At 32.4% G+C, this 144,179-nt stretch overlaps 6 protein-coding genes across 8 annotated transcripts; 2 read left to right on the top strand and 4 right to left on the bottom strand.

The window, feature by feature from the left end:
* Positions 1 to 9,434: 9,434 nt before the first annotated feature.
* LOC136980809 (putative epidermal cell surface receptor) lies at positions 9,435 to 34,459 on the bottom strand. Of its 2 annotated transcripts, XM_067276997.1 has the most exons (20): positions 33,978 to 34,459; positions 26,166 to 26,308; positions 25,981 to 26,086; positions 22,885 to 23,039; positions 22,682 to 22,808; positions 21,950 to 22,165; positions 21,478 to 21,861; positions 20,080 to 20,328; positions 19,639 to 19,986; positions 18,816 to 19,049; positions 18,311 to 18,565; positions 17,972 to 18,217; positions 17,322 to 17,561; positions 16,711 to 16,962; positions 14,505 to 14,819; positions 14,017 to 14,361; positions 13,659 to 13,869; positions 12,994 to 13,112; positions 11,546 to 11,754; positions 9,435 to 10,871 (listed from the first exon to the last, which is right to left on the bottom strand). In XM_067276997.1, exons 1-20 carry the CDS (start codon positions 34,318 to 34,320, stop codon positions 10,824 to 10,826), a joined length of 4,545 nt encoding a protein of 1,514 aa, XP_067133098.1. In that variant the 5' UTR covers positions 34,321 to 34,459; the 3' UTR covers positions 9,435 to 10,823. The 2 variants fall into 2 exon arrangements, with proteins under 2 accessions (XP_067133098.1, XP_067133099.1); XM_067276998.1 differs by lacking the exon at positions 16,711 to 16,962.
* Positions 34,460 to 38,941: 4,482 nt separating this feature from the next.
* LOC136980810 (sperm-specific sodium:proton exchanger-like) lies at positions 38,942 to 54,552 on the bottom strand. The gene is made up of 24 exons (XM_067276999.1): positions 54,448 to 54,552; positions 54,085 to 54,260; positions 52,524 to 52,778; positions 52,302 to 52,442; positions 51,836 to 52,223; positions 51,176 to 51,319; positions 50,931 to 51,102; positions 50,634 to 50,715; positions 50,382 to 50,560; positions 50,162 to 50,311; positions 49,996 to 50,090; positions 49,439 to 49,499; positions 49,085 to 49,360; positions 48,801 to 49,004; positions 48,551 to 48,736; positions 48,303 to 48,467; positions 42,734 to 42,859; positions 42,023 to 42,121; positions 41,762 to 41,941; positions 40,783 to 40,920; positions 40,496 to 40,693; positions 39,739 to 39,927; positions 39,495 to 39,668; positions 38,942 to 39,413 (listed from the first exon to the last, which is right to left on the bottom strand). Exons 2-24 carry the CDS (start codon positions 54,212 to 54,214, stop codon positions 39,255 to 39,257), a joined length of 3,891 nt encoding a protein of 1,296 aa, XP_067133100.1. The 5' UTR covers positions 54,215 to 54,260; positions 54,448 to 54,552; the 3' UTR covers positions 38,942 to 39,254.
* Positions 54,553 to 63,014: 8,462 nt separating this feature from the next.
* On the top strand, positions 63,015 to 89,283 carry LOC136980811 (small ribosomal subunit protein uS5m). 2 transcript variants are annotated; one of them, XM_067277001.1, is made up of 12 exons: positions 63,015 to 63,098; positions 63,178 to 63,240; positions 70,458 to 70,583; positions 70,665 to 70,892; positions 73,564 to 73,598; positions 78,220 to 78,310; positions 78,382 to 78,428; positions 78,568 to 78,625; positions 83,635 to 83,697; positions 88,558 to 88,694; positions 88,787 to 89,164; positions 89,239 to 89,283. In XM_067277001.1, exons 1-11 carry the CDS (start codon positions 63,041 to 63,043, stop codon positions 89,159 to 89,161), a joined length of 1,281 nt encoding a protein of 426 aa, XP_067133102.1. In that variant the 5' UTR covers positions 63,015 to 63,040; the 3' UTR covers positions 89,162 to 89,164; positions 89,239 to 89,283. The 2 variants fall into 2 exon arrangements, with proteins under 2 accessions (XP_067133102.1, XP_067133101.1); XM_067277000.1 differs by lacking the exon at positions 89,239 to 89,283 and having other exon boundaries at positions 88,787 to 89,212.
* A 3,273-nt stretch (positions 89,284 to 92,556) lies between these two features.
* On the bottom strand, positions 92,557 to 107,786 carry LOC136980812 (sperm-specific sodium:proton exchanger-like). The gene is made up of 21 exons (XM_067277002.1): positions 107,636 to 107,786; positions 105,062 to 105,316; positions 104,840 to 104,980; positions 104,374 to 104,761; positions 104,125 to 104,268; positions 103,877 to 104,048; positions 103,588 to 103,669; positions 103,337 to 103,515; positions 103,108 to 103,254; positions 102,942 to 103,036; positions 102,288 to 102,348; positions 101,938 to 102,213; positions 101,661 to 101,864; positions 101,415 to 101,600; positions 101,167 to 101,331; positions 96,954 to 97,079; positions 96,364 to 96,462; positions 96,103 to 96,282; positions 93,576 to 93,713; positions 93,294 to 93,491; positions 92,557 to 92,812 (listed from the first exon to the last, which is right to left on the bottom strand). Exons 1-21 carry the CDS (start codon positions 107,748 to 107,750, stop codon positions 92,672 to 92,674), a joined length of 3,492 nt encoding a protein of 1,163 aa, XP_067133103.1. The 5' UTR covers positions 107,751 to 107,786; the 3' UTR covers positions 92,557 to 92,671.
* A 4,586-nt stretch (positions 107,787 to 112,372) lies between these two features.
* Positions 112,373 to 114,308, bottom strand: LOC136980807 (tenascin-like). Its single transcript, XM_067276995.1, has 6 exons — positions 114,290 to 114,308; positions 113,751 to 113,957; positions 113,491 to 113,688; positions 113,211 to 113,402; positions 112,950 to 113,141; positions 112,373 to 112,651 (listed from the first exon to the last, which is right to left on the bottom strand). The coding sequence occupies exons 1-6, from the start codon at positions 114,306 to 114,308 to the stop codon at positions 112,431 to 112,433; spliced, it is 1,029 nt and encodes a 342-aa protein (XP_067133096.1). The 3' UTR covers positions 112,373 to 112,430.
* Positions 114,309 to 115,327: 1,019 nt separating this feature from the next.
* LOC136980840 (von Willebrand factor-like) lies at positions 115,328 to 129,978 on the top strand. The gene is made up of 11 exons (XM_067277043.1): positions 115,328 to 115,388; positions 115,457 to 115,639; positions 116,137 to 116,337; positions 116,432 to 116,632; positions 116,709 to 116,894; positions 116,961 to 117,104; positions 122,410 to 122,453; positions 122,523 to 122,620; positions 125,351 to 125,543; positions 129,401 to 129,419; positions 129,496 to 129,978. Exons 1-11 carry the CDS (start codon positions 115,328 to 115,330, stop codon positions 129,693 to 129,695), a joined length of 1,530 nt encoding a protein of 509 aa, XP_067133144.1. The 3' UTR covers positions 129,696 to 129,978.
* Positions 129,979 to 144,179: the final 14,201 nt, after the last annotated feature.

Genomic DNA, 144,179 nt, shown 5'->3' on the forward strand with positions numbered 1-144,179 from the left:
TTAAAATTTTGAAAGCAGCACCTTCAAAATTTATTAAAAATATAAAAACGTAATTAAAAAATCTAAAATTTAATATTCTGAACGAGATATTGCTGTAGCAGCATAAGTAAATAGTACTGATATTAAAGGGGCGCCCGTATTAGAACGTGCAAATCTACGTTCATGGTACACCCCTGTACCAATTTAGATATAGCCACCATCTCTATGGATGAAGAGTAAACACTCAGATATCGTATATACACGTGTATAAGTTTGAATTTTTCCTTTAATTTATTTATCTTCAAAGGTGAGGGAAACCAATTCCCTGGACTCTCCCTTGTTACACTACTGGAGCAAAATGTAACTGAACGTGCAATTATTAACGTTTTCTAGATATATTTCCAATTGCAAAATGTGTTGATTATGAACCATATATTAGATATAAATTAATTGTTTGCTAATGAATAGTTTTATAATAACAATAATTAAACAATACGATCAAAGATCAAATCGAATTCATCAGAATATGAAAAGTAGAGATTGCAGATTCACCAGATACAACTGAGTGTTACAATCAATATCGAAACATGCCTATTCTGCTTGAATGAGCCAGTCAATGCGCTTGACTTTAGTAAAATGGCGGATGATCAATTGTGCTACTATAATAACAATACGTCTTTATAATAATTAAACGGAATTACTCGCATAATTTACACGTTGAACCGTGGACGTACGCGGAAAATTTTCCAAGAGAGAGCAAACCTCGGAGAGAAATAATAACATCAATAAATTTTTATTTTATTAGTTAACTTTTGGGGGGGTTTCACACGTTGTTTATAGAATATAGTATTGCATCAAAAGTCTCCATGGTGGAGGGCATAAGATCACACATCACAGTCACCTACACGATTATAACGTGAAATCAGTAGCTTCATGGGCGCTATGAGGCGTATTGTAGCTTCATGAGGCCTAGGCGATTGGTTCGGGGCCCCTGTTGGTGGGGACCCCATGCAATTGTCCTTTTGCCCATAAGATAACACTCCACTATGTGGAATGTTTACTCGATTACAGAAACTGGCACGTGTCCCGTTTGCCCCCTCTGCGAACCTCACGTATTGAACTCGTCTCATAAAATTATTTCAGAGCATTTTTAAGCTTGTAGTAGCTTTCAAAAAGTACAATTTTCTAACAAAATTACATTAAAAACTTTGCTTTTATAATAAAAATTTACTGTATTTAAAGAAAATTATGCCGTCGCTTACAGTGTTGCTATAATAACAAATGCTATCACAGTTTTAATCCTATTAAAGCATGCGCTATACGTTAAGTCCATTAATAAGAGTATGGCATCCATAAGTGTTGTTGTAGAAACAATTTAATTTTAAAGTTTAAACTGGCAGAAAAGTTATTGTACATCTTCGCAGTTTACTGTAATTGTTGTTGCTGTAGAAGCCAATTAAAATGATAATTTTCTGAGTGAGATAATTAGCAGTTTATATAGGTATACTAATATGTTTATGTGATAATAATTGTTGCAGTGTGTGAAAAATGATTAGATTAACATCTATTATTTTGCTCTAATCAGGGAGAAATGCCCTGCAGTATAATATGGCCAAGATTTTAATTAATGATTTTAAGATATTTCCATTAGATTTTACATAATTTCGCATATTTGCGCCAAGCAAAAATAATTAAAAAAATAATTGATTTATACTTGGCGTATGTTAATTAATTTTGGTGTATATTATTTAATTAAGCGCGCCATGTAAAAATGTTTATACTTGGCTTATATTAATTAATTTTGATAGATAGATGCGAGAAGGAAATTGGGTTTTTATATTGAGATATTGTAAAAAATGTACAGCCAAACCTCGATATTACGCTCTCCTGTATGGCATCACTCCCATACAGCTCCCATCAATGCTTGTGAACGGATAATCCTCATAAATATTGATAATAAATTCCTTAATTATATCTGAATCACTAAATGTAGAATGTTATATTGCAAAGGATATCATTATCACATCATGCGACTCTCAAACTCTTAAACTTCAAACTTGTGGGCAGATTTCATCATTTTCAATTTTTTTATTGTTTGAGATTCTTCGGTTTAGCGACACACACTATTAAGCGCCAGAGTCGAACGAATGCTGACGTTATATCGAGGTTTGTCACATCATACGCCAAGAAGAAAAACAAACTTTTACTTAACTTGGCATATATTTTAATACGCATCAAAGCATTGACCATCTCTCCCAAGAGGGCATCTCACCTCCACAGTTATGCGTGATTAACTGCATTTAAACCCTTTCCGAAAGTATAAATTTAGATATTTTCCCGATATTACATTAAATTTAGTTTATATACATATTTTTTCCGTTATGGTAAATCGTCACTCATGGTAAATCGACCGATTATTTCACTAATTACATAAAATACAAGTAATGAAAAGGACTCCCCTCTCCGAAATTAATTTCTTTTAATTAAGTGAAATCTTACTTTTATCAAAAAATTTACCGGAAAACGTTGTTGATACCCTATTGAAAAGCATTAAAAAAAAGAGAGAGGGATGTTTAGTGAAAAGATTTTAACTCTTCGAATTAACTAGAAACAATCGATCTTGCGGCGTGGCCATTTTAATTTGGAAGAGAGTTCTCGAGAAAGTAAATTAAAATTCTTTAAAGGGTTAATTAATTGATGCGGTTCTGCTTTTCTGATATTATATTCTTTGATGATGCTCGATTTTCTTCTCTCTTTTCCTCTTTAAATTCGAGGAAACAAATAGAATATATATTTTTTCCTTTCCTACACTTATTACTCACGCCAGTTTCCATGTTTTTTTTCTTTTGTTTATCTCCTAATAAAATTAATTATTACAGCAGAAAAAACATGGTGAATCTTCTTATTTTTCTCTGGTATTTATTTATTTATTTTGTTTTTGTCTTGTCAATTTTCTCTTGCTTAATTTCGTCAATTTAATTCGTGTTTCATTCTTCGCCCGATCTCTTCTTTGTCTAATTTAACTGTTAAGTATTTTATTTTCCTATTAAGAGAAGAAAATTGCTTGGCTTCTCACTTGTGTTAAGATATAATTCATAAGACAAATACTAGGGTGTAATAATGTATTATATCTTAATACAGGTGAAGTGTCAAGACACTTGGCTTAGATTCGTATCTGCGAATCTTCATTTGTATATCTCAATGAAAGAGAGGAATCGAGTTTACTTGAGTAGACAATAGAATACGTTCAAACCTCGATATAGGGCGCTCCTAAATAGCGCCACACTCGTAAAGCGCCATGTCAACGGATCCTCTTTATTAGCGTTATAGTAGTATAGCATAATTTGACATATTTTAAAATATTCTAAGAAAAATTAATTATTAATTTAATGGCCATCTTAACCTGTAGAACATCTCGCCCTTTCACACGATATAAGACATTTAAAACTTGATTTTAAAGGTTTTTTTTAATGTTAACTTTCAAACCGTTTAGTGAAATTTATTTACTTTTAATTTTTAAAAACTATTCTTACTATTTTATGGCTATTTTTAATCCATTTTTGTTTAATTTTTAATGTCGCTTCATAACAAGGAAACATTCTTACTGTATGAAACTAATCCACTTCTCGTTGTTTATATACGATTTTGCTTTTCTGAAAACATAAATTTACTTAATAAAATTGGATTTAATATAAAAATATTCTAAGAAAGATGATTTATTTTAATTTTCTCAGTAAATATTTGATTAAAAAAAGTTAATCGCTACTGATCGCATTTATATTCATTTAGAGTGGGTTATGAAAGTAACGAAGTGTTAAAAAAAAAGCGCTAAAATAAATAAATCCTTATTAATTTAAGTGTCATAACTTAGATAACTCTTAAAACTGTTATTTTCTTCATATATTTTCATTTATTTATCAACATTTAAGAAAATCTCTGAAGTATGCAACATAGTTATCTGAAGGGCTCTTCATATGACATGAAGAGCTTTCCTTCTACAGGTGTATTGAATGATTCTCGTTCAATATAACATATTATTGTTTATAAAACTCTTAACGTTTTATGAATAGAAGCACTAAAAATAATCAAATTTCTTCATAAAAAAATTCATAAATTCAATCGTTGAAAGTCTTACTTTACACATTTTCTTGTTAGAATATTTGGTATTTTACGTGTAAATTTTCCAGAAAAGTTTAATAAATTCACTTTAAATCATATTTTTTAAATGAAATTTGAGTTAATAAAGTTACTTAAAGTGTTTTTTAAAAAGATCTGTGAATGATTTTTTGAAGAAATTTGGGTTTATTTGTGGAAAACATATAGAATTGTTCAATTAGGTCCATAAAGGAGTGCAGGAGAAGCTTGTAAGGCAAGAGATCTTGGTTACTTCTATAAAAAAAAAAAGAAGCAATTGATTGACCTAGTGAGAATCGTAAAAACTACTAAAAAGAGCTGCGTAGAGGGTAATTTTCGATTATTTTCCTCATGGAAACAATGGATTCACTCAATATAAAGGAAAAACGCATAGTAGACAATTATAGAAAGATTTCTAAAAAACCCAATAGAAAAAAAGTTAACATTTTAAAGGGAAAAAAAATTGAATTAAAAAATACTTCTTAAATCTTTCCATTTATGAAAGCATAATGCAAGCACTTTTTTTAAAGCAAGGAAGCGGTTCTATCATCAGAAACATCATTAAATGTGGTTGACCTCCGGATAACTGAGCGGCGCTTGTTACCATGACAACATACAAAATGTCGACCGACCCCAATCTAACAAACATTCCAGAGTTTGTATCGTATGAATCAGAGGATAACAAGATTTAAACACATAATCAATATAACCCCGCTTACTCTCGATTTAATATATATTTGAATTGTTATTGCCAGTATAAAATGAAGGAAATTTTATATTCAACAACAAAATTTATCATTAAATTATCATCAGTTAATGGTGCACGGCGTGAATGCTTTAATATCTCGACTGATAATAATAATAATCTGCTTCGATCCTAATGAGTGCCATAACCCAGATGTGCAACTCTCTATTAGAAATTTACTTATTCTTTAAGTGGTTAAGAGCTAAAATTTTAAGGAATTTACATAAATCGAAATTTATTTTTGTCTTTTCTACATACTTAAATGGGATACTTCGGGATTTTATTTGTTTACAGTTTTGTTTATGAGGTACTAAAATAGATGGATTTCCAGTTCTTTCGAGGTTAAATCCTTCTGTGACACAGTTTGACATCTTGCACATGAAGTGAGGTTAAATATATATATATATATATATAAGAGTTTTTACTTCTTATTTCTGATACCTCGATATTCATAGAAACTTTTACTATTTTGCAATGGATTTATTCACAATAGATCATTTACTAGAAAGCTTAATTATGAATTCTTTGATTGTTTCACTAAAATTATTACATTCAAACAACAAAACAAAAACATTTCTCTGAATATTGGGACAAATGTCAGATCAAATAAGCATACATTTTAGTTTTAAATTGTTAAAACTTCTATACGTTAGGCCTAGTTTTCTTCCTAATCCTTTGTCAAAACTTTTTCTTTTATCTGAATTGATGTGATTTATGTACTAATGTTTGTTTATTTGTTTATTTAGAGAGAAGCTTTTCCGCAATTTGGTAAAATTAAATGTATATATATATATATATATATATATATATTAAGATCACGAAATAAAAATATTGTCCCTTTTTTGTTTTTTTTTTTTCAATATACCAGAATAATATTTTATTTTACGAAGATATAATATTATATACAGGTAAAAATTTCACTAACTTTGTCTGAAAATTTATCTTTAATGATGAAGCATAGAATCTGATAGAAAAAATTTGATATTTAGTTTTTTTTTATTTTGTAAAACTAGCAACATTACCAGCATCAGCAAAAGCACCATAACTAACATTATCATCAGTACAAGCACCAAACTAGCACACAAGAGTTGAGCTACATAAGATTAAAGCGGTCTTTGATCCTCAATAGTAATATCACAAACGAGTAGACCTTATACACTACATTAATTTTTGATCATTACGGGCAGATTCGATCTTCAAAAGACGAATCGTACGGATGCTGAGATATTAGCTTATCACTTCAGATTATGGGTTCGAGTTTGGTTCATCTCAAAAATTTTCATTAACTTTGATACATCAGTTCTCGTCCTTCATTCTCCTGACTAACCTATTCTTGACCAAGTTCATTATACGGTTCTTTTAGATGTTCCAAGAGGAAAATAATAACTGAAGATACTTAAAAAGTCGTTCAGCACGAAACAAGAATAAAAATGGTGATCGACTTAGAGTGTCCATGATAAATTGTAAGATATTCGAAAAGATAGGAAAGAATATATTATACTACATTACCGTTTAGACCATTTTAATACATTATAAATCTACGGGCTGCTACAATATGGGTCCTCAGCGCAAGATCCTTCGTAATAACAAAGCAGAAATTATGCAATATGATATTTCCTATTAAATTTAGACGTTCGGTAGTCAAATTAAACAATACCGAAACTATAAATAGAGAAACTAATCAAAGTATCATGGCAAAATAAACACAGTTTAAAGTTTAAAGTAATTATCTCATCTAGAATGGAATTAAATAGGAATCAAGTATCATTCTCTTATTATTTTATTACAGGGAGGAATATTTAATATATTATAAATGCATTGTATAGATGAAATACAACATTTTTCATGGCATAAACAGAAGATTTTCTAATTATAAAATCAGTAACCAAGTCACGTTAATAAGTTGTAACAATTGTTGTAAAGTAAATGCACCGAATTGTAACTAAATTAATCTTATTTTGTTAAGATTTTTGAACAAAGACGGTGTTTTAAAATATGCAGGCTCACGTGACGTCCACTAGTGTCACGCGTGACGTTAGAGAATGCCTTATTGTTCCGATGTGTTTAATTAAACTGCGTGGGACGTTTATGTACTAAGGTTCGGTATGCGAAAATTGAAGTAATTTATTACAGAAAGTTTTATTTTAAGTAATAATCAAGTACATATAGAAAGGAATTTCGATAAAGAATGAAGATTATTTAAAGATTCGCCAAGAAAATCTTATGCGAAGATTCTTGGAAAAATTAAGAGTTTTCTATCTTTACACAAACTCTGTTTAAATTTTTTTTTAAAATAAAGATTTTAAATAAACTTTAAATTATATATATATTTTTTTTGTTTTTTACAGCAAACAAACGTGAAACGTTTGGTTAAAATGTATTTATATAAGGGATGTAGATAGGATCCTACCAAGTGCCAAGATAAATTTTCTTCTTCATTGAATGATTATGTGGCTTGTACACTAGAATATAAACCATATAACTGAGGTATACACTTAATTTTTTGTTGATTAACTTCTTTAAACCTAAATACGTGAGTAAATGATAAGAATTAAGCATTATAAAGTTTGCTTTAATGGTTATTCTAACGTTATTTTAATGCTTAAATCATACGATTTACCTTAAAGAATAACCATTAAAATAAATCCTATAATATTTATCTTGAATATTTCCTATAGAAAATAATGAAAAACTTTTTCTAAAACTAAAATATATAGTGGTAAATATTGTATTTAAGAGATTAACCTTTATGAATATGATAAACATTAAAATTATAAGATTTTCATGGAGTATAGACGTATAATTACTTAGTGTTTTTTTTTTATTTGTATTAAGTAACATAAAATTATAAATGAGAGAAAAACGTTTATATTTTTAAAAACATTATTACCGAAGATTTTCACCCTTGCAAGATAAAGTGGAACATGCCTTAGAACCACACCCAAATTGCGTGGCTCGCACTTTCACAAGTAGACTCGATTCAATAAGATTCAGATGATCTACCATTTTCATTATCGTTTCCTATAATGAAAGAAATAAGGAAAAGAAAAAAAAAAAACTTAGGAAGCTATGAAAGAAATCTCTTTTAGATAATGACAAGACATTGAGTTTAAATTAAAGCTTATTAGCATTTATATGCTTTAAGTAAATGAGGGGAGGAGGACGAGATGTTCATTAGTAAAAGACGTTTTATGGGGGTTTGTTGACCATCTCTCGCATTATCGACCCGTATTATGTAGTGAACGTCACCATCTGCTTTGGAATATTCATCCCACTTTTCGAGATAATATTAATCTAGACGTGTGCCACATTATGTGGCACACCCACATTTCTTTGTCAGAAAGTCGAAAAAATACTTAAAAAAACTGGAACGTATCGTTATATTTAATGACTTTTTTGTTATTTTCTTTATTATTTTACTCGATATCAGGCTTTTTTTTTAATGTAAGAGTTATTGCTTGTGAGCTTTCAGGAACAATGATGAAGGACGTGTTAAGTATTATGCAGCGTGTAGGAGTGACAAGTATATAAAAATTAAAATATAAAAGATGTTAAGAGAATTAGAGATTAAAATTTCATAGAAATGTATGTATGAAAATGTATTTATCTAGGATTTGTGTTAGAAATCGTTTCAAGAAAAGATATCTTATATTAGATACAGACAAATCTCTGAACGAAGGCCACTGACGAGAACATAAGAAAATGGGCCGTTGTTTGGAGGTTATTTTGTATGTATTTAAAACAGAGACGTTACCAAAAAAAAAAGTGGGAGTCGTAATATTATAATTCGGTTTTCAAATAAAATACTTTAAAGGAACGACGATGTTACTCAATATCATAATATAAATTGAAGTATTGAAATCACAATACAGTATAATAAATATAATTTAAAGCATACGACTTCTAAAAATTACATGCAAAAAATTAGAAAATGCGCATTTTTAATTTAAAAATTTATTATTTTCGCTTTATGTTGTCAAAGAGTAAAATAATTTTAACCATTTTTTATTTTAAAAATTAAAGATTTTCTGGAAATATTCCAATATTAACTAACTTGATTTTAATTACCTTTCAAAATATTTAAAACAACATTATTAAAGTTACATAGACCAGTAAAACGTTTATTAAACTTTAAACCTATATATAAAAAAAAAAAATTCCAAGTAGCGAGTTGCATAACTTTCCCGGCTAAACTTTAAAATTGTTTGTGGCGCCATCTGTTATGATATTTTATTTTAAAACTTTTTATATTATTAATTATTATAAACGGCAAAAAGTGACTTAATTTTTAGTGTATAGATGAATTTTATAAAAAAAATTGTACATGCTAATAACGAATAAAATCGTCATTAAGTCCGACCCCACTCGAGATATAATATATATCTCCGCTCTATCTCCCTACCCCCTTGACCTATAACCATCAAAATTTAGTAGCATCAATCTCCCCAATGCACGAAATTTCCTGCAAAATTTCAGAAATTTTTGACAAAAGGCATAGAAGTTATTAAGCTTCAAAGTAGAGGAATAACATCCATACACACAGAAAATCAAGTAAAAAAAAGACCAGGGTTTTCAAAAAAAATCTTTATTAATATTATATAATATATAAAAATTTATACGATCATCCACCTTCGACAATATTTAGAATATGTTGACTTTAAATTGTTAATATAGTATTTTATACAGTTCATTCTTAGATATTGCATCTCATAATTGCACATCTCCACCGTGCAGTCTATGAAACATTTGAGAGAAAATAATGTTGTAGCACATAAATGTGCATGATTGTCTTCGTGTGAATGAGGGCGTGTAACGCTTGATGATGTGATAATTTAATATTAAAATGCCAAATTAATAATAATTATTTTTTTAAATCGTGTTCTGAGGATATACATTTATTTATTTTTTCTATAAAAAATCTTATATGTGACTAAATAGAAAATGGCGTTTAAGTAGTATTTTATATACATTTTTATGAGATATATAACGTTTTTTTTTGTTTTGTTTATTTTTGACAATAATATTGAGCATTTATAGTAAAAACTGATTTGTTCTCTATATACAGTTAAACCTCGATATAGCGCCAACCCCGCATAACGCCTATCGAATCACATAAGATTCTGCATTGCAAAAAAAAAAAAAAAAAAAATCATTATTGTCACTAAATCAAGTGACTCAAACTGAAGCTCAAAGTGTGAAATTTTTCGATTTAGCACCACAATCGTTTTAATGGTTCTATATCGAGGTTTGGCTGTATTAGCGTGTAACCTTTACATTCTTTAAAGTTCAAGCGTGAGTAAATCAATCTAAAACATGGACACGCTTATCAACTAGAAGGATTTTTTTAAAATCCTGTTTTGTTATTAAAAAAGTACTCCTTAAATAGTGCAAGGAGGATTTCAAAAAGAGAATATACAACAGAAAATAGTCACTTAAAATGTTCGCCGAACGTACAGACTGCATAACATTTAACTCACTTCTCTTGAGTAAACTAATTAGATATTCAGGGCAGTGTGTGATAAAATTGATGTCAGAAAGCATCACAGCATTACGAGAATATTCGATATCACAAAACGACAATCCTTGACTATAAAACAGTCCTATTAAAATTGAAGGAAGGCACTTTGATCTTGAAAAAACGAAAATCTTGAATTTTTTTTTTTTTCCTTTCTTATAAATATTACAAAGATAATTTATAGAAGAGGACGTATATTAATAATAAATTTTTAATAAATAATATATATATTTATATTTATATATATTTCTCGTTATTAACTATACAATTCTATTCTTCTTTCTCTTGAAGAGAGATGAGGAAAAGTGTCCATTTTGAAATTTCGATATCACATCCGATAAAACTCGGAAATTGTTGACTGTTTTCGAACTAAATTTAACCTTTTATGGTTAAATTGAGGTCAGAATTGTTGACTCTTTCACTGGATGGTTTTACTTTACACCTTCCACTTCATGGATGAAGGGAATTTTTGTCGTCCGACCTGTCAACGTCTTGAGGCTATAAAAGTAGAGTTGTAGAAAAGTTTTAATTATTTTTATTTCAATTATATTATTTTTAAAGTCTGAGATATAAAAACCTTTCTGAAATTTTAATGTAAAACTGTATTTAGGCGTAGGAATGGAGAGAATTATGGGTGAATTAGTACCTTGTATGAACTATCTGTATGATAGTTCATACAACGTACTAGTCAAGAAGGCTCTCTCCTCCCCCTAATTCTTTCCTCTCGTGTCTCTTCTTTATACGTCTACCTTTCGTTTTAATTCTAAAAAGATATGTGTTTTGATGACGTGAATTTACCCTTTAGAGAAGAGAGACGACCTCCCAACACCTAGTAGCTTCGTCTCTAACTACAGTAGACTACTTCACGTCATAGCTTATTCTTTAGCCAGAATCTACAGGTAAAAAGGCTACTCCGTGACAAAAAGCTGCCATTTTTCCTAACAAATTCGCATTATTTAAGAAACGGTAACCCATTTATCCATCCCATCTATAGAACCTAAAGATTGATGATCGTGTCTTTTCAACTCGTACCTTTTTTTTTTTCCTAACTGATTTTTTTCTTAATGTTCTCCATACTCGAACACATTAAAATGATGAATTGACTTATCAAAAACAATTATTAATTATACAAATAATGAGTTTTTATATTGTTATTATTGTACAGTACGTACCTTAAATGTAGGATTATCATATGCCGTCTCTGAAGGCGCCCTGGTAATTGCTGCTTTGGCTGTCGCTTGCCTTTTTAACAATATGATCAGTAGTAGAATGAATCCAAAACCTGCAGCTGTAGCAATAACTGCAACAACAATCAATGCAACGTAATATGCTTTAGTCTCTTCTTCCATACGAGAAGACAATGGAGCTTCTGACAATTTAGCTGTTAAAAAGAATGATTATAAAACATTTTAGGAATTTCATTTTGTCAAATTTAATTTGCTTTTTTATTGTTAAGGTTATTAATTTTTTTAAATTATTATTTTTTAATGTTCTTTACTTGCATATTTTTAACAATTTGTTCTTAAAAGGCTGTTATATTGTTGAATTTTTTACTTCAGAGGTATGATTTAATATGACAATCAACGTTTAAGATATTTAAATATTAAAATAAGTTATTAAATTTAAACATTTATAACCTATTATACCCAAGTATACTTTCTGTAGTTTTACTATATTAAAAACTATAAAATAAAGCAGAAAATGTGATTTATTCCATTATAAGTTTTTGTAGGAGGACTAATTTATATAAAAAAGAATTTTTATAGGGCCTAAGTTAAAGCATTTTAATTATAAGTGTTATGCTTGTACATTCCTAAATTCTTCTATATACAGATTGTACAATATATGTATAGGATATGTGTATGATTGTAGAATGAAACACCTTCTTATACCCGTATTCTTATACCCCTTACTAAAAGTATGTACTGTACGATGGTGTAGGGGTTTAAGGGGTACAGTACATATAGGCTAATCCTTGTGTATCTTTAACATAGCCCTTAAGTTCATAGTGTTATTCCTTGTGTAGGAATAACAGGAATACTTACATATTCTTAACATAACTCTTAAGGTCGTGTGTTATTCCTTGTGACTTGAAATAACACCATAATATCTGATGAGCGTAGGTGTGTGATTCTTGTTTAGTTAAGCACCTATATAGAGCTTCACTAATGATTATACTAACAAGACTATCGAAAAATCTCAACAACCTCATTAGAGGAAAAAAAATTAAAGAAATTTGCCCATTACTGCAAATTATATTCACAGAACAAACAGAAAAATTCCAACCTGGCAAATTCCCAATCTGACTACAAGTAGATTTTTGTCAACTTTAACGATTTCACATTAAAAATATATTTTATTTCTTTGATAAAAGTTAAATTATCTTTTAAAAAATTCAAATATATAATTAATTAAATATAATAAAAAGTGGAGAATTCTTAAAAGAAAATGGATTTTCAATTCATCACAAGCCATTTCGGGTACATAAAAAATAAGCGTATTCATACGCTACTTAGTAACAAATAAGAAATTTTATTGAAAATACATTTAATTTTTAAAAACGTGCTAAAATATTAATAAACAATAAAGAATAAATTCTATTTAAATAAATTATAATTACCTTTAACGATGTTTGTGTCGATATCATTAATTTCTGGTTCGTCTTTGGTTGTAATTTGAATAACGTTTGATGTTCGAGTTTTTCCATTTGTTAGATATAAATTCAACCAAACTTTATACCTAAAAAAATATAATAAAAATAATACAATAATTAAGTTTTGCTACAATTTTAAAAGGGCATAATTTAAGAGATTTTTATGGGTTTTTAGAAGAAGTTGGCTCTAGTACAAGTTAGGTATGTGCTGGGTTTTAGCATTCTCTTGTTATATAAAAAAAAGTAGTTTAAAATTTTTTAAATAAACAAAACTTATGGCTATAATCTTCCACGAACCATACGTAAAATTATAAAAAAAAGTTTGTTTCTATCTATGACATTGAAACGATGGAAAAATTTTATATCTAAGTAGTTAAAAAAGATATATTTCTTCGATACTGCTGTACCCAAAAAATGTATTTTTAAGTGGATAAGAAGTGCCAAAACTAGAGAAAATTATATCACTCTTGAGAAAGTAAACTACAGAAGAGATAAGCAGGAATTTTATCAAATGCCACACGTTAAAAATAAAGATGATCCATTCAACACTTTACAACATTTTAAAACCAAAATGCTAACTTCCTTACTTATAATGCTGATATAGTAACAAATCAAAATGTGACAGGACTAACCTCCTTCCAGGTTTCAATTCCTTTAACATTATCCTATCGTTTTCAAGTATCTTATAAACAGTAACGGGATCTTGATCCTTATCACTCTTAAACAATACCTTGGCAAGATGCACGTACTTAATAAATGGAGTCGGAATTCCAGAAATAATTAATTTATTCGAGTCTAAATCGTTTTTATCTTGCATAAGAGTCACTTGAAAGTCGTATTCGTCTAGAAAAAAAAAATAGAATGTATCAAAATGGCTTACCAAATAAATGTGTCACGTTCCTTTTAACAAGATAAACACACCTATTTTCACCAGATAATAAAGAGAGAGCTATTGAGTCTTTTGAAGCATTAATTTATAATGAACCTCACCTTTAGGAAGAGCGGGTAGCTTCACTTCTGCTGCTTTAGCTGATACTAGTTTAGTGGAAACATTTTTAGCTTCTTTAAATATCAATTCTACCGTGTAAGTCGTGTCTGGAATCAGATTGTGGATCACGTATGATGTAACGTCTCTGTGAATCATTATAGTGGTTTTCCAGTCTTGAGAATTCTTCGGTTTGTACTTCAGTTGCAAACCATCGATAAATCTCTTCTCTTGCGGCTCGAATGTCCTCCAGGATACTTTTACAGTCTTGGAATCTAGTGGTGTAAGTATCACGATGGCGTCTATCATAATCATTGGTGGCAGTGTGGTGGTTGTGGTCGCTGGTGGCACTATAAAAATAAATTATTCCTCAATTTTTATTGCTGAAAACTATAAAAATCTCAACTTCTCCAGTGATTTTCTTAGAAATAAATTATATTCTTGAGTAAACTAGGTTTATTTTAACTCATAATTTCTGCAAAAAATAACTAACCTTTAGGCATTCTTAGCTTATATAAGCCACTTTCGGGTCCTCCGTGAAGAGCGTCAATTTGAGTTTTTATATGGAAGAAGTAAGTAGTATCGGGTTTCAAACCGTTTAGAAAATATTCAATATTTTCTGAATTGAAAAGGCGATTTGGACTCGAGAATATTTGTACCATCCAAGAATCGCGTGGCAATGATTGATTTGTTGTGTAGTAGAGTTCTGTTTGACCGGTGAGACCCACAAACAACAACGGTACAGTAAATTCTACTTTAACTGTAGTCGAATTGATAGATACAATGTTCACGTTCTGCAATTCCTTAGCTGCAAGATTATATTCACACATAAAAATCAAATATTATAGATTCGTAATTTATATAAATATTGATCTTATAAATGAATGTTTATCAATTTTAAATTAGTATAACGTGTAATTAAACGCTACTAAGGTATGCTACGTGCAGCGGCGCCCGCAGATTATGAAAATAAGCGGGGGCACAAGCTATAAAAAAGGGCATCGTACATTACTCAAGAAGCTTCAAACTCTATGATCCAACACTCGGTGTATCCCCGAGTGCAACACTCGGGGATAACTTGACCTGGAAAACAAGGGATGAAGTTTTGTTCAACATACGACGAAGTTGCATGGGTCAATAGACAAATTAGTTTCTTTTATATTTTACAGAATAGGCTAGAAGTCACGAATTTTATGTTGTTTGGGGCTTCCTTGGGGATTAGGAAAAAGGCAAGCGAGACGAAAAGGGGAGAGACGTGCTACAATTATCCCAATGTACGGGCGCTCCTGCTACTGAAGCATACTTGCATTTGGCACATTCAACATCATTATGCCTTAATAACGTGCCTTATTAAATATGCCAAATAAAATTATGTTACAAAGGCTTAGTGATATTGAATATAGAGCATATCGTACAGATATCCTTTCTTTATATAGTAAATGTAAAGCATATCTTGATATCAGTGGCGTGTTATAGCTTCACGAGGCCAAGACGAATTTGAATTAGGAATTAGGCCCACGTACAGTGTTGACTTCAAAAATTTTCTTCAGGGGGATTTTTTGAGGGAAACATTTTCTTATAAAAGATTAGTTTGGGGGGGCCCTGTTGGTGGTGGTCCGAGGCAAATGCTTAATATCTAAGTGTTAAAGAAGATTCTAAAAAAAAACCTGAAGGGAAGAGACATTTCCTACTAGGCGAGGCATTAAACAAAGCAATCCCTTAGTAACACGTGTAGCTTAGTAACTAAAATTCATTTTTAAAGAAATATGATTTATATATTTATATCGCCGTGCCTGTTTTACAATATATTTTTTTATTACTTCTGTGCACGAGGGATAGGATTTAAAAACAGTGTTTCTCATGAGAATACGGCTAAGCACATAAGTTGGAAAAAGCCTTTCTTTCTACAAGATAAATACCTAAAGCGTGTACTTAAGTCATCTGTGTTAGTTCGACTCATAAGAGGAGCAAATCAAATCCTTCTCTTCTCATTTTAAAGTGCATTTTAGTGTCTTTAATACAAACTAAACATGTAGAAGTAATGGCAATTTTATTATTATTATTATTTTTACAGAGAGTGATAAAAATGATATCAAAAAGAACCTTTATTTTTAGTAAAATATATCACATGACTGACTTCTTTTTTTGGTAAGTGTATGTATGTGTACGTATTTTAAATTGATTTCATTCTTTGAAATGTTTAGGTCCTCTACCTACTTATTTCTCGATACTCTTGGGTATATTCTGGATTTATTCCACTATATAAAAATCGGTATTCTTCGATCTTTATAGATATACTACTGCCCATCTTGGAGATATTTGGTACTTTATTCAAATCGATCGGCTGTCTAGACGTTTCGAAATTTCGATTCATAAATCTTAAGAAGACACAACTTGAATATAGAAGACTTTAACTGATTTGTATCATCATCCTCAAGATTTATGAAAAGATAAATGCGTGAAAAATTTACCAAATTTAATTATTTTGATCTTTCTCCGTTAACGTAAATGTAAAAAAGAAAAAGGAAGAAAATGTAGCATAAAAAAATAAAGGAATTTATTAATAAAGAAGACTTTTCTGCATGGTTTCTTTATTAAAATTGATTTTTAAAAAAAAAAAAAAAGTAATACACATTTTGAGCATTTTATCTAATTAAAAATTGAAAGAATATTGGAGTTATTTATAGAATAACATTTACCTGATACGGAGTTGTTACATACAACGTAAGGACATATGGCAGGGTCGTCTGGTGTGATTAATACAGGTCTGGCGCATTGTGGGGTCGGTTCTCTATAACGAGCAGGAATGGGAGGGCATCCACCAGTACATTCCACTGACGTTCTTCCATTCGAACGTACTTTGCATATACACACTCTATGCATGGAGCCCTTCCTAACTTCCCATCGTTCTGATGGTCTATACGATTTACCCTGATAGACACAGTTGTCTTCTATTTCCAAGAAATATCACAATTGATTTAAGTATTTATTTAGTATTTTTTTAAAGTTACTTTAGCTACTGAAAAGTTTTATTTTAGTTTTATTTTTAGTTTAGTTTTAATACTTTTTTTAAAATATTTTTTTAGAGTTTTTAAATATTAGCTACTTAATGTTTGTATTTTAATGCGTTTAGACTACTGTTTTTTTTTTTTTTTATTTTTTAGATATGTTTTCGAGAGGATTTTTAAGTTTTTGTACTTCAAATCCGAGATTATATAACGGAAGATAAGTAAAATTAAATTCAACACCGGAAGAAAAGATTAAATTTTGTAAAAATTGACAATTTCAATGACATATTCTAGTCTAATACCTGGATTTTCTGCAACTCGACACCTCCATACTAGGCAACATTTACTCTCGTCGTAGACTTTATAAGCAGCATTATAAGGGCATTGAAGATCAAGAGGTGGATTTTCTTCAAGCTTTGGGCATTTATTTTCGCACGTTATGTTACCATTCATGCATATACATTCCGTTCCACAGTCTAACATCTCACTAGGAACATGTTCATAATTTAAAATTTTATTTTCTTTAAACTGACAACTTCCATCTAGAAATAAAATTTTGAGTATTTTTTCTTAATAATACAGTAATATATATATATAGAAAATGGTTATATTTTAAAGATTTTAACGTTGAAACGCCCTGAAAACATAGAATAATCCTCTAATATTCAAATATTAGCGGATTATAACATACAAATAATCATAAAATATGTTAAAACATACGAAAATCATGTTTTAAAAATAATCTAATATAGAATTATGACTAAATTTGATCATATTTACTTAAAAATTGCGTATTTTTGTACAATTTTTAAAGTAATTTCATGTCTCTTCTGATAGGAAGATGCTTACTATTCCTACATATTTAGACAAATAATTTATAAAATCAAGATTTATAGATTCGGAAGGAGTATAAGACTAGAACATTACGTTAAGATCTTATATTTTAACTTACCATTTTTGCACTTTGTATAAGCGGGACAGCAATTCGGAGGAGAAGGAGTAAAGTTGGGATCAATTTCCCACTCCAAACACTCGCTCTGGCGTGCAGGAAAATGATGAGGACATTCGATCGAAGCACATTCTACCCTTAAATCTCTTCCACAATGACAAAATGCTTTACATTCGTCATAAAATTCTCTTCCAATTTCGTACTTTTTATCTTTATATTCGCATTGCAGTATTGGTTCGGGTGTTAGCCCTGATGAAGTAGAGAACACGTCGCATCATATTAGACTCTTATCTTGTATAAATCGATAGGATGCGAAGGAAATGAATTCGCTTAATTACTTACAGGCGGGAGATTCGCTGCAAACGATGTAAGGGCAGATGCAAGGGTCATGAGGAGTAACGAGTAACGGGTGTGGGCATTCTGAAGTGGGAAGATACGCAGTTTCGGGGATAGGAGGACATCCACCTTTACACTCCACCTTAGCTGTACCGTTAGTAAGTAGAACGCATTTACAGATTTTACGTGTACACCCTTCTTTAGTCTCCCATGTATCACCGGTTTGGTATCGACTCCCATCTTCAAGAACACAGTAACTTCCTAAATATTAAGGAGGGAAAAAAAGGAAAAAATGTGGTCATAAATTAAAGAAAAATTTCCTGAAAACCTCAATAACAGAATTTTAAACGAATTAATTTATAAATTACTAAGAACAGAAGAGATATTTTAACACCGCCCCTTTAAATTACACCAGACAATTTTACAACGAATTTAATTTAATGTTAAGATTTTCGGTTAGTAGTTATGATTAAGAGTGACACTATAATTATTATTAGCATAATAAATTTACCATTAATGTTTGTATTGTTGCAATGTGGTACAATACAGCAAGGATCGTACGTAGCGGGACCCCAATAGCAATTTTCGAATCCCACAGTGTCTATAAAGATCTCGCATCTATCTTGGCATTCGAATTGCCCTCCTTTATGGCATATACACTTATACTGGCATCCATCATAGAAGATTTCTCCAACGTCGTAAGTTTTGTTGTGATGGAAACATCCCTGGAACACCGTTTCTACCACTGCAATAACAAATGTAGTATCGATAAGATATCTGCAGTGTTAGATAATATTTACATTATAAAAATTTTTATAGAGTTTTTCCAGAAGTTTTGTTAAATGTATACGATAATATTTATTTAACTTGTAGTTTATTTTAACAATTAAAAATATAAACCCTTTCTTAAAACTCGTTTTATATCTGTTTGTTCGGCTGTCTGTCTATTCGGAAAATTTCTCAGAAATTTAAGGATTTAGAAAGTTAATACTTTGTATTCGTTTGGGTTGTTAGTTTAACTGTTCGATCGTTTGTTTGTCTGTTCGTTTGTATGATTTCTCGCAAAGTAGAAAAGCCATATTTATAAAATTAGTGTTTAATGGAATACATAAAGCACTCTCAAAATCGAATTTTTCTTTATAAAATTTTGCCGTATTAACTAATTTTATTATACATTAAAATTGAAATAAGAGTATTATTATTTAGAAAGCAATTTAATTCTAGGAAGAAGAAAAAAAAACTTAATTTATTAGAGCATTTTTCGAAAATGTACTCTTTAATTTCCTTACTAAAGATTCTTTAAATAATTAATGTAATTTCCAAGTTTAACTTACCAGAAGGAAAGGTTTTAACGCTGACAGTATTGCTAAACATAGAAACTGTAGAAGAAGCATCATTATCATCACCAACTTCCATTCCTTCTGTTAACTTCGTAACTCTAAAATAGTATTCGGTATTAGGAGCCAATTCACTAATTACCAAATCGTATACATTCTTCTTAACCATTTTTAATTCTTCTCTATTTAAAGTTCTTTTATTCCAAGAAATAGAACTATCAGAAACTGGAGAGTACCACAACTGAAATATTGGTTCTGTCGATTCTTCATCTTTCAATAGTACCAAACGTAGACTTATTGTAGTGGCGTTACGTGCTTCTATGGTTTCAATTTTTATGTTTAAATCTTTAAAAGATTAAATTTATTTTTTATTAACCACGATATATATATATATAAATTTTACTTTTCCTTTATCTATTTTTAAAAATGTAATCTTACTTTCTAAATTTTCGGCAGCTTCCGTTTCTCCTGGTAACTTGCAAACCATAATTGTGCAGCAAGAATCGGCAGGATCTGGTAATTCTTGACATGTGTCGCCAGCACTAGAAAGCAGCGGGCATCTTGGCTCACATGATATATGTCCTGTTCCTTCACAGATACATTTCGATTGGCAACCGTCAAAGTACTCTTCTCCGAATTTATAGGTTTGATTTTTGTACTCGCAACCAGAAAATCTTTTGTGCACTTCTGTAATGTACAAATAACGAATTTTTGATTTTTCTCTTTAATTTAAAACCGTCTTTTTTTAAAGGAAATTTATTAATTTAATTTATAATTTATAAACTACAGATGGCGCCACTGTATAAATAGAACCATTTTTTCAGGCAATTTTTTTTAAAAACTAATTTCTAGAATTAAATTTGGCCAAAGTCCTCGTTGAGATTACTTTTTTTAAGCTTTAAATCCTCTTCTTTATGTAAAGTATTGTTGGATAGGATTTAAATATAAGCTGCAGCTTAGGACCTCGCGTTATGAGTCTACAGCTTAGGAAGGTGGTTTTCAACCGGGGTGACGCGAATATTAATAAATTGATGGACCTTGGAGATGCTTTCTGGAATGACTTTCTTTGGGAAACTGGCCCATATTTAGGTGTTATACCCGTGAAGAAAACCCGGAAAATTCCACGTGACAAGTTGATGATACGCAAACCGGGCCCACTAGTGCCATGAAACAAAGTACTGACCATCTCCATAACACTTCTTATCTGTATTACTAAAGTACTAAGGGCACAATAACGTCGATAAAAAAAATAGAAGTGCCACAAGAAGCTATGAAGTTAGGGGTGCCACTATTTTAAAAACACTAGCTTAGGACCTCAAATTTTTATACATATTATTATTTAACGGAGGGGAAGGTCTGTCATACATTAAAGCTTAGAACAAGTCTAAATCCAGCCTTGTAACCAGGGCTGGATTTATATAAGTAAGCTATGTAAGTTGTAGCTTAGAGCCTCGAATTCCTAAGGGCCTCAAAAAATCTGTTTCCCCTTTTTAAATTGTACCTTATTTTATAATATATTGCGAATACTTTTTAACAATAAAACATTTATTATTAAAATTAATATTTTTATGTTATTTCTTTTCTTTTTATGATTGACTTCTAAAGTTGTAAAGGGTTGTTAAGGGGCTTCATACAGAGTTCAGCTTAGGGCCTCAAAATGCGTAAATCCTGCTTGCAACGTTATACTTTTCGGGCAAGCAATGACAGAAATGAAGTTGAGTCGTGCCTTAGACTACCCTCAAATCTAATTTACATAAGAAACTGGCCCCGTTTCGATCTGTATCTTGTAGATAGGTCTACTCTACAAACTCATTTCTGAAATTAGGTGTAACTCACCTCCGTAATTTGTGCCTTTGACGTGTTTCTGCGGAACTTTATTATTTAGTTGTTTAGGATGCCTATCTTTAGATATTTTAACTTCGAAGTTATTGTTTATTGTTGCTTCGGTAGCTTTCTTCTCTTCGTTTTCTTCAACTTTTATTGTGCTGTTTACTCCATTCAACAGGGTATCTTCACACGTAATCACTTTGCAGCAAGAATCATTAGGATCAACGATAATATCGCAAGCAAGCGAAGTGTTTTGAGTGATATCAGGACATCTAGGTTGACATTCTACCAATTTGTATTCGTTGCATTTACATCTATAATCGCACCCATCGTAAAATTCTTCTCCCACGTTGTAAGTGCTCTGTTTATATTTACAAACCTTCTTCCTCTCTTCTGAAGTTAAAATAAATTATAATATTAACACAATTTATTATACAATATACCTTAAATTATATAAATAACTAATTAAAGTTTTAAATACCAGGTTTGCACTGAAGAGACACGCAACAAGGATCATCAAGAAGCGACACTTCTCGACATGAAACGTCAATAATTTTTGTTCCGGATTGAAAGTACGGTTCCTTGCAACGTGGGTGACAATCTCCTTCGTCATTTCCTTTGCACACGCAATTTAAAGCGCACCCTTCGTAAAATTGTTGTCCTACTGCGTACCATGAATTTTCTCGGATACAACCATCTGAAATTATAAAGAAATGTAAGCTTTTAAACAAAAAATTTACATAAATTTTTGTATTCTAATAAACAATGTAATAGTTTCTTCTTCAATTATTTCTTAAATTTTTTTAATTATTTAAACTAAGCATAAATTATATATGCAGATTCAATCAGAGGCTCGAAAGGCTTCCATCTTTTGAGGCTCCTGGTATATTAAGAAGGGAGAAATGCCAAAATTTGAGGCTTGGATCTAACGGTGTATAGTGTCCTCTATAAAGAGTCCTACTTCTACAAGAATATCCTGATATCAACAACTCTTCAGCATCACGTTTAAGTGTCATACACCACTCATAACTTATAAAAGCTCTCTAAGTCATTCTAAAACTTCCTTCTCAACACTTATGATTTCATAAATAGCCATAAAACGTAGCTTAGAGCGATCACGTTGGGGTGGCCAGAATACTTTACAGTATGTTAATTTGGCGGCACCTATACATTGAATAAATAATTTTATTACTCGACGTATTTACGATCTTACCTGAAGTCATTGCAGTGATTAAATCGGAAATTTCTCCCTTCCCATTTTTTCCTTGTTCAATTACTCTAATGCTGTATTCGCTTTTTGGTTTCAAATCGTAAATCGTTGCAGATAATGTAGAATTGGCCTGCTTAGAGATATAAATTTAGCATTTAAATTCAACAATAAAATTCGTATTTTAAGCAAATAACACGTATACTGACGTGAAGCGTCATCCATTCTCCATTGAATCCTATGGGTTTATATTCTACAATGTAGTCCGAAAGTTCTTCGTTTTTAAAATCTTCCCATGCTAAACTTATGGAATTCGGGGTTCGATCCGTCACGAAAACTCTTTTAGTTTTTGTCATTGTTTTCTCTATTCAGTTATAAATTAATTAACAAATTAATAACGCTTTAAAACATTAAATTTATGCAACCAATAATTATTTATACATTCATAGTAATAAATAATGGTATATCTGGTACCAAGACACTATCGAGAGAGAAGCTGTAAATTCCCCCGGCCAGAAGAAAATTTAGGGCCCCTAGTGGTTCCTACCCCTATAAATTAATGTTATTTTTACTAATATAAGAATTAAGTCTTGAAGACTGCTTTTTATTAAAGGGGCCTGGGGTAGAGCGAGCCCCTTTCGCCTGTTTCTTTCCCATGTTTTTTTACTACGATCCTATTTTTGTACCATGTAGTAACGAAATCTGGAGACGTAAGTTTACTTCTAAGCATCAAATTTATTCACTAAACGTCATTCTTTGAATATATTTCTATATATAGTGTGGTCCATAAACTGTGTATTTTGTACGTTTCAGGTACTACAGTACATTTGCAAATATGGATTGTTAACGAGTTTAGAACACAGTTTGGTGGAAACGTTAAAGAAAAACTGTAGCTAATTGTATTTTTAGTTTTAACAATGGTTAGCCGGCTTTTGGGCCAGTCAATATATTGCTTTATTACACAAATTATTAAATTTTTCTTGCATAAATGAATTAGTTTAAAATGCAAAAATAAACTAAGAAACAAAATAATTGAAAGTATTTAAAAATATATATATTTTTAAAGATATTTGCATAAATTGGCTTTAAAAATGCTAATTTCATCCGAAAAAAAACTCGCTTTTTTATCTTATTATCATTTAACAAACTGCAAGACTAGAAATCCTAGGAAAAACCACAAACTCGTATTATTTTGTTCCATTTTCTCGAGTCCTTGATAATCCTGATTGCCAAGGCTTTTTACATACAAGGATATTTTATAGTTATACAGTTTACCTGACAAATTTCTCTACTATTTCTATTAAAAATTTAACAATTAAACCGTCGAATTACTCAATACGAATCGATTGGTGGGAAGATAATCAAGTTAACTACTCTGTAAGTTAAGAGAAAGAAAAAGACAGCTAGAACTCAGTTTAAGCGAATAAATCTTTGAAACTTTTAGAAAATACAGCCTTAGGAAACTGCCGGAAGTATTCGTGAAAGAATATTTAAACTTTACTAAATAATAAACCTATTAACAGTTGTATAACTTAAGCGGATGTATGGAAATTTTCCCCTGAAGCGAAATTCGAACTTCTACACACACACACGTCAGCTTTTAAGTATAATTTTTGTGTCCTCATCTTGTGGTTCTTTAATAATGTTTAAAATACGAAATTAAATCCTTATAATCTTTACTCATTTAACAGACTACCTTGGTATATTTCATGCGTTGTTACCCAAGGCGAACCACTTTTTTTGTCTAACGGATATATGACATTCCTGTTTCTCTAACTGTTTAAAATATATTCCTTCCCTACATAAAATAACTGGTTGAATCGGTGAATCCTGTTTCGGATACCTCGTAAAATTGTCCAATTTCCAAATAATTTTTTTTAAAATAGATTTTTAATTCCTTAAAAATGACGCGAAGTATGCAAAACATGGCCATTCTTTGTGTTACGAGCGGCAATTTTTGTTTGTTTTTAACAAGAAATATTTAATTAAATCGTTGGATCGTGTTTAGAATTTCTTATATAAATTTTTAATAAATTGTTTAATTGTCGTTTATTTTAGTTTTTTTTTTAACTTATTAAACGTTGTATGAAGCATTCGAATGATTCTCTCGTAAAATAACTAAAAACAAATTTTATTTTATATGTAATTAAATTTTTAATTTTTATTTCATATTTTTAAGTTTTAATTTATTAAAATAACTACAAAAATTTCAAAAATTCTTAGTGTTAAAGGGTTCGATTCGTCTTAATCAGTAACAAGTGAAAGGATAAATACACTCGAACTCGCAATAAAGATTACCTCCCAACTCTAAACTGCGGCAGTGGCTATGGGCAAAAAGGGCATTTGCCTGGGGTCCTCACCAGCGGGGGACCCAAACTAATCTTTTATAAGAAAAATTTTCCCTAATAAATATGTCTGAAGTCAACACTGTACACCTCCCCCAATCGGGTTGTACATTCGCGCGTATATGTTTATTGAGCTCCAAGGCAAGTCAGCCGTAATGGAGCTCTTACTGCCTGAAAACGAAAGCATTCTGTATACCACTGTATTTTGGCTATTTGTACTTTTTTGTATTTAATAAATGGCACTCGGCAGGCGCTCTGAGATGTCATATTTCACACTTTCCTACTACTTTTCTATTTTCTTCATTCTTCTCACTTCTACTATAACTCTTGATCTTTCCTTTTCCAAGGCTATACCTTTAGGTGAAGGCCTTCTAATCCTTTAGTAAATGCAAATGTAAATGTACATGGACCCCCTAATTCAAATTTACCTGAGCCTCGTGAAGCTTTCTTTCAGGAACGTTGAACACAAATGAATACAAAATAACCCCCAACAACGGTCATTTTTATGTTCCCGTCAGTGGCGTTGTTCGGAGATTTGACTGTTCGAAAAATTACTAAATTTTCAATTTATTCTCTATTTTTCGCTGTTAAATTCATTAAAAATTGCACAAAACATTAAAATATCCCTGCTTTAATATTAAAAAGACTTTAATTATTTTGACTTTTAACATTAAAGAAATAACTAAAATCGTTAAATATTTTTTAAAATATGCTTTAAAAATGCTGAAGAAATGATCAAATTTCCAATTTATTTTCATTTTTAACAATTAAATCCATTAAAAATTGAACAAAACACACAGTTTAGTATCAAAGAACTCAATTTATATTGACTTTTAACATAAAAAAACTCGCCAAATATTTAAAAAATATCTTTAAAAATTATCAAATTTCCAATTTATTTCCATTTTAAACTCATTAAGGATTGTATAAAAAAGAAAAAAAACGAAAAATAATATCAACCTTTCGTGTTAAAAACCGCAATTTCGAACTCTCCATCCTCTTCCACTTTAACAAAATATCTTGTATCCGGTTGTAAATCATCAATTTTAACTTCATTATTTCCTATCTACAAAATTTGTAATTAAAAAATTAAATAAAATAATCTTATTATATGTAATAGGGCCTAATTAAAATTAATATTTTACCTCAACTCGCTCCCATTTTGTATTGGATCCGTTATATACAGAAGTATACGAAACGGAAGCTTGATGCTCCTCCGTTGTCGAAGATTCCCACGTCAACAACACAAAATTATACGTCACTTCCGTTATTTGTATACGTAGTTTACCTAAAGAAGTTAATTATAAATGAATTAGTATTAGTATAAAGTCCTTTACTGGTAAGCAATAATAATATCAAAGGGCTTTAACCTAATTATGGAAGGAAAGTATTAGGGGGGATGAAGTTGTAGAATTCTAATAAGGAGGATGAAACCTTTCAGTTATTCAACAGGTTGTTAACATTTACATCATTAGTAGATTCCTTTCTCTCCCTTTGCTCTTACAATAAGTGCATTTGCAAGCAAATTGCCTACCTTGTTACAAACGTATGCATTTAACCTGGCATAAAATAAGCTCCTGTATAACTTACATGCACAAATTTAACGTGTTCAGCATGTTATAACCCATAATTTACATACTTTTATAAGCGAGAATATCGTGAAAGATGATTTAAAATATAATTATTTATAAACAAAATGCACACATAACTTTCCTTTTAAAGCTCTAATGAATTTTTATAATTCCGTTGTAAAGCGAGTCATGCGTTTACATTAATTTCAATGTCAATTATTGTAATTGCGTTCTTGAAAATATACCATTTTAATTGTGTAACGCCGCATAGATGACGTTAAATGCGGGAATTTTATGTAATTATAACAGGAAATTTATACCTGACATAGAAGCGGAGGTTGTAAAGTAAGCGATCGTAAAACGAATTTACTTCATATAGTCAAAACTCGTTATAACGATTCCGAGATTGGCACTAAACCGAAGGAGTTCGAACGATTACAATCGATTTAAAATAATTTATTTATGAACAAATTACACACAGAACTTCCACTTTAAGGATCTAATGAATTTTTGTAATTCCGTCGTAAAGCGAGCCACGTGTTTACCTTAATTTCAATGCCATTTATTGAGGTTACGTTCTTGAAAACGGACCATTTTTAATTGTTTAATACCAAATAGATATGTCTAACATAATATGACGGGCGTTAAATGCGTGTTTCATGTAATTATAATAAAAAATTCATACGCAGAGGTCGTAAAGTGGGAATCTATTCATATACAGTCAAACTCGGTATAACGCCGCCGAGAATGGCGATAAATCGAATGTGATGCTAAATCGAAGGAGCTCGAACGATAAAAATTGTATAAAACAACGTATCACGTGATTTGACGATGACAATACCATTTACAATGTAAATATTCATCCATCCGCGAGTAATCATTAGCGTTATATGAGGGTAGCGCTATATAGAATGGCGCTATATCGAGGGGTTTATGTATTTTTAAACAACAGTTACGAATAATGTTTTTTTTTTTTTTTTGGTAAAATAATAACGTTATATCGCGTAAATAACGATAAAATATGGTAAATATAAGTACATTTTTGAACACAAAATTCTCAAGATATCATCAATAATTATAAATGCATTGAGTTAAATCTTGATAAATTAGGTTTGTTAAAATGTAATTAGCTTAATTTATATTTAATTTTTTAAATATTATAATTGATATATCTTAAAATTTGTAATTAGCATAAGGCATTATTATAGAACTTGAACAATGCAAAGTATTATGGACAATTATAAAGCATTTATATAGAATATTTTTAAAAACAAATTAATTTTTATAATTTTTAAGATATTTTTTAACATTTAAACGTAAAGTATTTTAAATTTTTTCGTATATTTTAACAGTCCTACAGCAGACTAACTAAATAATTTGGTGCAGACGGTCAAAGGGTTTAGCAGCGTATAGAGAACAGACACTGGACAGGCAGACATTATTTTTCTGTACGGTACATAAACTTATTCCTCGATTAATTTTATAATTAATTTAATATTATATATTTTAGATTTTTATTAATTTTATAAGCTTTATAATGATAATTTATCATATATTTATTTTATAATTTTTTAGTGGACGTGAAGGACGAGACCATTCTTTATTTGTTCATAAACTTTATTTTTTTTTTTCATAAAAATATAGCATTTAATATGAAAAAATCTTAAAAAATTTAAAAACCTTTATTTATAAATTAAGATTTTTAAGTTATTTTAATTACTATTTTACTATTAACTTAATTACATTATTAACTGCATTACACAGGACGGTTTCACTTTTTCCCTATTTTGCGAAAATCCCTATTTAAATTGACGAACTTTCAGAACAAGAATAACCTCTTCAACTTTAATATTATTTAATTATAATTACATTTTGATTTTTTAAGGAGGGAGAACGAGTTTAAGGAAAGAAAAGCAAAGTAGGGTGAATGAATAATATTTGAATTTTGATGACATTTCCGTTTTAGATACAGTCTAGATGATTCGTTATTGACCTAAATGTACGAGTAAACCTTAAAGCAGTTTGTTTTTTTTTTTTTTTTTCCTCTCTTATTATTATTTTGCATAAGTCTGCACGTATTCAGTGACATTAACAATTTGTAATCGAAGAAAGATCATTTGGGAGACGTTTAATTGTGCTAACAATAGAAAGGGGTAACTTATTGAATACATTGTTGTCTACCGGATGTTCCCAAGATGTTTATCTTGGCTCACGTTTCACTTTTAAAGTCTTTTTCTCTTCGAATCTATCTCTGTATCTGTTCTACTTGTTACGCAGATACGAAATCCGGTAGCGTGTAAGAAAATCTTCGTCACGCATAACGTGATACGTGTCACGTTCCCGTCTCACGCCATTAAGATACTACTGAAGGGATCTATTCTGTAGCATAAATTGTCCGTGCAGAATTCATTAAAGTTACAGTCGGATGCGATGATGAATTACTGAGATTTTAAGTTCGACACACTCACACATACACTCACGTTTTCACAGTTTCGTATGTATATTTTGTTACAATAACAGCGTGGATTATGTTCGAGTGTTACTCAAACGTAACTACAAGCTTACTTATGCACATTTTAACGAGTTATTTACAAATAAAACCGCGTATAAATACAGAAACGTATCCTACAAACACTATACTTTCAGTTGCGTGTTATAGCTACGTGGGGCCCGGGTGAATTTGAATTAGGGGGCCCCGTGTGCAGCGTTGACTTCAGATATTTTACTTCGGGGAAATGTTTTCTTATAAACAATCATTTTGAGGCACAATGTCGCTGGGGGCTCAGGAAATTACCCATTTTGCCCCCATAGGACGACGTGTACTGTATACGTGTATGCAATATTATGCTATCTATAAATCAGAAGTTATTAAGCGTATTGTAACAACGCTCTTACGTTAAAAAATACTTCGAAATAACGATACTAACCTCCGCTTCTGCTATTGATAGCATTGATAGTTCCACTGCAACGATGTACCAATTATTCCTGAACTTCACCCCGTTTAAGCAGCTTTAATTAATCTTAATTAGCATCATGTAACGTCGAACAACCTAAGTCTCAAAACTTCTAATGATATTTTTCAAAAGATAAGCCTCTTAAAGCGAAAAAATCGATCGCATACTTTAACAGAAATTTTTAAAAATTATTATTGTTATTATTTCTTTTCCTTTTTGTATTGTCATACAGCAAACTACAGGGAATATTCCGGGGAAAAAAAAATTGTATTTATGACATTAAAAATCATATAATTATCTTCTACTAGGAAACGTCAAGTCATTTTTATACCAAAAACATCAAATTTCCTTCAAACAAACTGGATATACGACAGATTATCATTGTATATTCGTTATGCAAGAGTTAAAGGTAAAATGTTGATGCTTGCTGCGCGTGCAGCATCTCATCCCTGACGAAAATTGTACAAAAATTTACGACTTACAAGATCTAAGACATTATAAAAATTGTATTTTACGACCTTAAGGACCTAGAACATTATAAAATTGTGTTTTGAGGTCTAAAATTAATTCGTCACAAAGAAAAAGAAAGAAAGAAAAAAAAAAAAAGCTTTAGAATTCCAAATTCTTTCAAGCTATAGAACAGATCGTATCTTGTTTCTTTATCCTGTTCTAATAAAACTCCTTTTTTGTAAGTTTTTAGGGCGCTAAACGGTTCTTTCACGTGCACTTGGCATACTTTACATGCTCTGGCATTGAAAAAATAAGGTTTAAACACGCGAAATTCCTTAAAATTCGTCATATTTCACGATTTTTTACTCGTATAAAATTACTATTTTGGAACGTGTCGTCGATATTAAATTTTATATATTGACGAGTATAAGGTTTCTACGAAGCCATGTACGCGTGACGAGCCTCACTGTAATGGTTTCTTAATTAAGTAGCAGTAGAGGGGCGAAGGTGAGGTTAGGTATAAGTGTATTTTTTTTTAAGGATCGAGTAATGTTTCTAGGAAATTATAGTGTACAAGTACGAAATCTGTCATCAGGAATGTACAAAAATACAAATTATACGTTGAACTCGCTACCTGTGCAACCCTTTCATGTTTTAATATACATTTTACGACTCCGTCTTTGTTACTTTCTACGCATTTCACAGGATATTGAACTGAATCGTATAGGTGTAACTAATTATACCCATTATTATATAACTAAATTAGGTTAAATCCTGTTAATAATGAATGAGAAAAACACATTTTACATTAGAGAAATTCGGGAAATGTTCATGTTTATGTATGATGGAAGACTTTTTCGTGTTGAACGTGGACCCCTAATTTAGTTTCGCCCACTCGAAATGATGTAAAAACACCACCCTGTGTGATTTAAAAATGCAAGTGCCTAGCAGGATAACAGAAAAATGGCAAAATTTGCCTCACAGATTCTTCTAATTTTTAAATTTCTAAGTAATAAAATGTATAATTCAGAAAGGTTTACAGCTCAGTATACGGTTTTTCGCTATAAATCATTGATTTTTTTCGTTTCAGATAGTTATAATTGTGTATATGATCACTGAAGGTGAACGAGTCGAAGCAAAGAATCGAGTATAGCCTCATACCTGGATAATTTTTGACATATTTAAGGACGTTTGAACCATTTACAATTGCTATTTTAGGATTTTTTTGCATTCACAGAAAGGAATGCGCGAAAAAAATGTTAGATTATTTATCAATGAACATGCCTCCACCCAATTTTGCTGCCATTTAGACACTGTTTACTACACACAAAAAAAAAAACAAGTAAAAATGCCTAAAATTAAGCGTGAAATTCTTTTTAAAGTCAAAACATTTAAATTTAGCCCTTAAAACGCAGTTTTTAAGTCGTTTAAATGCTATTTTTAACACGTTTAAGGCGTGCGAATCGAATGAAAATATAATAAAAATTCGGTGAAAGATGTGACACTCGGACGTATAACACTTGACTTTATTCTCATTCAACCGTGACCGGTTAATCGAAGTATACAAGTTCAACCAGGGTCAGTGAGATGTCACTTGCTGGTCAGTTCACACGAATGTTTTTATTGCGGATGTAGTAAAAGCAGCGGTGCACTTTATCTTAGAAAGTTTTTTCCCCCCTCTCGTGATACAGGGTTAAATAAGGTCAAATTCGACCGTTTTATTATAAGGCAAATAGTCTCACCCTTCTAAAATTCTTCTGTTTAACTGTCATTTAAATGTTCTCGTGACGGACAGGAAAAATAATAAGTTTTGCATACGATAAACGAGCTCAAAGAAGGTGAAATATAAGAGGTTAAATGGAAGCCTCATATTTTTTAAGGGCGAAGAAAGTGAAAGAATAAACAAACGCAACTGGTCTGACCGCTTATGTAAGCAATTTCTTTCTTTTTTTTTTGTGAAGAAAGTATTTTTGTGACAAATGTTGCACCCCATCCGCTACTACATTATGCATATTTGACAGCATATTTTCAATTCTACAGTGTGTTTTTTTGGTGATAATATAGTAGCATAACACAGTGAAGTAGCCTATAGACAGGTGAGCAACTGTCCCACCCAGTAGTCCAAAGCAATAGCAGATCCTCTCGACTCGTGTCAAGGTTACCAACTAATTATCAACCACATGTCAATGGCAAGACACCTATAAAGCCTGCGGGTTAAATACCTGTCTCCTTCCCCGCAGCCAAGGATCTCGAACACATTCCACAAGTTAATCGACTTTAATTTTTCTGTCACGTGATTCATTGGCTTCTACACCAAGCGTCCAAAGTCCGAGTAAAGTTATCCTTCATTGTTTAGTCTCATTTTATTTATTATTTATAGAAAAAATAAGCTAAATTTAGCTTATTTTAATGGGTGTTTGTATTACGTTTCCCTCTTAATTAATTATTTTCAACGTGACTTATACAGTCACATTCAGATTTCTTTGTGATGGGGACGACTCGTGTTTTTTTTTTTTTTTTAAATAACTTAAAATATAATTGAAATATCTGTACCAAAATTGGTACAGACGTTAAAGATGTTGTTTTTATTGCACGGTTTCAATTTTTGTGGTGGTAACTTTAATATGTTTTAAGCTAGACGTCATCTTGTAGGTCTGCGCTCCGTTTCTCCACCCTGCTCGAAAATGCCAAGTGGTTAGCTAAATTGGAGTCATCATTTCGCAAATTAAAATGATGTTGTGGAGATGTTATTATTTCCGTCACATCATATCCTGTTTTGATTGTATTTAAGTAAGAAATCCCTGGTCCATGCTTCCTTTCCGTTTCACTTAAACGGTCACAAGAAATTCTTCTCAAGAGAATTTTTGCCTTTTCAAAAATTGTCATTATTACTATTTTGTAAATGATCATTTCGAATTTACATTTTGTAACGTTGATACGATTCAATTTTTGCATGAAAAGGTCTTGGATCTTGTGGATTTGCATGCTCCACCTCTTCGTTTTCTTCCTTTACATCCTTTCATATGTAACTAATCGCCTTAAGTAACACAAAAACTAGATTTTTTTAAATAAAATTGTTCACGCTTCCGTAAAATTATATTCGTTTTTACGTGTGAATAACAGTATCGTCGCTTACTTGTATATTATTTAGCATTATATTGATTATTATAGTTAGTTTTCTTACATTAAACAATATTTAATTACTATGTTATTGTATTTTCGGCATTTAGTCGCATAAACAATGCTGTTTCTTCGTAGAAAGAACATAATTATGTACTGTACATATGTTACTACATAAGCACAGTACATGTTTCTACACCGGTTAGGTCACTTCTTTGCATATAATTAATGTATTAGTTCCTATATTTTCGGCATTCAGTTGAATAAACTATGACTTGTGGCCTTAAGCTGTAACATATAACATGCCCTTTCTCTTTATCAAATAATGATATACTGTATATAAATATGAGGGCGTAAACTATTGACGCATAACTCGAACAATAACCTGCATCTTGTTTAGTTTATGTGCAAATCCTGCATAGAAAGAACATAATTACGTACTGTACAGTACGTATTCTACAATACACACACAATACTGTTTCTGTACCCTGTTAGGTCACTTCTCTGCACATATTAGGTTTTTATATCGAACATATTTGCTTGTTTATCACTAGTTGGCATCATTTTATTATAATTAACCTTATTTGATAGTTAAATTAATCATTCTATACAATACTTTATACTTAAGATTAATTATAACATGTTCCAGAACATAATTAATTCCTACGAAGTTTCCTACGCTTAACATTGAATCTTCTAACCAGTGATACCAGTATTAATAATAATAAACATACCGAAACACACCAAACAGCATTAAATTACACACATTAATTATCCATCAGTGGATAACCAACACGCTAACGCTTTTCGATAAAATTCGCATTAATTTTAAAATCGAATTTAATAAATAATTAACACCAACCTCTACAGACGTTGTCCTCGCATCTGAGACCGAATTCCACGTCACAAGGTGACGAAAACGAACAAGACTGTCCAGATTGTCGAGCACAGACTTCACGGCATTGACATAAAGGATGTGTTATAGTCCTATGACCTATGCAATCCTCTTCCACACCACACTCACAGTTAGCAGCATCAGTCGATGCTCTTTCTATCGAAGTAACAGTAACTGAATTGACTTTATCGACCTCCAAGATCACACCAGGTGTTTCTTCTGACCAAATTGTTTCGTTCGTAACGCTTACGTTTTGTGTTAGGACCGTAACGTAACATAACCAAATCGTTAAAACTGTAAACGGTTCCATGTTCAGTTGAACAACATGTTAACTCGTAGAAGTGTCAACAGGTGAAGGTATGCAGAATGACTGATGCACAGACTAGTTCGTCCAACGTCACGCTAACCTATATTATAGACCGGTTTTACTCAACTTCCAATGAGAACTCTTTCAACTTCTCCATCAACCCCAGACTTTGTCACACTTCTTCTCGTCTGGTTGGCTTGCTGAAGTCACGTGGCTCATTTTAAATTATCCCCCTTTTTTAATCCTTCATTTATACACATGATAACTTCATAATTTTTTCCTTGATATGAATCAATTCTTTGCCTGCTTCTTTAATATAATTCCTAAAAGAAATTATTCTTTCTCCAACTTCTGGCTTGCAATATTGGGTTCGTTAATGGGCTAAAACTAATAAGGAGACCAATTAAAGGAAACCATTTTATAATGTATAGTTTTCCTGGTGTAAGTTATAAAGCGTGGTGAGTTCGTTATAAATTGCCCTGCTGTGCTACATTAGTAACAAAAGTAGCAAATTTATTTAAATTATTGGCTTTATAAGACGAATATAAACTTAAAAATATAAATTTGTTTTATGTAATCTTTTAACTAAATTTACCATTATGGTATTGTTATTATAGTAGTAATAAATAAAACTATTTTTAAGATTGATGGGCTACTTAGGGTATACAAATCTTATATAGCCCATAATCTTATACACTATTATAGATTTTTTTTTCTTTTTGTTGGGCTGTATAAGGTATAAAAATCTACATCTTATTCCCATATAATCTACACTGCCCATTATCTTAAAATTTATTAGAAAAAATATTTTTGTTTGTTACTACTACAGTACTATAGTAATAAAAATTATAATGGCCAATTAAGTGATGTATTTTAAATAATTTTTGATTTAAATTTAAAATATAGTTTTTCGTTTGTGTTAAAAATTTCCTGCTGTGCTACATTAGTAATAAAAATAGTAAGTGCAATTTTAAATAAAGTGTAGGATAGTAAACGTGTATTTAGTTCACTATAGTGTCTTATACAGTGTGTAGGCTATACAGTAAAGTATACTTATTGTAGTGCACTAAATAATGTGACTACACTAAAGTACTGTACTGTACATTATAGTACATTATAGTGTGAATACACTATAATGTATAATAAAAGTACACTATGGTGCAGTGTATTAACACTATTTAATAATACAACAGCGTTCATAGTATAAAATTAACAGGTGGAAAGTTGATACTGCTATTAGAACAAATTTACTTCAATTATTGAAAGAATTTAAAATATTTTTCATATAATTTTTATTTAAAAATTAAATTGTGTATATTTGATACAATTTAGTTTGGAATTTAACAATAAATATAAATATTTTTATTACTAAAATAGAATTATCAATTTACTTTCTACATAATTTTCAAACGAAAATATTTGATACCCTTTGACCAATTTTTTTAAATATTAAATTCTTTATTACTAAATTAGCATTCGTGTTAATGTTATTGCATATTTACACAGAAAATAATTCATCTCCTACACGTTTCTATTATTATAATAGATTTTTTCTACTCGAAATTTTATTTATTTATTAGTCATATTTCTCTTTATATTTGTTGTTTTTCTAGTAGTATTTTGATTGCGTAATTATGGAGTAAATAATTATAAAAACCTGTTGAAAATAATCTATTTTCCTTCCTTAATCGTGATCTAATTATTAAATTTGCATCAAATTATACAGCTTTAATGTCTCACACAATTCTATCTGTTACTATAATAGCATGATTAAGTAAATGTTGTCATTTTAAGCAGTAAGCATTGATTTTTCTACGTTTGTATCACAGACTTTTTTTATATATAATGCTAATTTGTTACTACAATAGTACATTAATCTCTTTTCTTGAATTTAATTTGAAATATTGCTTCTGTTTAGTGGAGTTTTTTAAAATTTAACTTATGTATAATTGTTCTATAGTAGCAATTGATTGTTGCTATAGGAGAGTTTCTATAATTAGATTGGAAAGAACTATAAATTCCTGAATATCTTTCGCGATAATTTGATTTCACCTATTTTACATAATAGAAAATATTCTAGAATAAAGATACTTAACATTGTTTCTATGATAGATTTTTTTTTTAAATTTAGTTAGATATAATGTTAATTGTTACTGCAGAAGCATTATTATGGCAACGTAAGAGTGATAAATACTATATTTTTAATTATTTTTTAACATAAATTATTCTAAGATTGCCATATTTTAGGCTTTGTTACTATATAAGCATGAATGAGGGAAAAATTAAAGGTCAAAATCTTCCTCAGTTTGATCATTAATATTGATTTTACCAGGCTTAATGTTAATTGTTACTGCAGAAGCATTAGTATGATGGTATAAGAATAAACTGTTAAATGTTTTTTTAAAGTTTAATATTATTTTGTATTAGGGATTACACTGAATAACCTTACTTTAGTCTATTTTGTTACTGTGGTAGCATAATATAACTGAATGAGAGAAATACTTTTAAGGGTTAAGTTTATTTCCCTCGTTCTTGACTTTTGTACCCTACTTTGATCGTTAGGAAATTATGGATATTCAAGGGCAATTTTTATCCTCAATGGGTTCTTATTTTTATTGAAAGAAGAATAAACAATCTTACATAATAGTCTATACAAGCTATGATTTATCGAAGATACGACCCACATCATCTCTATCGTCGTAACAACTCGCTTGGTTGACCAAGCCTAGAGCGTAATTGCGACCTTGTAGAAAGTGGTCCCCCTTCCAAAAATTTGGTCAGTAGCACTTTAAAAATGTCATTAGATTTTATGAGGTTAGTAATTGCAAATGTCATACAGGTCAACCTCGCATACGTAAAGAGTGCCCGAGGCATATTCTTACACGACACTGAACCTATAACCCGGACCTTGGATAAGATAGGCGATCATTAGATTAATCATGACGATGGGCCCTCGATTTTTAATTTAAGTCACGCCGGGAAGGGTAGGAGAAGAGGACAACTTTGCTCAAGGTGTGACACAGTAGCAAGGTTTCATTGAAACTGCCATACGATTTAAATGATGTTAAAAAATAAGGGCGTTGTCTATCAAAGAGGCCCTATCCTCGGGTACACCCAAAGGCCCTCTTTAAAAAAAAATATGCTTCTTCCTGCCACCTGCCTTTTCTTTTCTCTCTCTAAGGGATAATTAGATGTAATATTAAACTGTGATTTTTTATGTTGGTACAGATGCTTTAATACTCTAATAGTATCCTTTAATGGGAACTCAAATCTTTCTCCGGGTTACTAATATTGACTTGCATCAAGATTTTTACTCCTATTAATGAAACTAATGACTATTTTAATTTCAATAAAATAACTTTCCTAAGCTGCTACTGCAATATTAAAATGATTTAAACACTCATTAATACATTACTAATTTCGCAATAAATTAATGTCAAAAAAGTATCAAACTATGCTACTGTAGCAATACAATTATTATACAATAACAATTAAAAAATAATATAAAATATTATGTTATGTTAATTAATTTTAATGCTAGTACTTAGTATAACCTGATTCATTCCTGGTGTTTAATGCTATAACAGAGGCTATTTATTATAGCGGATCTATTTATGATGTGTTTAATACCATATATCCATTGTTTGATGCCTTAATTTTATAAAGAGATCCAAGTTTTATGGTTAAGTATACAGATATATTCATTACAGATGAATTACCGTAACGAATTTATATGAAACTTTCACAATTGCGACCATTCGAGTTATCTTTTGTGCATGCTACCGTAGTATTAATATCTGTAATAATAATAGCGATACTGCGTAGCAAAGTAATTATTTACCACTACAATAATAACTCAATAATTACACGCTACAATCTGACATAATAAATCATTCCCACATCTACAATATCGCAATAATAAATCTGTACATTTACACTACATTATCAGTATTTTCAGCAAGCGATTTCGACCTCTTACTACTACTATAGTACTAATATTTTTTCCCCCTCGTTTAATGAAAGACCATTAACTAAAGTCATAGGGAACAAAGAAGTACATTATAGACTTTTATAGCTGCTAAATCAGCATCGAATCTTTCATGCTCCGATTGCATCAATGTGCTACTACTACTACTACTACAATACTAAATTCTTTATCGAACCCTGTAAAGAAAAAATTCGACAAAGAAAGATGCCGAACAAAGCGCTTCTATTGATAAAAATTAATCTTATATTAAATTATAACGGGAAGTTAAAGAAAGAAATAAATAATAATGCAACTAGCGAAACAAATATTGAATAGAAATCCTTGGAAGTGACCCAAATTAGTTTTCTATGGGGTGGAGTTTTTGACATAAGAGGCATATCAAGGCCATCTACTTTATAACTGTTTTTATAAAGTCTGTAATGATGAATATCGATTAATTAATAAAGACAAGCAGACAAAAATGATCTTTTTAATTTAATGTTTTTTTTTTTATTTTTAACTTCCACTCATCTTCAGTTGAGCCGACTTGTAAACGTCAATTTACATGCAAATTTGATTTTAATAAAAATTGAATGATTTGAAGTTTTAGGGCATGTAAGAAATTTCTAAGAATTGCTACAGGGATTTATAATTTGATTTTTACAGCAAATTTTATGCAATTTTAGGTGTTCGGAATCATTTTACTTGATCTCGTCCAATGCGGAATGTAGGTAATCTTTTACATTCTACGGTCGTGTATTATTTATTTTATTCAAATATTTTCGGGTAGATTATTTAGATTCGAAGTTCCTCCTTCTTGAACTTGTTATATTTAAAAAGACGAAGTAAACAGATCATATTTTCAAGAGCTATTTGACTCGATGAGAAACGTTCTTACAGTAGCATCTTTAAAATAAAATTACTGTATTTTGTATATCCTATGTACAAAAATGTCTTAAGATTTTGTATGTCACTTTTCTTTAGTTCTAAATTTTAAAAATTTACGTCCCGAATTCTGTGTTTCGTTGACTGTGTTTTGATGTTGCATATCAATTGTAACTTCTTCGATTGGTTGTTCTTCATTAATCGTACCAAAAAGAATATTCTCTGTTGTTTCCTCTTGATCATTCTAAAAAATCGAAAATACATTGTTTTAATACAAAATTCCTTAATATAAGTTGTATAATATTTAAATCAAAACTTAGATTACGTGACGATCTTCGCTGGTTGTAAATGCAGGATTGTCATAAGTAATTGGTAACGATAACATTCTATATACAGGATTACTTTTAGCCCTTTCGTTTTCACTAGGATCAGCTGAATTTGCCCTTAAACGGAAATTAAACCTCTGTCTAATTTCTTCAGAAATAGGTTCGGGCATGCTCTGTAATTATTGATACAGTGAATTATTATTTAAAATATACTAATTAATTTTAAATGGTTATTATATGTACCCATTCCGATGGTGATCTGACCGTCCATGGTCTAGAAGATGGGCGCCTTCTGCTCTTAGTGATAACGTATGTCTTGTTTTGAACTTGATTTAATTTAGCTTCGGTACCACCCGACCAATCAAGATTCGGGTCTAATGTGTAATCTACGTTTCCAATCAGTACTATCAATGGTTTCACCTTGCAATCTTGCTAAAATTTGGAAACAAAACATGTCATTAATAATTCCTAGTACATAAGGTTAATCTATAGAATTTCACTTTAAAATCATGGAGAGGTCCTAAAATATGTAGATTAAACTATTAATCATAATTAAAATTCCACTATTATAATCTTGCAAAACAACATAAAACAAATTAATTTAATTAATTAAGTAATAAATCATTTTCAATAGAACGTTAAATCATTTAAATATACAAGAGTTTAAAGTTTTAAACATACTCAATTATTTCTATTCAGCTTAACAAATCTAACCTGTAATTAGGTTGTCCTGTAAAATTAAACTTAATTTTATGTTTTATTCATCGTTTTGATCGATGAATTAGGTTCGATTAATCATTAAATATCTCATCCCGCTAAAAAACATATTTATTATACCAGAAACTAGATCCTTGACGCTTATTCTGAGTAACTAACCATTCGCGTTATACAATATTTAGCATCTTCGGTGGGTTTATTCATCATCTACTGTATTCACAACCTCAGTTTATCATCAGGAATCAAAAAGAGAAAACGATATAACTTGGCATATTTTGCTTACCGGAAAGATTAATGTCCTGACAGTACAAGGTATGTAACACACTCCTTTGTACAGTTCATTTGTCTGTGGATCGGAAGCCATGCCCTGTACCAATATGACATCTTCTACGTCAGATGCCAAATCCAGTGTGTTCAGTTTTCTAGTATCAGGGACATACGCTCTTGACAAGTGCATCAGTATTCTGCTACAAGACCATTCCTATCGGGGATATGATAATTTATAAAATCACCAACACATTTTTTAGATTTATAGAAAGATTTTTTTTTTTTAAATGATAAAGAAATAACCTGAAAATCCGGATGATTCCTCAAAACGTGTTTGGCGATCCTTAAGGAACAACTTCTCCATATTTTATACTCTAAACTCGGGTCATCCCTGAAGGTTTTAAGTGCTTCCATCATGTCTTTATAAGATATGTAGAACGCCTGAGGGTTAAGATAACATCTAGCATAAATTTAAAACAGCTTAAAATTCTTCTAGTCGGCATCATTAAGCGAAAGCACTATTTTCATTAATCTATAAATTAGATTAAGAGATGGAGTTTTGTCGGCTTTTACATGGATTCTGATAATTATGTACGTAGTTATAATTATCTGCAGAACAGATATAAGATAAAAAAAAAAGTAGACAGGATGTTTTTATATTTAGGCCCACCCGAAACTGTTCGAAAATCCGGTACGTTAATGATCAAGTGCAATATATAACAGCTTATTATAATTGTTAAGATATATTAAGTTCGGTTATTAAATTTAATAAATTCAAAATTATGATGTATGATGAGAAACTAAGATTAAAAAATTCACATCTGAAAAGAGATTTCAGACGTTTTTTTTATTGAGTTTTTTAATAATTATGACCTTATTAGTTCTTTTTTCCCTAATAAATTTAACACTTTTTCATAACCTTGATATCATTAATAATATCATAAATTAAAAGATATCATCAGAACTATTATTTAAAATATTTTTTTAATTAATAAATTTTCGACGAATTAAGATTAAAGTTTTTAAAATGAATAACACATAACATAAATTGTTCTTTGCCATATTTTAAAGAATTTTTTGTTTTTATTTAATTATGAAATTTTTAAATTATTTTAACAATTATAGCCTATCTTTATTATAAATTCCTTATTAAATAAATTACTATGATGGTTTATTAAAATCGCAGCTAGAATTACTAATTACAACATTTAATTACATTAAAATATAAGCTTCCGTTGTATAACTTTATTGTAGTAAACTTGTAAATTTATTAGTTACTGACCTGCACTTCAGTATCAGCTATTGCCGAAGTGCTCCTTGGCTTCCCTGTCAAAATTCCTAATTCTCCTAATAGTTTACCCACTGTCAGATAGTCCTCTAGTTCTTGCTGATTCGGAAACCAATGGAAAGAATCGACGTTTAATAAACTTCCATCTTGAGTTGGTTCGATTCTTCCGACAACCTTAAAATATATTTAGAAATAAGAACATTACGCATTATGCATTTTAAAATAAATGCTATTAACAGTAATAAGATTAACAACCTTTACGAGACCGACGGTTATAACGTAAATTCCCGAAGGTTCGTCTCCAGCTTCCTCTATAGTGCATCCTTTGGAAAAACAAATGACTTCTGCTCTTTCCTGGAAATTAATTAATTATAAACTGTTATAAATTTATAAATTTTATAAGGAATTAGTTAATTTCATTTAATATATAATTTTAAATTCACTATATAAAAAATCTTTAGGTTTATAAATCTTGATGTTCTATGACTCTTTACGCAGAAAATTAGTAATTAATAGTGTAATTGTTATATAATTTCGTTTAAAATTAGGAAAAATATTTATAAAATGTATTTTAAAACCTATAATTTATAAATATCGTTGCCTTATTTCTTAATTTATGACTATATTAAGCAATTTAAATTAGGTAAAGTTCTAAATAAGCCTACACAAAATTTATTTTTAACATAGTAATTACTAACCTGATTTTACAAAAATGGATAAGTTTAAATAAAAAACAAAAAATTATATATAAATATATTATTTTTTTTAATTTCAATTTCATGCATTTAAAATTGAAAGTAGCAAAATATCCTTTGATCTTGCCCTATAATATGTCATGCAACTAACAACGCTATATTGAAAACTTTTCATAAAGACTTTCCTGATATCACCGAGAAAATAATAATTAAAATTTATATATAATGTTTTCGTATTTTTATTAAAATATATATGTATTAATAATATTACCACGATAAAATTAAAAACTGCTTCATTCCCGGCGATCCAATCGACGTTCTTTAATAACTCAATGGGTGGTGCAGGAAGCATACTCGTAGGTGCATTTAGTAATTTTTTCATTCGTTTCTCAATTATCTAGTTTCCAAAAGAAAGAAAATTCTTTAATTCAAAGTTCCAGAAAAAATGGCAAAATTAATAGGTAAAATGACTGAATTTAATATATGGTCGAATTTAAATATGTTTTTCTTTTTTCTTTCTTAAGCACTTCTCTTAACAAAACAACTCGCATTTGCATCGTTAATTCTGAAAAAATATATTAACGCCATGCGATTTTATCAATCGCAAAATCTCTCTTCTACACTCTAGAAAGAAAGCGAAAGAAAATCTCGCTTTCTTTCTTATCGCGCGAGAGAAAACTCTCGCAAAATCGTATCGCTCCCCTTCCCACGAGAACTATTGACACGACTTACTCAGTTACAGAATACACGTTTAACTTTACATTAGTGAAAGCGAAAGATGAATACGTTAAAAAAAACCCGAAATTTTAACCATTATTATAAAGAAATCTCTCGCCAAGTCGCGTCGCGTCGTGCAATTACCCTTTCCGCGAGGGATGAAGGAGACGTAATATTACGATTACTTCTCGCCATTTTACAAGAATGACTCTGATAGAAAAATGTCGCCATTCTCTAGAGACATTTACTAATTTAGTTAGTTAAATATAATCATTAATTGATATTAATAGCTTTACAAACTTAAAATATTACAACACGACATCGCGTCGCTTTTATCTCTTGGGAAAAAATGCTAAATGATGTGGGAAAATATAATCGAAATTTAAATTTAATTAATGACATATTTCTACAAAAACTAAAAATAAAGACTCTTTTATATTACAAAAATTACTTTTAATAACATAAAATAATATATAATTATCAAAATGAAATTTAATATTTGCTTTAACTGACTCATAGATAGAAGCACTATTTATAAACATTTAAATGTATTATTTTACTAAATATTTATTAAATTATAAAATGAGTAAAAATATTTTATAATTATTTAAAGTTAAAAGTATTATTTTTCATTTATTTCTATAAATAATCTGTTGTAACAGTTGATTAGTTTCTGTCACCATCACCTAACAAAGAAGTCATTCTCACTCCTTTGTATCTAACACATAGCATACAAAGAAGCAATGATATGTTTAGACAATTAAAGATGATATCGTGAAAAGACAAAGTAATAGGTAATAAATTTTATTTACGACGCATCAAGATAAGATCACAGGGAAATGTTACCCCTTAGAAGGTTCATTAAGGTAGTAGAAAGAGGGGAACGACACTAAAAAATGAGCAGATAAGTGGGATGGCGGAAGCGTTAACGTGAATAAAAACTTTAAAAAATGAAATTAGAAACAAAGATATGCCAAGAAATGCATAACTAAATACGTTAAAAGCATTAAAAATTGTCGAAAACAGCTTAAACAAAGGTAAAATTTAAGCGCTTAAAAATAGCTCAAAACTCATTAAAACTCGGTAAAAAAGTTTTGTAATATTAAAAGTTTTATTTAAAACATTTAATCTGGCTCCCAGACAGAAATTTAAGTGCTTGGTGGGATTTAAAATAATAAGAGAAGCGCAAAACTATTGGGTCGTTGCCTCCATTTGTATGTTAAATATTCAATGTTATACGTTAAAGGAGAAGTGATGTCGTGTTAGAAAATGAAAGTCACTTTACTACATAGATAAACCTTCGACCATAATTCTATATTAAGTTAAGCTTGGATCTGTGGACTTAAGATTAAGTACGCCTCTTGCGCTATGTCAATTTAGATTATAATACTCAAAGCGGAAAGTTTTATAATGTATTTGTATGGCCTTTAACAAATTTATAAGGATGATAAATGAGTCGATTATATCGTCAAATTTTTGTTAAATTTATTTAAATTTTTTTTCCTATTTCGACACCTTTTTTTTAAATATTAAATTATGTGTTTATTACGCTCAGTTGGAGCGAACTTAACAATGATGAATAATATATGAAGGCTCTACTTATATACATCAAGTTTGTTTAAATTAATCTTAATTAATTTATGCTATATGAACACGAAAAACGATGTAATTATGCTTTACTGATACATAAAATTTGAGTATATAAAAATATAAATTTTATAATAGGAAATAAATTGTGATATTAAAGGAAAACTTTTATAATTAGGCCTATACAATAAATATAAAAGGATATTATATATTTAATCATTGATAATTATTTGTTTAAAAACAAATCCAGCCATTTAATTACATCATAAATATTTCAAATAATATTTTTTATAAAAGTGCATGAAATTTTTAAAATTTTAGTACAGAAAATTTACATGAATTTTCTATACTAAATGCTGTGTTCTTAGTTTACGTAACGTTAATAGAACCTTAAAAAGATTCTAAAGACTGAACCACTCTTATTCAAAAATTTAGAAACTTTGCAGAAATTGCTGAAGATTATATCTTTCTTTTTCAATACACAAGTTATAATGATTAGCTACACTCACAACTTGTCTACATGCAAAACTTGCATGTAGACAAGATTGCAGGACAGATAATGCCACCAAGTTGCCTTAAAATTGCTACACCAGTATCAAATAAAAAGGTTCGCAGAGGCTCACTGTGTTCAGAATTTTCAATGTAGGATCTACCTATTGTTTGGAGGTCTTCAAATGTCAAGTATACTTGCACGACGCAGTCAAAGACATTACGTACAGCTGACGGAGTTTGACAAAGACCATAACATCGGATTCAGAGAAGCAAGAACCGTTTCGCCGAATTTCCTAATTTATCTGGGCCGTTCTGACCTGACTGCACGGAAGTGAGGGGAAATTGATGCGTCAGGAACACATACACATTGAACAGACTCTGCCGCTCTGGATGCCCAGACTGACCACCAGGACAAATAATCGTTTTACCAATATCTTGATGCAACGACGTCTTTGTCCACCATTCAGAGATAGATAGGAGCCTTACTACAGAACCCTGTCACTTTCTAGCCATTGGAAGATGGCTAGCAGAGGCAAATTTGCATGCATTAGCAACTGTTACGCATCCTTCTATTATCATCCCAACATCGTCGGTTTCATTTGTAGCGGTGTCGTGACAGAAAATCACGGATTGCAACGAATTGGCAGCGTATCATCTGTGGTAACGATTCCCACTTCTGTTTTGAAAATTTCGTTTTTTACTATTGTGGGGCAAACTGTCCCAGTACTAATTTGTTGGTATGAAAAGCCATCTCTTATGAGAGTCGATCACCTCTAGTGGCGATGCGAAGGCTATTGACGATACAGCTGTACGTTCAGAAAATCCTGTGCCCACATGTTGCCTTTGACAAAGGTGCAGCAAACAACCATTTTTTCAACAAGGTAATGCTCTCCACAAAACAGTCAAGGTTGCTTAGGGATGTCTCCGTCAGGTGTCACGCTTCCTTCACCTGTCCGATCTTCGGATTGATTACCCATTGAGCATTCGTAGGATGCCATCTTCGGATCTACGAGCATGAAGGATCTGAAGCGGCAATTGCAACATTAGACAATCTGTTATATAATAGCATACTGTACGTCCAACTATATCGCCGCATGTGTCCAGGCAAGGTATCAAAAGTTCCTTTAAATTGTACCAACGTTCCACGGAAAATAGCATTTTTTTGCCATGATACAATCAAATTGTAATATAAGCAATAAAAATTTCATCACATTTTATTCATTCAAAATTTTAAACAAAAAATTTAAGACAAATTAAATTTATACTTAATTTTTAGTGGGAGTTTTACGTTTGCAACATTTTGATCAGTCTTTCAATATTTGGAGAATTTTATATGCTGCAACTTCATTAATTAAACTCGTTAATTAAAATTAACAGTTAGCTCACATTGCCAAGTTTACTAATTTGTAAGGAAAACATAAGTATCATGGATAAGTAATCAAATTTATCGTTTATAGACATAAGATGTTCGCTCAATGGACACATAGACTTGTAGTAAATTACTTATGACATGAAAATACGTTTAAGGATCTCGATAGTTGTGGGCCATAGAAATAAACACGGAGTGTCGCAGAATGCCCACGCCTGGGTAAGATTACAATTAATATTTGTGTTTGTAATTTAAATTACGTTTCTCTTAGTACAAATTATATAAACTTACAATTTGATGACAGTGATATTTTTAAGTTCTTAAGTTTATAAATAAATTTTCGCTTATTTTTAAGCAAATCCATTACGTAAATATATGTAAAAAAATTAAATAGTCTACATAAAACAGGTTTGTTTTTATATGTATATAAAAACACAGAATAATTACACTTTAATAACTTTAAATGATATGACGTAAGAGAGATATAGCACAAATTATATATAAACGTTTAATTCCTAAAATTTATTATATATTAACGTTGTTAATTTTCTATTAATTAATTTTAATTACTTATCAGATCCTTTAATCGACTAGAATTGGTGACATTGGAAGAAAAGCTTAACCATATTTTATGGCTGGCTGAATTGAAGCTCATAACCTTTGTAAAATGTGTAAGACTTTAACAACTAAGCTTTCTTACGTTGTTTACATAGTAATTCTATTGTGTGTCCATCCAGACTAATTAAAGACGTATAAAGATTTTATAATTATTCTGAAGTAAAAATTGGCTTAAAAATAAATAAAAATTTGCTTATAAAATCAAGAATTTTCAGTAGAAAAAAAAATAAAAATTTTCCAATTTATGTAACTACATTAAAATTTCAGAAATTCAAATTTAAATTCTGTAATGGTGAATTTAAGAATTATTAATCGTGCGATTAATATTATCTCACTTTTTATAAACAGGAATCAGGTTTTTTTAGCTTATTGTTTTTAAGAAGAGGAAGAATATTCCAAAGACAATTAATCTGTCATAATTTCTTATCAAGTAATCCGTAATCTTACTTCTCTAGATAATTGTATTTTTTATACCTTGTTTGATCTCTGCCATCTTTCATCTTTATTAATTACATAGTGAGGTAATATTATACCTTCTTAAAGTTATTGCTGGCTTTCTGCCAAAGCTAAACATTTCCTATATTGCTTTCCATTGTTTGTATAACGATAAATAATAGTGTTATAGTTACAATAATATAACGCTACATTAGAAATATTTCTTCAAATATTAGCCTTATTTTTTCCTAACTGAGTTTTATCTTAAAAAAAATAATAATAATAAAGTTTACAAAACAAAATGTTTTGTTAAATATATTAAAATAAATATTAAAGTAATTTAGTAAATGATTTTTATTCTTTTATTCCCATGGGATATATAAACTAATTAAATTATCTGTGATAAACTTTAAATTTTAACATAAACATATTAAAGTGTGAAAACTTTATTATTGCATAGGAGTAGAATAAATTATCCGATTAGTTTTTACAATTTTCATGTTTACAGTCAGACACACACCGACGTAGCGAATATTTTTTATTGTTATTGCATTAATTAAATTTAATGCAATTTCATTCGATATAACTAAATCTTAACTATTAAAAATTTAAGTTTACTTACTGAATTTAATTTATTATAAACTCCATCTTCAAGAAGACCTAATTCTTTTAATTCGTTTAATTCCGTTCTAACGTTATTAAGAGTCTGTCGAGAAGCATGACGAGTTTTAACAGCAACAGCAACACCCGGATGTTCTTCTTGCAGTTGAGAAAGTTCTTTTAAAATCTACAGAAGCAAACAAATTGAAGATAATTTACGAGATATAGTATAAAACCCTGATATAAATCATCCGGAGAGCAAAGACGTACTTGCAGTCTAGTTTCTTCACAAATCTTCTTCAACTGATTAGTAATGGGTGGATAGCTAGATATGGAGTCTAACACTTTCATTACTTCTTCTTGGCCAATTAAAAACCCACAACATATATCAAATCCGGCGTATAACTGCACGTTAATGCGACCGTCCACGAAGTTAGCAAGGCCATTTATCAAACACTGGGAAAGGTTAACATCAGTCGAGGTTGAATAAACACTAGAGAAGACAAGATAACTCACTCACCTTGAATATTCTGAACATTCTTGTGATTCTAATGAGTCTAAAACTTCTTGATACAATAAGGTAAGTCGTGGAGCGAGTATCATACCATTGACAGTAATGGAAACATATATCTATGAGCACATCGACGAATTGGAGAATTAATATTATAAAATCGAATTTGTTCCAATGGCTGTTCCAATAGTTCCAAAATCCCAAACCGATAACCTATAACAAGACATTTCATCTTTTAACGTTTTGTTCTGTGAACAACTTTCTAAAGAACCTATCTAAGAACTTCTGTTTACCTTCAAGAGCATCTCCAAAACATAGAAAGCAACGAAACCACAATTAATAAATCTTAATTCACTTATTCCTAAACTGAATTTAACACTTTGTGGATTGGCATACGATATTATTTCCATAATTATCAAGATAACATTAAAGAATAGAACCAAATACACAAATGTCTGAAAGATATGACTTGTCACCAATTTATTAAGATGTCTGCGATATTCCTTTATATGCTTTCTTTCGGACTGCGTTTGATTTCGGGGTTTAATGCGATGTCTTAAGAGTTTAATCTATAATACAATTCAAATTATTTATTAGAGAATGAGTTTAAGTGTTAAAATTTGAAATAAAAATAGATTTATGTTTACCAAACAGGTATATATGCCATTAATTTGCCAATGATATCTCAAGTCTTCTACGGATAAATGCCTTAAAAAAATTAATTAATTTTCAGTTAACTAAATTTATGAAAACATTACATTTCAAGACATATTTCTTTATTAGAAGTGATTCAAACTGCATTACATTTAATATATTTTTTATAATTAACGATTACTTCCGTCTTTTAATAATTCTTAAAGAGATTTAAATTCATAAATCTGAATGGAAGAGGTGTAAAACTTATCAAAATTTGAAGAGGAAAATTTAATCATTCATGACAACTCGGATTAGATACGTCTAGAAAGGATAATATATGATCATTTATGAATAACAAAGGTTAAACAAAAAGATTTGTAACTGTAGTATTTCTGTTTTTCGAAAAATTTCTTGTTTGTCACAAATGATTTAGTAGAATGATAAATACATTTTTTTTATCACTTCTTTGCATCATACTTAAAATTTATTTTTCAATTTATTGTGAAATAATTTTATTATGCTAACTTTAACTATTTTTAAAATATACAAAATTAATTCACATTCTTACCCTCCTTTATCGGCAGCAACATCAGCGGCTCCAACAAGAGCACGAACTGTATCCTGTCCTAATAAACCGTGATCGAACTGTCTCCAATAACTTACCTGTAAAATTACTTTATTTAAAAATGGTTTAAACAATTTTTTAAATTATAAATTATTTTTATTATGTTTACTTTCTGAGCAGCTAACATTCTCAAATTGGCTTCTTTACTCATTTCTTCAAGCTCTTTAGCACTAGGCTCTACTACGTGAGAATTATTACAGTCAGGACACATACTTTGTCTCAAGGGAGTAAAGGCCGTTGTATCTTTATCCTCGTCCTTCTGCAAATAGAATTATTCTTAACTGTTATCCAACCTGCAGAAAAAACTAACCTTTCATATTTTATATTACCTTAGTAACTCTTCCATAAGGATCTTCGATAATCGTAAACTTCTCAATAAATTTCCAGTCGGCATCAGCGACAAGCGGTGCATTTCTCTGAGCGTGTAATGAATTTTCTCTCACTTCCTTCAAATGTTGTACAGCAATAGCCATATTGCATCGTGTAATGTACGAAATGTCACTCATACCTATAAAAGAAAATGAAATTTACGTTTAATTTATTGCCATTCACTGTTATGTTATTCCCTTAAATCATCTTACCTAACAATTTCAACAAAGGCTTGATAGTGGTAGCATTAAACAGTAGAGTCAATGTCACGATTCCAGCAACATGTATTAGGATCTAATTTCAAAAATCATGCATTTTTCTTAATATAAAGGGTATCAAATCCCAAATAATAATCGTATGAATTAAAACAAAAACATTATCAAGTTTGTCATTAGATAAGACAAAGTAAAGTATGGTTGCTCGAGATAATGTTACTGAAGTAAAACAAATTGCAGAATAATTTATGATATAATTTATAATTTAGACATGTCACGGATATAAATATTTACCTTATGCCCGACTAATTCTGGGTCTATGCCTTCTTGTTGCGCTACTAAGAGGGCTAGAGCTAGACCAACTGCCCCTCTAAGACCTCCCCAAGTCATAACTATTACTTCTTGCCATTTTAATCCGTAACCGAGTCTAGAGAGCACAGGGCTGAACAGCACTATCATTACTAACCTAAATAAAAACAGACATTGATTTATAACATGTCTACTTTGAAAAATTATAAATTATAATGAAGGTTACATACCTAAAAACTGTAGCGCCAATATATGTCACTATAATATGAAACCAATCTTGTTCTTCTATGTGACTTGCTGCTCTTTCCGTTATAACTAGACCTACTACTATAAAAATTACCGTGTTTGCTAAGTAAGATAGCATCTCCCAAAATCTGTAAAATTTAAGAGAAACGTGTTTAGACAATTTTAATGAATTTTACCGTAATTTTACAAATATATTTTAAGCAATTTATACAATTTATATTTTAAATCTAACGCTAGGAACATAATATAGTAGGCTTGTAGTATATTTCAAGAATGTTATGCATGTAGTATCGAGGCGTCCTTTGTTTCTTCAAGCAATCTCAGACCCACTAAATGGTAAACATAAAAGTTCTGGGATCGAGTTCCCGAGGCGAGCAAACCCAACAATTGTTCACGGGGGGGGGTCTGTTCCGAATATGTTGGATCCTATCCTTCACCACTTGAACCTATTATTAGCCATGTAGAACCCATTGATAAGCATGCAAAAAAGGCCCACAATGTCTCCAGAGCGAAGAGAGTAAAATAATAATAATAATAATAATAACACTCGTCGAAATGTTAGAATTGTTATAATTTAATTTTATAAAATATGAATTTGAACTATATCATAACTAGAATATGTAAAAATGATTTAAAAGATTTACCTGTGAACAAATACTTCAACTTCGGGGCTAATACTAGCTTCATCAGCACTTATAACAACACCCAAAATGACAACTGCCAAGACTCCAGAAACATGTAACACAACTTCTGCAAGGTAGTATGTCAAATATGCAGCGCTTAACGTTACTGTGATTTCAATAACGGCATCGTTAAATATATGCGAAAGGCAGAACACTGCTAATTTTCCGACTGTAAAACCAAGCGCTGGTCCACCTAAAGCAATCTGACAAAATTTCAAGAAAATCTGCGTAGCTGTTACAGTAGTTCCTGGTACTACTAATTCTCTTAAGATGTCGTACGCTACAATTGCAGAACCATCGTTTAGTAACGATTCACCTTCGATAATAGTGGATAACGATTTCGATGCTCCTATAACAAATAAAATAAAATAAAAACTCGATAGTCTTTGTACTTTTATATTATAAATATAAACAATATAAAACTTACCCAACTCTCGAAGCAACGCTACTACAGCAACGGGATCTGTAGCACTGAGAATGGAGCCAAAAAGAAAAGAAGTGGCCCAATTCCACTGATATTCGGAAAATATTTTATAAGATAACACGGCAGTTAATGCAGAAGAAACAACTGAAAGACACAGTAATTCATTATCTTTAACTGAACTAACTAATTTTTCGAAATAGATAAATAAACGAATGAGAGACTTACTCAATCCAGGAACAGAGAGGATTAGACATTGAGCGAAACATCTTAGAAAAGTATGAGCATCGAGAGCGAAAGCAGATTCGAAGATGAGGATGGGTAAAAAGACGTGCAGAATAACGTGAGGATCTATTCTTGTAATCTGCGTGTATTTTTCGAGGCTGGAGAATTTGGAGGAAGCCAAACCAAACAGAGCACCGCAAACTAATAATACAACTGTGTAAGGCAGACGAATTTTCTTCAATAAAAATCGCACTAGAGCTGGAAATGTATTGAAAATTCAATATATTTAAAAGTAAATTTTTAGATTTCATTAGTTTTTTAAAGTATTTATTATTATTGATGCTTTTATATGTTTTATTAGTTTTGTAAGATAGTTATCCATTAAATTAATCCTGTATTTATGATGAAATTAAAATTTTATATTTCCAATAATTTAAATAAGTTATTTTAGTTATTATAATTAATTATTTTTACTTATTTTCATGCAGAATTTTATTTATAAAAAATAAAAAAAAAATTATAGAAGAGTACAGTTATTGATTAGCATACTTCTCAGTTCAATTTATATAAATTAAATTGAGAAGTATCCAATAAATATAGTGTTAAATGTAGAAATATTACAATTTTTTAGTTCAATATGTTTATAAGTTAAATTAGTTACTTAAAGAGAAATAAATATTTAAATATGTTTCAACTAATTACTTATTTAAATATCATTTTATTATTTCTGTTTGTAGAAACATATTGCAGATAATTACATTCATGTAAATGAAATTCTCAAAAACAGAAGCAACAAATAAATAAAGAATAAAAATGTGCAAAATGTTTTTGTAGAGATAAGATTAAAAACTTTAGTTGATATATATAAGTTAGTTTTTACAATATTGTTTTGTGAATTAAAGACATGGTAAGGTGTCAGCCTATCTAGTATTGATTCTGTTTCGAATCAACTCTAACTTATCGTAAACAATACGATTGGGTTGCATTGTTTCTCATCCATGCTGTCCGATCTCGGGTCAGGCCCGCCCATAACGGAGGTAATTGTGACCTGTCATATAGTTTTGATGTGTTGTCTCAAGGAGTAATCAATCAAACAAATTAAACTTACGAAATTTTTCACGTGTGTGTTTAAAATTCAGTTTTCTGATATTGTATTTTAGTATCCTTCTACAGAATTACACTTAATTAAGTTAAAATAATAGGATATTTGAGAGAAACACTTCGAATATTCAATTACTGTTAATAATTCTTATTAGTATTAAACAGCTAGAATCAGTAGTCATACAATTTCAATAGTTGATCAATACGCTGAAATCTCAAACGTTTTGCTAATCTGACACTTGAGGAAGTTTTTAATAATTATAAATTTTATTAGTATTTATTTATAATTGTGTAAACCGAAACAGTTATAATTATAATTTATACTATTCAATATTATAATGGCTATAATTGCAAAAATCTTTAATAATATAAAAAAAAATGCTTGTGTGTTATAATTAATGCCATATTTACAAATATTACAAAATAAACTTAAATTTAAAAAATAATGAAAGTAAATTCTCACCTCCGAGAGCAATGCTGACAAATAAAAACAAGATACTATACGGTTGCATCTTGTGATGAACAATGCTGGTGACATTATTCCATTCAGTATCATTCCATACGGTATCATTCCATTCAGAAAAGTTGTACATTTTGAAACAAAAGACTCTTCAATTTCTTCAAGCTTCCCTTTTAAAACTGTTAAAATTAAGCAATACTAACCTTTAATTTTAATTACAAGATATGTTTTACAACCTGATATTTCTCATAAAAATAAAAAAAACTGTGATTTGGCGGTGTGGATCTTTTTCGAATGCTATTTATTTATTCTTATCGCCTCATTTCTAAGTCAAGGTTAGATAAGATAAAGAATAATTTCATTCACCTGTACATCAGCCAAAACTTTTCAAACTCTATATTTACATAGTTTTATAGAGATTATTAGGTTTCTATTCTAAATTTCAATTCCTATCGATTCGAAAAACTCGAATCGATTCAAAATAAATCGGAATTCGAATCCGTTTCCATTACTAAATCCTGATTAATGTCGCAACACATTGTGGGTTAAATATGTGTTGAAATGTGATAAAAGGTCATTCTGACGCAGCATTAATTATGGCTTACGCTTACAAATGAATTTTAATTTAGTAGAATAATATAGCTGCTCTACCTAACTACTGTATATAGTTTATGAGCATAGGTTACACTAAAGGCCGCCAGATAATTTACGATAACGCTTTATTTTAGTTATCTAAAATCGATTTGGAACAGATTACATGTTTACTGTGATAATTAAAATACCTCTTATCATGATTTTATTTAGAACAATTAATAAATAAATTCTTTTTTTTTTCAAGTATGTTCGAAGCTTTAATCTCAATATAACTAGAAGCTGCATCGTGTAAATTAAAAAAAAAAAAAAAAAACCTCTTGCAATAGTAAATTTTATTGTGGAATTTTATACAAACCTCTTATATAGGAAATATATTATCATTTTAAGATTAAATATCATTTAAAATGCAGATAATATATGAAATTTCTGAAGGATCACAATGGTTCTTTATGGTCTTGTTGAAGAGTACGCCTAATTTACATAGAGAATGTCAGAAAACGTTAAATATAATTAAACACAATAATAATTAGTGCATCACGTTTATATTTAGAATTAATTTTAGCATCGTTTGATTAATAAATTATTGATTACGAGTTTGTTATCTGAAATCAATGTAAGTAATATTTACGAATGATATCATAATTATGTTACATAAATTATTTTAAATTACCAAAAGAATATAAATAAAGAGAATTTCACCGGAAAAAAATTACATTAAATATTATCGTAATCATTTGTCTTAAAGTTAAGATATATTACATTTAAAAAGATATATTATAAGAAGGGGCGAAGTTTGAATTAAGATAGGAATAATTTTATCAGAAAATTAAAAAAAAAAATTCTTTTATTTTGTAATATGTAGTAAAACATTTACGAAATACATTATATAACTAAATTAATGTTATAACTGTGAGAAAAATACATCAATAAGCAAAACAAAATATTTAGTGTCAGTTTTAACAAGGAAAATTTTCAGTTCTTATTAAAAATTATGAACCAATTTAATCTGAATTTAAAATCATTTAATATAATTTTAAAATTATTATAATCTAAAAAAAAAACAATAAATTCTAATTTTAATTATGCTTTTAACAAGAACATTGATTTTATTTCAAGATACACACAATGTGTGTTTCTGTATGTTAAGTAGAATCGAAGAAAATTGTAAATTTTGCTGAATATATTACAGAAACTCTAGTGATAAAATGTAATAAACTCGTTCTGTATCATATAAAATGAGAGTGACATATATACCTATGATTAAATCATTGTTACGACAAGACAATTGACAATTGTAATCCATCACGAGAAGACAGCTTTATAAATTTATTGATATAAAATATCTTAAAAATTTCGATCAATAAATATTTTAAAAACTTAAATATTGAAAAAAATATAACAACATTTATTTATTGAAAATAATAAATTATTTTATGGATTAAAAATAATGATAAGACGTTAGGATAGTTATAGGGCTCTTCAGCGATAACTTTTCCACTTACCTTGTGATGTCTCCATCTTATTAAAAAAACAGTGTATTTAATAAGCGTAAAAACTGAAAATTATACTTTTTAAATTATAAAATTCAACAAAAACAGGTTTTTCTTAATATACATAAAATGAAGTGTAAATAATTTGTAGCCATTGTTTCTGGGCCTGAGTTAAGGCCCTCCTCTTAAAGGGCATGCATTTTTCAAAGCTTTCCTCGTTACTAATGCTTCGATACTTAAGCATGGCTTATAATAGTGTCAAATTATCTATTTTTCGTTTATTAATAAACAAAATTCTATTGTATCTAGCTAAACATTTGAATTTTAATAATATCTTAGACTTTACAATATAATTTATTAAGATTTTTTAATACATATCTTTTACGTATGAAGATATTCCTTTATGTTAAGATGATTTAACTGTTTTTTAATAACAATAATTTTTTCACTCATCATCAGGGGTGAGTCCACGGAGGGCGACAGCGGCCCCATGACATAAAAATTTAAAATATATTTGTTCGAACTTCAAAACATGGTTTTTAAAAACATTTGTGATGACAAATATGGCTTATCGGACCATCCGCAATACAATCATCTTGTTAATAAATAGTCCTTATAATTATTCAGATATTTTTCATTTTTGAGCCACCCTCTAATAATATTTCTGGATCCGCCACTCCTCATCATGAGGTCTCCATTAAGTTTGATATAATCTAATCAAACAGCCTATAAAATTTTTGAATTTTCAAGCCGGACTCGAACATGGAACCGATGATAATGACGTCGGTTTTCTCCTCGGGTGGTGCAGCAGATTTCTGTTTCAACGTCGCTACCAGCCCAACCACCCCGCCGTCGTTTCATTTTTTAAAACAAAAAGTAACCGTGAAAAACTAGTTTTGATTCATATAATAATCATTAAATTAATGGCAATGCCGGCCTGAAGAAAGGTGATAAAGCCTTCTATCTGGATCTCTGGAAGATCTTGTTTATCAGAAACTTCAGAAATTTTTCAAGTGTGATCTGATATGTCGGGATCTATTTTTCTCACTTCCTGACAGTTCTCATTATGAGCTTAATCGAACTCAAGGCATGTACAGTAAGACCCCGCTTAACGTGGGGGATGTGCCATATGTTTAATGTTCCAACGTTCCAACGTATCAAGAAGCCATATGTATAATGTTCCTAGGCGACAAAGCGCTAAACGAAACGGTGTTAAACGAGGTCATTTTAATACACGGTAAATAGGGAAAGGGGAACACGCAACCAGAAATAAACAGATTTTACTATAATTTTAAGTTATTTTTATATTAATTTGCATAATAATATATGTTAAGTAACACATAAATATATGCACACAGAAATGTAAAGTTCATATTTTGTGACGAAGGTCCTGGCTTTTCTGGAATTCTTGTCTTTTGCCATAAAGTCTTGTAGTTTCATTTGTCTCTTTCCTTTTCTTTTCTTAAGCAAATGTCGATAGCAGAAGATCGCATTCAAAACGCCTCGTTTTGCTTTTGCACTCCTTTCAAAATCTGGATCATTCGTTACAATTTGATCGACGATTTCGGTTATCGTTACCAAACTTTTACTAAGGAAATCTGTAGAGAAATTCTTTGGGGTTCTTCGTTTTCACAGTCACAATTTTCCAGTTCTACATGAATTTCTTGTTCTGCCAGTTCTTGAAGGTAGTCATTAGTAAGGCTCTAACAAGAAACCTGCAGTAACTCCCCAATATCCTGCTCGTCTACATCTCCTAGTCCTGCTGTATCGATTAGGTTGACAATTTGGTTAACCTAACGATACAGCGATAGGCTCTATTCGTTGAGAATTCTTGGATACTTCCAGCCATAATGTCTTCCACACTCTGTTCATGCATTTATCAGTTAATTCTCACCAAGCCAAGTCGATATTGCCTATGGCATTCGTGATGTTATATTTTTTTCCCCCCAAAATTGCACAAAACAAACATAGATATAAGGAAAGTTCGGCGCTACGATGAATTGCCACCTTTTGCCGATTGGTTCGTGTTCGGGAATAATCGTATTATATACGAATCAATGAAATGCCGCGTTAATTTGAATCGGCGTAAATTTTGAGCGTTTTTTTAGGCTTCGAGCAGACCGCGTTATATTGAATCAGCGTTAATCGAGGCAACTTTAAGCGGGGTCTTACTGTATGATTAAAAAGGCTTCAGTGCATTTAAGACTGAAAAAATCAATTTGTAATACACAGATCACATAAATATAAACTTGTGCATATAGTTCATTTTGGTCTCTTAGCATTTATATTGCCATTTCAGAATGATTGTAGGATTAACAGGGGCGGTCCTAAAGTTTGCGAGTTCCTAGGCAAAATTTGTTTTGAGGCCATTAAAAGAGCGATGGAGGTATTCTATTAGATCTACAGTAATATGAACATTTTAAATATAGAAACAGACTGTAAATCACATGTTAAAGTAATGTGATTTACAGTAACATTTACAGATTTAGAGTAAACAGTAAATGTGTACAGAAGTTTTACAATGAATTGGAAAATTCAATAAGTGTACAGAAATTTGCCTGAGAGACTTTTCTCCTCTTTTAATAGCGTTGAATTCATCAATTACAGAAAATGGACAAGATCGAAAGTGAAGAAAGTCTCTCTTGATATATTGTTGATCGCAATGAACTTACTTTGAAAATGTTCGTTCTGTAGATTTGCAATAGATACCGGTACTATTACGTTTCCCATAATTGCCAGTTTGATAATTTAAATGCTAAAATGTACTACTGTACAAAATTCGCAAGGCCCTAAGTATTACTTTTTCGCCTATATATGTAGGGCCGTCTGGTGAGATAAGACATTAACATACGGGAGATCTAGATTCGAGTTCGATCCGGACTGTTATCCTTTATCACGTGATACTCCCAGTTGAGTAATTCTCCATTCCTTACCCATGCAGACTCTTTCACTACCAATCAGCCTTCTCATAAATAATAAACTGTGACCGGCCGTAGAACTCGTAGAAGTGCAATAACAAAAATATTTGAGTCTTTTTTCTTTTCTTATTTCTTTAATTTGAAAATCAAATAACAATTCATATATGATTTTTCCAATGAAAGCTAATTGATCTCTCAGAAAATCTCAACAATAACATACTGTTTGGTTACGTGTTTTATATTAATAAACTTCTATATAGAAAATCTATCATTACTTTCCTCATATTTATACGATATTTTTACCTTTATAAAGAGATCCATAAATATAAACTGATCGACACTTTTCTACGTAAGTGTTCAACGACACAAAGCAACTGTAACAATAACAGGAAAGTTTTCTTGTAAAGTATTTTATATGTATTATATAAAGAAGTTGTTATAAAATTATACGTTACAGAAAACTGAACCATAAATTATTCCCTAATCATTCTTTAATATAAAAAAATTGTATAGAAGTAGGAAATACAATATAAATTCAATTATAGTTTCTAAAAATATATAAATTGATAACTAAAATAAAATTTTTAAAAAATCAATAAATAACTATTTATTTTACTTGTAAATCTATCTTAGAAGGTTATCCACTTTAAAAAATAGGCTAAAGCACTAAATGAATCGAAAAGTTACTAAGAATTATTAATAATTTCTCGATAATTAGGAAGTTTTTGAATGGCTTTGCTTGTCCTGTTTTTTTTGTTATACATATACCGGTACTACACTTAACTGTTAATGAAAAAATTGCACAACATAAATAAGAATTTGTTGTGAAAATACTTGATAAAATATATAAAAATTCTTCTTGATTGTAAGGTTAAATTCTGTAACGTGTAGTACAGTCACGTGATTATTATCTACGTCTTTACAGTAATATTTTATGAAGGAATTTATTACTCTCAAACAATATTGCTCTATATCAAAGTACTGTTTCTAAGGGCATTCACCCAATATATATTGGCCTTTACAGTGTATTGTTCTCACAGTTCATTGCTTTATTTTCATAAACTTATAGTTTCGTTAGTTAGTAAAGAAGAAAATACATTAAATGAGATGTACCTGGCTTCTCGCAATATTTAATGTATTGCGAGAAGTCAGGTACAGTACATCTCAATTCGACGAAAACACCTTTATATACCTTTCTGATAACATCTTACAAAAATGATGTCACGTTATTTTTGGATTCTTAAACTCTCCTCTATCAAAATGAGAAATATTCTGTACTTTTCTTAAAAACTATGCGAATTAATGATTTATTAATAATGACCAACAACATCAATTTCATATTTTAAAGTTATAAGTAAGCTTATTCGTGCTTAGTAACTGAACTTCTTTATTAACTTGAAAATTTAAAACTTTATATATTTGTTATTCAGTTTTTTCGTGTTTAATAGATTACTTAATAGTCCCATATATCAAACTATGGCATCTTACTCATTTCATGGATGTTGCGTGTTATCTAAGCAGTGTATCAGTGTTTCTTCTTGTAAGTTAGCGTGGAACATTTTTATACACACATAAATCCTGCAGTATACTCAGATAAAAACTCTGTTATAAAAAATACAAGAGTAATTTAACTAAATTTAAAATAATACTTGAATTTTTAAGAAAAAGAAAACATTTTTATTTTACATTAATTGCTATTTTTATGCCAAAAATTTATATTATTTTAATATTTTTTATATTTTTCCCACTAATCCTAATTTTTATTTAATGAAACTCTGGAGTATCGTTTCACAAACTACTCTCTGTGAAAGATTGATGCTTCTTGAATGATTAATAACTGCCCCTTGAGAAAAATCATTATTTTCTTTAATCAAAGAATGCTAATAAATATTCGTGATGAAATCAGTATTTTCAATTTAACTGAAATATAAACACTTAGAAATTTACCGTAACATTAGTATTTAACCATAGGTTAGACAGTAAAGTTTACCATCCGAGTTTTCTTCACATGTCTAACGTCTAAATAGGAGCCAGTTTTCAATGAAAGTCTTCCCGGGAGGCATCTTCCCTTAGCAAAACGCCCATGTGTTATGTTGCCATATTCCATAAAAACAAACATTAGTACAGTATAGCATCGATTATCCGACCCCGATTAACCGACTTATCGGTTAACCGACCGCGTTCTAGTCGGCAAATTCAAATGTCCGCTAGTGATGTGGCGCTACAATATTTGGTTATGTCTTGGCTACTTTAATATTATTTTTGTTAAATTTTTGCATGTTTTAGCTGGCAGCACTGGCTCGACCATGAAAGGGAGGCTAGTATTTAAACCAGGCCTAATACACTATACTAATAATGTATTTTTTCATACTTTTCGGTTATCCGACTTTTCAGTTATCCGACCAACCCCAGTCCCCAATTAAGTCGGATAATCGATGCTCTACTGTATTTGCTTATTTTGTTTTCATCATTCTCTATCTTTTTCTCCGTGTAAAATAAATTTCTGTTGATTACCATCTCAAAGTTTAATTTCAAGACTAACCATTTCACAAAAATACTGAGTGTTTCTTATGTTTTTAAAGTAATGAAACGTCGAGAATTCGGACTAATTGGATCGGACTCTATCTAGATTTTCAATTTTTTCGGATTTTCAAATATATAAGCACGTGTAAATTAGCATTTTATGTACTGTAAACTTCAAATACACTGTAATTCAAGTTTAGGTGTTCTAAATTCAAGTCAGTATTTCACATCTAATGTAGTAATAGTTACAAAGACTCAAAATATAATTTACAGAATCACAACAAAAAAATACACAAATTATAATTTCAAAATTTAAATATTATGAATTCTTAACGAATGTTAGAATAGTAACAACACGGGACAGAAAGAACATTAACTACGAAGTTACTATTGAAAAGGGTTACGGATTGTCCAGGCCCATAATGGGTGGCGAGGGACGGGTTACAACGTATTCGGACAAACTTGCCCCGAAAAATTGCCGGGTATTTCGACTTGTTTGGATTGATCTTGGATTCCCAGAGCGATTCATAAAAATATCAATAATTTTGTTTTAATTTACTTGCAATTTAATTTATTATATATAAATGTTTTATTGTTATGCTGAAATGTAAGGATAAACAAAACATCTAAAAACAGACCCCTGAAAAAATGGCATGCCGAACTGCGCCATTGCTGCCAGAAATTATACATCGGTGCACAAATCTAATTTCGGATCGTGTTTTCTTTTTCTATCTTTTATTTATGCTAACTGATATGATTTGGAAACCAAACTTGTTTACAGTGGAAACACAATTTACGCCAAGCACATAACTCCGAAAATATCCATTAATTTTTGAAAAATATTCTTGTTACAAATGCGAACGTTCGGAATATTTAAGAATAATCAGATAAAAATCCATAAACTCAATGAAAATTAATCAAACTATAAGTATTTTGTTAATCATGTTAAGCACCATTAAAATCAACATATCTTTTTTTGTAACTCTTTCTGCTCTGTGGGCACTAAGAGGGCCTCCTATAGCAAGCCCATTATGGGTTCGGCCAGGCCCACAATGGAGCGGCCGGGTGGTGAGGGACGGGGACCGACATATCCGGACAGACTACCCCCGAAAAATTCCTGGGGATTTTTCGACACGTCCGGATTCGATCGCGAGTCCCCCAGGGCGGCAGGCTGCCAATCTTGACCGCTTGGCCATCCGGCCGCTTGAAAATCAACGTATCAAGAAGCCATATGTTTTTTCCATATTTTCGAGTAATAAACTTTTAAATAAAGTATTAGAACAGCAATTAATCATGTAATTATTATTATACTATTTAATTAATTTTAAGGTAGATTAATAATAAATTTAAATTTTTATAATTATGATTGAAATTTTTAAATAAGTAAAAGACAAAATGAAAAATACGTGTGGCGCTGTTGTGCATCGTGCGAAGATGGCGGCTACTATTCTTGTAAATGTGTTTCAATTCTCCATAAAAACTACATTAAGATGTAATATTTATATTTCTGTTTTTCTTTTTTAATTCACTTTTATCAAATTAAAAACTTAATATATATTTTTTAAATACAGATTTGCCGCAAATACCTGCTAATGTTGCAAAGAGGAATTATTCAAGTAGTTTCTTTACTTCAGGTTAATATAAATTTATTTATATATTTATAAGTAACATTTATTATAATATATAAATGTTACACAATTAGTCTAATAGAAATTATTAGTTTGAAAACATACGTATTGTAATAAACTATTAAGAGGTGTGTCTTCAAATATAATCAAGCAAAATATCATAGGGCAATAAACTATATATCATGGGACAAAATTATAAATTTTTTGTTTGAATTTAGTACATAAAAGCTAAAAAATAATGGTAAGATGTGAACTCTGAAAGATTTGATGTCCCCTGTATGATGAAAAAAATCAATGGAACTATACCTGTACATGTGACTCTTTGTGAGACATTCACTTCCAAAGGTCAATTTTTATCATTACCAATGCCACTGACTATTCTCCTTACTTCACATTGGTCAAGACTCGCTATTACTCATCTTGACTGAATGCACCTTCTGCTTAGGTGTTTGCTGTTGCTTGCACCTCTCTGCCTTTCTTGAGGTGAGCTCCACATTCCCTAAAACTATATAACACCAAGTACTTTATGAACAGTCATGTGGGCTACTCTAAATCAGCATAGTTGTCTGGGCTAAATAGTTAAATGCAATAGTCCTAATGGAGCAACATGATTCTCATCACATGTTACCTGGAAGTTGGCTGATTTCGGGGAGCTGTATCTCATGAAGGGTCACATGTAGAGGTATAGCTATTCTGACTTTTTTCTTCTATTAGTATGGTCTAAAGTGTGATAAAGTCCCAACCTTCTCATTTAGAGATGTAATTGTCCCAAATGATAATAAATGATACATCATTTTTATCTGGTTAGAACAGTGGTTCTCAACCTCTCTGAGGCTGCGAACACCATTCATATACTTTTTATTACAAGGAGCATTAGCATCAATATATTCAAAAATTGATAAGCAATTTCATGTTTACTATTCTCAGGAAATCGTTGTTTCCCGAGAATAGTTAACATGGAATTGCTTGAAGCAATAAACTAATAAACTTTAATATATTGAATAAAATAAAAACACGAAATTTGTCCACGAATATAGCAATGGGAATAAATCTGAATAAAAACTTTAAAATCTTTTCGTGGAACACTTAAGGTAGGTTTGCAAACACCTGTGTTCCGTGGAACACTGGTTAAGAACCATTGAGTTATAAAGTTATTCCCATTATTTAACAAATGTAATAAAAGGACAATATTTCCAAAATATACATTGTCTTAGTATCATAGATGGAAAAACAAAGTTATTGTACTTCATATACTGTATATCATGCAAATAGTATATAGCAAGTACAATAATAATTGATGCTTGTTATTGGGAATTGCTTCATAGGTTAATAAATGCTTTTAGCAGAATTTTTGTTTCCATTTGTCAATTTTGGCAGTTGTGATGAATGCAAAAAAGATGCAATGCATACTTGGAGATCACTATTCATCTTTTCCATTGAAAAACACACACATACAAATTGTAATTATTATGTTGTTATTATTATTATTATGTAAAATTGTAATACATTAAGATCATTATGTGTTTTCTTTTAATTTTTTGTTTTCATTATTGCTTTACTCTTAGCTTAATGTTAAAATATTTTTAAAAACTTAGCCTATTTTTTAAATGCAGTTTTCAGATTTCAATGATCAATATGACAGATTCATATGGGATTAATTTTTTTATTGCTTTTTTATATTACATCTTGCAAAAGTAATAAGTTATGGTTTAATATCAGTAATATATATCCAAATATAAATGATGCTTGTTGCTATGTATCTAACTATACTTTGTTAATTGAAAAATGAAGTTTTCAAGGTCTTATTTGATTAATGATTAGATTCTTCTGATGGTCATTAGGTTTTGCTAATCAACAATCAGTTTTCTAAAAAAATATAATTGCATTATTATTTCAAGTAATTGCATGTATTTATATGTGAAAAATATAATTTCATTTTTTTAATTACACGTATTTAAAAAAGAAACCTATGTTAACAGAAAATATCAAAAAATAGCCTTCTTTTTTCAGCAAAATGTTTATTAACGGAACAAACATTTTCACCCTGATTTTTAAAAATTTGTATATTTTAAAGAATTACTTTGAATCTGGTGAGTACGTCATAAATTATTCAATATTCCAAAATAGAACTTTTTTATATTAGGGTGGATAGTAAATCTGAGATAGTCCTATAAATCAAAAGCCAAAAACATCTGTTGCAGTTATTAATAGATTAATAAACATTTTGCTGGAGAGAAGAAAAGGTTATTTTTTGGTATTTGCAACTGATTCAAGTTTTTGTCTTACATTTTCTTGTTAACTGTGAAATTTTTGTTCGTTTTTCTAAATACATTTGTATACTTAAATACCATTATATAAACAAACAGAATGGAAATTAAAATCATCTATGTGACATCATTACCAAATTGATTTATTTGATTCATTTTTGTAAACTCTACAATGTATAATCAGTCTAATCTATGCATCTTATTCATTCAAATTAAGTTTGTTCAAAAGTATTGTATAAACATTTATGTTAGTAGTTTTTTGCCATTAAAAGAATTAAGAGCTTAGAAATACTTTACTAGGCTAATGTTATACACGAGAACTGCTATAATGTTCAGGTATTGTAAATGAGAATTAATAATTGGCTGTAATCCAAGTGATATGAATGCAAAATAAAAGATTGAAGTTAAATAAATTTTTTAATAAATGATTGTGATGAGTTCTTCATTGCACCTGAGAGAAGTTTAGAGGATGAAATCAAAATAACCAAAGTGAAAATTGAAATTTATTCTCTACATCTTAAACTGCTTTTTTTAAAATTAAATTTATTATTCCTAGAGCTCCGTAATCCACAATCCATCATTAATGACATTAAGAGTAAATATTAAAAAAAATTATATAATAATCAAATATCACACTTTCAAAAAATCTTTAGTTTAAATGACAAAAATGTCAAAAATAACATATTCACTTAACCCACAGATGTTTAAATACAAATTTTCTGCCTGCTTTTGAAATTTTTTATAAAGCAATCACCTTATCTTATGCCCCTCATTAATCCTCTTCCTCTGATTGCAAGGTTACTTTTACTCTAGCTTTTATATTTTCAACATTCTCTTTCCTTTTCCATCATCTGTTTTCTTGCATTTGGTGAACTATCACGGAATTACAGATATGATTTTCTGTTTTCTTCAAATTTTCAAAAATTAAGATCTTTCTCGCCCAGTTAACATTTTTTCCCTCTTTTAACTCTTTTTCATCTTCACGTCGTCCCACCTAACTTGTACACTTCTGTCATATCTTTTGTATAACAGAGCCATTGTTATGTTATCCATTTTAATGTCCCTTTTATGCTTTATTAACCTTACCCTGAAGGTCTTTCTTATTACCCCAATATACACTTTTCTTTATAGGCACACTTATGCCTACATTTTATGCTATGTTTTCTTTTCTCATTTTTATTCATCATGGCATTAAAAACTGTCTTATTTTTTTCAGACACAATTTTTTCATCTGTCTCTCTAAACTACTATTTTACATTCTTCCTTAGCCCATCTATAAAGTACATCATCCTTTTTTTTCAGCTTTGCTTTCTTCTTCCATTGATCATATAAGAACAACATTTTTTACATAATTTATTATACATCTAATGCATAATTTACAATAGTTTTTAAGACTAAAAATCTGTATTATTGCATTTAGATTTTAATATGAATTGTCATCTCACATTGAAATTAAATGATAAAAAAAGAAATTATTTTGTAATACATATTATCATTCTAAGCTTTCTTTTATGAATCACAGTGTAATAAAAGAAGTGAATTCACTTATAGGCTTGTCTCAGATAATGCTGAACCTTGGTTAATCAGGCCTCAAATAATTGAGTTCTGCTGTATTTTAGTTTATATAATTTTAAAAATTAAAATATGTACAGGGAATAAATAAGGAAATGACAAATAATATATTGCTATATGATTTCACTCTGTTATTTGACTTCAAATTATCAAAATAAATATTTATTAATGAATTCTTATTTCCTTTCTCTGAAAAAAGGAAATAACAGAAAAAATAACCAACCTAGATCAGCATATTTAAAAAAAAAAACATTAAGATAGATATATTAGGCTCTGTTTTTTTTTTGGATACTTTGTGAGTATTGGTGCTGTATGAATATTAGACGACAAATGAATTAATGTTGTGAACCTGCTGAAGAGGGGCCTTCGGGTCTGAAAAACACAAGCACAGTGTACAGGTGAAAATAAAGTTTTTGTTACTAAGATCTCCTCAATTTGTTAAGAAACTACACTAGTATAATAAGTCCTATTAATAAACAAGGTCTAAGTAGGCAGGATATATACATAAATTTAAAAGAGTAAGGGCATAGAAGTAAAAAGAATTACTTTAAAACATTTGTAAGTTTTCATTTCAAATATATTTTTTGTGTTCACTGAGAAATTTATAATTGTTAGAAAGCTATTTATAATTTTTTGATTTTTGTAGTAATAAATTTCGTATTAAATATTTAAAAAATTGACTAAAAATTATATATAACAATTTAAACATATAAGATTTAACTGTAAATATAAAAATACATGGTGCCTCGTACTTTGAATTTAATTCATTCCGAGATTTCATTTGAAAACTCCAAATTGTTTGAAGTTCGAAACAATTTTTCTTATTAGAAATAACAGAAAGTGAATTAATCTATTCCCAGACCCTGAACAATACTCATTTCGATAAACTTAAACAGCAAATACACACAATTTAAAAATAACACAATTAAATGTCCTAATAATAAATTAAAACGTGAAAGCAATAAATAGAATACATAAATACTATATACGAGGGGAAGTCAAAAAGTTCCTGGAATTGTGATCCTGCACTGTAGTGGCATGAGATATGGCAATGCAGACCTAATCACCTTCAAAGTAGGCCCCTCCCACACAGACACACTTGTTTCATTGATCTTGCCACTGTTGAAAGCAGGCGTGGAATGCTTTCTTTGGAATCTTCTGGAGTTGGGCCATTGTATTCTATATGATGTTCTTTCTGCTTGTGAAATGTATCCCTTTGAGGCCCATTTTGAGAGAAGAGAACAGCCAAAGTCACTGGGAGCAAGATCTGGAGAGTAAGGTGACTGGGTGATGACAGGAATGCTTTTGTCAGCAAGGAATTGCTGTGTGACTTGGTGCATTGTCATGATGGAGAAATCACTGTCTACACCAGTGGTGCGCAAAATTTAGCAACCTCGAAAAATTCAAAGAAATTTATTTGAAAATAAAAAATATAAGGCTTTTCTTCAACAACTCTGTCTGTATTAGTACCTATTACAGACAGAGTTGCTGAAGAAAGTAGTCATAAACTGTGGATTTCTTTAGTGCCTTATCACTGTAAACTTGCCTGAGGGCCGACAGCATCTCTGCAGCAGTTTTCCCCAATTTGCACACGAACTTGATGTTTGTACACTGCTTGAACTGGGACAATGCACTGAATGATAAGCAGTCACACCCAGCAAAGACACTACAGTAATGACTGTGCAAGTCTAAACTTGCATGAGCATTATCACACTGCGAATAGACATGCTGAGCTTCCCGCCACAGCAAGACATAACTTTATCTTATATTCCATTTTCTAACTGTAGGTAAATTCCAGGAACTTAAAATCATGTTGTAATGTCTGGATAAAAACCATATCGGACATATTATGCTTTATGAATTTCAAAAAGAATATAATGCCTTACAAATAGTAAAAAAACTGTAATATGTATGGAGATATTCCTAAACTTTGAACATGCCAAATGTGGTTTAAAAAATTCCATTCAGGAAATTTTGAACTAAAGCTTCAAAATGTGGGGATCCCAAAAGCTGTCGACAAAGAAAAATTACAGGAAGAAATTGTTATGAATCAAACACACAATACAGTTTACATAACTGTACATACCAAAAATAAAGTGAAAAGAGCATCAAAAGCATACAAGCATAATGCAAGAGCAAGAATGAGAAACAACTTGAATACATAACAGATTATGTTTATGCCTAGAGTGCATTTTTCACTGCATGTGCAGTTCAAACTTTGAAGCATTGTTGAAACTCTGAGGCAAATTTTTGTTGAATTCAGCATTCAAACTCTGAAGCATTTGAAGTTAGTCATTCAAAGTACGAGGTACTACTGTAAAATAATTTGTCTGGAATCAAATTTAGTACCATAAGTACCATACATAGGACTGCTATACTGTCAAAAAAATGCTTTTCTGTAAAGGTATTAATAGTCCTTGGATAAATTTTAGTGCCATATTCTTGAGAATACATGAATAAGCAAATAGTGACAAGTGGTTTTGGTATAGTATGAGTGAATACATGTTTATAAAATCAGTGATTAAAGACTGCTGAGTTCTCCTTGTTTGCATAACTACATTTTATTACCTTTTTGAAAAAAACATTGAGAATGTAATATACCATATTTCTGCAAAATACAAACAAGATCACATTTTATACAAACTGAATGTAGTGAACAAATACATCATTTTTTCCAACAGTACATCTAACCTGAAATGCTGTGGACTAATTTGCATACAAAATCTTATCTTAAAAATAATTAATGCCAATATTAAATATAAAAGTAAAATATATTTTTGAAATTTTAGAAACAAATAATTGTTACTTAGATTTTAATTTTTGCACACTTTAAATTCCTCATTTGAAATCGTAATGCGATTAATCTTTGCCATTTCATAAGCAACACGATAGCTTGCAATCTCAGAGTGTGACATCACATCAGAATGCAGCATGTGATACAAATAGTTGAGATAAATCAGAAAAGTACCATATTCTGCCTATATTTTGAATAAAACAAATCTAACAAGCATAAAGTTGTCTTCTTTAATTTTAGTTTTATTATTACATATATTAAAAAGTGATCAAACATAAAAGTTTACTTGTGAAGAGTAGATGTGGCGATGTCTGCATAAGGTTTTAAATCTTGTTGAACCTTTGAGTCCACAATAAATAAATGTTTAGGATTTAAATGTTTTTCACAAAGCAATAGCAAATCTGGCTGGTTAACATGTTTATTACAGTTCTATGCTTACAAATAACTTTTTGTTTGATCATCCAGTATAGTGATTAATTAGTAAATTAAATTTAATCAAGTTTTATGCTAGGATTTATAAAATTAAAATAGATTTTTCGTAATAAATATTTTGTATTTTAGTAATTAATTTTTCATTTAAAAACCATCAGTCACAGCAGAACAGTTATGGAAAGGAGTGACAAGTGTTAGTAATGCAGGAAGAAAAAAAGGAAGAGGTAGAGGAAGTGGAAGAAAACTTGCAAAAGATTTAAATAAAGGACAAATTATAGGAATTGGTATGTAATTTATAATACTTTTTAAATTTAAAAAAAAAAAATGTGAAATTTTAAAACTATCTCATTATTGTTTTAATTAAGGAAAGAAGAATATGATTTGGCCTGGTTTAAATGCTCCAGTTTTTAGAGGAAAAGAAATTGTCGAACAAAGAGAACTACCAGAAAATAAAGAATATGCTGAAAATTTACTTAAAATTAGAAATGAAATGAGTAATTTTAGAAGATTGAAAATACAACCTTTAGAAAGAGGTTATAGTGGAAATAAGATAGCTGGCAGGAAATTTGGACCTCCAGATCCTATTGGTGAAGGTTAGTGTATTGATTTTTGAATTAAATATTAATTGAATTTTATATTAAATAAAATCAAAAATTTCTAATATTATGCTGAAAACTCAAGATACATACTTTTTTAAAATATAGTTTAATATCTTTATTTACATATTTTATACTTAAAATACATTATTATTCAAATTTCTTCATGTATCGTAGACATGTATATAAACATACATTAAACCATAAACCAAATTATCTAAATGCAAGATTATTTTTAGGCAATACATTTAATTGTCTCTGTTAGTGCCTTGTATCTGTAAGTTGACTCAAAAATCTTAACTGTTACAGATACAAAGCAGCAAGTGTTTGTTGGTGTAATTTTTTTTCTTTGTAGTTGTACTCAGCACTTAGCTCATATTAAATGTTTCATGAACAAAGTGAGTGAACAAGCCAAGAGACTGATTTGCAGAAAAAGAAATTTGTTTACTGGTACAAAAAACAACATTATATGACTATTAACTTAATGTACAACATGGGACAATGATACAGATGGAACATGAATCAAATCTTGCCTATCTTTCCACAACAATACAATAAAAAAGAAGAAAATGCAATTGACCATTGCAGTCTTCTGTTTCTTTTCTGGTATATTTGTAATATACTAGAAAAGGAACAGAAGGTGACAATTCTGTTCTGGTCACTTCCTTCTATCTTTGTAGCACCTTTCTAGCTTGTTGAGTCACGCCAAATCTACCTTGATGAAGGAAAGAACATGTGTCCTCTCTGTATGGAAGTATGGCTCAAAGTGAGAACTGCTATTTTTTCTGTGTATTCCATTCACTTTTTACTTTCCTAGCCTTGTTATATATAACAGAGGAAAAGCATAGCAATTGGTCAAAAACATGAATATTCCAGATTTTTACATTTTTGGACTTGGGACCTTGAAATGTCAATAAATGCAAAAGAATTTGGGGATTCTTTTGCATCTCCCAGACACGTTTGTTCTCCCAGAGTTGTTTCTTTCTCCAAGATTCCTTCTTTCTCCAAAATCTGTTATAACCAAAGCTTAACAGTGAGTCCAGGGCTGTCGATCTTGCAGACCATCAATGAGGCACCAAGTGAAGACATCCAATGGGAAATTTAGACTTTAGTGGACTCTCTTCTTCAGAATTGTATGACAAGGATTTAGAAACTTTTGTAAGAAAACTTTTAATATTTCATTAATTGGAAACAAGTGAATGGTAAGCCTGTCTCAGTGTGTATTTCATGCCCACATGATTGTCTTGACTCCTTGACCATCTCAACAATCACACACAGTTGGAAAACCTTATGTATGTAGCAATGGCCATTTCTATAGGGTATATGATGAGACTGGTTGTAAAGTACCATTTTTAGTATCTTAGGAAACCGACACTAACTGCGGCCGGTAAAACTTCCGTTAACCTAACGGGTACTTTACGCGGATTCGAGATTAGTTTGCCAGGCCTGGGCTTTTCCGCATGCACCGAAAAAATTAGTAAGAATAATGACAAACATCAAGTCAAAGCAAAAGTTTCAAATATATTTAATTAGTAAATTTAATTTAACTATGTACAATTGTCTATAATCCAAAACAAAATTTATTAACGAAAATCAACAAGTCAACCCGACAATAAAACTCAGCTACTTAGCTTAACTTAATCTTAATTCCCCCTTGAAAATTCGACAAATCAAATACTTAAGATCTATGAACAAAATCTCTTATGAACTAAATATCTATCCGTCACCTCACTATATTAGGAACCTGTTTCCTTAATCCTTTGGCTATCATCAAATCGAATTCCTTTTTAAACACCTTGGATCGCCTAATTCTCAATCTGGACTTTGCCTCGAATCTTTCACTCAGTAGTACACCTCAATCATGAATCACCTCGATTGTCTTTGGTTAGTGTGCTGGTTTTATGCTGTGAGGTGACATCACAATTCAGCTAGGTTACTCCCCTTATTTACATACTTAGTTTTTCTAACATCAAATTTCTTTCTGGCAGCTTCAATTCTCCAACAAAATCTTATAAACTGTTTACAAAGCATTTAGCACAATTTTCTGGGATGTTTTATGATTGTTTAGTAAGTATTTCTTTTCTAGTGAGTGTGGGGATTCCCCCCTCCATTTTTTTTTCTGCTGACTGTTTATTTCTGCTGGGCAGTGCAAGTGCACGTGAATTTTTCCTACGGCACTCGTTCTTTCGTGAGTTGGTTTATTATCTTTTTTTTTTTTTTTTTTTTGGTTACTAATAAGAGAATGGTGGAGAACCTTCGTCCTAACTAAACATAAGCCCCAAACAAAATATAATAAAACGAAAAATAATAATAAAATAAAAATAACGCTTGGACTCAGTTCCTTACATGGTTATACAGAAGTTTTAGTCTTGCTTTAAAAATTTTTTGCTGAGTATACAGTGTTGCAGGTTATGTGGTTACCTATAAGTACAGTACATGGAGGTTACATGCATGAAAATACAGTATTTATTTTTTGCTTATATAAATAAATTTAAGTTTCTTTAAAAAGTGATATTATATAAATTTTTAAATATACTGAGGATTATTCAGTTCAAACTAATCAATTAACAATGTTTGATAAAAATACATTTTGTTGCCAATAAATTATATTTTAAATGCTCTATTTAAAATATAAATATTAATTGAAATAACTTTTTTTTTTGTTTAGAGAAATTTGAAGACTTTGAAAGTATTGTATTAGAGGTAAGAATATAAAAATATATTTAGTCAAGCTACCAGTAATGAAAATATTTACTTAATATATTTGCTTTAATAAATATTTCTTAAACTTCTACATACAAAGAACACCAGGATGAAATCAATCACGTATCTGGAACCTGTTACTGGTGTGGGTGATATGACAGATAAATATATTGCAAACGTTTTCGAACAATAATAGTTCTTCCTCAGGTGATACAAAAAAACAAGCGACGAAATGTAGAACAAAATAGAACATGAATATTTAAAATTAGAATCAAATTTATGTCTCATGCAAGAATGTTGTGTTGGACATGCGCATTTCCTGTGGATAGTTGATTAAAGATCAGTGTTCAAGAGGGCCTCCCAGGCTACGGACAAATTCAGCTCCTCTTTGTAATTTATGCAGAACTATTATTGTTTGAAAACGTTTGCAATGTATTTATCTGTCGTATCACCCTCACCAGTAACAGGTCCCAGGTACATGATTGATTTAAATAGTGCTTGTTGAATTGTACACAAAGTTACTTTCATTTAATGTTTCTTTCTGTTTTGGAAATAAATCTGAATATAATCATTTATTTTCCTTCAAAGTAATACCATTATAATTGTTTTCTGTCATAATTTGTATTAATAAAAATTGATGAAAGAAATAATTATATATAATTATATTGAAATATTTTTTAATTTAACAATAATAAATAAAGAATTTTTTCAATTTCCACAAAAAACTTATTTAAAAAAATGAAATATTTAATTTGATTAAATAAATTAAATTTTTTACTATAAAAATGAAAGATAATTCATAATTAATGTCCTCTATCAAATTTCTTATTGTCTTTTTTATTACATTACATGTTATTGTATGACATATTTCATTATACTTTCGTAATATGTGATATGTATTATATTACATACAGAAGTATAATATGTATAATAATTTCACTAACAACAGATTTTATATAATAAAATTTGTAAAACCAAATGATCTTGCTGAAATTATCAGGCAACTTTTGGGCTACATTGATTATTAATTTGACTAGATGTAGGCAGTTAAGTTTCTATTTTGTATTAATTTTAGTAATTATAATAAATTAATTTAATTTAGAAATTTCTGGAAGAAAATCAGCCCAGAATGGAACTCAAAACTACAATTCCTGCATATCATACTGATGTGTTGACAGTTGCACTATCCACACCTTCATTCAATCTTTTTCTGGAACTATTAATTTAGACATATAATCATTCTGGTTCTTTTCAGCATTTGGTCAAGATCTTCTTCTTCTTCTTCTTCCTCAGCTTTTCCCACTCTATGTAGGGTCGCTGTTTCTGATGAGTCGCCTCCACTGCTCCCTGTCTTGGGCTGCCTCCACATTCAGATGCCTCCCTCTCAAGTCCTCCGCTACAAGATCCATCCACCGTCTCCACGGTCGTCCCCGCCTCCTCCTCCCCCTCACTGACATCTGCATAACCCTTCTTCCCACATACTCTTCTTCTCTTCGTACCACATGACCAAACCACTTCAACCTTGCCTCCTGTATCTTTGCTTCTATGTTCGTAACTTTCACAGTCCCCCTCACACATTCATTTCGAATGTGATCCCTTCTCGTAACCCCACACATCCAGCGGAGCATCCTCATCTCCGCCACCTCCATCCTTTTGACATGGGTTTTCCTCAAGCTCACAGTCTCAATAGCATACAGCATAGCTGGTCTCACCACCACCCGATAAACTTTCCCTTTCAACCTAAGCGGCACCCTCTTATCACATAACACACCTGACATATCCCTCCAATTCCTCCAGCCAGCCTGAATCCTGCCTGTCACCTCCTTATCCACACCTCCATCCTCCGCCACAGTTGACCCTAGGTACTTAAAGGTATTGACTCTGCGAAATACGTCTCCCCTCAACTCCAGATCCCTCTCCCGGGCACCATCCACCTCCCCACTACACATATACACTGTTTTACTCCTACTCACCCTCAAGCCCCTCCCTTCCAATGTGCCCAACCACCTTTCCAATTTAATCCTCAGCTCCTCTTTAGTCTCGGCGCACAGAACGATATCATCTGCATACAACATGGTCCAAGGCGCCTCTTCTCTGACCCCGTCCGTGATCACCTCCATCAGCATGTTAAACAAGAAGGGGCTCAGTGCTGACCCCTGATGTAAACCAACTCCCACCTTGAAGCACCGGGACACTCCAACACAGCTCCTAACCTTTGTGGCCACATCCCTATACAGTTCCTGTATCAATCTAACATACTTTTCAGGAACTAGCTTTTCCCTTAGACACCTCCAGAGTTCTTGTCTAGGCACCGTATCATAAGCTTTCTCCAGGTCAATGAATGCCATATGCAGCTGGGTTTGCTTCTCCCAATATTTTTCCAACATTTGCCGAAGGGCAAAAATGGCATCGACTGTTGACCGTCCTGGCATGAATCCAAACTGCTCTCCTGCAATGGTCACCTCTGCTCTCAACCTTCTGTCTAAAACCCTTTCCAAAATCTTCATCGTGTGGGACATCAACTTTATTCCTCTATAGTTTTTACACTCTTGAACATCCCCTTTTCCTTTGTAGATAGGTACAAGTATACTTTCTCTCCATTCGTTAGGTATTTCCTCCTGCTCAAAGACTTTTTTGAATAGGTCCCATAGCAGGTCAATGCCCTTCCTCCCCAATGACTTCCACACCTCTACAGGAATTCCATCCGGGCCCTCCGCTTTACCGTTCTTCATCCTCTTTAGGGCCCTTTCCACTTCTTCTCTGGTTACCATCTGTACCATGCCCATGTTTTGGCTTCCTTCCTCTCTGTTCTTTGTTTCATTCTCTGTATTCAAAAGTCCCTCAAAGTATGCCCTCCATCCTTCTCGTATGTCGTTCTCCCTTCGAAGGACCGTCCCCGTTGTGTCCTTGATCTGCCTTACATGCGAGATGTCCTTCGTTGCCCTATTCCTGATTTTGGCTAAACGATATATTTTCTTCTGTCCTTCCCTTGTATCCAACTCCTCGTATAAATTCGCATATGCTCCTGCCTTTGCCTGTGCCACTACTCTCTTAGCTTCACGCTTTGCCGTTTTATACGCAAATCTATCTTCCTCAGTACGTGACCTGTCCCACTTCCGTTTTGCCTCCTTCTTTACCTGAACAACTTGTTGCACATTTTCATTCCACCACCAACCTTCCTTTTGCACCCTAATCTTTCCAGATGTTACACCAAGCACCTCCTCCGCACAGTTCCTGATAGCCTGGGCATTATATGCCCACCAGTCCTGCACCCCCTCCCATTCTTGCGAGATTTGTAGCAGCACCCTCTCCACATACTCCGCCCTCGCCCTCTCCTCCCTCAAACGAAACCACTTGATTTTCTTCATCTGTGTATTTCCACTTTTCCTATACATTCTTAACTTCATGTCTATGCACATCAACCGATGTTGCGCCGATACCTGATCTGTTGGTATAACCTTACAGTTTATCACCGTCGCAAGGTGCTCTCGTCTAGTAAGGATATAGTCAATCTGCGAACTATGAGGCCCACTGTTGAAAGTTATCAGATGACTGTCCTGCTTGGTGAAAAACGAATTCACAATCCCCAGATCAAAAGCCACAGCAAAACCCAATATACTCTCCCCCTCCTTGTTGGGTTCCCCAACCCCATGGCCTCCATGGATCCTTTCATAGCCCATGTTCCGCCCCCCTATGTGCCCATTGAAGTCGCCTCCCACAATTACTCTCTCCCCTCCTTCCAGTGTCCTCATTTCTTCATCCAATTCACTCCAAAAACATTCTTTCTCCTCTGTTGCACATCCTACCTGGGGTGCGTACACACTAAACACCACAAGTAGATCATCTCCAAAACTCAGTTTCATTCGCATCATCCTATCACCTCTCCTGTACACCTCTAGTACCTCGCTCCTCCACTTGCCAGCCACCACTATTCCAACCCCATTTCTTCCATTCCTGTTTGCACTGCTATAAAACAATTTACATCCATCTCCAAGTTCCTTCGCCTTGTCTCCCCTCCACCTCGTTTCTTGCACGCACAGTACATCAATCCTCCTTCTCCGCATCATATCCACCACCTCCATTCCTCTTCCCGTCATACTTCCCACATTCAGTGTTCCCACTCTCAACACCTTTTCCTCATGTAGGGCTTGCTTCTTTAACCTCATCCGCCACTGGTGAGGTAGCCCTTGCCCACTTTTCGCAGTTTTAGGGCGATCTAGCTGCGCGTCGCCTACAGGGTACGCCCTAGTTCTCCTTCTATCACAGTTTCTGAGACTCATCATGTAGTTTTGGCAAGATGTTTTACGGCCGGATGCCCTTCCTGACGCCAACCCTCCTCCTTTATCCGGGCTTGGGACCGGCAACAGCCATTTTCAGGGCTGCGTAAAAGACAATAAATATTCGATAAAATCGATTAATTTCACTTCGAACGAATTTCAACGAATTTCAACTAATTTAAACGATTTTCGAACGTTTAAATTTAAAAAAAGCATTTGGTCAAGATCATTTGGCTTAATCAATTAAAATTAGGTTATGAGTTGTTGTTCATATATATAAAATTTGTATTTAGTAAATATTTTGATAATGCTATAGTAGTTTAGTTAATTTTTTAATTTTTCAGAGTAAAATTGTGGCACACATGACTGGAAATTTAGGTAGAAAACGAAGTTTTAGTATTCTTGCAGTTACAGGAAACCGAAATGGTGTAGCAGGTGATTTTAATTTTGTCTTTTTTTATAAAATTCAGATGCAAATAGATAACAACAAAATATTTATTTCTTAGGTTTTGCTTTAGTCAAACTTCCTCTTGCAAAAGCAGCAATTAAAAAGGTATAGACATATAAGAAAAAAAAAAAAAAATATATATATATATATATATATAATATTAATTTAATTTAATGTAGGTATAGACATAATTTATATTGTGTCTTTTTATTAAATAGTATTTAATGTAATTTATTTGTTTTAGGGAATAAATAAAGCTGCACAGAGATTAAGGTTTGTGGAAAGATTTGAAGAGCATACTGGTAAGTATTTAATTTCTAAATAATTTCTTAAATGATTGTATACAGGTTGTCTGAAAAGTTACTATACAGTGAGAAATTTGTAATGACATTAAAGTTATACCTACAGTATTGCAGGAATGAAAACTCACTGAGTACAGTGTTATTAGAGAAGTTGAGGCCAAAGTTTTAAATGCGAAAATGTGTACGTTGGACGTTCAGAACCACTTTCCTGTAAGCCTAGAAGTTTGACAATGGTGTTTGGAATGTCGAGCATGATTCCACTGACTTTCCAAATGCCATTCTCAAACTTCTAGGCTTACAGGAAAGCGGCACTGAACATCTGACGTACACGTTTCGCATTTAAAACCTTGGTCTCACCCTCGCTATTAATAGTTTTTTACTGCTAGCGCTTTCAATGAATGTATGTTCATCGTTGTCAGGCAAACAAAATTTAAATATTGTTCAATGTTATGATGCGATGCGGTGCATGCATGGATGTAGATCCACATTAATGGTGTGACAGTTGATGTAAATTGCTGTTTAACTGTTTATAAAGGAAGACCCATATGTTGGGCAGGTCAAGTGTGGGAGTGTTGCATGGTTCTGAGGTTGTGAGAGGAGATTCCTATATAGAGACGAGCCTACGGTTGCTACAGCATCACATCTGAGTAGTGCTGTATGATGCCATAGCAGGTTGTAGCTCTGTTCGAGCACCTTTTTTGTGAGCTCTGTGGTGTGATTTCCTTTCACCACATTATTTTGGTGTTTGGCTAGGTGGTGGCTAGCGAGCATCTTGTGGTCCCACTGCACCTCGTATATTCATCCCATCATGGGATTCTCCAACAGTACAGCATAGATCCCTGATTTTTCAAAGGTGAAGAATTTGTCCCAGTTATTGCAGGTGAGTCTGTGCAAATTTGGTAGTGGAGATAGGAGCAGGAGAAGGTTATGTTGCCTGAATATGTGGCAATGCATATGGAAAGGGGGTCCTGCACCTTTAAACAGTTACTGCCACTTAAACAGCAATTTACATCAACTGTCATATCAACTGTCATACCATTAATGTGGATCTACGTTTATGCATGTGCCACATTGCATCATAACATTGAACGATATTTAAATTTTGTTTGCCTGACAATGACAAACGTATGTTCATTGAAAGCACTAACAGTGAAAAACTATTAATAACACTGTATTCAGTGAGTTTTCATTTCTGCTATTTAACATTTGGCATGAGAATCAAGCTGTACTACAGTATTGCACATGAGCTCTGTACATTCTATTAAATATTGTATGTATAACTGGTCAACATGGACCAAATGGACAACTTGTAGGTCTCGTATGCAATATCATAATTTTAATGCCTTTAGAACTTTCTCGTTGCACAGTAACTTTTTGGACACACTGTATGAAAAGAATTGCCTAGGTAAAACCTGCATAAATTGGGAATTGCATGGTACTGAATACATTTTCCAGTTTAGCAGGTTTTCCATTTTAAACAGATTTTTTTTTAACATAGAAAATTGCTCTGTTTTGAAGAATTTTTTTCTTCTTAAGTAGGTTCCATTTTATTCAGGTTCTGTCTTGGACAGGTTTCACTGTACAGTGTATAAGTAAATAAAATAATTCAAATTTTTGTATAAAAAGTCTGGATTTGAGTACATGAAATCCATCAAGTGTTCTTTCTATTAATGTTACAAACACAATAATTTGTGTTTAGCAGTTAATTTTTCAAATTTAACAAAGACCACACTTTATTAAGTGTTTTCCTTCTATCAATAATTGTCTTTTGATATCCTGCTATACTAACCTATTATGCTAGATAAATTGCTAAAGTGCCATAAGTTGCAGTCAGATATTGCATATGCTAAATGCAATCTCTCAGCTATACCTTTTAGGATGTGATTAGGCAGATGCAAATGAGTGAATTTGCCAAGCAATGTGCAAGCGAGTGAGAATATGTGGCAAGAAGAGGTGATGTTTCTTGCTCTTGTTAAGTACAGTACAACTACACCGATGTGAGCAAATGACATGGAGATGATGACGTCATGTGTTCGTGTTGAATTCACCATAGAGAAGGTGAATTATTACACTGTATGAAAGTAAAAATCAAAATGGTTTGACTGTGACGTTTACTACCAGCAAAAAAAGTTTTTTTTTTGATATTAGGATTACTTCACAATGAACACACACAAAAAAAAATAAAATCAAAAATATGGTGTTCCTCCCCTCTGGAAACAACAAAATGATAAAGAACTTTATTATAATTTGTTAATAAAACAGTATTTATATGACTTTATGCATATCTACAATTATAAAAAAAATTTTTGTTTCTTTTTTCAATGTGAAGTTAAGAGAAGCCGTTTTCTCATGACAAAGTTCATGCACAGTATTCAGCAAGAAAAGGTGAGACACAATAAATATCAAACCCTGTCAGATAGTTGCAACAGCCAGAAATTCACTCTCTTCAGCGAGATTTCTCACTTTTCACTTGTGCATGGTTTCCTTTGCAAGAACTATATCACTTAATACTAGATTCACATCTGCATAGTTTGCACCCTTAATGCTATATTACATTGTATATATGGTCTAAGTGCGATAAGTTAACTAGAATTTCATCTTTATACATGTATCATTATTTTTATATAATTTCGTTAAATGTGATTTTGAATAAGCTAAGCTAGCTTTAAAAGTCTTTCTATATTATTCATATTATATTAAGTAAAATGTTCTGAATTACTGTCAGAATAATAAAAGTTTTGATTAAAAAACATTCCCAAAATTAAAAGAGAGATTACTACAGCTTATTCACTATAACTTTATTCATGGTTCTGCAAGAAACAGTTTGCAAAAGCAGTGTTCTTTCTTAACAATTGTCTCTGGGACTAAATTTATAATAATTAATAGATGTTCACATCTTTATTAGGATACTGCTATTGCTTCTACAGTGAGACAGGTAATGTGGAGGGAAACATTTTGTAGTGTACAGTGATGAGATGGGTCCATTATTTCTTTGTTTCATTCATAAATTTACAGCAAACATATTCAAGTAAAATCATCAGTTAAGCATTTAAAAATAATTTCCTGTCAAATTTCACTTCAGAAGCAAAAATAATCTAATTTCACTCTTATTTTGAAAATAAAAAAAAGTTGTTATAAATTTAATTGTTTTTGAATTAAGGTTTACATTATATGCATTCTTGATAACATGAAATGTTGCGTTGTGATTGTTTTTGTTTCTGTAAACTGTATGTCACAAAATGATGTCTACTGTAAGATACTGAATATACAAAGTTATTACTCCCAAGTGTACATTTGCATATTCTCAGTCTTTCATCCATATAAACCTCACTGCATAACAGTCTGTTCTTTCATTCTAAATTAGTGTTATAAAACTAAACTATTTCAAAAAATTAAAATTTGCATTAATGCACAATTAATTGTTTTAAATATAAAATTAACAATAAAACAAGTTATTGAATTTTAAAACAAAAATTAAAAGCAAATACATTTCTCTTAGTGATGAGTTTATGTGAATGATCTGATTGAATCATTCAGATTAAAAAAATTCCTTCTTTTAAGCTTGAAAATATTCTTTCATTTTCTCAAATAATGCTGAAATAATGTTATAATCACTTTACATTTTCCACATTATACATAAAAATTCCTTCAAACAGTTTTTAAAATTCCGTTATGAATAATGTAATTTTTATAAAATATTTTAAATTACATTTAATTGCCGTAAAATTATCAAGAACAAATCAAGGAAAATAATCTAAATAACTAGTTAAATTATTATTTATTTTTTACATCACATGATAGGAAACGGTCCAACTGGTTGGTGCAGTGTTTCTTAATGGGCAATCTTGATCCTTGTGAGCAAAAGTGGATGGTGTAATGGTTACGTTCTGGCCTACGAATGCATATTTGTTGATGTTCTGGGATTTAATCTCAATATTTTTTCTTTTTAAATTTTATTTTCATTTGTTTTGGTTTTTATTTTTGAGGGAAAGGCAGGTTGCATTTATTCATTACCGAATTATTATTTTGCTTTCTTTACTAATTTACGTATTAAATAAATAAATTAGTAAAAATGTACAGTCAAATCTTTCTATGGCAATATTTAGCAGAACAAGAAAAAATTTTGTTGTAGAGAGTTCTATTGTTATAGTGAGAGTTATTTAAGACGAATCCTCTTCCTCATTTAACATTGTCGGTTATTGTAGAAAAAGGGTTATTTTTACAAAGTTAGACATTGTTAGAACAGAAAGAGATGTAATATTCTTAGTTTTTTCAAGTATAAGTTTTAAGTGATTTTATTGCATATTATTTCTACAGTACATGTTAAATATTAAAATCCAAAATCTTGAGGAGAATTACTAAAATAATTACAAGAAGTAGTGTAATTTGTAATGCAATTAAGACGACCTATATAACATTTGAGAAACTTTGTGACGTTAACAACAAAGTTTCCCCAAAGTTTCCTTGGAAATCATATAGGATGTCTTACTGTCACAAATTATACTAATTCTGAAACTAAAAGAGGCTTTGTTACAATTACTTTTATTTGCTAAAATCATATTCCAGTTGATTTTGGATTTTGACTGTAATATGTAGGTTTATTAAAATTTCCAATTTTTTGAAAAATTTGGAAATAAAAGATTCAAACTTGAAAAGTGCTAAAAGTGCTCTAGAAAAAGTTAAAACTGGTTTCCTTTACCATTCAGCATTTAAATGGTACCATCTGACATTATCCGAAGACGAATAAATAAGAAATTTAATCATCTTTGAATGGTGATATATCTGGACTCCCATTGTGGCATGAAGTTAAGAGCAATGACTCTTGGATTTGTAAAAACTAACGTGTTAATTTAATTACATATAAAACGTATTTTAAAATTATTAGGGTGTTAATTTTCACATATGACATAAGGACCAGATATTTTTTCTGTTAAATCCAAAGTCCATTAAATATGAGATTTTACTGTAATAAAGTAATCATTGAATATAATTTTATATTTTCTTTTTAGTATGTCATGATTTCTTCACAAGATTTGGTCCAGTAAAATTATATGTCTCAAAGAAACCCAAAGGTAATATTATTATCTTTTTTAATATAAGTATAGCATATCTGGATATGATTTAGATATATTTATAAAAATTTCTAAATTCAAAATTATTTGATATCTTAAAATATAAACAATATGCTGAGTGTAAAAATGTGAAGGTTTTATTGCTCAGCTATTTTATTAAGAAATTCAATTAAACATGAATATGATATACAGTTGACTCATTTCAAAGAGAACACCATAAAGAGAATTCTCATGTTAAAGTGAATTTTACTGTTGCCCTGGCAAAATGCCATTGTCACAATGTTAATTTTCGTGTGATAAAGCGAACAAAAATTTTACCAGAATTCGTTAAACAGAACTATAAATTAACTCCAGAACCCTCAAGAAATAACCTACTTCCAGTTATGGTTACTTTTACAGATTTTGACATGAACAATAAAAATTAGTATTGTAATAAATGTTTTGAGTAGAATAGATTTATAGATTTTTTTTCTTTGTAGTAGACAAAGTCTGGTTCTACCTTCAATTTTAAAGCAATTCAAACATCTGGTTTTTAGCAGACCATTCTACTGTACTCAGAAAATACGGGTTAAAGTTTAAGGATGTCCTTTTATTTCCTTTAAATGGATGTGGTCCTATGCAAACATGTGCTAGTTTGCGTATTGGGGAAGTGCATATGGAGATGCCAGATTTGACTACTTTTTACCATTTTGTTTGATTTGAAAAATCATTTAAATTTATTAACAAAAACAAATTCTAATTTTATTTAACTTTATTACATTTTAGGGATTTCAATCAAGTATTTTGAATTAATTTAGTAAATAATCTGTTAAGCCTTAACTTCCTAAATTATACGACCTTGGCCTTGACCCTGAAATTTGTTAATACAAACTTCTGATAAAGCAAACTAACTACTTTTCCCCTAGCAATTTGTATTAATGCAAGTTGACTGTATTGTGATTGATATTTTAGAAATTTTTCTAAAATTATATTAGATGATAAAGTCAATTATTTGTTCTGTATAATCTAATTTTCATACTATTAGTTATAAAAACAATAAATTTTAAGTAAGTTGATTGAAAGTTATGGAAGATTATGAACATTATATAATTATACAAGTAATGGATATGTTAACTCCATTTAGCATAATTGATAAAATGAACATGAATTTAGTTGATAGATAAATTTTATATTATATCAAACAGGTTGTTTGAATTGAATACTATTTCTGAAAATTAAATTTTATTAGGTTTTCTTATTAGGTTAAAAAAGTATAAACTAAAAATTAGCAAATTTGCATCATTAAATTATGAATGAAGTCATAGAAATTTTTATTATTGATGGAGAAAGATAGTTAAGTAAATAGATTAACACAAAAAAGAGAACAAATATTGCACTCCAGAAAAAACGAAATAACAAATGGAAAACATTCTGGAATGGAATAGTTGCACGAGCATTTCTTCCAGTTGAATGGTATTTGAAAGTACCTTCATTCATTGGATGTTGGTACAACCAACAAAAATCTTTTTTGAAACAATATGTATATATTGTTTAACAATTAGTCTAAATCAACAAGATGCATATATGTATATGTACAGGCTTATCACACCTGTGAATGAGGATTAATTAACAAATTCTTTAATGATTATTAACACCTTATTAATAAAAATTTACAATAAACTGTGACTCCTTTAACATGCACATAATATATAACACTCAAAATGCATTTCAGACATAATAAACGGTCCTCTTCAGTTGATGTTCATACATATAAAATTATAAAAGTAAATTATAAATACATTTAAAAGGCCATTGTAAACACGACAACTTCACAGTCATGACAGGTGATGTCTCATGAATGTAATAGTTTCACAATTATCACTTCTTAGCCTTGAAACACTCATTTTGGTAAATTGTATTAAAGTATTATAAATGTAAAGTGATGGACATATTGCACCCCAGCAAGAAAAGTGACACAACTAGAAAATGCAATATTTGAGAAAACTCTGCTTAAAGAATACTATAAAACTTATAGTATAAGCTGCTTTTAAATTTCAGGTAAGTATTTATGGCAGTAAATTCTATTATATTCTATGGTATAGTAATTATGGATCTGTAGCTCTGCTCTCGTCGAATGTGAGGTGTTATCAGTTAAATATAGGTGAGGTCTTTGAGTTATGTCACTTTTCTTGCTTTTCTAAAAACTTTATTTTGTGAGATAGAGATGTGATGCTTGTTGTGAATGTTGGGGCACTTCATACATATTTTTCGATGACATAATCTCAAAACTGTCATTTTTTGAGTTGTGTCACTTTTCAAGAGATTTCTTTGGGTAATTATTTAATAAAAACATTTTAATAACATCAACATTTCATTCTTTTTATCTTGTTCTAATGTAGTTCTATTCTCAATTATTTTGATAAAAAGAAATATTTTTGCTAATTGTATATTTTTGTACTATTACTGAATTAGGTTTTCTTAATATTGACATATCTAAAATAGTCAGTTTATTATTTTGTTCTTTGTCTATTTCAAACTATGTTAAATATAAAAAATAATTTAGATTATAACTTAAACTTTTACGATTAATTGTTAAAATTATGCAGAATGAAACAATTATCCACATACCTGTTATAAATTTTATACCTTTTATGTTACTTATAGCAGGCTGCAGAGTTGGTAAAAAAACACTCGACTCTGACTCCGGCAAAATTAAATATCAAGTCATTTTATGGGGGGCAGAGGTGCTCATAGGGGTTACCCTATTCTGAACTCTGAAAGGAGCCCCAGGCATTTACCCAAATACTTCTATAGTTAGTTTTTTTAATATTTAACTTTAATATTCAGGGTGACAATAATTAACCCGTACAAAGTTTGTAGCAATGCTGCACCTGAACTTTTTTACTGTCACCAATTTACATACTATTGTTTAATTCTCCATGATTTCCTGCCCGTGTAGATGTACTTTCGATGTAATAAGGGTTAGTTCTTTATTTTTTTAATGGTGTCGAACAAATGTTGTGCAATGTTGGAGCTATTCCGGCAAGGAAAGCATCAATGTGAAATTGTTCGTCTGCTCGGTGTTCCAAAAATGACAGTCTCAAATGCAGTTCGGCGATTCAAGGAGCTTGGCCACAATGGTGACCGTCCCGGACGTGGAAGAAAGCGCACTGTCAACACGTCTAGGAACCGCAAGATCATCACAAAGCGAGTTGACTGACATGCGAAGGTCTCCATGAGAAAAATTGCTCGTGAGATCAGAATCAATCGCGAATCGGTGCGGTTAATGGCGAAAAAGGAACTCATACTCAAGCCCTACAAGTTCCAAAAGGTTCAGCTCCTCACCAATGAAAACAAGTGCGTGAGACTCCAAAGATCCCGTTAACTCAAGCGTCGGGCCGCAGGTCGACAATGGGAGTGCATTCTCTTCACAGACGAAAAACTTTTCTCCGTACAACCATCAAAACGACAGGAACTGGTCCGTGGGGGCTCCTGGACGCTCAGCCGTCATCGAACATCACAAAATCCAATGTCAGTCATGGTTTGGGGCGGAATTTGTGCGAGCGGCAAGACACCCCTTGTTTTCGTCGATCAAGGGGCCAAAATCAATCAAGATATGTACCACCGTGACATTCTCGAGGCTGTGGTACTTCTGTGGGCTCAGCAGCATTTTGGCAGTGCGAAATGGACGTTTCAGCAGGACTCGGCACCGACACACAGGGCAAAGAAGACTCAGGAGTGTGCAAGGCTCATTTTCCCGATTTCATCTCGTCTGCGGAATGGCCACCGTACTCGCCGAATCTGAACCCAATGGACTACAGTGTGTGGTCCATTTTGGAGGCCAGGGCCTGTTCTAAGCGCCATGAAAGTTTGGAGTCGCTGAAGCAATCCTTGCGCTGGGAGTGAGACAAACTGTCTCCAGAAGAGCGCGGCCCATTGCTGAGAATTTCAAAACGCATTTGGGGCTCTGCATCAAAGCAAAAGAAGGCCACTTTGAAACTGGCTGAATATCTGATTAATACGTAAAGTATTGTCACTGTTATATGCTGTTGTTTTGCTAATTTTCATTTCTTTAATAAATTTATGATACAAAAAACTTGTACGGGTTAATTATTGTCACCCTGTATTTATTTGTATAAAAAATTAATTTTTATGTAACAAATATTTAAGAGGAAAAAAGGGGAAGCAATAAAATTCTACAGCTACATATCTTTATTCTACAGCTTTTGCACTTCAATTTCACCTTTCCAGAAAAGTTTGCACACTTTTTAGTTGGACTATCTGGCTACTTCAGCAGCCCCTTGTTCAGAAAAGAAAAATATATACTCTGATCAATTAGTCTGGCTCATTCAGAAAAATAGAGTTCTTATTTAGAGTGGGGATAATAAAGGAATGAATCAAAAATATTCAAATTTAATTGGGTCAAAATAATTTAACTACTAAGCACAAATACTACAAAAAAAACTATTGCAACAATTTAATTTATTAAATATGTATCATTTTGTATTTAAAATAGATGAATTATAACAAAATACAAAAGCATTTTAAAAAATTAATAAATATAAATTTTCTTTCATTTAAATAAAAAAAACTAAATTAAATTTAAAATGCCGGAGTTGACACATTTTTCCCAACTCGGACACCAACTCCGACTCCACAGCCCTGATTTATAGATATGTCTATAAATAACATAAAAGGTCTACCATACTCAATTCTGCCATTATTGGTCCTATAACTGAACTCATTGGTATACCACTTTTTTGGGAATAAAATTTACTAACAAAATGTGTCTTGCTGATTTAGATTAATTGTTAAATAGTATGATCAAGGGCTAAAAGCCATATATTATTCCAATGTATACATTGTGTTTATATGGTTTAGGTTATGGTCTTCAGTGTCACAGAGTACTCCGAAGCATATGTGAAGTGGTTGGAATAACAGATATTGAAGTTAAAAGAGAAGGATCCAGATGTGTTCTTTCCATGGTGAAAGCATTCTTTTTGGGTCTTCAAAAACAAGTATTTATTGATTAATTATTTTTCATTTTATTGATTATATAAAATAGTAAACTTTTTAAATAAAATAATTAAACATTTACTTTTTTCAATAGAAAACACATCAGCAGATAGCAAAAGAAAAAGGTCTGCATATTGTTGAGTTCCGGGAAGAAACAGATTATTTTCCTAGGGTGATTGCATCGCCACAGAGGTGTCGGACCGAAGAAGAGATTCTTCCAGACGAAGAGATAGATTTTGACTTGTATATGTCTGAGGGTAGAGTGCAAGTACTTCGTCCAGAAAAGCCACCTTTTTACACACGCCTTCCTTCTTGGGAAAGGTATTTGAAGAAAACTCAACATCGTCGCAACCACGATAAAGTTCGAATTGATTTAATTGCAAAATATGGTGATGTGAAAAGCTTTCTTACCGTACAAGAAGAAAATAATAAACAAAAAGAAGTGAAAGCTGCAGTAGAAGAGGCATAAAATGTAATGCTAAAAATAAATTATATTAGACTTTAATAATTTGAATTTAAATCACTTCTGTTTTAAATTACTTTTAGATTCACCATAAAAATTGATAATTGCAAATTTATTCAAGCACATGCGCACACATTAACAAAAAAGTTATATACCAAGAAGATGGTGTTAAAATGTAATAACGATGATGATAAGTGATTGCAATATCATAGCAAGGGGACAGTTTTTAAAGAAAACTTGTACAATCTCCTCTTGCCTGAATACATGACAATATAGTCAAGCATAAAGGCAAACAGACACTGTATTAGATCTATCCTGCAACAAATTGGACCACAGATCTTGCAATTGCCACTGCAAATTTCTCATTCTTATCAATGACTGAAACTGGTGATAAATCTGGAAACAGGCAGTCTGAGGAAATGTGGCTGTATGTGGCCAAATACTACATGGCTGGAAAATGCTGTTTGCAGCCTTTTCATGAAAGGCACTCGTGAGGGTGCAGAATTTCCTGAATGTATTGCTTTGCTGTCAATAACCCTTGCATTTCTACTAGGGGTGACCAACTGTCAGTGGCATATTCAGGATTTTGAGAGAGACCAAGGTATATACTGTATATCTCCTGTTGTTTTTCAGACAATGTTACAAGGAAACATTTTCAGATGTTACCATCCAATTGGGTTAGAACTTTGCAGGATAATAGGAGATAGTTATATAATAACCATGGTAACTTCTTTCATCTGCAAATTTTGGGATACACAAGCTAAAAGTAAGTAAGTATTAAACTCAAAATACAGGTCATTGAATAGTGATTACCAGCGAATGATCACTGATGAACACCATTACGGTGTAATATAGTATTTAGTGATCAAGACAAAACATTTATAAGTGTTTTTGATATATTTGGTTGTTACTTTTTTTTAAATAAATGGTTTAATTAAAGAAGTGTTAAGTGAAAAACTTTTTATGGCAGAAAATGCTTTTTGTAGGTTGTGTGACAAATTTTCATGAGTTTATATATGAAGGATTGCTTTTTTTACATTGAAACATTTGCATGAGGTATTGGAGAATATTTATTTATAACTTGTTAGTTTTAGAATTTTTTTATCAAAAATTCAAAAACTGAAATATATGATTCTTTTTGTTTTTTTCATTTTTTAACATATTTGAATCCACAACATAAGATAAATTGCTTTTGTAAAAAGGGTTCATGCTGATTGTTGCTAAATGCTGCTATTCCATTTATCACCCATTGATCACTATTTGGTAATTCATATTTAGAGTTTAGTGTTAACTTCAAATATCTTGCAGATAAAAACAGTTACCATAGTTATCATGTAACTAATCCCCTATTAGCCTGCAGAGTTTTAATCAGTTAGTCAGTTGACTTAGAAGTACTTTAGTTGGTTAATCTTACCTAAAACAACTTCTTGCACAATCCCTGGGAAGGATAAATCAACACACAAAAAACTTTTTTATATCTCAGTATGAACAGATTTAGACAAAACAAATGTTTTTGACCATAAACCTGGTCTTCATCAGGCTATTGACCAGTATAAATTTGAATTTATACTAAATCTGTTCATACTGGGATATAAAAAAGGTTTTTTTGTGTGTTAATCTTGCCTAACTGAAGTCATGCAATATGCATTATTACTTTAAAATAAAAAATAACTATAATAAAACTGATGATTGTTCTGGTATCAAGAAGGGGCTGTAGTGCCATAAGCACCCCTGGATACACCCATGCTGACTGTAATGTGTACTAGTGAGCCATTTTCAGCTACCTGGACCAACATGCCAACAGTGAGGGCAAGACAAGTGCTCTCCTTTCTTTAACATGGCAATGGTTCAGAAACCAAAATACAGAATCATTTATAGAAATTACATAATTGTTTCTCTTTAGAAAGTTCATGATATACATAGTACTTTAGCCTGCTTTCAAAAATAGATAATCTCTATATAGGTTGGGGGAGAAAAATCCATTATTTTGTTGCTAGATGGCTGTAGTGATATATATCTCGTAAAGTATTGATCAAACAAGTTCAGACTTGTGCTCTTTGGAAAAGTCACATTCCATACTAAAAAAAAATTATTTTACAGTTTTTTGATTGGTTGATTCAGTTGAGTTATAGGGTGTAAAAGATGGAAGTTAACAAAGAGAAAATTTGATATGTTTTACAATTTTGCTTTGGTAAAGGTGGAAATGCAAGGCAGGTGGCTGAAATTGTGAATGGTGAATGATCCTTATACTGTCACAGCCAATTATGTGCAATTTTGGTTTTGTTGATTCTGTTCTGGTAATTTCAATGTTATGCACCTCGCATAGGTAGGCCTGTCGTTGAAAATGTTGATAAAATCATGGAAATGATCGAAGTAGACTGACATGTTAGCAGTCATAGCATTGCCCAGGAGCTAAAGATTGACCACAAAACAGTTTTAAACCATCTACATAAAGCTGGATTCAAAAAGAAGCTCAATGTTTGGGTGCCACACGAATTGATGCAAAAAAAACATGATGGATCAAATTTCCATCTGCAAAGCCTTAGCCAAATGGAATGAAATCAACTCATTTCTTAAATGGATGGTGACTGGGGATGAGAAATGGGTCACATACGACAATATTGTGCGAAAACGATCATGGTCAAAGTGCGGTGAAGTGGCTTAAATGGTGGCCAAACCAGGGGCCGTATTCTAGTTGCTGATTGGCTAATCATTTGATTAGCCAATCAGCGACCGGCTTGTGAGAGACGAGAGACCAGAGACGGTGACCAGAATACGGCCTCAGGACTAATGACCAGGAAGTTTTTGCTGTGCATTTGGTGGAACTGAAAAGGAATCATCTACTATGACCTGCTTCCATATGGCCAAACACTAAATTCGGACCTCTACTGTCAACAATTGGACCGTTTGAAGCAAGCGATTGACCAGAAGTGGCCAGAATTAGTCAAAAGGAGAGGAGTTGTGTTTCATCAGGACAACGCCAGGCCACACATGTCTATAGTGAGTCACTAGAAACTCCACGAGCTTGGTTTGGAAGTTTTGATGCATCCACCTTATAGTCCAGACCTAGCACTGAGCGATTACCATCTTTTTTATCATTGCAAAACTTCCTCAGTGATAAGAAATTGGCATCAAGAGAAGATTGTGAAAATCGCTTAGTCGAGTTTTTCACTAATAGGGACCAGGGCTTCTATGAGAGAGGCATTATGAAGTTACCTTTAAAATGGCAACAAATTATAAAACAAAACGGTGCATATTTGACCCAAGTCGGACAATCCGAACCATGTTAAATAAAGTCTTGAAATAAATGTAAAAATAATGGATTTCTTTTTCCCCAACCCAATATATTTTAGGTTAATTTACAAGTAAAATAAATTTTTATAAATTTAAAATTGAAAACATTTTAATGTTTTATCAATTTATAGAATATTTTTGTATATTGTAGTTAAATTTATATTGCATTTGTAAACTTCTATACAGTTTTTCTTGATTTTAAATAATGATTGGCAAGTCTCCTTACATTCTAGATAGGCGCTTTCTGCTCTTCAAGATCATAGACGATTGTTTAAGTTGACTTAATTTAGTTTCTCCTGACCAATCTAGATTTGGGTCTACACTTCCGATCAACACTATCAATGGCTTCACTTTGCAATCTTGCTAAAATTTGGAAAGAAAACATACTTTCAGCAATTCTAGTATATAGAATTCTATAGTTTTACAGATTAATCTTATTTTAAAATTACAGAGAGGCCCTAAAAATATATAAATTAACCTGTTGAAAATGATTTGTCACTTATGATTAACAGGATGATAAATCTTTGAAATTTTAAACTTTTATATTTAAAACATAATTATTTCTATTTGGCTTAACAAATCTAATCTGTAATTAGGTTGTCCTGTAAAATTAAACTTAATTCGTCGATAAAACTGTTGAATAAAACATTTTAATTATTATATTATTTTTATATATCATATTAGAAACTAGGTTATTGATGCCTATTCTGAGTAATTAGCCATTTGAGTTATACAATATTTAACATCTTCGGTAGGTTTATTCATCATCTACTGTATTCACAACCTCAGTTTATCATCAGGAATAAAAAAGAGAAAATGATATACCTTGGCATATTTTGCTTACCGGAAAGATTAATGTCCTGACAGTACAAGGTATGTAACATATTCCTTTGTATAGTTCATTTTTCTGTGGATCGGTAGCCATACCCTGTATTAATATGATATCTTCTACGTCAGATGCCAAATCCAGAATATTCAGTTTTTTAGTATCCGGTATATATGCTCTTGACAAGTACATGATTATTCTACTGTAAGGCCATTCCTATGTATGATAATTTATAAAATTATAAACATTTTCATTTTTAGATTTATATATAAAGATTTTAAAAAATGATTAATAAATAACCTGAAAATCTGGATGATTTCGTAAAACATGTTTAGCAATCCTTAAGGAACAACTCCTCCACATTTTATACTCTAAACTTGGGTCATCATTAAAGGTGTTAAGTGCTTCCATCATATCTTTGTAAGGTATGTAGAACACCTAAAGATTAAGATAAGATTAGCATAAATTTAAAACAACTTAAAATTCTTCTAATTGGCATCATGAATGAAAATACTATTTTCAAGAGTAAGAGAAGGGGCATTTTTCGATTTTTACTTGATTTCTGGTAATTATGTACATAGTTATAATTATTTATTGAATAAAAAAAAAGTTAAATTTAGGCATGTTTTTTTTCTGTTTTGATCCACCCAAAACTGTTTAAAAATCTGGTATGTTAATGATCAAGGGCAAGGTAACTAGTTTACTAAGTTCTGGTACAAAATTTGCATTAGTTTTTCCATGTCTGTGATATGCATTTCATTTAAATTTTCATACATGTTCTATTTGCTATTTAAACTCTCAAATTCTTTGTAAGGTAAGTTGTTGTCTTTATTTTATTAGCCATGAAGAAACTGTAATTTTCATGTTGATGTTTGACTGGTTTTAATCTGAAGTTGATGGTTTAAAAATTGTCAAAACTGTTTTCATTATTTTTAGTAAGTATAATTTTTTCTGGATATTGGTAGAGTTATATGCATTGGACTTAAGAAACTATGAAACAATTCTACAAGTTTTTCTTTGAGGTGTGGAATCTGAAATTTTTTTTTCCAAATCCCAAGAATGTTACAAGAAACTTGGCACGCTGTACCATGAAGAGTTACAAGAACAATAACAATATTGAAGATGACCAAGAAGTGAAGGATAGAAAGACTCCAGGCACACAGAAGACTTTGAAGATCCAAATAAGAAATCCTCACCAATGCCAAAGAAAGCTGGCCTTACAGATGAATGTCTGAAGACAAACCATTATTACTAACACTGAAAAATGGATCTCATACATAAGGTTTTAAACTGTGATATCTATCACATTTTGATGCATGCTCAAAATAAAAGCTGGTTTGACAAAAAGATGTGAAAAATATTCTCTTCACAGATGAAAAAATCCTTACTGTGGAGGAAAAATTTAATATGCAAAATGATTGTGTCTGCCAAATTAGTGAAATATATTCCCCCTGGAAGTGTCAAAGTCAGGGCTCACAACCCTGGAGGTGTTAAGGTCTGAGTAGAGATCACTTAGCAAGAACTTTTTTTGTATCAGCAGGGGTTAAAGTGGATGCCAGGAATGACAAAATAGATCCCACATCTAGTGGTGGAACCGTTGAATAAGAATTCTGTTAAAAATCAAACTTGGACTTTTCAACAAGACTAAGCTTTGGTTCACAGTACCAAAAACTACATAGGAACTTTCTCTTTTAACCAATCCTAATATGAACCCATTAAATTACTTCACATGGTTAAAGTTTGAGCTAAGGTCTGTGCTAAATCCCATACAAGTGTTGAGGCTCTGAAGAAACCATTTCTGCCAGAACAGACTGTTTTTTCTTATGGAAAGTGTGTACCACCTTAGAAGAGTGGAGATATAAGGCTTCTCCTTTGATCAAAACATTGTGGCAGACACTTTGAACTTTAGATATGCATGCATTATTACCTATTTGAACTGTATCTGAACTTTTTAACATATATACGTGGTACGATCCAAAAGTTCGAGGACTGCAGTAATCTATGGCAACAAAAGCATGTATTTGAAGTTACAGCGTATGAAATGGATTCTACCAAACCACCTCTACGTGTTCGTTCAGGTTAATTTCACCCATGTCATGTGATTAAACCGCGAGCGCTGCTGTTTTTTTCCGGAGATGGTTACCTTTGTTCTGCGACGTAATAAAAGTGGAGTTTCAAGAACAATATCCAACATTTCGACTTGGCCATGGTAGAATCACCGTACACCTTTCTTAGCAATTTTAAAGTCTCCGTAGGTGTTTTACCTAAACGCCGACAAAATTTAATGTTGGAGGTTGTTCTTGCAGTCCCCGAACTTTTGGATCGTACCACGTATTAACTATTATACCTTGTATAAGTGTAGTTAGTAAATTTCAAATTATGGTCTAAATTTTATCTTGAGAAACTAAGCAAAAAATTCAGATCTGAAGAGAGATTTGAGAGTTTTTAATTTACACCAAATCTGACACTTTCTCATAACTTTCAAAATCTAATACTTAAAAAAAAAAAAAAAAGGATATCTTGCAAGTTATAAGATTAATTATGTAAGTTGATTCATTGATAACCTACATAAAGTAAATGCAAATGATGTTTTGCATAAGATAGATTTTACTAATAATCTTTTAGCATATTTTGAAGCATTTTTGTAATTTAATTGTACGAATTTTTACAAATTATCTAAAGATTCCTATTAAAATTAAAATATCCTTATATATAATAAACTATCAAAATAGTTTATTATAAGCCCTATATAAGGATATTACAATTAAATCACAGCTACAATTACTAGTTAAAATATAATAACCTATAAAAATGGAATTTTACTGACCTGCACTTCAGTATCAGCGATTGCCGAAGTGCTCCTTGGCTTCCCTGTCAAAATTCCTAATTCTCCTAATAGTTTACCCACTGTCAGATAGTCCTCTAGTTCTTGCTGATTCGGAAACCAATGGAAAGAATCGACGTTTAATAAACTTCCATCTTGAGTTGGTTCGATTCTTCCGACAACCTTAAAATATATTTAGAAATAAGAACATTACGCATTATGCATTTTAAAATAAATGCTATTAACAGTAATAAGATTAACAACCTTTACGAGACCGACGGTTATAACGTAAATTCCCGAAGGTTCGTCTCCAGCTTCCTCTATAGTGCATCCTTTGGAAAAACAAATAACTTCGGCTCTTTCCTGGAAATTAATTATAAACTGTTATAAATCTATAAATTAGTTAATTTAATTTAGTGTAGAATTTTAAAGTCAGTATATAAAACTTTAGATTAATAAATTTTGAAATTCTATGACTTGATACACGCAGAAAAATCAGCATTGTTGTTATATACTGTATTCCATTTAAAATTAAGACAAGTGGCTTTAAAATTTATTCTAAAACCTATGATTTGTAAGTGTCTTTGTCTTGTTTCTTATTATAAATTGCTTTGAATTCTAAATAAACCTACACAAAATTTATTGAAAAATCAACTATTTATTTCAATTTTTTAAACAGTTGAAAGTAGCAAAATATCCTTTGATCTTACCCAATAATAAATTATGCAACTAACAACACTATATTGAAAACTTTTCATAAAGACTTTCCTGATATCACCGAGAAAATAATAATTAAAATTTATATATAATGTTTTCGTATTTTTATTAAAATATATATGTATTAATAATATTACCACGATAAAATTAAAAACTGCTTCATTCCCGGCGATCCAATCGACGTTCTTTAATAACTCAATGGGTGGTGCAGGAAGCATACTCGTAGGTGCATTTAGTAATTTTTTCATTCGTTTCTCAATTATCTAGTTTCCAAAAGAAAGAAAATTCTTTAATTCAAAGTTCCAGAAAAAATGGCAAAATTAATAGGTAAAATGACTGAATTTATATATATTTATATATAATTCAAAATAGGGGGCCGAGACCTCGATTATGCATTGTAAACTTCCGGTTTAGACTGGAAGTCACATGATTTTTTAAATTAAAAGATGATTAAGAAAAGTTCTTATGTTGGGAAGCTCCCTGATCCACGGGGACATTCAAATTTATTAAAGTCCTACAAGGATTTTATAGTCATCTGTATGTAAAAAATCAATCAATCAATCAATCAGAAACATTTATTTGTTGTAGCTTTCGCATTTACAAAGTGGTTACATAATTCGTAGCAACATTATTAAATACAAACATTGTTATTCATCATTGTAAATAGATATAGATCGATTTGATAAATCTCAGTTGAAACCTTTCCAATTTATCGACAAAAGATGGTTTTCAAATAGAAAACATAAATCCCAAACTTGAGAGTATCAAGGAATCACACAATCGAAAGTATGACTCAGTAGAAGAATGCTTCATTCTAACCATGAGCTTTATTAGATTACCAAGTTAAAGTTTATATTTCAAAAACAATTTGTCTAAGTGAAAAGAAAACTAGCCCTGTGGAGTAAACCAGATACCCAAATATTTGTAAGATGAGACAACCTCTAACTCAGAGTTAGATAAATAAAATTTATCAGTTTTTCCCACTCTGCCCCATCTCCGAAAAACCATTATTTTGGATTTAACCTCATTAATAAGCAGTTTATTAGACTTACAATAATTCTGTAGAAGGTTGTTTCCTCTGAAGGCCAATAGGTGAATACGAAAATATTACAATATCTTCGGCAGACAGAAGACAATTCAGTTCTACTTTTGGTGATATAGATATACCCATAGTATTATGACTATGAAAAAAGTCCGAAAGATCATTGACAAATAAGTTAAACAAAATAGGGCTAAATGGTTCAACCTGTGGAAGACCTTTATTAGCAATTACAGCTTCTGAAATACAACGATTAACTTCAATTTGAAAGGCAGTATCAGAAAACAATTGTCTTAATCTTTTATTAATCTTACAGATTAATAAAAAAAGAAATACCTATCCGAGAAAGCTTCGACCATAAAATATCATGATCTAATGTATCAAACGTCCTTGACAAATCAATGAATCCACCATATAATTTATTACGTTTCTTAGCTAGAACTAATTGCAAAATTCCAAGAAAAAGGAATAAATTGGAACCAACGCCTTTATTCAAAAAATCTTTTAAGCAAGATATAAGCAAACCCCGCGTTTCTTTATGCAGCGCTTCACAGCGAACACACTGAAACTGGTTTCTAATTGGCCAACACTGCTCGTGACGTCATTTCGCTACACACTCGCTGCATAAAGAAACGGACGAAATGGACGAAAACTAAAAACGAAGTTTTTAGTTTTCGTCCATTTCGTCCGTTTCTTTATGCAGCGATCTATCACCAGAAATGCAGCATTCTCGATATGCAGCATTCTATCACCAGAAATGGACGAAAACGTCGGAATTCGTTCATTTCTGGTGATAGAATGTCGGAAACCAAAGACAGAACTTCCGACGAATTACCCTTTAATACGGCGATAACACTATTATTTCGCCGACGTTCATTAGACGATGAATCTAAGAGATAAGCCTATAAAAAAAAAAAAAAAGGAAGTCTGAGTAGTAGAAAACACATTTGAAGTTAGATAGTTCTTCCACCTTCTCCACATTAATGAGACAATGTTCAAAGTCTTTATGTAAATTTGTCGGCCATTCAAATTTAGTAGCTAAATCCTCGAGTTTAGTCAGAATGCTGTCAAATCTTCTCCAAAAGGAAAATAAATTTTGAAGTACATTAGTAGACGAGGACAATAGAGGAAAAAATTATTTGAGTCGTTGGGATTTTAGAACTAGTTCGCTAAGATATCTTTGTCGTTTTCCAACAAACGATATGGACGACTTTGAAGGAGGGAAGGAGGAGTGCGACACCACCAAACAGTAATAAATCACGTAGTAATAAATATATGTCAAAATTTCCAGTAAAACTCAACACTATTCTAATGTTTTATCAGTGGTGAGACGGGGGCATAGCGTATCCAGTTCAGATGTTTGGAGATAAGAATAATTACAGGTGGTGTCTACCAGTCAAAATTTTAAGCCAGCGGCCGCCATCTTGGTTTATCAAAACGTGACAGCATTATTATTTATTTACTTATACAAAATACAAAAAAAGTGATGCCAATTATGCGAAATAGGTTTCTCTGCAAAGTAACAACACTATAAGCCTAACAAAAATGAAACATGACGACGTAATATAGACAACATAACATGTAATTCATATTATATTATTGTATAATATATAGAGCTTTTTTAGAGTCTTTTAAAACAGTTTCTCAAACTTTTTGGTCCGCGACCCCCTTTTGCACTTAAAAATTTCAAAGGACCCCCGAAGAATGAGTATGTGTAGAAAAACATCCCAGAGGGAGGGGGGTTAATTTAAATTCAGGACGAGTTAATTTTTGTTTAATTAATCAATTCCATGTTGAAATTTCTCTCCGTTGCGTGTCGCTTTGCGTTGAATTTTGTCAATGTTAAGACTAACGAAATTTTTTTAAAAATTATTTCTTTATTTTTCACAAACAAAATAAATATATTAAAAAATATAAAAACAAAAAACATTATATTTCGGAAGTTTATCTAGTCTCAAAACGTTCCAATTCAGCACAACACAGTCCTCGGAAAAACAAGCGTAACTTACCATTCACGATGGGAAAAAAGTCTCGTTCAAATACTGGCGCGTCCTTAAGTACCCTCTCATGGTCGCGCCAGGCTGCCAGCTAAAAACGCATATCAACTAAAATAATATCGGAGTATCCCAAGACATAGCCAAATATTGCAGCCACAGCACTAGCGGAAATTCAAAATTGCCGACTGAAACGCTTTCGGTTGATCGGTTTTCGGATAATCGACGCTCTACTGTATTTCTAACTCGACTTGCCTACAGACGCAACGCTGCTAGCGGACATCGTTCCAAATGACAACGCTGTTCTATCATAGTTTAGGCGGAGAGTGGAACTCGGGGGATTCCCCGATAGCGCACAAATTTATGAATATTATATTTAGGCTCGTATTTAAATATTTATATTGTTTTTATTATTTATATGTGCAATTTATTTAAGTAAAAATTATTTTATATATTTTTTATTTCTATTATTTCTAAACATGAATCTATAGTAAATTTATAAAATATTTGAAAAAAAAATTGATTTGGCATCAATTTTTCAGCGACCCCCCAAATATTTTTCACGACCCCCTTAGGGGTCGCGACCCCCACTTTGAGAATCAATGGTTTAAAAGAACAAAAATCTAGATATACCGTAGTAGGTTTGCCACGTTATTGATAGAGTTGATCATTGTCAGTTTTTGAGATATCTCGTACAGTTGAAATGAAATTTCTGCATTAATGCACTTGATTGATCAAAACAACCACGTCATGGTTAATACTAGTTATTCTGTAGCAAAACAAAACAGCTCCGGATTCTGCTTCGGCTTCACACGAAAACACAAATATGGCGGACATGTTTCTAACGTTCTGTGTAAAATCTACACCGCAGGTTCGGGAGAGGACGTTCACGTTCAACGTCATAACTGATAAAAACGTCAAGAATCGTTTAAAACAACCACATGTGCGGTCTCAGGCAGTGCACGTTAAACTCTGCTAATTTAGTTGGCTTCAACTTTGATATTAGAAAAACTGGTTTAGGACACGCCTATTATTATTAATCAATGTTGCATTGCTCCTTCAAATTCGATCTCGGGTCCCCAAAGCGGTAGGATGTCGCCTTAACCGCCATCAAATACACGAAAAGTTTAAAAATGTTATTATACAGGAATAAATTAGGCCTATATCTTCTGATTAGTTTTTATAGTTTTCATGTTTATAGTAGGACACACAGATTGGCGTTGCGATACTTTTATTATTACCTAAATTGTATTTTTATTTATACAATTATATTCGCTGAAACTAGATCTTAATTATTAAAAATGTAACTTTACTTACCGAATTTAATTTAATATAAACGCCATCTTCTAGAAGTCCCAATTCTTTTAATCCATTTAATTCCGTTCCTAGATCATTAAGAGTCTGTCGAGAAGCGTGACGAGTTTTAACAGCAACAGCAACACCCGGATGTTCTCCTTGCAGTTGAGAAAGTTCTTTTAAAATCTACAGAAGCAAACAAATTGAAGATAATTTACGAGATATAGTATAAAACCCTGGTATAAATCATCCGGAGAGCAAAGACGTACTTGCAGTCTAGTTTCTTCACAAATCTTCTTCAACTGATTAGTAATGGGTGGATAGCTAGATATGGAGTCTAACACTTTCATTACTTCTTCTTGGCCAATTAAAAACCCACAACATATATCAAATCCGGCGTAAAACTGCACGTTAATACGACCGTTTACGAAGTTAGCGAGGCAAGTTATCAAACACTGTAAGAAAATGTTAAGATCAGTCGAGGTTGAATAAACTCAGAAGACAAGATAACTCACCTTGAATATTCTAAATATCCTTGTGATTCTAATGAGTCTAAAACTTCTTGATACAATAAGGTAAGTCGTGGGACGACTGTCATATCGTTGATAGTAGTGGAAACATATATCTACGAACATATCGGCTAATTGAAGAATTAATATTATAAAATCCAGTTTGTTCCAACGGTTGTTCCAATAGTTCCAAAATCCTAAACCGATAACCTATGAGAGAGCATTTCATATCTTTTAATGTTTTATTTAATGGGAAATTTTGTATCTGATATCCTCTGTTTACCTTCAAGACCATCTCGAAGACATAAAATACAACGAAACAACAGTTAACAAATATTAATCCACTTATTCCAAAACCATATCGAACACTTTGTGGATTGGCATACGATATTATTTCCATAATTATCAAGATAACATTAAAGAATAGAACCAAATACACAAATGTCTGAAAGATATCACTTGTCACCAATTTATTAAGATGTCTGTGATATTCTTTTATATGCTTTCTTTCGGACTGCGTTTGATTTCGGGGTGTAATGCGATGTCTTAAGAGTTTAATCTACAATAGTCAAATTATATATTAGAGAATGAATTCGTGTTGAAAATTTGAAATAAAAATAGATTTATGTTTACCAAACAGGTATATATGCCACTAATTTGCCAATGATATCTCAAGTCTTCTACGGATAAATGCCTAAAAAATAAATTAATTAATTTTCAGTTAATTAAATTTATGAAAAAAAAAACACTTTATTACATTTCAAGACATATTTCTTTATTAGAAGTGATTCGAATTGCATTAAATTTAATATATTTTTTTATAATTAACGATTACTTCTGTCTTTTGCTAAATCACAACAATAATCTTACAACATTGGAAAATAAATACACTGTGCTAGATCATTCATCTAGAAAACATTTTACATTATAAAGTATACCTATATCTTATTCAAACGATGTTAGTAAAATGCTAAAGCGAGGTGGTATTTTGCTTTCACGATCTAATTCAATAAGCTATTATCCGCCGTAACTGGTATCGGTGAACGTCAGTGCCAGTATGATAATAATATTATCCTTCATGACAACTAGGATTAGATACGTCCGAAGAGGATTTGCCATACCCTGTATACCTAATATGATTATTTATGAATAATAAAGGTAAAACAAAAGATGTGTAACTGTAGTATTTCTATTTTTGTCAAAATTTCTTATTTGTTACGAATGATTTTATTATGTTAGCGTTAAACTATTTTTAAAACACTATAGTAAAATTTATTAACTCCATACCCTCCTCTATCAGCAGCATCATCAGCAGCTCCAACAAGAGCGAGAACTGTGTCTTGTCCTAATAAACCGTGATTGAACTGTCTCCAATAACTTACCTGTAAAATTACATTATTTAAGAGTGGTTCAAACAATTTTTTAAATTATAAATTATCTTTATTATGTTTACTTTCTGAGCAGCTAACATTCTCAAATTGGCTTCTTTACTCATTTCTTCAAGTTCTTTAGCACTAGGCTCTATTACGTGAGAACTATTACAATCTGGACACGTACTTTGTCTCAAAGGAATAAAGGCCATAGTATCTTTATTCGCATCCTTTTGCAAATAGAATTATTCTTAACTGTTATCTAATCTGCAGAAAAACTTATATATTACCTTAACCAAAATTTTATATTACCTTAGTAGCTCTTCCGTAAGGATCTTCGATAATCGTAAACTTCTCAATAAATTTCCAGTCGGCATCAGCAACAAGCGGTGCATTTCTCTGAGCGTGTAATGAATTTTCTCTCACTTCCTTCAAATGTTGTACAGCAATAGCCATATTGCCTCGTGTAATGTGTGAAATATCACTCATACCTATAAAATAAAAGAAAGTTTATTTTTACTTTATTGCCATTCATCATTATGTTAACCCTAATATCATCTTACCTAACAATTTTAACAAAGGCTTAATAGTGGTAGCATTAAACAGTAGAGTCAATGTCACGATTCCAGCAACATGTATTAGGATCTAATTTCAAAAATCATGCATATTTCTTAATTTAAAGGATCTCAGAAACCAACTAATAATTATAAGTTTAATGAAAAATGTCTCGTTTGTCATTAGATAAGAAAAAAAAACAAAATTTTAAAGATAATGTTACTGAAGTAAAACAAATTGCAGAATAATTTATGGTATAATTTATAATTCAAACATGTAACAGAAATAAATATTTACCTTATGCCCGACTAATTCTGGGTCTATGCCTTCTTGTTGCGCTACTAAGAGGGCTAGAGCTAGACCAACTGCCCCTCTAAGACCTCCCCAAGTCATAATAATTACTTCTTGCCATTTTAATCCGTAACCAAGTCTAGAGAGTACAGGGCTAAACAGCACTATCATTACTAATCTAAATGAAAACATATATACACATATATTGATATGTCTACAATTTAAAACTAAATTATAATGATAAATGTATGTACCTGAAAAATGTAGCGCCAATATATGTCAGTATAATAAGAAACCAATCTTGTCCTTCTATATGACTTGCTGCTCTTTCCGTTATAACTAGGCCCACTACTATAAAAATTACCGTGTTTGCTAAGTAAGATAGCATCTCCCAAAATCTGTAAAATTTAAGAGAAACGTGTTTAGACAATTTTAATAAATTTTATGTTGATAAATATAAATATTTTAGTGCAAGTATTATAAAAATTACTTGAAGGCTTTACCTGTGAACAAATCCTTCAACTTCGGGACTAATGCTAGCTTTCTCAGCACTTATAACAACACCCAAAATGACAACTGCCAACAATCCAGAAACATGTAACACAACTTCTGCAAGGTAGTATGTCAAATATGCAGCGCTTAACGTTACTGTGATTTCAATAACGGCATCGTTAAATATATGCGAAAGGCAGAACACTGCTAATTTTCCGACTGTAAAACCAAGCGCTGGTCCACCTAAAGCAATCTGACAAAATTTCAAGAAAATCTGCGTAGCTGTTACAGTAGTTCCTGGTACTACTAATTCTCTTAAGATGTCGTACGCTACAATTGCAGAACCATCGTTTAGTAACGATTCACCTTCGATAAGAGTGGATAACGATTTCGATGCTCCTATAACAAATAAAATAAAATAAAAACTCGATAGTCTTTGTACTTTTATATTATAAATATAAACAATATAAAACTTACCCAACTCTCGAAGCAACGCTACTACAGCAACGGGATCTGTAGCACTGAGAATGGAGCCAAAAAGAAAAGAAGTGGCCCAATTCCACTGATATTCGGAAAATATTTTATAAGATAACACGGCAGTTAATGCAGAAGAAACAACTGAAAGACACAGTAATTCATTATCTTTAACTGAACTAACTAATTTTTCGAAATAGATAAATAAACGAATGAGAGACTTACTCAATCCAGGAACAGAGAGGATTAGACATTGAGCGAAACATCTTAGAAAAGTATGAGCATCGAGAGCGAAAGCAGATTCGAAGATGAGGATGGGTAAAAAGACGTGCAGAATAACGTGAGGATCTATTCTTGTAATCTGCGTGTATTTTTCGAGGCTGGAGAATTTGGAGGAAGCCAAACCAAACAGAGCACCACAAACTAATAATACAACTGTGTAAGGCAGACGAATTTTCTTCAATAAAAATCGCACTAGAGCTGGAAATGTGTTTAAAAGTTAATATGTAAATTCTATTAATGCTTTTAAGTATACAAGGTGTGGCAGAAAAGTAGACAATTTTTTTTAAACAATTTTATTTAAAATTTTTATACATTGATGTTATTCCCTTCATATTAGTTTTCTTCGGCAGCTATGCATCGGCGGAGGCATTGTTGCCAGTCTTCGTTGCAGTGCTAGAAGGCTTCAACTGGAATCGCCTGCAGCAACGCGGTTATGCTCCTTTGGAAGTTATCGACAATACCAAGATGACGTCCTTTCGAATGGATTTTGATCTTGAGGAACAAAATAAAATCACCCGGACTGAGAACAGGCAAACAGGGTGCCTGGGGAACCACAGGAAATTCCTTTTCTATCAAAAACTGGTTGATGGAGATGGCAGTGTGACAGGAGGAGTTTTCATGGTGGAGCATCTGAGTGTTCGCAATGTCCTGTCTGATTCGAAACACTCAATGTTAGTCGACGGTCTGACCTCACAAGAACCCTCACTCGTTCCACATTTTCCGCAGTTCTCAATGTTGAATGCCTTCCTGAGCGAGGTTCGTCTTCTGCTTCTAGGCCCTCCAAGAAATGCTTTGTGCCACCGAAAAACTTGTGCTTATGATAAGAAATGTTTTTCTTAGGCCGGTTGCAACTTTTCGTAAGTCAACCTCGCGGGTTCACCAACACAAAATTTGATGACAACTCCAAATTTCGCTATTACATTTTTCGTAACGCAATATAAAAACAAAACTTTCACTTATCACGCTCTCTAGGATCGCATAGTTACCGCACGAGTGTGAAACTGTTACTGAGTATCTAGGAGGGACTGGCATACGAGCTACGTTAAAGGGAAGTCTACATGTTGCCAAATCGCTCTCAGTGATGCCAATCTCATTACTTTTCTGCCACACCTTGTATTTCAAACATTTTAAGCTTTTATTAATTCATATGCCTTTGTGTCCTTATTTTATACAATTTATTATATAAACGTCTACTAGGGCATATCGTATTATTAGGACTTATTGTATTGGTGTTCCGTTTCTGCAAATTGAGGAAAACTTATTCAGAAAAAACAATCTTTATTGTTCACTGTACACACTATATTTGTGTTTCGGACCTCAAGGTCTTTCTTTAGCAGGTTTACAGTAACACGGTGCAAAAAACAAAATATATAAAATGATTAACTTACAATTAACGTACTACGTTCTTCCTTCGAAAGCTTTGTTTTGTTGACCAGAAGAAATAATCATTTTGTTTTGTCAATAACTGTTGCTCTAAATTTTTAAAATATCTAGCTTTCTTGGCTCTCAATAAATTAAAATGCATTGTTTCACATTTCTTATAAATTATTAAATTTTCTTCTCTTGATTCTTTTCTAAATTGCACTAAAGCTCTATTTTTCTGTCAGTTTAGTATATAACATCTAAGATCATACCAAGGTTTCTTAAAACAGCACATTTTCTTATTATTTTCCAGTTCTTATTCTAATAAATTCCTCCTTATTCTCTCCAATTGTATTTATACTTATTTTCCATTTACCGATGAAATTGCTGGAATTTTAATTTTATCACAAATTTTCAATTGAAACTCCTGATAATTATATTCTATTCTTTTGTGTGTTAAGGGTTTAGTCTTATATTCTCGATTAATTGAGACAACAAAACCATCTGTTACCTGGTTTTGTTGACTAGCTATATTACAATTTAAAACTTCAATATTCGAACACAAAACCATCATCATATTGGAACAGATTATTAAGTCTATCACAGCTTTTTCACTATTTGTGATACAAGTAAATTCGGATGAACAGTCACTCTTTAATCGTCCATTTAAAATATACAGTTGAAATCCATTCATTTGTTTTAATAGTTGCAATTCTAATTTATTGTGTTCATTATCTTTTGATTGATGATTATTCAATATTAGGGCATTTGGTCTTCTATATTTATTATCTGGTAACTGTGCAATTCTAGAACTAACCTGTTGCCATTCTTTTAATTTTTTTTTCTGTTTAAGCTTATTAAAGAACTAGAGAGTCATGTCATCGCGCGTGGACTGTACTAAAATATTTCTGAAATCTTTCGGTAATCCGACACTTGTTGAAGCCTATATTTTATAATACTTTATTGACATTTATTTATAATAATATAAACTGATACTGTAAATTTCTGGTTTCCAATTATTATTCGATGTCGATAATGATTATAATTTAAAAAACCTTTGGTAATATCAAAAAATGTAAATCTGTTATAATTAAATATATATTCAACTTATATAAAAACCTTAAATTTTAAAAAATAATGAATGTATGTTCTCACCTCCGAGAGCAATGCTAACAAATAAAAACAAAATACTATATGGTTGCATCTTGGGATTAACAATGCTAGCGTCATGGTTCCTTCCAGTATCATTCCATTCAGAAAAATTGTACATTTTGAAGCCAAAAGACTCTTTACTTTTTTTACACTTGTTTTATAGGTTACCTGTAATTAAGTTAAAACAGATTATATCTTGACAGAATACTTGTCGTGGTGTTTTTACTTAAATCGGTAAATAAAATCATTTTTTTTCAAATATGTTTGAAGCTTTAATCCTAATATAACTTGAAACTTTATCATATAAATGAAGAGAGATTTGTTGTATTATTATTTTTTCCCGCACTGTGGTCACTAAGAGATGCCTTCCGACCTAATTCGGGTAATCCAAAAGCCCCAGGAATTTTTTGAGAGGGTTTGTCCCTGATGTATCCCTTCTCTCATCAACCGGCTACCTCATTGTGCGCTTGATCGAACCTACGATTAACCTAAAAGCCCTTCTTGATGCCCACAAGGATAGAAGAGACAAAAACGTGATGAATTTAAAACTGACACTTGTAATTCATAGCTTTATAAATTTATTGATAGAAGTCGAGGGATGCCCGGTCCATTTAGTAGTTTTTGAAGAGTACAGTATATTAAGAATCTAAACAGTGTTAAAAGTTGCTTCGTATCGCGACATTATCATCAACTATAACGATAACGGAAATTTCCCAATATCAATAACACTAGGAAAAATCAGGTCCGAGAACGACGACACATCGAATGTACTGTACAGTACAGAGCGCAAGTTTCTTACACCATCCCGTACACCGTATTGATCTGTGAGGTCCATTGTTTGGTTTTATTGGTATACGGCAATGCCTGGGCGGTCTGCCGAGGGGTATGCCTCCCGGGAGGTCTTTTATGAGAAACTAGTCCCTATTTAGATGTTATGATAAACCCCGATTTTTTTTGAATTTCTTGGCGTTTCAAGGTGCCTGAGTCCAAAAATGTAAAAATCTTGGGGTTCATTTTTTGACCGATTGTCATACTTTTCCTCTGTTATATATAATAGCTGGAAAAGTAAAAAAAAACGTCGAGTATGAAGTAAACCCGGAAAACTCTAAGTGGGCGCGAACCCATGATCAACTAACCGTGTTCAGTGGTTTTATCCGCTCGACCATTGGTGGGCCTGTGAGGTCTAGTCTTTACTTGTATTCGACATACAGCACATTTCTCATATTTTTCGGATATTTTTATTGCTTATTGTATTTTTTAAATATAAAACACAAGTTCAATAAATAAATAAACTGCCAAGTTAAGAGAACCAATTTGGTCCCATTATCAGCACTTCATGAAGAACTTATAGGTGACTTCAAATAATTGGTTTCCTTAGCAATTTATTTATTGAATTTTGAACATGGTACCAAATTTCTTTGAAAAAATAAGTTATGTATTTTTATATCTGTTTATTACTAAATTTAGGAATTAGGCCTATTTATTTTTTTTTAAAGAAATACAGTAGAGCGTCGATAAGTGGAACGTCGGTAAGTGGAATGGCCGGAAAGTGGAACGATTTTCAGTCGGACTGTGTCGTGCTGAATCGAATGTTTTTGATACTAAATTTATTTCTAAAGTATAATTTTCATGTTTTTTATATTCTTTAATATATTTATTTTGTTTGTACAAAATGCAGAAATAATTTTTAACGATACGATAGCCTCGATGATTATTATAAAAATTTTCGTTAGGCTTAAAATCGACGAAAATTCAACGCGAAGCGACACGCAACGGAGAAAAATTCAACAGGAAGCGATACGCAACGGAGAAAAATTTGAACATCGGACAGGTTAATGTATTTTTTCGTACAAAGTCGGAAACTGGAAGAAATCATTAACTGGAAGGACCCCAGTCCCCAATTGGTTCCACTTATCGACGCTCTACTGTATTGAAGAATTTATAAAATGAAAACGAACACTATAAACTCGTTTTTCAAGTTAAATTAGAGGAAAAGAATTTCAAATGTTAAATTAGGGAAGACAAAGTAAAATAATTTAAATTTAAGGATTTTCGTTGATTTTAATATCAACGTATCCAGAAAAGTAGCCGTTAAGAATAATATTTCAAAATTAAAATTAGAACGTTTGTAAGGATCGAACAATGTGAAAAACGTTAGATTTATGTAACGTGTTATAGATAACTTTTGCGTGTGTTAAATAATGAAGTAAATAATTAAAATAAATATCAATAAAGAAAATTTTATGGTAGAAAGTTAAGAAACTTAGCACCATCTTTGTAAATAAGGATATCACTGTTTGTTTCAAGAAGCCAATATTTATTAACCTATTGCAATTGCTTTTTACTAATATCTTCAGTACTTTCCCATTGACGAGGAAACTAGGAATGAGCCCATTACGACCGTATTCTTTGGAGTAAACCTTTCTATTGAATATGAAATGGAGCTGATGAACATATGCATTTTACTTTACCAATTGATGCCCATCTCTTAGGAACAGGAATGTCAGTTCAACTTTTATGAAAGACAGTTTATCAGAGTTACATGTTGACATCATATAGTTATTTTAATTTGTTGTTTTACTTTATTAAAGCAGTTATAATTTATTTAATTAATTTAAAATTTTAGAGTTGTATTTGTATTCATTTCCATCAAGGGGTCATAAGATTTGAATTATACTCAAAATAAATTCTATCTACTTGCAACAAATAACAATTCATTTCATATTAATTTTAATCTCTGAATTTACTGATTTGTTTCCATTATTCGATCTTTTAGAGTTAGAAATTTCTTCGAAGAAAAGATTTATTTATTATAAAATAAATTATTTGCTACTTACATTAAAACGGTTTCAAATTCGAACCTTCTAATTCGAAAATTAATAACCGTTCGTATAATGACGTATAAATTTTAAATTATACTAACAAATTATAAAATGAATTTATAATTAAAGAATAATAATCATTTAGTAAATTTTACAACAAAACAGTCACAAAGACGACAAATTAGTAATGATGAAAAACTAAGGTACAGGTACATAAATGCCTTAAAAGATATACGCAAGGATTTAAAAATGATGTTTGCGTCTTATAACTAATAGCTTTGACGGCCAAATGGCCGAGCGGTCAAGATGGCAGCCTACCGCTCTGGGGGACCCGGGATCGAATCCGAGCGGGTCGAATAATTCCCAGGAATTTTTCGGGGGGTGGTTCGTTCGGATATGTCGGGCCCCGTCCCTCACCACCCGGTCGTCCCATTGTGGGCCTGACCGAACCCATAATGGGCCTTCTAAAAAGAGGCCCTCTTAGTGCCCACAGGGCGGAAAGAGTTAAAAAAAAAAACTAATAGCTAAAGATAAAATAAAGTTTTAAATATCAACTTTTTTCTACTCGAGTTGTTGCACGAGGTCTCTGCAAGAGCGAGGCCCCGGGCGATTGCCCTGCTCGCCACCCCCTAAGGCCGCCACTGATAAAACATAATACAGTACAGTACTTCGAGACTTGTTTAACCCAGTGATTCTCAAAGTGGGGGATGCTGAAAAATTGATGCCAGATCAATTTTTTTTTTTCAAATATTTTATAAATTTACTATGGATTCATGTTTAGAAATAATAGAAATAAAAAACATATAAAATAATTTTTACTTAAATAAATTGCACATGTAAATAATAAAAACAATATAAATATTTTAATACGAGACTAATATTCATTAATTTTGTGCGCTATTGGGGAATCCCCAGAGTTCTACTCTCAGCCGAAACTATTGTCATTTGGAACGGTGTTCGCTAGCAGCGTTGCGTCTGTAGGCAAGTCGAGTTAGAAATACAGTAGAGCGTCGTTATCCGAAAACCGATCAACCGAAAGCTTTTCAGTCGGCAAACTTAAAATTTCCGCTAGTGCTGTGGCGCTGCAATATTTGGCTATGTCTTGGGCTACTCAAATATTATTTTAGTCGGTATGCGTTTTTAGCTGGCAGCACTGGAGCAACCGTGAGAGGGTACTTAACCCCCTCCCTCCGGGATGTTTTCCTACACATAGTCATTCTTCGGGGGTCGTTTGAAATTTTTAAGTGCAAAAGGGGGATCGCGGACCAAAAAGTTTGAGAAACACTGAGTTAACCAGCTATTCCTATAAAAAGGGATAGATTTCCCGCCTCTTTGCGCAGTTCATCAGAGATTCAATCAGTCCCGAATTCGCCATATAACTCTGCAATTCTTCGAAGGAAGATGCCATACGAAATCAAGGGCAGTTCGTCCGAGTTCGATAGGAGCCGAATTTGCCATACAACTACGCATCTCAACAGATCTCAATAAGAAGGTTGCCACAGGCCACATATAAAGTAACGCATGTAGAAGATTGATTTATCCCGTTCCATATCCTCCAGACTACATATCATCACGACGGAACTACGAAGATAAGCTTCATGCTATGAAGGTAACATGGATTGTTAGATTGACGTAAACTCTCTCTCGTATAGCATTTACGCGTGGCATAAAATTAGGTATAGTTAGATATAAGCTCTTTTAAATTCCATTGTATTTTCCAAATGTTATCTCATGTTATAATTAGAGATATGTATATAGTTTGTTACATTTATTCATTAAATATTGTTTGTTGTTTAATCGACCTCTCATTAGTTAAGCTCGAATTATCACACAACGCTCCATTCGCTAAAGTTTAACTCCTCCATAATAATAATTATTTTTACGCGTGTTAGTCCGCGGAATTGACTATTTATTTAAATAAATTTTTAAAATAATTTATTTAGACTTTGATATAATTAGAAAATTTTACAAATAAATTATGACAAAATTGCATTTTTCGACGTTTGATGAACATTTGGACAACTTCTCTTCCTAATACAGGTGCCATCTATGGGGTGTCGGGCCAAACCTTTCTTACAGGCGCAAGATTTGGTACAGCGTGGAGGACATTGGCGGACATATTGACCTTGTATTCCAGTACATTTTGTTTCACAACCACATTCATCCAAAACTTCTCCCGTGGAACAAACTGTTGGATCTATAACGAAAATTGGGGAAAAGTTATATTAGCTTTATTTATAGTTCATAAATAGTTAGTTCACCAGTGGTCTAGTGGAGAAAACCACTAAACACACATAGGTCGTCGGTTTGTGCCTTGGAAAACCTGGAAAACTCCACGTGGCCAGCTCGTAGGCCACTGGAGTTTTTCAGGTTTTCTTTACGTTTGTAACACATAAATATGGGTCAGCTTCCTATAGAAGCCCTTCCGGAATGCATCCCCCAGGCAATCGCCCATTGTGTACAAAAAAAAAAAAATTAAATTAAAAGTTACTTACTTTCAATCATGTTGCAAGAAGTAGGTAATACACATTCCTGTTCATCATTTCTAACTAAACCCTTTCTGCAGAAACAACCTGATTTGCAAATTGAACTACACTTTGGTGGATTTTCATAATTATCGCACGTAAGAGGACATTGTGAGCCACATTCTTCGAAATCCTCCCCTGCTCCCAAGCAAACTGTAGGATCTAAATAAATATTTTTTATTATTAATAGACAAGTCTTTAGATAATCTGAAAAATAATTATAAAACTTACTGCTGCAATAAACAGGTTTGATACATAAATTTTGAAAATCTCGCACGTAACCTTCTTTGCAGAAACATCCTTGTACACACACTTTAGGGCAGTTCAAATTTTTACCATAATTTTCACAAGTAGGTGGACATGCCGAGCCACAAGAATTATAATATTCGTTGGGTTGGCTGCAATTATAACCTGGCCCAATTTCTATTAAAAATAAGAAAATTAAAATATCCAAGTAGGTTACATTTTAGTACTTAATACTACTAGTAATAAATTTTTAAATGAAGCTCACTTTTAGGACATTTTTCAACAGGAATACAATTCCAATTATCATCTCTAGCATAACCATTTTTGCAAAAACAACCTTTTCGACAGAAAATGTCGCACCAATAAGAAGGTGGATCATCCAGATTGTTACAGGTGAGTTGACAAGAATCCTTACTTCCACACTCGCTATATTCTTCTCCTGGTCTATCGCATACAGGAGGATCTACAAAAGAAATAAATGATTTAACAAAATTAAAACATTATAACTCTTACTTTAAGTTTTACCTGTGCATTCTTCAGGCAATATGCAACGAGGATTGGAATTTCTTGAATCTCTAACGTAGCCATCGTAACATACACATCCCTTTACGCAATTTGATTTGCATTTTCTTCTCGTTCCATAATTCTCGCAGGTGTCTGGACAGGACCATCCACAAAAAGTGTAACTTTCTTTTGGATTGGGACATTTAGGAACTTTACGTAAATCCTCAACTATAAAATCATCAATAATTGCACGTCTTAAACATATAAAATTTAAATAAATGATTTATAAAAATACTCTTTACCGTCCGTTTTATTACTATAAACGTGGATTGAGAAAATACACAATAGTAATGTAACTTCTTTCATTATAGAAGTGTTTCTGTAGCGGTAGATCCAATGTTTAGTATTTATTAGCGGTGCGAGAATTGATGGCACGAGATCCGTCCACGTTTATAATAAATACTACTCGGATGAATTGCTAAATAAAATATTTGTTATTTAAATTATTAAAAAGTAGATTCGTGTCATAACAAAAATAAAAATTCAAAATGATTAATTACCAGCATCATTTTTAGTCATTGTTATCTAAAATTCCAATTCTCTAAACTAAAACTCAAGAAACGTGTAGAAATTATAACATTGGTATTTTTATGACTGTCTCTAGCTTTAAACATAGTATATACAGTACATGTAATACTCTTGCCAGTGAACAATGAACAAAATCACTCAACACCGTTCTTCATATATCTAACACCTATTTAGGAGTAGGAACCATAGTCTATACCTAAATTAAATATAAAATTCATAATTTTATTTTGAAAAATTCAAATAATCGCGATTTTATTTCTGTGTTTGCAATATTTGTATTAATAAAATCATTCTTAAATATGCAAATCTAGGGTTTAAATAAATCCAGAATATGTTGAGATTTTGTAAAGATCCAATTCATAGGAATTTAATGGCTTCAGGATAACTTCTGTATATTAAAGTAAAATTAAGTAAAATTTTATTACTTTGAAGTAGCAAAATTATAAGAACTTTGAAGTAATCAATTTTACATTTCATTCAAAGTTTATAAATTTAGTAAAAGTTTTAATAGATATTATAATGAAACCGCTTAACAACGGCCCCTAACGAAAACATATAAAATAGTCGTCGGATGGAGGTTCTTTTGTATGCATACAATATGAAATAATCTCCAAAGTTATTAGAGGTTGGACTGTATTATATTGCATAATTACGTGTTGAAGTATAACAGGATAAAAAATTGAAATTTATATATCAATTTTCAGACTTCGTCTACTTAAGAAATTAAGATTCCAAATGATATTTTATATTCAACATCTCAGAGAAGCTATCGAAAACTATATAAATTTATTTATTCGATTTGCTCTACATTACATAGACTTTTAAACTGATGATAACTGTAACAAAGGAAACACTTCCTTTTAAAAATAGATTTTCAGGACGTCATTAATTTGCAAATGTAAATTTAACAATATTGGCCATCAACCTCTTTCCGGACGTTGCACATGAATGCTATTATATATAACATATAACATGTATTTGTTAGATTGTGTTAGTATTTGTAAGAGATCATGATTATCGCTCTTTCGTTTTGTATCTTCTTCCCATTACAATCTCTCTGTGAAACTTACAGTGAGTATTATGTTTGAGATTTGCATAGAGACAGATGAAGTTTTACATACTAATCTATTATATTACAGAGAGAGAAGCTTGCGGTCTTAATGAAGAATATTCCACTTGTAAGGAAGTATGTCCCGATACATGTGAAAACTATGGCACCAAAAGAATATGTGATTGGTGGCAATGCGAAAGCGGTTGCCAATGCAAAAAAGGGTTTGTTAGGGATTCGAATGGAAACTGTATCAAGCCAACACAATGCACAAGTAAGAATTTTATCTATATGTAATCGAATTTCTTAAATTCTATATCAGTGTTTCTCAAACTAATTGATGTGTAGACCGGGAATATTTTTGACACATTATTGTATTATTGAACCGGAAGGTTCAAGAATTCAATATTACAGTATATTTATATATAGGTGTGTATATACAAGTACTATAGTAGTAAAGCATAAATATCAATATTTTAATTTTCCTCTGAAAACTTTCTACAGGCTGGCACTGATGAATAATTGATAGACACTGGTCCACCGAATATAGTTTTCAGATATAGGCTACTGTTCTATATCACGAATTCAAATATTTCCTAAAAAGATGCGATATTAACATTCAACTATAACTGCAAGTTTTTACGTTGCATAGAGTAGAATAGGATGAAGACATTCACAAGATCAATTACACAATATATTATTTTTAAGTTAAAATATTGGCATATTTTCTTTGTAAGTATCTTTCCAATTCTTCATCTTACATTCTACTAGATCCAACCGTGTGTAATAGACAAGGAGAAGAATATCGCGAATGTGGCAAAGCTGACTATTGTCAACTCACCTGTGAAAATATCAACGATCCCTCTATGTATTGGTGTCGCAGAAAATATTGTCAACAGGGATGCTTTTGTAAGAAACGATTTGTCAGGGATTTTAACTGGAATTGTATCCCTAAAGAGGAATGCCCTAAAAGTAAGAAATCTCTTATTTAAAAACACATGATACATTTCTTTATTATGAAAATTTTAGTTTTTTCGAAATTATTTAAAGTAATTTTACCGGACAGAAACTGGACCAGGATTTAACTGTAGTAAACCCAATGAATATTATCAATTATGTGGATCCGCTTGTCCTGCGACATGCCAAAACTATGGCAAAACAATGAAATGTCAATTAAATTGCGTCGAAGGATGCTTTTGTCGAGAGGACCTTGTAAGAGATTTAAATTCGGAAAAACAATCCTGCATCTATCCTGCGGAATGCACGAGTAACTAATTTATATTGCGTTTTTTAATTGAATTAAAACTTTAAAATGATTCGAATAATATATTTTTGTTGAACAGATCCCCCAGTGTGTATAGGTCCGGGAGAAGAATATCAATTCTGTGGAACGAATTGCCCATTAACATGCGAAAATTACAAATCTCCTCCCACGTGCACCGCAGTTTGCAAGTCTGGGTGCTTCTGCAAAAAGGGACTCGTAAGAGATATGGATGGAGATTGTGTCTTACCTAAACACTGTAGCAAAAGTGAGTATGAATGAAACCATCAACAAAAAGTATATAAATATTTTAATAATTATATTAATTTTACAGTATGTAAAGAAAGAGAAGTCCTACACAATTGCGGATGTGAAAATAAATGCACGGGTTTTTTGGAAGATTATACGCTTCACTGTCCGAATAATTGTACCAAAGCTTGCTCTTGTGAGGAAAATATGGCTAGACATCCTGTAAACGGTTTATGTATACCGAAAGATGAGTGCCCCGAAATTCACTCTTATTTCTTAAAATTATTTTAATACAATAAAGATAAAATTCAATTTATTTTTCTCTTATATTTTAATTTGATACAAACACTTAAAATTTTACTAAAATAAACCGTAGATTTTCAGATTGTAGGAGTAAAAAATGCATCAATCGACCGTTTAATCATGTATTCTTTATTCTGCCTGAACACTGTAGTAATAGCGTTTATTATTTCTTAATCAAAACTCTGCTTGTAATATAATAAACTGATATTTGAATACATTTGATGAAAAATATATATAAATTAATTATCTACCAACTGCAATTACTGTATAATTTCATTTTGAATAATGAAAATTTTTTCCATTTTAATCTGGCAACAAAGTGCAATAAGAATCCATTTTATTAGAAATTATAAACGATTTTGCTCCTGTTTGACATCATTGTGGCTTATTGGAATGCCATTTTAAATGTTTAGGCTAGAAAACGAAAAAGAAATACACGAACTCTTTACCATTATAATGAGTACTTCTTTTTCATTCTCACAAAATCGTTACGGAAATCGAGATTTACGAAAATCCCGGATGGTCAAATTTGACACTATTCCAATACTTTCCGTTGTTAAGTAACAAAGAAAAGTTGCACTGTATACGTATCAGCCAGGAAAGTAACATTGAAATAAAATTGCTATTGATTAGTATTAATCAACTAATGCATGCTCGACCTACTTTTCTGTATCTATATATATAATCGAGACGAGTTGATAATAATAATAATAATAATAATAATAATAATAATATCAGCACAGAGCCCAAACGGTTAGGAGTTGAAAGTTGAAATTTGGTACACAATTAGGGTACGTCACGAGAACGCACACTAAGAAGGGATTTTTCGAAATTCCTCTCCACGGGGGGGAGGGACAGGGTTAAAGCTTCTATATACATTATCGAGACGTGTCCATACGGTTAGGAATTGAAAGTTGAAATTTGGTACACAGTTAGGGTACCAAATTTAAGTACCAAAGTGTTAAGTAACGATGATAGTGTGAAGTAACAATGGAGAAGAAGAGAAAGCGACGTGCAAGATTTACGGGCTCTAAAAAAGAAAAAAAAAGGAAAAAGAAAAAGAGTAATATGTTAGAACACATTCGATTTTCAAATTTAAACGGATTAGTTCGGTTTTTCTCGACCTTTCTTCTTTAGAACGTTCGATGAAAATCCAACGATATAACCAGAACACATCGTGAAAATCGAACAGTATTAGAACATTCGATTTTCAAATTCGGCCTTTCTTTAGAAATACTTAGTTTGTTGATGAAATTACTCTTTTTCTTCTGTGACTATAACGTAATAATCTTAATCTTCGCTATCGTTACTTTTGCCCGAGCAACGCCGGGCCTACCTGATAGTAAATATATATTCCATTAGTTTAATATATTATAAAGTATAAAATGCCTAATGGCTTATAAATGTCAAGTCTGTGCGTTTTCAAAATGAATATTCCGTGAGTTAAGAACATTACGTGAATATCTTTCGTTGTTGATCGAATCGGTTGTTTTGCTTAATTATATACACACAAATATAGATATTGTATATGCCTTTTTTCTATTCCTATTCTTTTCGTGTTAATCAATAAGAGGAAAAATTTTATAAATAAAAGTTTTTTGATGACATTTTTATAGTTAAACTTGCAGTCAATGCAGGCTTAGAGTATGAAAATAACTGTACTATAATCGTAGTATACGTATATAATATACAGTAGATTCTCCCATATCGGAACTAATGTGAGTATGAGTAATCCGGATAAGAGAGTGTGCTAATTTTAAAATAAGACTGTAAAATATATGCCTACTGTATGTATTAAAAATGTTTAGTTTGACTTTGATGCATATTTGTGATAATCGCGATTAATTTTGAAAGTGTTTTGTTAAAGTTCTCGATTCACTGACAAGTTGCTACATCATTATGAGGTCAGCATAGTTGATGCATTGTACTCCTCTACGGACTTCAGCGCAGTCTTAATAGAAAAAAATTAAAAAATATACACATCACAGTATGGGAAAGTAATGTTCGGAGTACAGTATAACATTTTCGAGGCCGGATGTGTGTCTACTGTATATAACATTTATTCTTTGCATAAGTAGTATTAATAAGCTATAATATATCTTGTATTTGTTTATGTTATTTAATTATACGGTAATAGCAACAAAATAATCACTTTACTCTTACTCGTTAGATAGAATGAGTATTGTTTTTCAGGATAGATGGTTTTATCTCCTACAAAAGATAAACATATCAATACATAGGTATTGGGAAGTCATACAGGTGAAAATAAAGATAAGTTATTTGATATTAACTTTTGACTAAGATCTCCTCTATTTGCTAATCAGAAACTACACCAGAATAAGTCCTATTAAATGAAGTCCAAGTAGACAAAAAATACAGAGAAATTTAAAAATGTAAGAACAGAGGTAAAAAAAATTAATCAATAATAACAGACTAATGCGATCACCGCTCAAAGTTTTACATACAACTACATTCAAAATCTGAGAATTGAATATGATTTAGTCTAAAAATACTATTATTAATGCTTTTTTGTATTAATGATAAACTTAATGATGAAATTACATGATAAAAGTCATGGCAGTTATTACATCGATCAAATTGTAATCCGAGATTTTAGTAAGGAACTTGCTGGTTTGTTGGTAAATACACGTGACATTGTCACGTGAATCACAAAGGACTCGTAACGATAGAAAAAAATCTCTAAAGTGAAAAATATTCCAATTGACTCTTTTTCACTGTATTCCAGTTGAAAAATCCGCTAGTCCCCGTTGAGAAAAATATATTCAGTAATAATTTCTTCATTGCCTGTTGCTACAGACTAAACTTACGCAAATTATTCTTTTCTTTCATTACCAGACTTTAATTAATATGATTTTTAAATTAAATTTCATATTATTTACATTATCTCACCACATCCTATTAACAAAAGGTAAGAATTAAAGTAAATTTATAGTTTATTTCTAGTAATTTTTATTTATTGTTAAGATAAAATGGAGAAAGTGTCCAAAAGTTACTCAAGAATTGTCAAGATTGTTAAGTTCTATTTACCTGAGTGAATTACATGAATTTATTAATTTTGTTAAATTTATATCTTCGTTTTATTTAAAGACTGTATATGAAAGAAATGTAACATGTTATTTAAAATTTTTAGTTACAACTAATAAAACAAATAAGATGAATTAAACTGAAACATCAAAAACACATTGATATATGAATGAAATTTGCCACAAATATCATGACAATAGATTCAATTAAACAATACTTGGACCAGGTGTGTAGTTGTAAATTAAAAAGTGCCAGAACACTAACCGGCACCTCAAGTTTGAATTGTCACTATTTATGGAAGCGCACAGTCTATGGAGTTTTATAGGGTAAAAGCTCAACTCCCTGGCGCAAGTTCTGCAAAAGGCTTAAATGTTATAAAGCATTTATTTATAATTATTATTTTGAAAAACAGAATGGCTATGAACAACGAAATTTACTATTTTCAAACATATCTAATGGTTCTTGAAGTAGTTTCATGCGGTTAGTGGTGGATGATATTGCTTTTTAAATAAATTTTCTATTATGCAATTAAAAAGACCTTCAAGAATCAAAGTTAGTTGGTTGTTTGGAATTTTTGGGCATAAGAACCATACAGACTAAGCTGAGCCATGCAAGTATCAGAGTGAATGGATTCAGTTCAAACGTTCAGCCGTATGAGCTGCCTCTGCAAACGACAGAACATTAAACGATACAGGTCCTTAATTTTTTCATTAACTGTGGCATGCAACTAGGGAATTCGATCCCGGCCCTTATTTCTAATCCCGGTATTTCGCGGTTATACTTAGTCAATGCCGGGATTATTTCGGTATTAAGGGTTAATAAAAAATAAGAAAACCTTACAGAAATCAGCTCTTTAATCAACAAATCAAAATTTAGACAAAAATTAACGTATTTTACGGTATACACCTAGCTAATCTAATCACTCTAACTAATCAGACTCAGACTAACCAGAGTTAAAATCACTCAGTCTTCATGTTAAAGTTATTCTTTTTCAAATATTCTTTAAACTTACAAAAATTGAAACAACCTTTATGTAACAAACTATGCAAATAAACGTTGAAAATTAACAAAAATCTCTCTTAAAATCGACTAAATAGACGACTTTCGTGTAACAACCTAGTAAGTAGGTAGTAAGGTAAAAAGTAAAGTTAAAAAAGTAAAAAGTATTAGTTAGCAAAAAGTATTTAAAAATAATATTAATCAGTTACAGTTTTTCTTAAATATAAAGAAAACTAATCTAATAGGAACATTCTAGTTTGAATTGCGAAAATATGATCTGAGAAATAACAACGCATCCAGTGTCTCATCACAAAGTCTGCTTCTCAATTTGTTGCATATATGCTCTGTCACACCTATATACACACGTGTGACAGAGCTGTGGACTGTGTTTAGGTTATAAGGTGTGGACAGGTGTGTTTATGTTATCTAGCATTGATGTACAGATGCTCATCAATGCGAGATAACATAAACACACCTGACACGTGTTACAAGTTTGTTTAATCGACTACAGAGTGTATTCGATCCTTAGAAGCTCTAAATTTTAATATAGATGAATTCTCGAACATATTAATGTTCATTCTTCAATTTAAATTGGATGCAACAACCAGAGGCTGGTGGGAGTGCTTAGTTAAGGGTGATGATATTCCTCCATTGAATAACTTATTAGAATTTTTGAAGGGTCGTGTTAGAACTCTATAGCCAACCAAAAGTGCTTTCGACTGCGCCAGAAAATCGATTGGAGCCCGCAAATATACGAAAAATGAAGTATTACCGGGTAACCCAGTGAGAACTGCTTGCCTATCATTTTAATTCAAAATACAATAAGTTTTATATTAAAATGATAGGCAAGCAATTCTGTTAAGAGCACTGGCACTGAACGTTTCGCTTCATGCAGTCTATTTTGCAACTTTTTAAAAATGATGTCAATCCCGAAAATCTCGAGATCAGGAAAACTTAATCCCGAAAATTTTGGGACTAAAAAGTAGTCGGGATCCCGGGATCAAATCCTCTACATGCAACAGATTTTATCATCGTCTAAACTAAAATATGGCTTTTGAAATGACACCCAAATTACAATCTTCTTGATCATAAATCAAAACTTTTGTATATAAGCCAATATTTTTAATTACCAACAACTTTCTGTAATATGTTTTGAAATTCCAATCTGAGTTATTTTATTTTTTCAGCTAAATTAAATGATTCGTACGAATGGAAATTGGCAGCGATAAAGGTAAAATTTACAATGTCATACTTATAATACGGATATATGTATTTAAAATCGGTCTGTACATTTTTTCAGAATCCATATTTAGTAACTCTTGATGATTCTGAAAATGAGATGATAGGAGGAATTCATTTTCGAGTCTTCAAAGCTCTTCAGGAGAAACTCAAATTTCGGTATTTTCATAATCATTTCGAAGATTGGTTTTTTAAATTTATTTTTATACGAAATTAGAGAGTAAATATACTTCTAAAAACAGTAAATAATTCGTCTAGTTTCGTATTTATATGTATAATCATAAATAGTTAATTAATATGAGTCAATATTATTGATTGTAGTGCGGTGATTGTTTTCATAATGTCATTAAAGTGTGAAATTTGATCACATTACTGACATAAGAATTTATGATTACAGTTACGTATAAAAGTACTTTTTACCGAAGACATAAACCTGATTTTTATTTACTAAACTGTATAATAACACAGACAGTATTAATTTTATTCTTATTTATCCATTATAATATGTATTAAGATATTTTGTATTAAAAGATGATTTACTTCTAGAGACCAAAGCAAATAATACACCACAGTAAAACTTTTAAAAAACAGACCAGTGTTTGTACTTTTAGTAAAGTTTACATGAAAATCCTGGTTAAGAAAGACAAAAACAAGTGTTTCCGACATTCTCGAATCTCTTTTCATAAAGATCACATGGTTAAAAGCTCTCAATTAATAAACATAATACGTTAAGAATCAGTCTAAACTTACAGTCGGTGACACTTGCAGTCGTACACAGGCTTAGAGAAAAATACTGTATACACAGTGAAAATATGATAACGTAAATGAATAGCTATTTCTAATCATAAATAAAAGTTCAATTTGTCGAATAGCTTGTGCAATACACAATTATATAGTATACAAAAGGAAGGATACAGAAGACAGTAGAAAAATTCTTATAAAAAATATAAATTTATTGTTTAGTATTCGGTCTCACTTGTGGTCGAAAAAATTTATTAAAGTTTGCAATTAAAGAACCGTATATGGGGAAAGAATCTATAACTTCTACATGGTCGCGACAGTTTCTAGCACCCAACAACGCTTTATATTTCACGAACAGTTCTTCACTCAGTGTAGTTGAGAACTGTATAAAATGGTGACAAAACTGTAGTTGTCTCGAAATTATACCAGATGGCGTATCTCTTGTCTTGCGAAAAAAGACAATAGAAATGTGCCATCTGGTACAATTTAATACGAACGTCGCTGGTTTTATATTTTCGTCTTTCAGTTACAGAAGCATTGCGCGGTCTATTTTTACAGCAGAATATATCAGACCGCTTCTAATCACAGCGGTCAACACCAAATAGTTTCTAGCCTGTATGGTAGTTTTACGCGGAGCACGGCATATTTTAATCGCATGATAGATTGGACTCCCACTTCGTCTAGAAAGAGAACATTTGCTTCATCCGGTTGTATAAATGTTCGTGAGTATATAGAACCGCATTTATTTGGATTCTGTAGTATTACGCATTATAAAAATAAGAACCTGAATAAATAGTAGAAATCTTTCAATGCCCGATAAACGATTAAATGGGGCATTCGAAAGATGAATCTGTCTCAGTGCGTTCAGAAGTGAATGGTTGAAATCTAGCTGATTTGTTTGCAATCATCTTCCTTTAAACCCTTTGTTGCATTTTGCGTGTTTCTATACGGCAATGCAATACGTGATAATCTGCCAACGAAGATACCGCCCCGGAACATGTTCTATGGAAAACCGGTCCCATTTATGTATTACAAACATAATGAAAACCTGGAAAGTTTTATGTGGCCAGACCGTTGGGAGGCGTAAACGCCCGACCAGTGGCCAGTGGCCGAATGGCTGGAACCAATGTTCACTGGTTCCAGCCACTCAGTCAATGATGGACATAATACGGTGCCCATCTATCAGAATTTAGAGTATTTATTAATTTCACGTTCTTGCCCTATGTTTAAACTAATATTTGTACGATGTCTTCCATTTTTTTAGTATTACAAACACACAATCCACTATTTCGACTATAGTATTTTTTTGTGTTGGATATTTAAAATTAAAGAATTTTTTACATTATAATAAATTTATATACAATATAATTTCTTTCCACCTGAAAATCTAATAGTTTGCATGCAATTAGTTACTCTATAGCTAAGCCAATAGACGATTATTTTGGAGCATTAAGCAAAAATAAAACCTGGACCAAAATGATTGGGAAAATATGCAGACAAGTAAGTTATATTTTATATCGTGGCTTTATCATAATTAAGTATACTAACTTACCGATATAATTATTAAATAAAATATTTTTAAAACAAATTTCATTTTTAAACTTTTAATATTCAATATTTTATCGGATATTTCTTTTAATAATTAAATCATAATGATTTAACTTTTCGATTTCAGGAAGCGGATATGGGAATTATTCCATTCTATATTAGTTTCGATGTGTTTTCCTTTATGGAATTTTCAGCAACAATAAAATTTCACAATACAGTATTTGTCGTTAAAGCTCCGGAAAAGTTCTCCAATTGGAAATCAATTCTAGCTCCATACTCCTTTACGGCAAGTATTTGTTATTTCGGATGCAACAATTTAACTGCAATTGCAATATTTTAATTTTCTAGATTTGGATCTTTATATTCGTAACCGTGATTGTGTTTGGACTATCGTTACACAAAGTTTTAGAACGAGACTTTGTATTACAAGACATGGAAGTGTATTGGCCAAGAAGTAAAGTGTTCTGGAATTTATTTTGTACCTTCGTATATCAAGGTATAATTCTTTATTATGAGACAATTCTTAACAATTATTTTTCGTATACTCAAGTTTGTATACACAGGAATAAATTTGGATTCAATAAAGAGGTTTCCATCCAGATTTCTGATAGGAATATGGTGGTTCTCCATCCTGGTTCTAGTATCTAGTTACAGCGGGAATCTAATGTCGTTCATGACTTATCCTTTAACTAATCGCATTCCAAAAACTATCGATGAATTATCAAATTCCGTTGTTACGGGTGAATATTCTTGCGGAATTCCCAGTAAATCTACCATATGGACAACCATTCTTGTAAGTAGTCATAATATAAAACTTAGTTATATTTTATTTGAAAACAATTTTGATGTTGAATAATCTGTTAGAATTCCAAACTAACAAGTGTTAAAATAATAAGAGAACACATAATACAAAACAATAACTTCATTGACTTATCGGAAGCAATGGAAAGAGTACAGAAAGAACGGTTTGCTGTAATATATAGTGATTATGCGATGAAAAAGTTAATCCGGAAAGAAGATTTGAACAAATTTGTATTTTCGGAAGACAAATTTTCCACGTTTATGGCAACTTATGGAATGAGAAAAGGTTTTCCTTTTTCATACGAAATAAATAAAATGTAAGTTAATGTTGAAATAAAATATTCAATAAATAAATGAAAATTAAATATTATTTTTATTGCAAATCGTATTTAAAACATTATTTCAGAACTCGTCGAATATTCGAATCCGGAATCATCGAGAAAATCGATTACGCAGAAGATACCGGAATGATCAAAACTTCTGAATTCCGCGAGTTATCCATCGATGATATCATCAGCCCCGTTTTATTACTTATATTAGGCTACATTATGTCTCTTCTCTGCTTATTTATCGAGAGAATTTTCTTTAAATTATCCTGCATGTTGAAAAACTGAATGATTATATTTACTCTGGCAATAAATTTTTGCTTCAAGTTTGGTTTTTATTAGTATAAAAAAATCAAAGGATGGAAGAAGACAAATATTTAGAGTATAATAATATATGCTTTATTGTCAATATGCCACGTCAGCTTAGAAATAACTTCTATAGATATTGCAAAATGTTATCGTAATTTGAATTAAATTAATTAAGTTTGAATGTAAACATCACAGAAATAACCTACTTTAAATTACTTTATGCACTATTTTTATTGTTACATTATACTAATTTAAATCTCATTGTCAATGAATGTACTTTAAACTCGTCACATTTTGCTGTAACGATGTTTTCCAGGGAATAGAAAATCAAAATGCACTCTTTATATAAAGTAGTATCTCTGTCAGAAAACGGTTCTCTAAAGACTGAAGTTTCCACTGCTCTTTTGTTATATGTATTTAATCTATCGATTGAAATAAAACAGTGCAATCGTTTCCGTTTCCTTTTCTGAATCAATGTTTTATGAACAGATTATGATCGCGTTCATTTACAAAAACAGATAGTAACAATTGCCCATTACAGCCTTATGGGGCAATGTTGAATTAGAGGGCCCCATGTATATTTTTCGAATATTTTTCTTCGGTGGAATTTTTGGAAAAAATATTTTCTAATAAAAGATTGGTTAGGGATTCCTGTTGTGGGTACCCCAGGCAATTGCCCTTTTTGCCCATAGGATAATGCGCTACTGAATAGTAATATTTTCTACTCGTGTTTTACTGTTAATACTTTTTCTCATAATAGAAGCCATAAAATAATAATAATAAATGTATTTTTACAATATTAAAACAACGTCTGTCCAAAAAGGAACCACCATTTATTCCTTGCGTTCGTAGACAATTCACACATTTTTGGACAGACGTTGTTTTAATATTGTAAAAATAATTCTCAAATCCGACGAAAAATTCAAATAATAAATGTTTTTAATTTAGGGAAACAATCTTCAATCTAAAAATCAATATTTCTAACAATTTGCGGGAAATAAAACAGAAAAAAAATCAAACTTCTAACTTTTTACGTAAGTCATGAAGGCCTGGCAACAAAAGGCCTTTGTTAGAGGGTTTTTTAAACCCTCCAGAAATATTAAACGAAACGCACACACACATCCATGGAATTTTTTTACTTTTTTCGTTTAGGAAGTCTCGAAACGTGGAGATTTGCAAAAAACTCGGAGGGTGAAATTTGATACGATTCCAATATTTTTTTTTTATGTAAACATAACAGCAGGAAAAGAAAACAGCCACAAATAATCACCACGAAACTCTCTTAGCAGGAAGGAAATTAACTAATTTGAAATATATGTTTAATTTCCTTGCTGCCAAAATCGTACAATCGATTAACATAAGCACACAGATAAATAATGTTTTATTAATTATTAGAAACAGATGAGCAGGTGAAGTATCATAGAATGATACTGTAGGAGCAAGGGAAACAATAAATTACATCGTACAAAAGCTGCTTAGGGTAAAACACTCGGGAGAAATAACCTTGACAATACACGTTTCTATCCTGTAAAAAACTCGTCGTAAAAAAGAATTCACTCATCGAGATCCGAACCGGTGATACACAAATAGGAATCAAAAATATTGCCACTTTCAATATTGGTCTTCAATGGAAAATTTTAGAAAACTTACACATAAGTCGTTTGAGATATTTACTTTCCTAACTCTGTTATAAGTACACAGACGATAAGTATGGCGATTGGTCAAAAAATGGCACACCAACGTTTCTACATTTTTGGACTCAGGGTTCTTGAAACGTCGAAAAATGCAAAAAAAAAAAGAAAGAAGAAGAAGAAGAAAAAAAAATTGGGAGTTCTTTGTTTTGTAGATGTTAGCGCGTGTATAATGGACACAATTTTGTTCACCCTTTTTGAAGCTTAATAACTCCTGTGCTTTTTGTCGAAAATATCTGGAATTTTTCAGGAAGGTTTGTGTAATAGGACAGCGATTCTTAACAGGGGGACCGCGGCTCCCTGAGGATCCGTGAGAAGTTTGCCGGGGGCCGCCAAATTATGCAAAATTTCCTTCAGAATATAATAAAAAGAAAATTGACGTATAACCGAATATCGTATTCAAAAGTGAAATAAGAAAGATAAAATAAGGAACTTTTTAAAAAAATAAGTTTTCCTATTTAGTTTTTATTTATTTATTTTTTATTTCTTCCTACATACAACTTTGTTGGTACAGAAGAAATAAATGCAAATATGCTACTTACACCGCAGTATTTACTTCTTTTATTCCAAAGCGATTCTAAGAAACTATTAATGCTTGGAATTTTCAAAATAATTAGGAAAAATAGTAGGCTTTGAAAATTTAAATATTTTTGCAAAAGATATGCAAAATCCTTACCACAAGTTTTGGGCGTTTAGTTTTAGCATCGACATTGCATCGATTTATCGACATGTTCCTTATTTTATTCTTTGTTAAAAATTAATGAGTTTTCATGTTTAATTGTGAAGTTTGAATGTTATTTAAATAGATAATGAAATAATAAAGTTATGATTTACATTTATTATATAAAAGATAAAGCAATAATAAAAAAATCAATTTATTATAGATGATACAACAAATATAAATTATTGTTAAAAAATGGGGGTCACGAAAAAATTATAAAATATTTGGTGGGCCGCGAGTATAAAAAGGTTAAAAACCACTGTACTAGATGATTCATTCTATTAAATATTGATGGTTAAAGGTCGATGAGGTAAAAAGATAAAGCGGATCGTGTGTCATATCTCGAGTAGAATCGGATTTAATGACGATTTTACTCGTTATGTTTACATTTTTTTTTTTTTTTTTTGTTATAAAACTCATCCCCACCCTCACAATTAAATTTTCCTCCATTTTATAATAATTAATAATATAAAAAGTTTTTTAATTAGTAAAATGATGGTGCCACAGGCAGTTTTAAATGTTGCCGGGAAAGGCAAGCAACTCGTTGCTGGAAATGTTTTTTTTTTTTTTTTTTTAAAGTTTGAAAACTGTATTTTCTCCCTTTATTCAATAAAAGTTCATACCAAAATTCACACAGTATTATTGAAATTTGTGAGGACCATTTTGTAAACTTTTCATGTAAATTATTTTCCGAGTTTGTTTTGACTTTCCAAATGTATATCAAAGGCTAAGAATTGATACAAACTTGAAAGTTTACAGGAGAGGTAAAAACTGATTTAAAATTTGAAATCAATCCTGCATCTATCCTGCGGAATGCACGAGTAACTAATTTATATTGCGTTTTTTAATTGAATTAAAACTTTAAAATGATTCGAATAATATATTTTTGTTGAACAGATCCCCCAGTGTGTATAGGTCCGGGAGAAGAATATCAATTCTGTGGAACGAATTGCCCATTAACATGCGAAAATTACAAATCTCCTCCCACGTGCACCGCAGTTTGCAAGTCTGGGTGCTTCTGCAAAAAGGGACTCGTAAGAGATATGGATGGAGATTGTGTCTTACCTAAACACTGTAGCAAAAGTGAGTATGAATGAAACCATCAACAAAAAGTATATAAATATTTTAATAATTATATTAATTTTACAGTATGTAAAGAAAGAGAAGTCCTACACAATTGCGGATGTGAAAATAAATGCACGGGTTTTTTGGAAGATTATACGCTTCACTGTCCGAATAATTGTACCAAAGCTTGCTCTTGTGAGGAAAATATGGCTAGACATCCTGTAAACGGTTTATGTATACCGAAAGATGAGTGCCCCGAAATTCACTCTTATTTCTTAAAATTATTTTAATACAATAAAGATAAAATTCAATTTATTTTTCTCTTATATTTTAATTTGATACAAACACTTAAAATTTTACTAAAATAAACCGTAGATTTTCAGATTGTAGGAGTAAAAAAATGCATCAATCGACCGTTTGGTCATGTATTCTTTATTCTGCCTGAACACTGTAGTAATAGCGTTTATTATTTCTTAATCAAAACTCTGCTTGTAATATAATAAACTGATATTTGAATACATTTGATGAAAAATATATATAAATTAATTATCTACCAACTGCAATTACTGTATAATTTCATTTTGAATAATGAAAATTTTTTCCATTTTAATCTGGCAACAAAGTGCAATAAGAATCCATTTTATTAGAAATTATAAACGATTTTGCTCCTGTTTGACATCATTGTGGCTTATTGGAATGCCATTTTAAATGTTTAGGCTAGAAAACGAAAAAGAAATACACGAACTCTTTACCATTATAATGAGTACTTCTTTTTCATTCTCACAAAATCGTTACGGAAATCGAGATTTACGAAAATCCCGGATGGTCAAATTTGACACTATTCCAATACTTTCCGTTGTTAAGTAACAAAGAAAAGTTGCACTGTATACGTATCAGCCAGGAAAGTAACATTGAAATAAAATTGCTATTGATTAGTATTAATCAACTAATGCATGCTCGACCTACTTTTCTGTATCTAAATATATATTCCATTAGTTTAATATATTATAAAGTATAAAATGCCTAATGGTCTATAAATGTGCGCTTTCAAAATAAATATTCCGTGAGTTAAGAATTAAAAATGTTAGAAAGAAAGTATTTAAAACATTGCGTAAATATCTTTCATTGTTGATCGAATCGGTTGTTTTGCTTAATTACAGGTATACTTCGAGTTACGTCGTTGCGAGTTACGTCGTTCTCGATTATACGTCGTTTGTCAAAAAAGTATATAGAAAAATAAAAATCAACTTTAAGTCATTTTATTCGACTTTACATCCGTCCGCCATAAATATTGAAGTCGTAATATCACTAGAAAAGCGTTAAAAGCACATAAAATCATATTAAAATATGTACATTTACAGTAAATGTTAATATAATCATCATAAATCCTAGAGAACGAAACATGTAAACATGTGTGTTTCCGTGTTGTCGTCTTATTTAGCGGTCTTTAAGTGTTCATTATTGGCGTTTTCCACTGTAGTTTCGACGTACAGTACGTTGTAACTACACAAGTAAATTCGACTTACGTCGCCTCTCCTAGAACCAATTACCGATGTAAGGCGAGGTATACCTGTATAATTCATTAACACCGTTTACTACACACACGCACATATATATAGACATTGTACAAGCCCTTTTTCTATTGCTATTCAGGATGGATGGTTTTATCTCCTACAAGAGAAACATATCAATACATAGGTATTGGGAAGTCATACAGGTGAAAATAAAGATAAGATATTTGGTTTTGACTTTTGACTAAGATTTCCTCTGTTTGCTAATCAGAAACTGCGCCAGAATAAGTCCTATTAAATAAACAGTCCAAGTAGACAGGAAATACAGAGAAATTTAAAAATGTAAATACAGAGGAAAAAAGAATTAATCAATAATAACAGACTAATGCGATCACCGCTCAAAGTTTTACATACAACTACATTCAAAATCTGAGAATTGAATATGATTTAGTCTAAAAATACTATTATTAATGTTTTTTTTTGTATTATTGATAAACTTAATGATGAAATTACATGATAAAAGTTATGGCATTTATTACACCAATCAAATTGTAATCCGAGATTTGAGTAAGGAATTTGCTGGTTTGTTGGTAAATTCACGTGACTTTGTCAAGCGAATCACAAAGGACTCGTAACGATAGAAAATAATCTCTAGAGTGAAAAATATTCCAATTGACTCTTTTTCACTGTGACTCTTCCAGTTGAAAAATCCGCTACCCCCGTTAAGAAAAATATATTCAGTAATAATTTCTTCATTGCCTGTTGCTACAGACTAAACTTACAAATTATTCTTTTCTTTCATTACCAGACTTTAATTAATATGATTTTTAAATTAAATTTCATATTATTTACATTATCTCACCACATCCTATTAACAAAAGGTAAGAATTAAAGTAAATTTATAGTTTATTTATAGTAATTTTTATTTATTGTTAAGATAAAACGGAGAAAGTGTCCAAAAGTTACTCAAGAATTATCAAGATTGTTAAGTTCTATTTACCTGAGTGAATTGCATGAATTAATTAATTTTGTTAAATTTATATCTTCGTTTTATTTGAGTACTGTATATAAGAAATGTAACATGTTATTTAAAATGTTTAGTTACAACTAATAAAACAAATAAGATGAATTAAACTCAGACATCAAAAACACATTTGTAGAAAATTTCATTCATATATCAATATCAATATTCAATTAAACAATACTTGGACCAGGTGTGTAGTTGTAAATTAAAAAGTGCCAGAACACTAATCGCACCTCAAGTTTGAATTATCACTATTTATGGAAGCGCACAGTCTATGGAGTTTTATAGGGTGAAAGCTCAACTCTGTGGCGCAATTTCTGCAAAAGGTTTAAATGTTATAAAGCATTTACAGTAGAGAGTCGTTTATCCGAACCTCGGTTATCCGAACGCTTTTCAGTCGGACTGTATCGTGCTGAATCGAACTTTTTTGATACTAGATTTACTTCTAAATTATAATTTTTATGTTTTTATATTTTTCAATATATTTATTTTGTTTGTACAAAATAAAGAAATAATTTTTAACGATACAATAGCCTCGATTATCATTATAAACATTTTCGTTAAGCTTAAAATCGACGAAAATTCAACACGAAGCGACACGCAACGGAGAAAAATTTCAACATCGGAGAGGTTAATATATTTTTTCGTACATAATCGGTTATCCGAACTCAACTCCCAGTCCCCAATTGATTTGGATAAACGACTCTCTACTGTATTTATAATTATTATTTTGAAAAACAGAATGGCTATGAACAACGAAATTTACTATTTTCAAACATATCTAATGGTTCTTGAAGTAGTTTCATGCGGTTAGTGGTGGATGATATTGCTTTTTAAATAAATTTTCTATTATGCAATTAAAAAGACCCTCAAGAATCAAAGTTAGTTGGTTGTTTGGAATTTTTGGGCATAAGAACCATACAGACTAAGCTGAGCCATGCAAGTATCAGAGTGAATGGATTCAGTTCAAACGTTCAGCCGTATGAGCTGCCTCTGCAAACGACAGAACATTAAACGATACAGGTCCTTAATTTTTTCATTAACTGTGGCATGCAACTAGGGAATTCGATCCCGGCCCTTATTTCTAATCCCGGGATTTCGGAGTTATACTTAGTCAATCCCGGGATCCCGGGATTATTTTGGTATTGAAGGTTAATAAAAAATAAGAAAACCTTACAGAAATCAGCTCTTTAATCAACAAATCAAAATTTAGACAAAAATCAACGTATTTTACGGTATACACCTAGCTAATCTAATCACTCTAACTAATCAGACTCAGACTAACCAGAGTTAAAATCACTCAGTCTTCATGTTAAAGTTATTCTTTTTCAAATATCAGTGAGATCTCTTTAAACTTACATAAATTGAAATAACCTTTATGTAACAAACTATGCAAATAAACGTTGAAAATCAAAAATCTCTCTTAAAATCGACTAAATAGACGACTTTCGTGTAACAACCTAGTAAGTAGGTAGTAAGGTAAGTTTCTTAGCAAAAAGTATTTAAAAATAATATTAATCAGTCACATTTTTCTTAAATATAAAGAAAACTAATCTAAAATAGGAACATTCTAGTTTGAATTGCGAAAATATGATCTGAGAAATAACAACGCATCCAGTGTCTCATCACCAAGTCTGCTTCTCAATTTGTTGCACATATATATATGCTGATATATGCTGTTGTGCATATATGCTCTGTCACACATATATACACACGTGTGACAGAGCTGTGGACTGTATTTAGGTTATCTAGCATTGATGAGCATCTGTACATCGATGTTAGATAACATAAACACACCTGACACGTGTTACAAGTTTGTTTAATCGACTACAGAGTGTATTCGATCCTTAGAAGCTCTAAATTTTAATATAAATGAGTTCTCGAGCATATTAATGTTCATTATTCAATTTAAATTGGATGCAACAACCAGAGGCTGGTGGGAGTGCTTAGTTAAGGGTGATGATATTCCTCCATTGAATAACTTATTAGAATTTTTGAAGGGTCGTGTTAGAACTCTATAGCCAACCAAAAGTGCTTTCGACTGCGCCAGAAAATCGATTGGAGCCCGCAAATATACGAAAAATGAAGTATTACCGGGTAACCCAGTGAGAAGTGCTTGCCTATCATTTTAATTCAAAATACAAAAAGTTTTATATTAAAATGATAGGCAAGCAATTCTATCAAGAGCACTGGCACTGAACGTTTCGCTTCATGCAGTCTATTTTGCAACTTTTTTAAAATGATGTCAATCCCGAAAATCTCGAGATCAGGAAAACTTAATCCCGAAAATTTTGGGACTAAAAAGTGGTCTCAGGTTATTAAAAAGGAACTTTTTTGAGTTGGCTACTTCTGGGCTACATTTTTGAAAATTTTGGCTACAAACACTAAATACATCTGGGCTGCCTCGAATCAGTGATTGTGCTCTTCAGTTCCTGGACTTTTTATTGAGTTTGTTTTCTATTGCCAACTGCCAAATTTTGGAGTTCTGTCGTACTACAAAGGTAAGCCATTTACATTTTTGCTATGCCTCGTATGTCAAAACAGAGTGATCGGGTTAGGCGTGAGCGTCAAACTTGTCATTGATTGATTTCGCAAAGAAGTGGTATAAAAGAGATGAAAGGTTCATTTGTCGTAAGAAAGATGCAGTTGTCAGAATTTTTCCACGAATCAAGCTTGATACAGATCCTGACAAACAAGAACAGTTATACAAACTCCAATGCATTCTCTACATTCCATTCTATGGTGAGTTCTGCAGTATTCTTGATAGAATTGGGTGTGAAACATGGTTTGAGGCATATGAGAGGAGTGGCATTGGTGCGATAGAACATTTACAGTTTCCACAGCCAGAGGAAGAAGGCTTTCTTCCTGAGCAAATTAATGAAGACAATATACAGGAGCCATTTATGATTGTCGCTGGCTTCAGATGTACTGCTGTCGACACAACCTTAGGCCATAGATTGGTTGATTTATCTCATGATTGGAATTCCATGCCCTCTTTTATTCCGACTATGGATGATGTTTCCGAGTTCTTGAAGACATATAAGAATGCTCGAAGAAGGCGAGCAGAAATAGCTGACTGTCCCCAAGTTAACTTTTCGGGGGGAGATCCAAGATGGCGTACAGGTTTTGGCGCGACGTTCGAATTGTCAGAAGATTCGAGTGCTAGACTTGTGCTTTTTGGTTTCTCTCATATTTTGGTTTTTGGGAGTGTAAAGTTTTTTGGTGGCCTTTCGACTGTTAGGTTTTTGCTCATTCCCAGGCAGAGATTACTTCCTGGTGGCTGGTGCCCCGAGTGGCTACTTCAGCATCGGAAAAGGATTTCCGGAATTAAAGTATTTCCCAGCTTTCTCCCAGGTAGGAGCGCGATTCACGGGCCTATCCGGTGTGGACTGCTCCATGGCTTCGGAGGCGTCCTCGCCCCCGCGCATTCGCCTCCGGTCCCCGGAGTCGGGCCCGGGGGGCCCCGATCCCTCGGGACTGCGGTTTTTGGCTCCTTTCGCGGAGGCGGATAAACTCCGCTCTATTCGGCCGTCCCTCCCATCGGACTTCTTGTTCACGATCTTCCTGGAGGGCCAGGGCCCCCTTCGTCGTTTACGTCCGGCCGAGCTACACGCCGCACTCCGGACGCGATTCCCACGCCCGGAGCTCATCGAGGACGTTCGTTATTCCAGAAGTGGGCTTCTTCTGTTGAAAACAAGGGACTTCTCCACCGCCCAAACGGCTCTCGCCCTGACGTCTCTTGGGGATTTGTCGGTGTGGGGCAGGTTGGCCCCGGAATGCTCCCAAACGGCGTATCTCTTGAGAGGAGTGGATGTCTCGCTAACCGCGTCCGAGATTTACGAAATGCTCACGGAGGCCATGTTGCCTGTTGTCGAGGTGCGCCGCTTCACGCGGAAAGTCATCGACCGGGCAGAGGTGACCCCTAGTACGACGGTTTACTTCTCCATTGCCAGTGCGGACCCGATCGAGTCGGTGAAACTGTACTATCAACGGTTTCGCTGCGAGCGTTTCTATCCTAAGCCCAGATTCTGTGGGCGCTGCCTTACTTTCGGCCACGCTCCGGCTTCTTGCCGTGGGCGCCGTCGTTGCCTAAACTGCGGGGAGGACCACGACCCCACGGGGTGCTCGCGCCCGGCGAAGAAGTGCGTTCGCCGAGGCGAAGAAGTGCGGGGCCCTCACCGAGCGGACTCGCCCAACTGCCCGGCATACCTCTCGGAAGCGTGGCTACTCAAATTGAGTGTTATCCACCGCTGTTCGCATGCGGAGGCTAAGCGTCTCCGGCCTGCGGAGCAATCATCCTATGCCCAGGTGGCGGCAAAGCCTAAACCCCTCCAGGTTCCGGAGGCCAAGAGTGGTCCCAGCGGTAGGGTAGAGTCTACCCATCAGGCCGACTCAGCACGGGGCCCGGACCACCAATCCTTGACCCGGCGAATCGCCCGGCTGGAAGCGGCTATTGACTCGCTACGGGCAGAACTCCGACAAATTAGATCTGAATTTCGGTCTACCCCTCCCACTAGGGAATCGGAACTCCTTCTCCCCGAAAATGTCTCGTTGCAACCCCAACAATTACCTACCTCCCAGGCTCAAATACGTCCGCCGCAGCGGGAGGAACGCCCTACGCTCTCTGGCCTGCCTAGAAAGAAAAAAGGGAATAAACAGAGGAAGGCGGCCCCAAAGGCTACTTCCGACTCAGACGGGCCAGCATCGGACATGGACCTTTCCTTCCCGCCTGGCCCAACCCGGACGGTATCGTTGGAAGACTTTGGCGCTGCCAACCCGGCGGAAAAGGTAAAACTTCGTCACCGTCAGTCAGCGCAATCGGCACATAATGCCTAGTCCGGCCCAATTCAATTCGGCCCTTCGCATCGTTCACTGGAACGCCCAAGGCCTACGCGCTAAAAAGGACCTTCTTTTGGCGGAACCATGGCTCCGCGGGGTAGACGTCCTTTTAATCCAGGAGACGTGGCTTGTCCCGTCAGCCTCCTTCTCCCTCCCTGGGTTCACCATTTTCCGGTGTGACCGTCCCAATTCCCGCGGCGGCGGTCTTTTAGCGGCGGTGGCTACGGCCATTCCCGCGCGCCTCCTTCCGGCCGGCCCGGGAATCGCGGGCCTGGAGACCCAGGAGCTCAGGATCTTTCTCCCGAGGGGCCCTTTTTCCCTCGTGAACGTCTACGCCCCTCAAGGCGTTCAGCCGGACATGGATCTTGACGCTTTGCTTCGGGACGGCTTTCGCCCTCGGATCATCTGCGGCGATTGGAACGCGCATCATCCTTACTGGGATGATGGCTGTACCCACCCCGACACGGCGGGACGCGCACTCTTCAATTGGTTTTCCACAGCAGACCTTTGTTGCCTGAACTCGGGGGTTCCTACCCGGTTCAGTGCCTCTAGCGCTTCAGCCCTCGACTTATCATTTTGCTCTCCGGACTTGCTCGGCTCGACTACTTGGGACGTCCTCTCAGACACTCTATCAAGCGATCATGCCCCAGTCTCCCTTTCCATTACCGCTCTAGCACCCCGGCAGGGGCCTCGGGTACGTTTTCGCTGTAGTACTGACTGGTCCGGCTTCCCCACCCGGTTCGAGAACTCCATCTCTTCACTGGCCCACCGCCCCCCTTCGTACTCCCAGTTCGCCGGCCTGCTTCGGGAGGCGGTGGAGGACTGTTCGGTGTGGCGCGCCCCTCCTCCCCCTGGGTCCCCACCTTGGTGGACTCCGGCTTGTAGCCTCCTTCGGGCTAAGAAACGAAGGGCCTTTCGTAAAGCCCGCCAATCTGCCTCCTTGGCCCTTTGGACTCGCTACAAACGTCTCAGCGCCCTTCTCCGCCGGCAATCCCGACAAGCGCGTCGGGAGTGGTGGGGCCGACTCTGCTCCTCCCCTCCTTCTCCGTCCACGATCTATAGGATTTTTCGCCGCCTCCGCACGCCCGCGGACGCGCCAACGTCTCACCTCATTCTGCGTACGACGGAAGAATCACTTCGCCAGCCCAGCAAGCCGAGGCGCTGGCCGCCTACTTTGGTCGGAACCGCCCTTTCGGGCGCGTTCGCCCCAATCACAGCGAACCACAACGATCAGCTAACCCTAGAGGACGGCCCGTTCCATCCAGCGGAGTTGCTTCGGGCCCTTCGGGGCCTTCGCCCAACCACTCCGGGCCCGGACCGCATCCAGGCCCAGGCCATTCGTGCACTCCCTCCGTCGGGCCTCGCAGCCCTCCTGGCAGCCTTGAACAGAGCATGGTTGGCGGGGACATGCCCCCAGGAGTGGAAGTTAGCCCATATAATTCCTATTCGCAAACCGGGTCGCCCGGCGACTAATTGCGCCTCCTACCGGCCAATTTCTCTAACTTCCCACATGGCCAAACTATTCGAACGAATGGTTCTGCACCGTTTCCATATTTCTGCGGCTAATTCCACCTTCTTCCACCCACACCACTTTGGGTTCCTGCCCTATCGGGGCGCTGAGGAAGCTTTGCTCCTCCTTCACCATCAGGTCGCAGTGGCTCGGGCCCAACGGAAGTGGGTCTTTATGTTGGCTCTCGACTTGGAGGGGGCCTACGACTCGGTCAACCAGCAGGGCCTCCTGGCCAAGATCCGGTCTTATGGCATTGGGGGCAGGTTTCTTTCTTGGCTTAGATCGTTTCTGCTAGACCGCCAATTCCAGGTTCGCTGGCGTGGAATCCTCTCCCATCCCCACCCGTTCCGGCAAGGTATCCCTCAGGGGAGTGTACTGGCCCCCCTCCTGTTTACCTTATATATGGCCGATCTCTGGAGGGCTATTCCACCGGATGTTTCGGTGATAGTATATGCCGATGACATCTTTCTTCTCTCAGCTAGCTCGAGCCCTACCAAGGCCCAAGCTCTAGACCCCTTGGAACATTGGGCGTCGGGGTGGAGCATGTCCTTTTCTGCTACCAAGAGCGCGTCAATCGACTTTTCGGCCAAAACCAATTGCTCACCTTTATCTTTCACCCTCAGTTCGGGATCCATCCCCCAGCAAAGGGTAGTCCGGGTCTTGGGCCTCCAACTCTCTCATACTTTCACGTGGGACAACCATGCCCAATTCCTCCGGACCAAACTAACGCAGTCTTGCTCCTACTTAAAATACTTTGCTTCCCGCCGGAATGGAGCTCGGACCGCCGACCTCTTGCGCCTTGTCTACTCGGTGCTTCGCCCAATGGCGGAATTTGGCGCCTCGCTCCTGGAGGGGGCTCCGCCCTCCAGCATTAGCCGTATGGAGCGCCCATTACACGAGGCCCTTCGTACCGCGCTGGGGGTCCCCAAATCGACTCCCCTGATCTCCCTCTACACGGAAACCGGGTATATCCCGCTTCAGCTTCGCCTTCGTCATAGAGCAATAGCGCATGCGATAACCCACTTATCTCGGGGTCCATCTAGCCCTCTGTTCCACCTTTTCCAGGCGGCTCCCAGTCTGGCCTCTCACCATTGGCGCCGTTTTCAGTCTCCTTATGTTGACCGGGTTTTCACCCATTTCGATAATGAGAGTCTCCCGGTCGCCAGCCTTTACCGCCAGAATTTCCACCCCCCGTGTGCAGATCAGGTCCGGCCCAAGATCCACCTCAATGAGTGGTCCGCAGCGGGTGCGGACCACGCCGAGGGCTTGATAAGCCTTTACTCCGAGCTCCACGCTAAACTATGGTACGACAGGTACTGCATCGGTACCGATGCTTCGAAAACTACTCTCAGGACTCAGATCGGCATCGTCATTCCGAACGATGGTATCCGGGAGACTTGGCGCCTCCACGACGCTTGCAGCGTTTTTACGGCAGAAGCTATCAGGATTCAGCGAGCGCCGACGATCGCCTCCCAATATAATCGTCCTACTGTAATTTTTTCAGACAGCCGCTCTGTTCTGCAGGCAATTGCGAACGTCTCTTTCTCTTCGACGGCCATCATCTCAGACATTGCATCTATGGTCAGCAGATTCCCTGCCCCCCTGGACCTCGTTTGGATCCCAGGACATTCGGGCATTCAGATTAACGAAGCGGCCGATAGGGCAGCCAGTCACGCTGATCTTACTGGCTCCTGGCTCCACTCCCTGACCCCGAGAGACCTATGACGGCTCAACAGGGACAAGATCGTGCTCGCCCTCACCGACAATTGGTCGGCAGCTCTCCGGCACAAGGGGAGGGAGCACCTCTGGCCGTTCTCCCCTTGGCCCTACCATCTGGCCTCCTCGTGTAGTGCGGAATCGCTTTTGGCGAGGCTACGTACAAATACGGCACCTCTTCAATCTTTCCTTTTTTCTCGTCACCTTAGCCGCTCACCGGACTGCCAGCACTGTGGGCAGGAGGAATCCCCCGATCACTTTTGGCTGGTGTGTCCGGCGTACAACGAGGCCCGTCGGGAGTTGGGCCAAGCCCTCTCTTTGGATCTGCACCAGACTCGTCACCTCAGCCAACTTTACTGGCCTCACGCGGGCTTAGACCCGCGCCACCACATCTCAGCCCTTGAGCGGTACATACATAAGACCGGCCGCTTCACCTAGCCACCAGGCGGCGCATCGGAAGAAAAGCCGACAACGGCCACACCTTCCAACATAAACCCACGTAAAAGAACAAGAACAAGTTAACTTTTCATCTGACCAACGTTTAGTTTTAGATATTATTGATAACCAAATAAAGTCTCTAACCGTTCAGTCTATTCATTGTGAGAAGAGATTGGTTATTCAAGGTAAGGCAGGGTCTGGGAAAAGCACTGTGATAAAGGAAATTGTTTGACGGGTCAGTTTAGCTATAAGACCTGATGCTATAAAGATTTGTGTCCCCACTGGAGCAGCAGCGATCAATATTGACGGCTTTACGATCCATTCTCTTCTTCATCTTCCTATCGTTAGTAGGAAATTTCGATCTCTAAATGGAGAAGCTGCACAGAGGTTCCAGAATGAGATGAAGTCGCTCAAATTCATCATCATCGATGAAATGTCAATGATTGGTGCAAGAATGCTTTACATGATCGAGAGAAGATTGAGGGAGATAAACCCCGAGAAAGATGAGCCTTTTGGTGGATTCTTTATCTATGTGTTTGGTGAATTTCGTCAGCTTCCTCCTGTTAAAGATACTCCTCTCTACTCGAGTGTTTTTTACGATGTAATGTCCCAACAAGGTAGATTCGCATTTGATTCTTTTGAGAAGTTCATTGAACTTAGTAATTTTCATAGACAAAATTGCGCAGATAGTTCCTTCACAGATGTCTTACAACATCTAGCTTTGGGTGACTTCTCTGATACAGATCTGAACATTCTGACGACAAGAAATCGAGCCTATTTATCCAGAGATGAACTCGATCAGTTCCAAACGGCAGTAGAGCTATATCCAACAAACGAGCAAGTTAAACAAAGCAACGAAGACTACTTGCAGTCAACTGGGTACACTCTTGCTTACATAGCATCTCCAGATATTGCCCTGCCTTCGTCCAAAGATGACTCAGCTCTTGGTCTCTCCAAGTATTTGAATCTCTCAGTTAATGCCAGAATCATGCTGAGAGTCAACTTATGGGTGCAAGGAGGTCTAAAGGTGCGAGCAGCTTCGTTCCGACTACATGCTGATACAGCGTTACTTAACTAGTTAGTTATTTTTCCAATTTAATAATCTATTAAAGATCTCGCGGGCCGGATAGAGACTTTTCGCGAGCCATAGCTGGCCCGCGAGCCGGGGTTGCTTGCCTTTGATCTAGTTTACTCGTGATTCACATAATCGGGCGAGGGCAACCGAATATCTAGCAGGCAGGCGGCTAACAGCCCACAACCAGTCTGGGATATAAAATTGGACGCTTTACGCGTGTGTTGCTTCTACCAGCTAAACCGGGTGACGTTGGTGCTCTGTAAAGAGCATGCGCCAATGCCTATAATCTGGCTGCTTGAAAGTTGACAGGCAGGTGGCTAACAGCTCAGAACCGGTCCAGGATATAAAATTGGACGCTTTACGCGTGTGTTGCTTCTACCAGCTAAACCGGGTGAGGTTGGTGCTCTGTAAACCGCATGCGCCAATGCCTATAATCTGGCTTATTGGAAAAACCTGGTTTCGACATTCCTTCTGCCACTGAATTATTCGAATATACAATAGCAATCTTATCGTGTTTTTCACATGTAGTATAAAAATTTGTAAAAGATACATAATGCAGTTATAATAAAATATTAATTTTAATTAATGCAAAGTACGTTAAAATATGAAAATTTATATTTTATAAAATACAAGGGAAGGTCATTGGAAGGTGGAATCAGCGCTTCCATCGCTTCCAATGACGGCACGCCACTGGGATTTACATTGATTCGTACGGAAATAATTGCCTCGGTTTTCATCGGTTTCGAATTTCGACGATTGTTTTCGGACGGATTATCGACGAAAACCGAGTATCACTGTATTTATATACTTACTTTTTCAAAACTATCTTGGCTTTCATTTAAATTATTTTCTTCATTATTCAATTTACCTCGGAATCCCGGAATCAAATCCTCTACATGCAACAGATTTTATCATCGTCTAAACTAAAATATGGCTTTTAGAAATGACACCCAAATTACAATCTTCTTGATCATAAATCAAAACTTTTGTATATAAGCCAATATTTTTAATTACCTATAACTTTCTGTAATATGTTTTGGAATTTCAATCTAAGTTATTTTATTTTTTCAGCTAAATTAAATGATTCGTACGAATGGAAATTGGCAGCGATAAAGGTAATATTTACAATGTCATGTTTATAATACGGATATATGTATTTAAAATCGGTCTGTACATTTTTTCAGAATCCACATTTCGTAACTCTTGATGATTCTGAAAATGAGATGATAGGAGGAATTCATTTTCGAGTCTTCAAAGCTCTTCAGGAGAAACTCAAATTTCGGTATTTTCATAACCATTTCGAAGATTGGTTTTTTTAATTTATTTTTATACGAAATTAGAGAGTAAATATACTTCTAAAAACGGTAAATAATTCGTCTAGTTTCGTATTTATATGTGTAATCATAAATAGTTAATTAATATGAGTCAATATTATTGATTGTAGTGCTGTGATTGTTTTCATAATGTTATTAGAGTGTGAAATTTGATCACATTACTGACATAAGAATTTATGATTACACTTACGTATAAAAGTACTTTTTACCGAAGACATAAACCTGATTTCTATTTACTAAACTGTATAATAACACAGACAGTATTAATTTTATTCTTATTTATCCATTATAATATGTATTAAGATATTTTGTATTAAAAGATGATTTACTTCTAGAGACCAAAGCAAATAATAAACCACAGTAAAACTTTTAAAAAACAGACCAGTGTTTGTACTTTTAGTAAAGTTTACATGAAAATCCTGGTTAAGAAAGATAAAAACAAGTGTTTCCGACATTCTCGAATCTCTTTTCATAAAGATCACATGGTTAAAAGCTCTCAATTAATAAACATAATACGTTAAGAATCAGTCTAAACTTACAGTCGGTGACACTTGCAGTCGTACACAGGCTTAGAGAAAAATACTGTATACACAGTGAAAATATGATAACGTAAATGAATAGCTATTTCTAATCATAAATAAAAGTTCAATTTGTCGAATAGCTTGTGCAATACACAATTATATAGTATACAAAAGGAAGGATACAGAAAACAGTAGAAAAATTCTTATAAAAAATATAAATTTATTGTTTAGTATTCGGTCTCACTTGTGGTCGAAAAAATTTATTAAAGTTTGCAATTAAAGAACCGTATATGGGGAAAGAATCTATAACTTCTACATGGTCGCGACAGTTTCTAGCACCCAACAACGCTTTATATTTCACGAACAGTTCTTCACTCAGTGTAGTTGAGAACTGTATAAAATGGTGACAAAACTGTAGTTGTCTCGAAATTATACCAGATGGCGTATCTCTTGTCTTGCGAAAAAAGACAATAGAAATGTGCCATCTGGTACAATTTAATACGAACGTCGCTGGTTTTATATTTTCCTCTTTCAGTTACAGAAGCATT

The sequence above is a fragment of the Centruroides vittatus genome, unplaced genomic scaffold (genome assembly GCF_030686945.1).
Source record: "Centruroides vittatus isolate TY-2023 unplaced genomic scaffold, ASM3068694v2 contig_726, whole genome shotgun sequence".
Lineage (NCBI taxonomy): Eukaryota > Metazoa > Arthropoda > Arachnida > Scorpiones > Buthidae > Centruroides > Centruroides vittatus.

Coding starts and splice junctions, on each gene's coding strand:
- LOC136980809 (XM_067276997.1), bottom strand. CDS start 34,320: ATGGAACCGTTTACAGTTTTAACGATTTGGTTATGTTACGTTACGGTC. Junction 23,040..25,980: donor TGCGGTTTTTAACACGAAAG/GTTGATATTATT, acceptor ATAACTGAATAG/AGAAAACAATGACAAAAACT. Junction 21,862..21,949: donor GTCTCTTCAGTGCAAACCTG/GTATTTAAAACT, acceptor TTTTAACTTCAG/AAGAGAGGAAGAAGGTTTGT.
- LOC136980810 (XM_067276999.1), bottom strand. CDS start 54,214: ATGTACAACTTTTCTGAATGGAATGATACCGTATGGAATGATACTGAA. Junction 52,443..52,523: donor CCTCTCTGTTCCTGGATTGA/GTAAGTCTCTCA, acceptor TGTGTCTTTCAG/TTGTTTCTTCTGCATTAACT. Junction 49,500..49,995: donor GTTGCTGCCGATAAAGGAGG/GTAAGAATGTGA, acceptor AATTTTTTTAAG/GCATTTATCCGTAGAAGACT.
- LOC136980811 (XM_067277001.1), top strand. CDS start 63,041: ATGGCGGCTACTATTCTTGTAAATGTGTTTCAATTCTCCATAAAAACT. Junction 70,584..70,664: donor AGGACAAATTATAGGAATTG/GTATGTAATTTA, acceptor GTTTTAATTAAG/GAAAGAAGAATATGATTTGG. Junction 78,429..78,567: donor CAAAAGCAGCAATTAAAAAG/GTATAGACATAT, acceptor TATTTGTTTTAG/GGAATAAATAAAGCTGCACA.
- LOC136980812 (XM_067277002.1), bottom strand. CDS start 107,750: ATGTACAATTTTTCTGAATGGAATGATACTGGAAGGAACCATGACGCT. Junction 103,037..103,107: donor GAATGTTAGCTGCTCAGAAA/GTAAACATAATA, acceptor GTAATTTTACAG/GTAAGTTATTGGAGACAGTT. Junction 92,813..93,293: donor TCAGGACATTAATCTTTCCG/GTAAGCAAAATA, acceptor TCCAAATTTTAG/CAAGATTGCAAAGTGAAGCC.
- LOC136980807 (XM_067276995.1), bottom strand. Junction 113,403..113,490: donor TGTTGAAAAATGTCCTAAAA/GTGAGCTTCATT, acceptor TATTTTTAATAG/AAATTGGGCCAGGTTATAAT. Junction 113,142..113,210: donor CAAACCTGTTTATTGCAGCA/GTAAGTTTTATA, acceptor ATATTTATTTAG/ATCCTACAGTTTGCTTGGGA.
- LOC136980840 (XM_067277043.1), top strand. CDS start 115,328: ATGATTATCGCTCTTTCGTTTTGTATCTTCTTCCCATTACAATCTCTC. Junction 115,389..115,456: donor ATCTCTCTGTGAAACTTACA/GTGAGTATTATG, acceptor ATTATATTACAG/AGAGAGAAGCTTGCGGTCTT. Junction 116,338..116,431: donor TAAAGAGGAATGCCCTAAAA/GTAAGAAATCTC, acceptor TTTACCGGACAG/AAACTGGACCAGGATTTAAC.